The sequence below is a fragment of the Bacillus rossius genome, chromosome 3 (assembly GCF_032445375.1).
Source record: "Bacillus rossius redtenbacheri isolate Brsri chromosome 3, Brsri_v3, whole genome shotgun sequence".
NCBI classification, from domain to species: domain Eukaryota; kingdom Metazoa; phylum Arthropoda; class Insecta; order Phasmatodea; family Bacillidae; genus Bacillus; species Bacillus rossius.
In genome coordinates, this window is record NC_086332.1 from 20,960,966 (window position 1) to 21,105,144 (window position 144,179).

At 37.8% G+C, this 144,179-nt stretch overlaps 4 protein-coding genes across 5 annotated transcripts; 2 read left to right on the forward strand and 2 right to left on the reverse strand.

The window, feature by feature from the left end:
- Window positions 1–20,484: 20,484 nt before the first annotated feature.
- Window positions 20,485–51,809, reverse strand: LOC134530328 (uncharacterized). The gene is made up of 3 exons (XM_063365060.1): window positions 51,438–51,809; window positions 48,805–51,122; window positions 20,485–20,748 (listed from the first exon to the last, which is right to left on the reverse strand). Exon 2 carries the CDS (start codon window positions 51,105–51,107, stop codon window positions 49,245–49,247), a length of 1,863 nt encoding a protein of 620 aa, XP_063221130.1. The 5' UTR covers window positions 51,108–51,122; window positions 51,438–51,809; the 3' UTR covers window positions 20,485–20,748; window positions 48,805–49,244.
- On the forward strand, window positions 21,179–31,902 carry LOC134530329 (UDP-glycosyltransferase UGT5-like). Of its 2 annotated transcripts, none has more exons than XM_063365062.1 (6): window positions 21,179–21,440; window positions 22,406–22,649; window positions 26,518–27,107; window positions 27,674–27,896; window positions 30,649–30,868; window positions 31,344–31,902. In XM_063365062.1, exons 2-6 carry the CDS (start codon window positions 22,406–22,408, stop codon window positions 31,627–31,629), a joined length of 1,563 nt encoding a protein of 520 aa, XP_063221132.1. In that variant the 5' UTR covers window positions 21,179–21,440; the 3' UTR covers window positions 31,630–31,902. The 2 variants fall into 2 exon arrangements, with proteins under 2 accessions (XP_063221132.1, XP_063221131.1); XM_063365061.1 differs by having other exon boundaries at window positions 21,179–21,379.
- On the forward strand, window positions 36,128–63,764 carry LOC134530330 (tubulin polyglutamylase complex subunit 2). The gene is made up of 4 exons (XM_063365063.1): window positions 36,128–36,301; window positions 55,092–55,259; window positions 59,074–59,486; window positions 63,265–63,764. Exons 1-4 carry the CDS (start codon window positions 36,226–36,228, stop codon window positions 63,430–63,432), a joined length of 825 nt encoding a protein of 274 aa, XP_063221133.1. The 5' UTR covers window positions 36,128–36,225; the 3' UTR covers window positions 63,433–63,764.
- On the reverse strand, window positions 55,344–99,416 carry LOC134530327 (cysteine-rich protein 2-binding protein). Its single transcript, XM_063365059.1, has 12 exons — window positions 99,082–99,416; window positions 97,513–97,650; window positions 96,929–97,074; window positions 93,859–94,049; window positions 92,330–92,518; window positions 82,201–82,394; window positions 81,307–81,550; window positions 75,073–75,188; window positions 74,108–74,313; window positions 67,026–67,207; window positions 65,568–65,847; window positions 55,344–63,450 (listed from the first exon to the last, which is right to left on the reverse strand). The coding sequence occupies exons 1-11, from the start codon at window positions 99,288–99,290 to the stop codon at window positions 65,674–65,676; spliced, it is 1,989 nt and encodes a 662-aa protein (XP_063221129.1). The 5' UTR covers window positions 99,291–99,416; the 3' UTR covers window positions 55,344–63,450; window positions 65,568–65,673.
- Window positions 99,417–144,179: the final 44,763 nt, after the last annotated feature.

Below are 144,179 nucleotides of genomic sequence, written 5' to 3' on the forward strand. Positions count from 1 at the left end.
TAAATAAAATTTCATGCCCGGGGCCACAATTGCATATCATTTTGAGCAATGGAAGACATATAAACGTAAAATATTCTCGACGAATTTTAATTTCGGCCCCAGCGCTCCACGAGCGTCTGGGTTGGAGATTAAAGCCGAAATTCTTTCTTAAACTTACTAATACTTATTTTATTAACTGCTAGGGCATTTTTATTAAATTCTACCTTTAATTTCACGACGAACAAACTTCGTCGTTAAATGTGTAATTGCGAAAAAGCGTAAAACATTCTAGACGATCTTGAAGTTAAATAGCAAACATGTATAAAAGTTATAGTTAAAATAATCTATTCGGTAAAGTAATAAACATATTTGAATTAATGAGTGCAAATAAAAGTAAATTTATCAATTAAATTGTAGATTTCATTTCACTCCTTCTTTGTATCCATACCAAAAAGTGATAATTCAATAAAAATTATTCAATTTTATTCATAAAAGTATGCAATAATTTCATCAATGTTTTTTATGACGTTGTCACGTTAAACTATCGTCCGTAAACCGACTTTACTAACAACCAATTTTTTAACCTAAAATCACGAGACCATATAACTCAGTACTATAAGAAGTTGAAATAGTTTAGACTCACACAGGGGCGTGATATGCACATGCTGATTCTTGCTTAAAATACACTGCGGCTGGGATACCCTCAATATCTGTCGGCCAATTTAAATTATCTCCACAGCTACCATAACCGTGAGACACGATCCCGTACATTCAACCAAATGTTTATCAGGATCTTAAATTTTTGTCGTTCAATTCTCTAAAGTTTGTTTTCGATCTGTATCAAGCCTTCATTATAAACTTCAAAATCTTGACCTTGTTGTTGGGCTATGTGTCTGATATCTTGACACAAATCGTCTTTAAAAGTGTCCCATAAGTTGAGAGGTTCCGAGGGGAAACAAAATAAAAATATCACCACAAACAATTCTCTCAGCTTTAACGGACATTGAGAAATCGAAGCTTCTCTCAAAGTTATTTCCCATTGGTTATCATTTTCCAGCAAACATCTATCTTGGCAAGCGGCTTTGTAAGTTTCTTTTACAATTCCATCAACTGTTTTTAAGTCCTTAAACGATGTTGGGCTGAGATAAAAACATTCTGACTGGGAAGGATGAATGCTGTACACTCTTCCCAATGCCGCATCTTTTTTTTATGCCGGGGTTTCCAACTACGTCTTGGCCACGTTTCCTTCTAGAAAATTTATTGTTAGCCCATGTATAGTAATGAGGGACTTCGTGATATAGTAGTGTTTTAGCAAATCCGTCATTACTGCACAGGTCAAAAAACGCAGTGAGTGTCGTTTTTGGTGGATTTTACACTATATTTTGCATGTTTTCAATGTGGCAGTCCTTTTTTTTTTTGCCACTCTACAGTAAGCATATAACATTTGACCGGCCCAAAAATCGCGTCTTTTGTGATTATTTTTATGAGGTTTTTTTTTTTTTTTTCATTTTTAAGTGAAACACTTGAGCGATGATGTCATGCCGTTCGAAAGATCGCTGACCGGGAAAAAGTTCATAATTGCGCACATATATGTCATAGCATCTTGCGTCTTTTCGTGGAGATACCTCGGAGACCCAGTAAATGATGACGGTAAGATAACATGCTGACCTATATTGGCGGCATTTACGCTTGCGTCTTGGTTCAAAGCATCCCTCAAATGAATATGGTCATCTGCTCTAAGCTTTTGTTGGTTTCGGCAAATAAAATTTAACCTTTCTGAAATCATCTTCGCCATCATATCCACACAATACTGATTAAACAAATCTTTGTAATAATGCAGTGTGCTAAAACAGTTGGTTCTAATCATTAAACGATAGGCATAATATTGAATACATGACACCGTCTTATTTTGTAAGGCATTCTGCTGAGGAATAGTCACATAATATATGTCGTCTCCTGATTCAAATATTAGTGGATATTGTAACGGATCGTAAGCGCGGTCCAATTCCGACACTCGTTTCAGTTGTCCGTCTCTACCATGCAGTACAATATCCCAGGGTCCTTTATCTTCGTCGACCAATAGAACGGCCACTTCATTTATGGAAGGAGCGTTATATCTGCCCTGGTATTCTGCCAGAGGTGTGCGATCAGAGTGAATGATTAATTTTAAACTTTCAGGGTTGTTAAATTCGATACTATGTTTATAACTTCGTATGTACATGTTGTGGCTATTTAATACGGTCTGCAGTTCGTTAATCAAATCTATTTTTAGCATAGGGGCCATGTTTTATCGCAATGATAGTTGGTCAGCTTCTGAAATAAAATATATTTGCAGAAATTGAGGGCTTTGTCCTGCTGGTGGTAAGAGGCTACCTATAAGATGATAGACTTGCCCTTCTACCTTAAAGGTGGGCATAAAATTTCCCTCTCTAATTTCTTTCGCCCCAAACGAAGTCATCTGAAAAAGGTTATTGTATCTACGTGCATTATTTAAAAAAATGCGCGGAATATGTGTGATTATTAGTCAAAAGGCTTTTTATTGGTTCTGGTGGCTCTTTAATATTAGAAAGAATAACTTTCCCAGACGCGCAGCATATACCGCTCGCTTAATCATTCCATTTTTTAGCAAAACATTTAGGACAAACCTTATTCATTGCTCCGATTTGGATGCTGTTCTGAGAGCATAATCAATATGTGGATCGTAACTGAATGCTGATATATTAGTATGAGCTAAATTTATATTACGCATTCTAGTTGTTAACGATTGTTGTCTTTCTCACTGTGCAATAAGTCGCTGCGAGTGTTCGGCACTCGATTGTCGTTCGTATAGTTGGAACGATCTGGCATTTTGTGCTGTAAGACGAAGCGAACGTTCGGTGCTAGATTCCCTCGCGCGTGCTTGTGACATTCTGTCACTATTTTGAGCAAGGCGTTGCGAACTTTCGGCGCTAGATTCCCTTGTACGTGCTTGTGACATTCTGTCACTATTTTGAACAAGGCGTAGCGAACGTTTGGCGCTAGATTCTGTGGCCCGCGATTGCGAAGCATACGCTCTCTGATTTGCGAGACGATCTGAATTTTCAGAAGATGATTCTCCAATACGTCTTATTTTTGCTAATCTCGTTTGGGAGCAACTTTTAGATAGTTAAGACTTTTTTTCCTAGGCATTACGTTGAATTTTTTTAATCAGATAAAATAAGAATATAACTTTTGATAAATACTTACTATTGAAAAAGTGAGAGAATACTATATAAAATAAACAATAAAGCGTGAATAAACTATTTATAATTAGTTCTAAGAAAAACTTTTTAACTTGGAAAAAAATTTGCAATTAAAATAGTCAAAAAGTGTTGAATGTCGGTTACGTCCGCTGCGTAGCGAGCCGACCGCGCGACTGAGCCGCGCGGCTACCTATTTCATAGATGTGCCCGCCCCTCTCCCGCACCCCTGCGGTGCCTGGCTAGCCGCGCCTTTTCTGTATCTGTGACTTTTTAAATTCGTAATATATTTTGAATGGAATACACGATTTGAATAATTCAAAAAGTAATCTACAGGTATTGAAACAATTTTGAATACAAAATAATTTATTTGGATAAGGAATAATAAATAGGTATTAATAACATGCACAATGCGACAGCGTTTATTTTTTCTATTTCTATGATTTATTAATTTCGCAACATCTATTGATTGGAATAGCCGATTTTAACAATTAAAAAAGTAATTTACAGGAATTGAAACAGTCTTGAAAACAATATGATTTATTTGGATAAGGAATTTAACAGAAGTATGAATAACATGGTCTAATTTTGGTCGGTATTTATATCAACTTTTAAAATGTAAAAAGTGGTTATTGTGTCATAACTATAATAGTTGGACATATAGTATCGCAAAGTTTTTTGTGGTTATTGATATGTTCTTTAATATTGTATAGGACATACTTTTGTTCTATCATCAATAGTTTCCGCAGCGCATGCGATATAAGATGTTTTATGGCATTTTTTTTACACATTGGATTACGTTACTAAAGTTTTAGTAAAGATTCCTTCCTTATCTTTTCTAGCAATAAATATAGCCTATGTTACTCAGGGTGATTGTAGCTTTCTAATAGTGAAAAATTTTTAGAAATCGGCACAGTAGTTTTTGAGTTTATTCATTACAAACCTACACACACAAAAAAATACAAATCTTTCCTGTTTATAATATTAGTGTAGATATGTAATGATGATGTAGAGAAATGTAAATGTTTAGGCGTATTCCCTTAACTTTGCCATCAACAAAGTCGATAAATAAAATAAATAAATAGCAGCTCCTTGCAGTGCTCCACAAACATGAATCCTACAAACTTGTTTTTGTTGTATCATTTAAGTTAACAAATAAAAAAATTTCACAACACATTTTCTACATGTGATAGTATAGAAGTAATATATATATATATATATATATATATATATACTATGAAAAATAAGCAAGATGAAACAACACAAATTTCGAAATAATGTTTTTACCAAATTTCTGGAATAAAATAAAAATTATATAAACTACAGAAACTTAAAAGACCATACGTAAAAGTCTTTTAAATTTAGTTTCTGCATATTGATTAATCTTTTTAATTGTATATATTTAGGAGTCTACAGTAATCGATTTGATAGCTAGAGCATTCGGAGTGTCGCAATGTGTACTGCTCTGGGATCCATGGCAAGTCGTTTGGGTAGGAGCATTTTAATCACAGGTAACAAAGATATAAATAATCAGGTCAAATTCGCTAGTAAAAAGCTTTAATTAACTAATGTAAGTACATAGATGCAAAAGTTTAGTTTATTTTATAATATTACCTCAGAATAAAAATATTTACTTATAAGAAATACAAACCTTAATTGGCGCTCTGAAAACTATTAGTATTTGTTTCTAATAGAACAAGTAGCCTGGATAAAATATAAATAGAATACTTTTTAAAGTGATAGAATAAGTCAAGAAATATAATATACTTATTTGTTGATTAGTATTGGTATTAATAATAATTTAGGTAGCTAATTTTTCTAAATCAGTTTTTTTTGTCTTCACAGTGGTTATTTTTTTCTTAAAAATTTACATGCTAAAAACATGATCTCATATGATATCCTGCCTCATCTGCACTGTGACGTCATATGTCCGGTCCCTAGAGTTATGACTTTAAAGCTCATTAGTGATTCCACTTTCCCATTCCAAATTACAAGTAAAATCTCAAATCGTTATTTATGAGAAGGAAAGCCTACCCAATTTGTTTTAGGTAGTTATAAACATAGTTTTTAAACTTGGTATTTTTGGGTTTTCCTGTTGACAAGTTCCAAAAAATAATTTTATTGTAATTTTATGGAGCCATTTCACAGGGGAAAAGCGATAAAATTATTTTCTTATTTGCGTTAATTTAACTCAAATGTGTTAAATCAAATAAACGTAACATATCTGCAGCAATCCCTAAACAAAATCTTCGGAACTTTGAAACTTGGCCATCAAGGTCGCGTGCAACGCACGTCGCGCCGGCTTGCTGCGATTCGAGCACCGCTGCAGGACGGCACACACGCCGACACTTAGGCTATTCTAGCTATTGAACTAATTGCGCTAGACTCTTTATAGTTAAATCGCCTTAAAGCTTAATGAATAAGCAAGAACTTTTATACAGATGATTTTGACGTTGTTCCCTTGTTCTGTATGTAAATCATAATTTTATTTAAATGACTGGTTTAAAAAATCATTAACGTTCTCTATTTCGCTTCATCTTTAGTATTCAACATAGAAGTATTTGTTCACGTGGGTGTTTCGAATAGCGTTTCTAGATTATTGTGATGCCTATATGGAGAGTACGTTAAAAACTGTGTAAATGGAAAGCATGTTGATGGACTGCTGTAAGTCGCTGTCATCTAGGAATTAACTGCACGTTTTTGGTGATACACACTAGGTCTACAGCGGTCAACTTTCGGTATGTTATTAAGCACAAGCTGAAGTACCCGGCGTTACCCGGGCTAAAGCACCCTTGGGAGTTGAATTTATGAAAACTTCATTCTCACATGATTGTGTAATATAAGGATCATAATTTCCGAGTTTCAAGTCTGTGGGATATATACTTGATAAACATAAATTTTAAATCTATTAACACAACCGTAATATGATATAGAAATTTATGAAACTTTCAACACTCACACATTTTCTCGTGGGAGACGTGATACATAGGTTTCCAACGTGGGAATGGCTACCTTGTCCCCAGAGCGACACACTGCGATGCTACCAAATACCTACGGGTAATTTTTTTTATCCCACGAACCTTTTTATAGCTCAAACATTTTTTTATTTCTCTCTGGACCCAATTATGAAGTCCACGCAGACGAAGTCGCGGGCAGAAGCTGGTATCTTAATAATTTTAAAATTATTATTATTTTTTAGTTTGTTTTGTTGTTAAAGCGTGTTTTTTTAGTTTTTTTAATTATAATTTAGTTCTGTAACTAAAGATATAAAATAAAAAACTGGAAAGGATACCTAACAAAAATATTTAAACAAAACAAACTTTTCCTTAAAGGTTAAAAAAAGAATGAAAAGAATTATGAAGAAATATGAAAAGTGAAAAAGTAGAATAAGAAGTAAAATATCTAATCTTAAAAATAATAAAAGACAAACTATCGCTTATCATCAGGATAAAACAAAAAAAAAACTAATTTTACCGGTTAAACATACACTATCCGTAGAATAAGGTACCTTTATATTGTCCTTTATCGATATAAAAAAAAAATTATAGATGTCGATAGGATGCTGTTTTTAGAGTATCTTTTTCAAATTTTTTTATCTAATTAAAATATTACAATCTAACGCTTCTAATTTTTAGTTATACTAAAAAATTTGAACATAAATTATATTTTAAATAACTGAAACACGCTTTAACAGCAAACCAAACTGAAAACTCGTAACTATTTTTAAATGATTAAGATATTGTAAATAAGTGTGAGGTACTTTTTACTTTAATTTACACTAACTCTATTTTTACAAGTAGTTACCAATGAAATATGCACAACAATTTATATCAAGCACAATTTATATAATATCGCTAAGCGGACGAGTCTCGTCAAGAAGTAGCCTATAGGAAGTTGCCAGATCTATGGCGGCCATAGAGAAATGACACAAACCCACCGATAAATCAACCAGACGGCTAGTTTTGTTTTCTGTTATAGTGTTTATATATATATAATATACGCATTTATAATATTAGTTAGAGCAAATTATAAAACGGTAAATAAAAAAACTAACAGGGCCATATACTGTTGTGTTGGTGTACTAAGATGTGATGGTCTTGCAACTGAATGTAAACAATCGAAAACGTCTCTGAGCGTTATTAAAAATCAACTTATATTAAAAAAAAATAAGAGAACCGATTTTGATGTAATGAAGTTTATGTTTTGCCCCAGATTACCCTCAAGTTAACTTTGAAAACCACATTGATGATAAAATACAAAATGGGTAATGACAATTGTAAAGTACAAAATGGGTAGTTACAATTGAACCACACCTGTCGACGACAAACGGTCAATAAATAGCTTTAAGTATTCTTACTCTCTACCTAGTTCCTTATAAAGCGATAATTCAAAACAGTGCCATCTACTGGTGTATTGGTGTACTACGATGCAGAGCTTTAATTTTTCTTACTCTCTACTCAGTTCCTTGCAATAGCAAAACGTAATGGCTTCACGGCTATTGCTCGGCGGACATAGAGGAATGACACTAACAGTTTGTATATCTATGACACACATGACATAAAATTAAGATATATTTTTTTCACCCACTTCAAAATTATTTTTTGAGACAAAAGATAGCCTGTGTCCTTCCCAGGATATAATCTATCTCCTTGCCAAATTTCATTACGATCCGTTAAGCCGTTTAGCCTGGAAAAGGTAACAAACAAACAAACAGGCAGAGTTACTTTTGCATTTATATTATTAGTAAGGATAGTTGACTCTACCACTCTACGAAAATTCAGCTTTGGAAAATTTTTCGACAGGTTCGTGTCTCGTCTGGTCTTCGTTTCCTGGACTACTAGCTCACCGGGTGTTGCCGAGCTCGTCTGACGTCACTAATGTACCGTTATTTGCGCGTGGCACACCTCATGGAAGGAACGAACATAAGTAGACGGTCTAAAAGACTACCGCTTTGTCCAAGGGGCAAGGCCATTCAAAAACAAGTCTTCCACCCTGCGCGCCGGGTAAGCTGTCCCCTATAGTACCACAACAGTCCCTTCTGGGTAGGTTTTTTTTTTTCCCCCCCCATCCTCAGACTGCCCTTCAAGAGAGATGGAGAGCCAACACCTGCACGGGAAACAAAGGTTTCAACTTGTGAAAAATTTGTCAATGCTGAATTTTTGCACAGTTATAGAGTCAACTGTGCTAAATAACCAATTTACTTCTGCAGATCTTGTACGTATCACCAAAAACATGCAGTTAGGTCCTACATGACAGCGACTTACAGCAGTCCATCAAAATGCTTTCCATAAATGCATTTTTTAACGTACGTAGATTCTCCATAAATGCATCGCAGTAATCTAGAAACGGTATTACACACATTATTATTATTCAAAAATGCCCATAAAAATTGGAGACGAAGGTCTGATAATGTAGCCGGTAGGTGGATAGTGTAACTCTTCAACTTTTATTTTATTTCTTGGAACATGATTTTAATATTTGGCATTCCGCGTGTTTAAATGCATAAAAAATCAATGCATTTGTTATTCCAATTTTTGTGAGTAACACCAAGCTACATACGAGTTAATTACATATTAGGTTAGAAGAAAATTAGTAAAATCATTCTTAAATGCGCAGAGAATAAATAGATTTTTTAAAAGGTTTGTAAATAAGATTTTAACCTCCGACACAAATATAGGAGTGTTAGAAGTTTGAAGCATGTCTGAGTTGGCATAAGGCATGATTTGAGGACTTGCGCGTGATTTCTCACCGGGCTTCCGAGGACCAGATGTGGATCCGAGGACCTGACCCAGGTCCTCGGATTGAAAAAAACCTTATTTTCTCGTATATCCTGTCCTTTAATGCCTTCCTGCAAATTTTCAACGAAATCTGGCCGAGTCCTCGGTTACACCGTAGAGCGACAAATTCATAGTTCAGCGTTTTACCGGTAGGAAGTACTGTATTCGAAATTATTAATACACCGAGTGTCCGTTTATACGAAAGTAGACACAATTCGAGGACCTGGTTACACACTTCTCTGAACACACAGTTTGCCTACAGCCGCTGTAACCGAGGACGTAAATATTTCTGCATACCTTCAGCTTCTAAAACACTTTAGTATTAATCCTGCAAACCTACGACCTTGAATTTTTTAACTGTAAGCGAGGACTTGTTTGTTTAATGTGTTACCATGATATTAATACATCCATATGAACTGCGGAAATGGAATGTCCGATTATTTTTGTCTTATTATAGGAATATAATAACAAATATTAAAGCCCACAGAACATATTTGCTGTGCGTTAAATAAGCTCTTCTTTGTGATTTTTTTTCCTTCAAATTGTTTCTAATTACTTATATTTTGGTGTGAAAATTTCCAATTTTTCGACTGTTCCTGAGATTAAATTCGTAAAATCGATGTTACGTAAAATGCGGGGTTCGCTAATCGGGGTTCTAGTGCAATTAGAACTGCGCAAACCTGCGAAACCTTTGCCGCACGCCACAAGCTGTTACAAGTGTATTTTTTGACCAATAATCTGCTTGTATTTGTGTTCCAGATAGTGTGAGAGAATGCTTATGTGAACTGGACAATTTGCATGATGCATCAGTCAGAAAATGTGTTGAAACAAACAACTCTGACCCAGTATTTTTCAAAAAAAGTAAACGTTACTTTTTTTTATAGTGTTTTTTATTATTGTGCTTATTTAATTAAATTCAGTTTACATAGTTTAGTTTACTATTCTTTTTATATATACATTTATATATTTCCGGCTGTGTGTATGTGAATAAACTCCTCCTAAATGGCTGGATAGATTTCGATGAAATTTTTTGCGTGTGTTTAAGTGGGTCTCTGGATGTTTTGGATTCACAATTGGACCCGGTAGGTAACGCTGTGATCGAGTTCCAGAAAGAAAACTCTTTATTTTCGGATTTTTTATACTTATTTTTTTTATTTTTTGCATATGAGAACCAAAATTTCACATCTCCACCACCACCCAATATTTCTTAACTACAAAATATGATAATATAAAGAATAATTGATCGTAAAAACTTCTGTAAAGTATTATACATAGTTTTCTTTCTGTCACTTGCGTCGTAGCTTGGCGTTGTTTAGACATTTCAATTTCTGTTCTCTTTGTTTCCATGTTCCATGTATCACAATTGCGTGCATATTGAGTGTATTATTCATGGACAAAACACATTAAAATTACATTTTAAATCATACATGAAGTGTACTTTAAAGCGGAACCTTAAACATTTGCACAATGTATGTTTTTAAGTGAATATCTTACATGATATTCCAAGAATTTAAATTTTATACAATTGTGCATTTAATGACAATCAATCAAACATGCAACCTTTTATTTTCAGTGCTTATTTGTGTCGATGATTCTATAAAATTTACGGAGTGTTAAACAGCGCATTGAAAATAAACATTTGAGTTAGCTCAACAAATTATAACATCCAAAAAAATTCAAATATAAGAACCTTATATTTATATGTTGTGTGTTTATTAAGCAACTGATCTGAGCCACTTCACCGCCTTGCGTTCGAATATGTGCCGGAAATAGGCTATTCGTCACATGCCCTAATTGTCATCGACAATATAGAAAAATAATGCCAACACTGTAATGCATTTAAATACAAAGGTGAATCGGCCAGTCGTTGCTGCGCATCACCATTCGCCACCAGAACCATCGATAACTTTATTGGCTGGAGCCACATCTCAATGAAAATTGTTTTCGCGTAAAATTCGTTAATTAAATTCTTGCTTCCAAATGACATAATTTAGAGCAACATAAATCGTTCAGAATGAGGATGGTCGTAATTTTGAATCGACATTTAAGATTAAGGACTAAGTGTATCAAAAAATTGGTTATTTGTTCTCAATGCCTGATGGCCATCCATAGGTTTCGCAAATCTACTTCAGGGCGATGAGGAGGAACAAATAAACACACGCTGTCAATACAACCACATCGAGCAGATGAACGAGCGAGAAATAGTGGCGAATTTGGAAATGTTGCGTGTTCAAGGGTTGGCAACCATCAGGTTTGTTCGTTCCTCAGAGATATACTAAAAATATTGTTCATCAAATCGCATTAAGATACAAAAAACTTTATTCCTGTTAATATTATGACTTTAACACAAATTTAAATTTTTTTGGTCATTAACAAAAAAAATAAATGCCATAAAATTTATTTGAGTTTTTCTATCTTGCTATTATTTAAGACAGATTTAAGTTTGTTCTCAACTAGGGGCGTAGCCAGGGGGGTGGGGTTAAGGGGTTCTAACCCCCCCCCCCCTCTTAGCCACAATTATTTTTTTCTTAACTGAAAGCAGGTTAGCTAAAAGCCTGGGTGTCTTACTGCTATCACCGGCCACTGCACTGGAGGGGAAGAGTAAGCGAGCCCTACCGATTCTCCTTCCCTTCCCATACCCCTGGCACAGGCAGAAGCTATAAGGTTGTGACGCCGTGACGGGTCCCAAGTGTTCAAATATCTTACACCTACTGTATTTAACCAGCGTGGTAATTATAAGCAGGTGTTGACTGGGCTTCTAAAAGTGTAAGGATCGCTGTGTGTGTATAGAATTGAGACGACGACATGGTGTCATGTAACTCTTCAAGCTAAAGCTAATTGTTTCCAGGAATATATCAGTTCTGCCGAAACCCAATCCTTTTGACGTGACGTCTAATAAATCGATGAACGCCGGCTGCACGCACGAAAGTGTCCCGTTACACTGTGTCCCGTTACGCTCATTGTACGCTTGCGCCGCATCTATCTCTCTTCCACTCGATTGGAACAACCATCGATTTGACTTTTTCGAGGCACATTTAACTTGAAACACTCTCATTCGTTTCTTACTTTTCCTATCATCGTCCTATCATTAACAGAATAACACAGATTGGAAGAAGTTAAATAGCAAATATGTATAAAAATAGTTAAAATAATCTCTTCGTTAAAGTAATAAACATATTTGAATTAATGAGTGCAAATAAAAGTACATTTATCAATTAAATTGTAGATTTAATTTCACTCCTTCTTTGTATCCATACAAAATAGTGATAATTCAATAAAAATGATTCAATTTTATTCATAAAAGTATGCAATCATTTCATCAATGTTTTGTTATGACGTTGTCACGTTAATTTATCGTCCGTAAACCGACATTACAGACAACCAATTTTTTTATTCACTTTTTTTTTGTACTGTCGAGCTTCGAGCATGATTTATGATTTTAAGTAGACGTAAACAAGACACTTGGATTGATAAAAAATATCTTTAATTAATTTCTTACTTCATCACTAAAAATTTTTTTTATAAAAAAATTAATAATATTTTTACTATTTCAATATTTTATGTTAAGTACCGAAAACTGCTAAAATAGCACTATTTTACACCTTAAAATCCACATTTTTTCCGGGGGTGGGTGAACCCCCGGACTCCCTCGTTTTAATAGGGGGGGGGGGGGGGACCATGCTTCTCAACCCCCCCCCCCCCAAACACAAATCCTGGCTACGCCACTGTACTCAACACATTTATGTTTATAGTATACACGTAATTGATAGGTCAAGTTGCGATATCTGTACGCGTGGTGGTGTCAGGTATTACATTTGTGTTTACATTTTTTTCCACTAAAATACTACAAAACGATTTGTTTGTGTGTGTGTGCGCGTGTTTGTGTGTGTGTGTATATATATATACACACACACACACACACTACTATTGCTTTGAGGCGCAGGTTGGTTACGGGAACAGAAGGATGGTTCAGGAAGAAGAGTTGGACAGAGTAGAAAAGCTCTTCTAAGCAAAGGTGAGGAGCTTGGACTCTTTGGTCCGCATTTATTTTGGATGGCACTGATTTTTAGGGGGCGGTTTGCGCCGTTTCCCGCCATGCTGCCAGCCAGCACACATACTTAAACTAGAAATATCAGTAAGAATTGTAAATGTGTAGGAGATTATTCTTGGGCGCTTCGCCAGTTAGGGTCTCGGGACCCCAAAAAGGGAAAAAAATCAGACTATAATTAGAGCCCCGCTGGGCCAAAGCACGACAGTATTTTTAGATGGCTGCGTCGGTGTTGGGCATTGTATGAGTAACTTAAAACTACGATTATACTTAATTAAACTTAATAGTATGAACTGCCAGCATACAACTGCAAGGACTGTGTTTTTGCGCTCCGCGTGCACGCGCGCGACTAGGCGGCTGGTGGGCAAGGAACGATTTCGGTCGCTTGTGTTTTTGTCACTCTACCATTCGGGTAATAAAACATGCGGGGAAGGTCGCAACAGTGTTGTTGGAAGGTTTGTCAGCAGGGGGCGGGGAAAGGACAAGCAAACCCGCTACTTCCGGGCAGCTGTCAAGGCAACTGACGGGCGGGTTAGATTTATTGCTCTAGGAGCAAAGAGGCTCTTGCCATAAAATCACTGTAAATTAAGAACGGCCAATTAACAATTTTGAGCACCATAAACTTACTTCCCAAATCTTTCTCCCATTTACAAAAGAACAGCTTTTCTGCTGCTTTTGTCCTTGTAGCAGCCTGACGTGACGCCATGTCAAAAGCAGGCCAGTTTGTAAAGAAATGTTTAAACGAAAAGGTTTATTTTTACCAATAGGCCATATCTGAAAAATTGCCGATCATTACGATAACCGATAACGGGCCATCATTAGTTAGTATTTGGTGGAAATTCTATCAGAGAGGTCCTTACCAAAGTAAAGTCTTTGATGGCGATGTATTTTATTTTGTTTGTCGACTTTGTTGGTGGCGAATTTTCGGCGATGCGTCTTTTCTTACACATTAAACAACACTTAACCACATAGATGGCTACCAATAATAGCTCGTATCCATTAGGGTTCAAATCTTGTCAAACTGTTATTTTCTTTATTAATTAATGATTTATATTAATTCCAATACTACAATCAAGCTGATGTACATGTATATTTTAATACTTAATCAATTCATATTGATTACTCAATTAGTAATGTTAAAGTCTTGCTTCCATTTCTAAACGAACAAATGAAAAAAAAACTTATGCTGTAAACAGAGAAACCCTAGGCTATATGAATTGGTTCCGCTTATATGATAAACAAAGGCTATCGCTTGAATGAGTTAAAATTAATTTCCCTACAGCGTTGAGAAAAACATTAAGTTCTGATAAAAACAGTCTTCACCTGGAAGGAGCAGATATTGCAAATTAGCATAATTACAGTTCTCCCTTTATGGAAATGCAGCCCGGATGACCTTATTGTGTGTCGACAATATAAATTACCTACACAGTTATCATAGTAATTTCACACGAGCCACGAGTAACTCTATGCTAGCAATCCCCGTGTATTCTTCCAAACATATTGCAGCGACGAGAATCAGGCTCTGGTCCAGACTTCAATGCATTCGGAAAACTTAGCTATTCGCCTTAAATATATATTGTATGTATTTGTTCCCGGAAATCATATCACAAGTGCCGTCCGAACATGAAACGAAGTATGCAAAAAATGTATTATTATTTTGTGGGCTGCTTACAACGTGAATCTGTGTATGAATGTGCGTGTGATAACTAACTCTTATTAGCTTATTTAGGCAACGAGTGATTTCATACCCTTTGTTACATTTCAGTAGGTGTATGCACAACTATGATTTATTTTTTGATACATGTAAATTTGCTTCTTTAGTTAGATTTGTACATTGTCATCCATTCCATTTAAGACCGTATCCAAATTCAAGTGGGCAGTAGTGTAATTGTGTCCTCGCGTACAAAATTTGCCCATATGGAGTACTTGAATAATACGGAAGGGATTAATTTTAAGCCTCTACACTACTAGCCAGCTACAAAGGAAATAAATTTCTATATTTTCAAAACTTAATTTTTTATGTTAGCACATATATGTGTAAAGATGGTAAAATGGTACACTCAATTGCAAACACATGAATGTATAAGAAAATTCTAAGTTTCTACAATCATTTCAAAAATTACATTTTAGGCCATGCATAAAATAGTTTTCACTCAATAATATATATGATAAATTAATCATTAAGAACTTTATGCTTGTTGAAAAAAGAAGCTGCTAGTGATTAAACGTATATTATATTGCCTTAAATCTACAGTCAGATATCGTCGTCTAGGAGCGTATGACTGCGACACATGAAATATCAATATAAATTGAGACCGTGTCAGTCATTCGGCGTACATTATTGTTGGTAAAAGTATATACAGAAGATCTCACGGCCTAGCTAAAAATTAAGGATGGTACAAATTGTAAAGATAGCCTTGGGATAGCGATAGAATAAAGAGTTATGTGTGGAAAATACTTCGTTTGATCCATACAAATTAAAATTTAAAATAAAAATTTCGCTGCAGAGGTCCTTGTTAAGATAGTGTTTATTTTTTGTACTTATATTTGGAAACCAAATATTTTCTGGTTAAATGCTGAGTATAACCTTCACTTTTGTATGCTTATTGAAAAACAATTTTTTTCTCGATTGAGAATGAAGAAAAAATTATTCAATTGAAGCACTTTTCGCGTCAGCTACTTCAGTCATTCGGCGCACTTTTTTGTTGGTAAAAGTATATACAGAAGATCTCACGACCCAGCTTAAAATTGTGGATGGTACAAAATGGAAAGAAAGCCTTGCGCTAACGCTGTAATTATAAGTAATGTGTGGACAATCCTTAGTTTGATCCCTATGAAATAAAATATATAATAAAAATCTGACTGCTGTGGTTGATGTTTACATAGTTTTATTATAAAGTACTTATTTTTCAAACTTAAATAATCTCTAGTTTTTTGCTGAGTAGAACATTCACTTTTGTATGCTTAATGAAAATAAACTGTTTACTTGACTGACAATGAAGAAAAAAAAAATTAAATTCAAGCATATTTTGCGCAGGCTACTTCAGTCATTCGGCGCACTTTTTTGTTGGTAAAAGTATATACAGAAGATCTCACGGCCCAGCTTAAAATTGTGGATGGAACAAATTGTAAAGGATACCATTAACTAACATTGGAATCATGTGTTATGTTCGGACAATCCTTAGTTTGATCCCTATGAATTAAAATTTATAATAAAAATCTCGCTGCAATGGTCCATGTTCAATAAGTGTTTTTTTAAGTACTTATTTTTAAAACTAAAATTTTATCTTGTTTATTGTTGAGTAGAACTTTCAAATTTGTATACGTATTGTAAAACATTTCTTTCTCGGTTGAGAATGAAGAAAATAATTATTTTATTCAAACACTATTCGCGCAGGCTACTTCAGTCATTCGGCACACTTTTTTGTTGGTAAAAGTATATACAGAAGATCTCACGGCCCAGCTTAAAATTGTGGATGGTACAAATTGTAAAGGATACATTTAGCTAACATTGGAATATTGTGTTATGTTCGGACAATCCTTAGTTTGATCCCTATGAATTAAAATGTATCATAAAAATTTGGAATGCAATGGTCGAGGTTTAGCTAGAGTTTTTTTAAGTACTTAATTTACAAACTTAAATATTTTCTGGTTTATTGCTGAGTAGAACCTTCACTTTCGTATGCTTAATTGAAAATATATTTTTTTAGATTGAGAATGAATGGAAAAAAATTTTTAATCCGAGCACATTTCGCGCAGTCTACTTCAGTCATTCGGCGCACTTTTTTGTTGGTAAAAGTATATACAGAAGATCTCACGGCCCAGCTTAAAATTGTGTTTGGTACAAATTGTAAATAATACCTTTAGCTAACATTGGAATCACGTGTTATGTTCGGACAATTCTTAGTTTCATCCCTATGAATTAAAATTTATCATAAATATTTGGCTGTCGTGGTCCATGTTCAGCTAGTGTTTTTTTAAGAACTTATTTTTCAAACAATAATATTTTCTGGTTTATTGCTGAGTAGAACTTTCAATTTTGTATACTTACTGTAAAACATTTCTTTCTCTATTGAGAATGAAGAAAAAAATTATTTTATTCAAACCCATTTCGCGCAGGTTACTTCAGTTTTTCGGCACACTTTTTTGTTGGTAAAAGTATATACAGAAGATCTCACGGCCCAGCTTAAAATTGTGGATGGTAAAAATTGTAAAGAATACCTTTAGCTAACATTGTAATCATGTGTTATGTTCGGACAATCCTTAGTTTGATCCCTATGAATTAAAATTTATCATAAATATTTGGCTGTCGTGGTCCATGTTTAGCTAGTGTTTTTTTAAGAACTTATTTTTCAAACATAAATATTTTCTGGTTTATTGCTGAGTAGAACCTATACTTTCGTATGCTTATTTGAAATATATTTTTTTAATATTGAGAATGAAGGAAAAAAATATTTAATTCGAGCACATTTCGCGCAGGCTACTTCTGTCATTCGGCGCACTTTTTTGTTGGTAAAAGTATATACAGAAGTTCTCACGGCCCAGCTTAAAATTGTGGATTGTACAAATTGTAAAGGATACCTTTAGCTAACATTTGAATCATGTGTTATGTTCGGACAATCCTTAGTTTGATCCCTATGAATTAAAATTTATAATAAAAATCTCGCTGCAGTGGTCCATGTTCAAAAAGTGTTTTTTTAAGTACTTATTTTTAAAACTGAAATATTATCTTGTTTATTTTTGAGTAGAACTTTCAAATTTGTATAAGTATTGTAAAACATTTCTTTCTCGGTTGAGAATGAAGAAAAAAATTATTTTATTCAAACACATTTCGCGCAGGCTACTTCAGTCATTCGGCGCACTTTTTTGTTGGTAAAAGTATATACAGAAGATCTCACGGCCCAGCTTAAAATTGTGTTTGGTACAAACTGTAAATAATACCTTTAGCTAACATTGGAATCACGTGTTATGTTCGGACAATTCTTAGTTTCATCCCTATGAATTAAAATTTATCATAAATATTTGGCTGTCGTGGTCCATGTTCAGCTAGTGTTTTTTTAAGAAGTTATTTTTCAAACAATAATATTTTCTGGTTTATTGCTGAGTAGAACTTTCAATTTTGTATACTTACTGTAAAACATTTCTTTCTCTATTGAGAATGAAGAAAAAAATTATTTTATTCAAACCCATTTCGCGCAGGTTACTTCAGTTTTTCGGCACACTTTTTTGTTGGTAAAAGTATATACAGAAGATCTCACGGCCCAGCTTAAAATTGTGGATGGTAAAAATTGTAAAGAATACCTTTAGCTAACATTGTAATCATGTGTTATGTTCGGACAATCCTTAGTTTGATCCCTATGAATTAAAATTTATCATAAATATTTGGCTGTCGTGGTCCATGTTTAGCTAGTGTTTTTTTAAGAACTTATTTTTCAAACATAAATATTTTCTGGTTTATTGCTGAGTAGAACCTATACTTTCGTATGCTTATTTGAAATATATTTTTTTAATATTGAGAATGAAGGAAAAAAATATTTAATTCGAGCACATTTCGCGCAGGCTACTTCTGTCATTCGGCGCACTTTTTTGTTGGTAAAAGTATATACAGAAGATCTCACGGCCCAGCTTAAAATTGTGGATTGTACAAATTGTAAAGGATACCTTTAGCTAACATTTGAATCATGTGTTATGTTCGGACAATCCTTAGTTTGATCCCTATGAATTAAAATTTATAATAAAAATCTCGCTGCAGTGGTCCATGTTCAAAAAGTGTTTTTTTTAAGTACTTATTTTTAAAACTGAAATATTATCTTGTTTATTTTTGAGTAGAACTTTCAAATTTGTATAAGTATTGTAAAACATTTCTTTCTCGGTTGAGAATGAAGAAAAAAATTATTTTATTCAAACACATTTCGCGCAGGCTACTTCAGTCATTCGGCACACTTTTTTGTTGGTAAAAGTATATACAGAATATCTCACGGCCCAGCTTAAAATTGTGGATGGTAAAAATTGTAAAGGATACCTTTAGCTAACATTGGAATCATGTGTTATGTTCGGACAATCCTTAGTTTGATCCCTATGAATTAAAATTTTAATAAAAAACTCGCAGCAATGGTCCATGTTCAATAAGTGTTTTTTTTAAGTACTTATTTTTAAAACTAAAATATTATCTTGTTTATTGTTGAGTAGAACTTTTAAATTTTTATACGTATTGTAAAACATTTCTTTCTCGGTTGAGAATGAAGAAAAAAATTATTTTATTCAAACACAATTCGCGCAGGCTACTTCAGTCATTCGGCACACTTTTTTGTTGGTAAAAGTATATACAGAATATCTCACGGCCCAGCTTAAAATTGTGGATGGTACAAATTGTAAAGGATACATTTAGCTAACATTGTAATCATGTGTTATGTTCGGACAATCCTTAGTTTGATCCCTATGAATTAAAATTTATCATAAAAATTTGGAATGCAATGGTCGATGTTTAGCTAGAGTTTTTTAAGTACTTATTTTTCAAACTTAAATATTTTCTGGTTTATTACTGAGTAGAACCTTCACTTTCGTATGCTTAATTGAAATATTTTTTTTTTTTAGATTGAGAATGAAGGAAAAAAATCTTTAATTCGAGCACATTTCGCGCAGTCTACTTCAGTCATTCGGCGCACTTTTTTGTTGGTAAAAGTATATACAGAAGATCTCACGGCCCAGCTTAAAATTGTGGATGGTACAAATTGTAAAGGATACCTTTAGCTTTCATTGGAATAATGTGTTATGTTCGGACAATTCTTAGTTTGATCCCTATGAATTAAAATTTTAGTAAAAAACTCGCTGCAATGGTCCATGTTCAATAAGTGTTTTTTTTAAGTGCTTATTTTTAAAACTAAAATATTATCTTGTTTATTGTTGAGTAGAACTTTTAAATTTTTATACGTATTGTAAAACATTTCTTTCTCGGTTGAGATTGAAGATAAAAATTATTTTATTCAAACACAATTCGCGCAGGCTACTTCAGTCATTTGGCACACTTTTTTGTTGGTAAAAGTATATACAGGATAACTCACGGCCCAGCTTAAAATTGTGGATGGTAAAAATTGTAAAGGATACATTTAGCTAACATTGGAATAATGTGTTATGTTCGGACAATCCTTAGTTTGATCCCTATGAATTAAAGTTTATCATAAAAATTTGGAATGCAATGGTCGATGTTTAGCTAGAGTTTTTTTAAGTACTTATTTTTCAAACATAATATTTTCTGGTTTATTGCTGAGTAGAACCTTCACTTTCGTATGCTTAATTGAAATATTTTTTTTTTTTTAGATTGAGAATGAAGGAAAAAAATCTTTAATTCGAGCACATTTCGCGCAGTCTACTTCAGTCATTCGGCGCACTTTTTTGTTGGTAAAAGTATATACAGAAGATCTCACGGCCCAGCTTAAAATTGTGGATGGTACAAATTGTAAAGGATAGCTTTAGCTTTCATTGGAATAATGTGTTATGTTCGGACAATCCTTAGTTTGATCCCTATGAATTAAAATTTTTAATAAAAATCTCGCTGCAATGGTCCATGTTCAATAAGTGTTTTTTTTAAGTACTTATTTTTAAAACTTAAATTTTTCTTGTTTATTGCTGAGTAGAACTTCACTTTTAAATGCTTATTGTAAAACATTTTTTTTTCTTGATTGAGAATGAAGATAAAATTATTCAATTCAAGCATTTTTTGCGTCAGCTACTTCAGTCATTCGGCGCACTTTTTTGTTGGTTAAAGTATATACATAAGATCTTACGGCCTAGCTAAAAAATTATGGATTGTACTTATTGTAAATAAAACAATTAGTTAACGCTGGAATTATTTTTTAATTTCGGAAAATCCTCTTTTTTATCCCTATGAAATAATAAATACTTATTGTTTTTGTGAGGTTAATATTTAGTATATTTTTCAAGTTCGTTTATTTAAAACAAAATTATTTTCCGGTTAAACAATTTTTTGAACTTTTTTTTTTTACATATTTAAGTTATTTTTATTCATTTCTGATTTTTTTTAATTAAAAAAAGTGTGTCTATTATCTTGGGTTGATGTTTTTAATTAGAGGTTTTTAGTGTAAAACCATCATGGAATCCTACAGTATGTATTTTGTTGGTGTTGGTCATATACATATGGAACTTGACCAAGGTGTTGAAAATGTAAACATTTACGAAAATAAGTTGTATCCCATTTAGACGTATTATTTATTAATAAAATATATTAATTGATTTACGATCCATTTTCGTATTTAATTAGTTTGTCAAGTTTGTGAAGTTGTAGCACGAATACGAAGAAAACTTTGCTGTTTACAAATACTTGTAAATCTACTCTGTAGGTTAGTAATCATCGCGAATCGTTTGAATCGATCAGCCTGCGAATAATAAAATCGTTTACAGGTGAAAATAACTAATAAGAATAATTATCATAACATATTTCATGTAATCAACAATTTGTTGTTTTTTTCCCCTCTGTTAATCTACCTGTTACAAAGGACAGCCTCTTTTCCGACAAAAGTTATGAAAATAAAAGCTAAGAAATAAATATTCTATGGTTTTTTTTCTAAAAATATAAACGTTACAAAACTTGTAATTTTTAATAATACTACTACCGAAAAAGTCAACTGTATCAATATCACCTACCAAACTAACCATTAGCACAAATTTACAACCTTTTAAATGTGGTTTACCTAACCTAACAAATTGTAAAAAATGGTAAAATTCTTGTAAACTACTTTATATATTACGTGTTTGAACAGAATCATGAAACAATGAGAAGTACTCAAAATACAATATTCAGAATTTTAATTATTTTCAGAAAAGTACCTACTTTAGTAAAATACATTTTGGTGATTTCGTTTCGTCTACAATTATCAGAGAATAAGTGATATTTACTTGGCACACTACGTGTCATACAAATGAAGTACACAAGATTTGGTTCAATCAAACTTTATTTTTATAGTAAGTTATTTTTTTTAACAAAAAAATTTAAAAAACTAGTTCTCTACAGTGTGCGTTTCTTGCACTGTTTTTCCAGTAAAATAAACTAGCATAGTCTTCAAGCAACGTACCTTTGTGATGAAAAATCTATAAATTTGAAACAAAAAATAATTATTGCTAACGACACGTTGGTTATTTCATTTTCTTGTCGTTGAGGCTACCCTTTGAGGGAATTGTATCTCTTGCATTTGTTGTTTGGTCGCAAATTATATAATACCCAGTGTTATTTGCTGGCTGTAAAATGCTGTCAAATGACATCACTGTCACTTGCATGAAGATTTGCTGAGATTTGTATCTGCTACGTTCTGCGATTTGTATCTGCAAAGTTAATATCTGGATGCAATATTATTGTGCTTGGACAACAGATGGCCGGTTGGTCGGGATGGCTGCTGCTCGCCCTTGTCGCACAAGCGCTGGGCTGGGCGCGCACCGCCAGGATCCTGGGCGTGTATCCCATGCCCAGCAGAAGCCACCATGCAGTGATAAACTCGCTGCTCAAGGAGTTGGCTGCGAGGGGCCACGAGGTCACCGTCATATCCAGCTTCCCTCCGGAGAAGCCACTCGCCAACTACAGGCACGTCGACTTTGACTTCGACGTGAAGAACTTCAGTGAGTAGAGTTGACGTGGGCTCGTAGAAGAGACGGTAAATTCACAAGTCTTTCTTGTTAGGCATGCAAACCATTAAAATTTAATTTGTGTGCTTAAGGGCCTTGCCTATTTGTGTTGATGAGGGGGGTTAATATTTTCATGTCTTGGCTTTTCCGTACATAACAAAATAATTTGGAAATAATTTTTTTTTGATAACTAAGAATGTTTCTTTTACCCTGTAACAGCATTTCTTAATTCCTATTGGTTTCTGAGAAATTACTGTTTGTAGTTCACATTTGATAGCCTATGTAGTGAAGTGGCCGCGGCTATGTTGTGTTTAATTGCTTTGCCGAAACTAATTGTTTTACTATCAACTGGAGTAGGTAATTCCCTAAATTTGTGTAACCTACAGAAATTGTTTTGTTCACGCACATGATTTTTTTATTAGTCATAACACTTTAAATATATCTTTGTGTATCAATTTCTGCCACAATACAGACATTTAGTCACTCAGTTACATTTTAATGTTTCCAAATAATCTATATATGTGACAAACCTAAGCTTAATAATACCAGTGTCATTTAAATCATGTTTGGGAAAGGGCATAATTTTACACAACTGCTGCTTAGCATAATAGTGAAGCAAAAAATAATGAGGTATTCAGTCGTAGATTAGTGCTTGAATAATATCCAGGGTTTATACGCCTCCTTAATATCCTAAAAAAAGGCCTTAATTTGTCTTGAATTTAATAAGGGCCTTTAAAAGTCTTCTATTCCACTAATAATCCTAAAATCTCCTTAATAAAAAATTATAGACTGCAAATAATAGATAAATGTGGGTATTTTAATGTTCTTTACTTTATTACTTAGCGGCATGCTCAATACAATTGGCGAATTTCAGGCCATGTGATTAGATTTTATGTATTGTATTAATAAAACATTTTGAATTATCATTTTAACTTTAAACCAAAAAGGTATGTTTTTACTGTCTTACTTTGAACTTATAAAGTAAATATTAGTGATCAAATTAAATGTTAGGGCTATAAATTTCATATACACACTATTGTTTGATTAGATATATAATCCAACTATAATTCTAGACAATATGGGCTTAGCTGTAAGAATTGAACTAGTAAACAAAATGATTGTTTGTGCATTATAACATTGTTATTTTATTGATGTATTTTGTGATACCTAATACAAATGGTTTTCCACCACTTGATAGTGGTGAAGGCAATGAAGTAAAGGGGTCCTTAAAAATTCCTTAATTTTTGATTGCACAAGAGCGTACAAACCATGATACAATTAAGGAATATAATTTAATTATAATTACCTGACTTCACTTAACAGCCATTATTAAATTTTTAAAAATACAAGTGAGAACATTAATTTAATACTGGCTTAACTGGAATATTTAATAAATATTTATTTATTTTAATATTATTTAGTATTATATATTACATCATTCTATGTTATTAACTAATATAATAAAAATTTAATATCATGTGAATAATTATACATATATGTGTTTTTATAAATTTGTAGATCTTATTGATTAAATATTACTACTAGTTTCATTTGCTCTGCTATCACTTAGAACAAGTCAATGCTGATTCCTTTTCAGTAGCATTGATATGTGTTAAGCCCTGGTTTTGAGGGGGTCATACGTTATTGTGAAACCTCACGTTCAGGGTTTAATATAATGTCAGAGTTCCTAGATATTACTGATAATGTCTTCTGTCAATCCTCTTGGGTGCCACCATTTAGAAAAGCACGTGGACCCAGCGGAGACTCTAGTTAACCGGGCCGTCACGTGGCCTTTGTGGTCTGCTCTCCTGCTCTCAGCGAGAGGCACGCTACTTATTATTTACAAAAGATGTGTTATATGTTGGCTCTTTAGGCATCCTAAATGTCTCAGCCTCTGCATCATAAAACACATGGTCGCCTAAAAGATACACCATGTTAACTGGAAAGATTTGGTTTTGTTGGGTGCAGCTCTCGTACATTAATAAGCTAATTCACTTTGAAATTAAAACTTTGAAAAGGTACAATGTCATGAAATTCAAACACATTGAAGTCCTGGACACCACGTAATCAGCACAAAGTTCAGCGATCATTGATTAAATCCAAAGTCAGTAAATGGGATAAGAGTTATTTAGGTAAATTAGACTACAACATGAAGTAGGCCTAGAGGAGGGACAAAAAGATTTATAGAATGCTTTGGTAATGTGATGGAAATAACAGTGGACATTCTTTAGAACCAGTGTGAAGATGTACGAAGGTATAGCCAAGACCATGGCTGCAGTTTGCCGGAATCATCCTGCCTCTGCATGCTACCCACTCGCTGCGTCTGCTGGAATGTGACCTCTCGCGTTCTGCGTGCTCGACTGCCACTGGCTAGAGGCAGTCACAGTTCGTTCGCCACAGAGACTTGTCTCCTAACACCAGAGGCAGATTAGAGCCATGAGCTACGGGTTTGTGCACGGAGGTTCCATGTTCAGTTCTCGATAAGGTTAAGAGCCTGCAGCAACACATCCCATGTAACTTGGATGAATAAATCGGAAGTCTCTTGCATGGGAGTTCAGGTCTAATAGAGCAAGGACTACGAAATTGAGAACCCAGAGTTTCCAGGAAATCAAAAGTCAAAGGTTCTACAAAATACAGTAAATGCAAATGGATCAGTAATGAAAAATTTAATGTCATTGGGGCACGATGAGCATCCTAACTTGGGTCGTGATCTCAAGAGACTGGGTGGAGCACTGCGCACAATGGCCACAGTGTGTCCGGCCACGGAACTAAATGATAGTTGAGTTACTGCAGACCATGATTTAGGCCAAACTATATAAACCCTTCAATAATATTGTTAAAATAAAATATAGACTTATTTACAATAAAAATGTTTAGTTATTTAGTTACTTCAATTTAAAAGATGGTACAAGAGATTTTGGAATGGGGTGCATTCTGAAATACCATGAGCATAGCACGGCTCCTTCCATATTATATTGTTTTACATGCTATAAAAGGAAATACCTATACTCGGAGCAGCAATTAAAAAAATTACAAAATGAATATTTGATTATAATTAAGGGAACGTGTATTATGTTTGCATAATAAGCACATTTGTACGTGGCAGGATGAATGGGTGACTGTTATCCAGATTGGAGTGAAATCTTTGAACTCCAAAAAGACAAGCCGAGGCCTCTTTCATCTCTTAGGTCCCTTGTCGCTCTTCCGACTTTGTCAGGGCACAATTGGCGAAAGCAATCCTAGGTCTTAAAATGTTCGCCTCCCAATGTCCTAGGACTGCCCCTCAGCTACAGAAGATAAATCTACCAGGAGGGCTAACCACCGCATGAAATCTTACAAATTTAAAACAAACTTCGATGCAACCCATGGTTTTAAAGTCGTAAATGCCCTTTATTGTTCTTCTTGGCTGTCTAGGAAACAAAAATTTGTATTATAAAGTGTAAATGGTAAATATTCAACTTATTTAACATATTCTGATGCAATGTTCCAAAGTGCTAATGTTAATAAAGTTCTCAGTCTTTCACGACCATTGTCTTAAGTAGCTTGGCTTCTGGGCTGTAGCCACATCCTTGGCGAATAATTCACTGGCCGAATAATTCACTGGCCGAATAATTCACTGGCCGAATAATTCACTGGCCGAATAATTCACTGGTGTTTCGTAGGTAACTCAGTAGGTAACTGCTCCCTAATGATGACGACTGCAGTGTCGACCAAATCATCGGTGAATTATTCGCCAAAGACGCAGCTACAACCCAGAAGCCAAGCTGCTTAAGTGCTGACGTTGTTTGTACACTTTGAAAAATATATCCTTTGTGAAGACAAATTTTGCAATCCTGACTCTATTTTATTTGATTTTTTGCAGAAGGGAAAACAAATCAATTTGATGTTGGCAAGATCAACTCTTTTTCACTTATGGTACGTGTTCTTGGTATGGGAGAGATAATTTCCAAACATATGTTTGAAAATGAGAAAGTACAAGAACTAATAAAATCAAAGAAGTACAAGTTTGATGTTGTCATATTAGAAGATTTCGGCAATGAAGCATTAGCTGGAATAGCTCATGTATTTAATGCACCACTAATTTACTTCAATTCTGCTGTTGGTTTTGTTTGGACGAATGACTTCATTGGGAATCCCAGCTGCTACGCATACATTCCAAACGTATTCTCGAGCTATAGTGATCACATGGCATTCACAGAGAGAGTACACAACACTCTCCATAATCTGTTCTCAGAACTGTATTATCATCTAATTTTTATTCCTAAACAAGATTCTTTGATGAGAAAAAATTTGCAAGAAATTGTTGACCTGCCACACCTATCTGAAATAAATGCAAAAACATCTCTCGTCCTTACGAATGCATTGCCAGGCATAAATTACCCACAGCCTGTGTTACCAAATCTCATTCAAGTTGGAGGAATTCATATATCGCCTCCAAAACCGTTGCCACAGGTATGTATACATATTTGTTTTGCTAGCTATATAGCAGCTGGTCTAGGGGTTGGCATACCTTACTTATAACTTTGGGCTCAGTCCTGTTTTGAGCTTAAATGGTTTTAGATTAATTTAATAGTTTTTTTTATTTAGTCTCAATAAGCCTATATATAAGTAAAGTATGCTAATTCTTTAAAAAAAAAAAGTTCTGTATGAGACAAATCATACGACAAATGAAACTTGAGCCCTAAATAGGTACCTGTATGAATTTTTTTTTATAAAGCAGTGTAATGTCTTGTTGACTGAGGTCTGTTAAAATTGAGTTTATTGTGTCCATATAAATATGCTTTTTTCTTAATTTTTTTATTTTTTATTTGGTGGCAGAAACATCTTTACAGTCAGACAAAATTCGGGAAGGAATTAGCCATGGTGTTTTTTAAAATACACTGCCCATTAACTACCCCTCAAGGTACACATAGGTACTTAATCCAACTAAGTCTGACTTTTGTTTTTTGTTTTATTTTATTTTATTTTTAAATTTAGGCCTGGGTTTGAAAATTTTCTTGACTGCTGTATGATTTCAGGACCTACAAGCATTTCTGGACAACACCAGCGAAGGTGTGATATATTTCAGCATGGGATCTCTTCTTAAGAGTGCAGAGTTTCCTAAACACATACAAGAATCCTTCTTAAAGGCATTTGGTAAACTGAAGCAGAAAGTTCTATGGAAATTTGAGGTCAGCAATTTGGCAGGGCAGCCAAGCAATGTTGTCATTAAAAATTGGTTTCCACAAAATGATATCTTAGGTAAGTCATTTTTTTTTTTCAAGACAGAGTGTTTTTTATGTAATTAGTTAGAAAAATGTTTTTTTGGTTTTTGCTCCTTTGATTATGAACTTTGTTCTGGTATTGATCTGAAACTCTCGTAATACATTTTTACAGACTGGAATAAAGTTTATGTATTTAATAAGTTTTCCTTTGTATGTAATTCTATGTAATTAAATTACTGATATAGATAATGTTATTGAATAATGGCTTAGTACTGAAAACACACATACAATCAAAGTTTTTTAATATTGTTACGAACTTGACATTGGCCGGTACACGTGCAGGTGCAGAGCTGGCTGGCGACTGCCGCAATATGATATGCGCCGCACGCGCCTGGAAGATAACAAGGATTGTCACTTTTCCCCCTCCTTCCCGCCACTCGCCCTGCCTTTGACATGTAACTGACACCGGACAGCTGGGAGTTGTGCGAGCCGCCGACACGTGTTTTCGAGAGATTTCTGCCATCGGGACGGCTCGGAGTGACGCGACTGGCCCCAGCCGCTCTCGTGAGTTCTGGAATTGCGCCGAGGCCTATATATATGTCCGAGGACATCAGGGCAGAGGGTCATTTCGGATGTTCAGTCGGGAATTCTCCCACGGCGGAGTTTCTGGGCGATAGTGCCGCGGGTGCGGCAGAGTGGCGAAGTCCTTGGACGAAGGTTCCAGGGCAGGAAGTGAGTGAGTTCAGTGGAGTCCTAATGAAAAAAATTTATATATTTATATTTATGTATTTTGCATAATTAGCTGCATGTTTTACATTTTGGTGCTGTACCTACCATTGAAAAACAATTAAATGGATTACAGAAAAAAAAAATTATTTGATTCTACTTAGCTGTCAAAATCTTAACAGTTCCTCTGCCCTGTACCTGAGGGCTTCATAGGGGATGGGATGGCTTGTAAACAACATAATCTAAAAAAATTCCAATACCCAAGGAAGGTCACAAACCCACAACATCAGGGCTATAACCGGGAATGCTGACCCCTGAATACCACCGAGGCAACAAGTAATTGTACTTCAGCTATCTTACGGGTGCTGTCTGGTCAGGTTGTATGTGTGTTAGTGAAGCGGGATGATAAGTATGATGCTCGCTGGTATTAATAGCGTGGTATAGCCCCTAAGCACAAGGCTCTGAACTGGTGCGTAGTCTTCTCATCATCACAGGAAAGCTGTGAAATTTGAGCTGTTATGGTAAAAACACAGTTTAAAAATTTAAACCGAAATCAAAAGTACTTTTTGACCCTCAGAAAATTCTTAAATGCTTTTCATAAACAGGCCTCATTTGGATATTGTGAGAATTTTTGAAATGAAACTATTTTTTCTGTAGGTCTGCAGACCATATATGTGCCCTGGCAGACAGCACTCTTAATTGCTACTTCTTCCTTCAACCTCCTTCTCATCCTCTGTGATATTAAAATGAGTTTGGTTTCTAAAAGAAGTTGTAATGTTGCAGAACCCTGCCCTCCTAATTAAATAATTTTTCTTTTAAACTATTTTTATGCATGTAAATATTTCTTAAAAAGTCTTTCTAATGATATTTTACCGTTTGTTATATATTTTAGGGTTGATATTTTTCACTTGCTATGTTTTTAAGAAGGTGTTGATTATTTTATTAGACATTTTCAATCAGTACTATTTTTTATATAATTATTCACAAATGAGCCGCTCTTCTAGAATTTTACCTGTTTAGGCCTACTTTTTCAGGTTATTTTTAATGATTTTAATTTTGTAAAGTAATTTGTATTATAATTGCTGTTTATAATGTTCATTTAACTTATGGAATGGTTCTAGAACAAGGGACAGTGGCTAGTGTAAGTGAGAAAGGAACAGTAATTCCCCTCAGAGATAGATAAAGACGGTAATTTCCCCCCTGCATGGGAACCGGGTGATAACTGCTCTCTCACGGTGTGGGAGAGAGAACGAGAATGGAAGTCCTTGATTTCGATGTGAAATTGAAAAGAGACAGATCAGGGGAAGCCCAGTGTTCTGTGTGTAAAAGGTTTTTTCATGTATTGTAACCCGTTCTGTGATTGGCTTGTATCTGTAAGCATGAATGAAGCGTGCGTGTGATTGGTCGGTGAGGTCATGTGACGTCTACTCCTGCGTGGAGGAGAGTGTGGCAGGACTTCACCAGTCGTCTGTCGAACGCTGGACGAGTAGGTCGCGTTCGATGGCTTCTCGCTAAATTATAATGTAATTTACGAAGAGATAATTTCACGTTGGTGGTCGGAGCCAGGCCGAATATTAAAACAACCTAATTCTCTTTTTTTTTTTTGTTTAGGGTATAACTTAATTAGAAATTGCGGCCACTTTCGTCGGCAGTTGGCTCGGGGCGGAATTCGTTTTCGCTGGGTGCGGTCCTGTTCCAGGTCGCACCATCTTCGTGTACTTGCAGTAAAACATTACTGAAGGACTTCATCTACGCTATTTTTTTTCGGTAATTTCTCATCATGCGAGCTACCAGCAGTTTTTCGACGGGCAGATATATGTGTGGAACGAGTGAGTGAACTATTGCAAGTGTTTGGATTCGTCGGGGCATTCTGTTTAGAAAAATAAAAATAATAAAAAACATCAAAATTTGCAATCGGCGTTGAACTGTTTTATTTTTGTATATAACGAAACGTTATAAAGTCATTGTATAATGCAATGCTTCAATGTGACCCTGTGTTTCGACACTTTGTTTTTGTTTTACTGCAGAACGCAATGCTCATCTGCAAACACATGCTGTTTCAGCTCACCCTAACACGAAGCTCTTCATCACTCACGGTGGTCTCTTGAGCAATCAGGAAGCTGTGTATCATGGAGTGCCTCTTTTGGGAATTCCCATTTTTGGAGACCAAAGATTCAATATGAGGAACACTGAAAGGCTGGGTTATGGTCTCATTCTGGAGATGTCCAACATTACGGATACATCCGTGGAATGGGCTCTAAATGAAGTTCTGAACAAGCCATGGTGAGTTCAGTAAATTAAAATACAAGTAAAAACTTTCAATCGTGGTTTCTTTGCTGTTTAATTTAATTACAGCATGGTTACATATGTTACTGACTTTCGAAAGATAGTGGCTATATAATTCTTATATTTTTCATTAATACTTTTGCTCTGTTTGTAGTTACATAAGCGTATATAAATAGATAGTATTGCCAGTATAGCAATTAAAAAAAAAGAATACCAAGTGGCAAAATTGGTCCAAATCTTTTTTTACCCAGGTCATGTTTATTGGCATTTTAAACTAGAATAGCCAGTCAACTCCTTATTAAATATCTTGCACAGCATCAAATTTAAATGTTTTTTTGTTTTTTTTTGTTATATTTATCCTGCTGAAAAGTTACCCGCTATCCAGCTTGGAGTTAATCACGAGATTCTTCCAGTCTCAGTTTTAATATTGAAGCATGCTTGTGTTTGTAATACAGTTTTTTTTACATTCCAGCTATGCTGACAGAGCAAAAATGGTTTCAAGAATATTCCGGGATCAACCTCAGACTTCCAAGGACAAAGCTGTGTTTTGGACAGAATATGTTATTAGGCACAAAGGGGCACCACACCTGCGCTCGGCTGCCTTAGACCTCGCGTGGTACCAGTACCTGCTTCTGGATGTCGTAGCGGTCATTTTGCTTGTCATTTTCACATTTATTTCTATTGTTATATTTTCATGCAGAAAACTGTTTGGTAGTAAAAGGAGTAAGCCTGTAAGTCTTAAGAAGAAAATTAAGTGATAAAGACTTCAAACTCTAGTCTTATATCAATCTTTGTTATATTTAAAAAATTTTTTTAACTGATATTGTAATGTAAACTAAAGGTATCATGGTTTGTGGATTAATTAATAACAGGAGTGGACTGACCAGGTTTGGAAGTTCGGAAATACCACCAATGTCCTCGTAACCAGATATTCTGTAGACATGTATGTGAAAAAGAGAAAATTATCAAAAAATATTTAAGAATAAAGAGTTCTCAACAATGAAGTTAGAAGGAAGATCCATAGGATAAAAGAGATCAAAAGGAGGAGAGAGAAGTGAGGTGTTGATTGTTATTTCTGTATAAATTACATATTGTATTTTTATACATCATATATTTTATATAATATTTTTTATATTAGTTTTATAGATGTTTATAATGTTACCAACAAAAAAACACAAATATATACAGTAAGTAAACATTTAAATATAACTAAACAGTTTATTTAATGTTTATTTATTGTGTGTTTTTTGCTGGAAAAAAAAAATTATGTGATTAAATAATTAATTCATTTCTAAAAGTTTAGTGTTCATTTGTAAAAAAACACTTTGAAGCTAAAAATTTATTTTATTTTTTCCCACATTAGTCTATAAGTTAATGAAAACAATATTAATGTCTGCTAATGCTTCCAACAGGGTTCCTTCACTCCCAGCCTGCATATGACTATTATGGACTTAATTGGGGGGAGTCAAAGTACCAGTTTTACTTGCTTGTCTAGCACTTAAAATCATTCTTCCTTGAAGAACTGAGAGATTGTTGGCAAGCCTAAACCCTATCAAACATGGAGCCTAGGTTGAACTGCGTACTCTCAGTGAAAGCAACAAGTGAAGAGAGAACAGTGATCCACCATGACCAACGGAATCATATTGGTACAATAAAATATGATAACAAACATAAAAACCAATTATTTAAATCAATTAATCTAATCAACACAAACTGCCATCAGCCGGGGTTTCGGGTGCGATTCCCGCGGCGAGTCTAAGGAGCTGTACGTGAAAATTGGGGTGTTTTCCGGGAGGGCGCCAGGCTAGCTCTGTCGTCTAACCGTGAGTGGGTCAATCGGCCCCAGCGTGTCCCCTAGACTCGGTGGCTTGACTTGGAAAGTAGCGACGGCCGGGTTAATCCCTGCACCGTAGAAAAAAAACCGATCCGGAGTCGCGTGGGGAGTTGCGTTGAAAAAGGTATTTGGTGATGACTATAGTTACCAGTCGTGAGGAATCAGAGAGAGAAAACTTGAAGGCTCCCCACGGTACGCGCACGTCCGCTCCGGGCCGCAAGCTGATCAGAACTGCCTTAGGGGTTGGCGTGCGGAGGGGGGGACACTCCCTCTGTGCACCAAGGTTACGCCGCTCGTCTCATCTGCGTGGTGACTTGGCGAGGGGTGCGTTTTGCCAGCAGGAGCCAGTACTGCGGGCTGAGGCCGGGCTAATGGCCTTCGGTCGGTACGACGTCAAAACACAAACTGAGATACACACTTACTTATAAATAACCTTTTATCTTGAAATTATTAAAAGTAAATACAGCACAATTCGTTAATTTTCAAAGAAAATAAATGTGTTTGGTATAGCATTGAGTTGTGACTGCATATGTTTTCTCAATTGGTAGATAACATTCCTAGCAGAATTACTACTCAAGCCAAGTAATTTTTTGAATTGTCATCTTCTAATTAATCTGACATAATGTTTATGTGGTTTCTGTTCATTTAGCTGCATTTTTCAGTCTGCATACGAGATGGTCAACCTGAAGATTCCAGAGTCCGGTCCAGTTGACTTACATTACGAATACTTTAGTTACCCTTGCCCCTTGACCCAACTCAAATGGTTCCATGGTCTCTAGGCTTGAGTTTTGAGTTCACACGGGAAGAAGTCATGAGGTATTATATCATCAAACAGAATGCAGCTTTTGTTTGTTGGAAACATTAAGTTGGGTCGTGTGAGAACTAAAGCTTTCATATTGGAAGTCAACTGGTCCCCACCATTCGGGTTGGCCATTTCACATACACTGCTCAGTGGACAGTGGATGAATTGGATGTCGTTAAATCTAAGTAAGACAAAGGTGGTTAGGTTCACAAGGAAGAGGAAGGTATCGAAGGAAGTTTATTTCTGAAAGGAGAAGGTACAGGAGGCAGAGGATTACAAGTACCTTACCTTACCTTACCTTACCTTACCTTACCTTACCTTACCTTACCTTACCTTACCTTACCTTACCTTACCTTACCCAACCCAACCCAATCTGCAGAAACATGTGCAGCATGCGGTAAGGAAGGGGCTGAGGCTGCTTGGCAGGACCCTGCAGAGAATGAAGGTAAAGGCATAATCCACATTAGACAATGATGAAAAATGCAGCAAAACGTTGGGATGCATAACTAGTGCTGGAGATGAAGAAACTGAAGAAAGTGCAGTACAGAGCAGTGAATATGTTGAGGAGAAGACATAGGTCGTCTGAGATGATTAGGAAGCTGGGGCTGGAAACATTGTAGGGGAAAAAGTGGTTACAAAGGTTGGTAAAGCTGTAAGTATGAGAAAGGAAAAGGGCTGGGGAAAGCTTGGAATCAGTGTGCACAGAGGTGGGTATAAGCTCCGGAGGGAATGGGGACAAATGGAAAAAAGAGAGGCACTCATTCCTCGTAAGGATAGGGAGAGGGAGTGGAATGGGCTTGAGGGGGGGTCTCTTGAAGTGAGAGATCTTAGGACATAAGGGGTAGGATTCCTTGACCACGGGGTGGAATCTTGGTTACAAGGAGGAAATTTTAAGAAATAGTAAACATAAAATATTTTGTATTCAGCAAACCATGAAGCAAAACGAGACAAATAAAAGAACTCGCAGATTAATTCTTATTGGTCGCTTCAAGGCCACAATGTGACGACGAGCTGCATGATACATCTTCGTATCGAAAACAGTCTGTGTTCAAGATGAACATTCTTGTTCTAGCTCCCAAACGACTGGAAACCGAGTGTTTCATACTTAAGGCCCCGGTATTCCAAAAATGAATTCTGTTCGAGGTAATAATGTCGTGGTCTGGTCGACTAGTTCCTGACAATGCTGCTGTACTGCCGGCTACTCAGGGTTCGGTAGAGAGGGGGTTCAGGCCGCGTGGCCGGGGAACTTAGTCTCCAGAGATTAAATGAGAACAACTCTAATAAAGTTTGATGGTCCTTTATGCTCAAGACTCCGAACACTTTACATGGGGCTGCCACGTTTCCGCCTGTGACTATTTCTAGGTGGGTCGAAACCCGGTTCCGCGCACTGTTCTGGTTAAGAAAATTACGGGACGTCCCGCCCGTGATGACTATCACTCCCACTGTAAGGAATATAATTCTTAAGACCCGCGCGTGATAGGATGTCTGTCTGACTGTACTCTGCACTGGCCAGAAAGAAATGAAAAAAAACACAGAACCTATGACTGCGAATGACCAGTTTGAAAAAATGAATCGCGACTCGCCCGAATTGAAAGCAGAACACGCGTGTGCGAATAATAAAAGGAAAACTCGCGACCGTAACTGCAAATCAACAAGCTCGACTGCAAAGTTGAGAAAACGTCTCCGCACGGCAAAAGTCTAGAACCTGTGCTAATACCGCGCCCGCTTGTCTCACCGTCCCAGAGCGGCGTCACCAAGACGTCCGTCGCCTCTCGTGCCGGGTCCACGACTCTCTCCCGCTAGGGCGGAGCGATGACATTCGCGTGACCGCTGTCTGCCGAGTCCTCGCGACGACTGACTCCCACTCCCCTGCCGCGCCTCAGCGCCCGCGTCTCCCCCCCCCCTTCACCGTGAGCCCGCGAAACACGCTGATTGGGCACAGGCGGAAGCCGCGGCCTTGGCGCCCGGTGAACAATTAAAACTTATAAAATACAAAACCCTTCAATACAAAATTAATTATAATAAAAATATACAAAAAACGTAAAGCAAAATTATATTTATAATAAAATAATAAGTCATATCCTGTAAAGAAACTCAAGGTCACACGTCACCGTCACTTGCGTCGCACCACACACTCAAGAGATGGCGCTGGCGAGGCATAACGGCCTGAAGGAGTCGGGGAGACACTTGGGTCGACGTCAATGATAGCACCTGACTTCCGATTACGTGTGACTAAAAATTAAAACATGGGGCTCCGACTCAAATAAATCGGAAAAGCGAAAATCTTCTGCTCTTCCCTATCTAGGTTTTAAAATTCAAACAAACCTCAATTTACATCAATTGGGAGTTAAAACTTACACACATGAAAAATAACTCGATAAGTTTCACAGCAACCTAGTTCCGAGGTGTTGTCGGATTATTGTTTTTATTTGCAATGAAATACAATTTTGTTAAACGAATGGAGGAATCTGTTATATTAATACAATCACCATAATTTTTTATTATCCATAATTTAATTCATGTAATACCCGGCAAAAATGTTCATTGTTAAAAAATGTAATATAATTACTTTTATGGCTGTGTAGAAAATAAGTGCCACAAATTATATCGCGGGAAATCCACATTTCTATAGCAACCATTTAAAATCGATTTGCTTACAATTACTTTTTGTGATAACAGAGTATTTGATGAAACCTGTATTTGATTTTATTGTAAGCTATGTCTCTTGTTTCTGATTCAGAGTCAGAAAATCTTTTCTACCATAATCTGACAGTAGGAGTGATGGAAATATTAGGTATGGTAACATAAGAAAATTATTCCCTTTCTCTTTTTTTTTTTATCACATTTTTTTGTTCAGCATTATTTTAGTAGTATGTTTTATCCCTTCACTTGGTACAAATATTCATTTTCACAGTTAAAATGTAGTTTTTACGCAGTTGTAATAAATGTTTAATTGTCATTTCAAAGTTATTAAAAGTTCTAAACTTGGAATGGAAAACCGTCAAATGGACTGTAGGTAAGGAATGCAGATTTAAATATTTTGGTCATGGTTTCACGTTTTTTTTAAATTTGGATAGCCGAACCTAACCAAACCTTTTGCTTTAGTTATGTTCATTTAAAAGTCTGAAACTCAGGCATATTGGGATATATACATATATTTTCTTAGTTTGGTTAGGTTTATAACGGTTTGCAAGGTTTTAATTAAGGTTGGTTAAGATTCCTCAGATGTAGGTGGTCATAAAAAAATTAAAAGGTTTAGTTGGGTTCAGTTGGCCCCATGAAAAACAATCATTACACACTATTTACGATGCTTGCCTACCTCCTGTTTGAAGTTCACTGTAATGGTTCAGCAATACTGTTTTCATTTATAAAGCTACTCGACAAAAAATTATGAATTTCATACATAAAAAATTTTAGTGTGTGCCGATACAGGTTTCCGGCTTGGATGTATTTCAGCTTGGTAGGAGACTCGAAAATGGTTGCTGAATATTAATTAACCGGTGCTTTTTCAAAGGGCTTTTGCGCTTTGTAAGTTTTTATTGTTTACACTTTAATACTGGCAAGCCATGTGTGCCAGTTCTTCATCTTTCATTTCCATTAGAGCTTGCACCAGGTCACCTCAGAAAATTTTACGAAAAAACTAATTCCTCTGACTCAAGAATTACGCAACTGTGTTGGCTCCCTCATGACCGCACAACGGTGATGGGTAAGAGCAATCTCCCTCATGGCGGGGGCAATTCTCTGCCATTCTGCCATTGCTTCTTCATCGTGTCCCCTTTTGCCAGCTGAAAGGAGCGCAGTTTTTCCATGAAGTAATGATAAAATTCCGAAAATACTTCCCCCCCCCCCCGGAAACTAGAGACGTTTTAATATTTATCCTGAAAACAGAGTTTCTAAATTCCTTCTGGTTTCTGAGAAATTTCATCTAACCTTGTCTGGGATTTTTTTCTAGCAGTATGGATGCGTGAAGCGCCGACCACTGACTTGTTACATGCAATAGCATTTAACCTGACACACAAAAGGAATTGTCATTACATCTACATGTATCAATGTAAGGAATCATTTGTATATATTTTACGTATTCTATTTTGTTGCATCATTGTGGTGGAGAAAAAACATAACTTTTTAAGTGTGTGACAAATAACTCTTACATTATGTACACTAATATGATTTTGGATGATTATCAGCTGAGTGCTGTTTCTTTTCTAAATTGTAAAATTTAACTTTTTTCCTTGTCTCATCACAGTGTTCTGAATTCTTTGTTATTCTTTACTATACACATGCTATGCATATAACCACAGGTAGGTATGAGTTAAATAGTATTTTATAATCTCTCTAAGTGAACTTGGTTACTTTAAAAAAAAAAAAATATGAGTTAAAATGACGTCCCTCGGCTTCAGGTCCCCGTTTTCCCGTTGAAATAAATGTCCTGTTATGCCCGTACTGCCCTCGTCGGAGAGGTGTGGGTCCAGGCCAACGTGGCCGGGACCGGGAAAGGCGGGACCTGGAGGGAGAGTGAAGTGATTGCGAGGAATGTTGGTAGGTTGTCGCAAGCAGAACACGGCATTAACGAATTTCACGAGCCGTCTTTTATTAACGCTTATAAAGTCCTGCCGCAGCCTGGCGGAACCGTCGCGGAACAAGTGCCCTACCACGGCGACACGGACTCCCTGATGACGGGGCGGTTCTCAAATACGTTTCGGCGCGAATCGTAAAGTTTATTAATGCTAGGCTGACCCAGTGAGAGAGGGCCCGAAGACGGAGCGCTGTACATACGCGGCCCGTTACGTAATGTTCCGTGGACGGCGAAAAGTTCAGAGACTCGTAGCACCGCGTTCGCGTTGTAGAAACTGCCCGCTAGACACGTCTCCCGATGACTCGTAAGTTAACAATGCTAAGCTGATTCGCGGTGGCAGCTCAGCTGCCGTGACCGACTGCGGACTGAGCGAACGTTCAATCCCGAGCGCAACGTGCGCGGCTCGCGGAGCAACGAACACGTCTGTCTCCGCTCGAGACCAGGACGCGACTGCCTCTCCCCGCTCGCCCGCGGGCCGGCGCCCGCGGGTGGCGGGGAGGGAGGGGAAAATCGGCCGGCGTGGGAGAGAGCTCCGTCCCGCGGCGCGCCAGGCTGCAATTACATACTACGGCGAAACACTTCAGAAAAAGTTATTGAATTATTTACAAAGACATACACGAGACATTAATTACACAGCGAACTTGCACAATGAATAATAAATAAAATAAGTTAATTACACACATTCAAATCCCTTAATCGTTTACAAATATATACACACTGAAATAAAAGATAAAGTCACATAGAAAAAACACTCGTTGGCATGCTAGGGCGCACGCGGGTGCGTCCCTGGCCGTCGCACACACTGGGGTTCACTGGGGGGGAAAACAGGCCCCCTCAGGCCCGCGTCGGTGGCCAGGTACGGCCTCTGTATCTGGGAGGGTACGACGACTGTCGTCATATGCCCCCCCTCTCCCGAGGCCGTCCTGGCCCCCGACGCCGACCTAGACCGGCAGCCGCGTCCGCGTCCGGCCACTTGTCTGGTCGTCGGAGCTCGTCACGTCATTCCGTCCGGGTCGGGCAAACTGGGGCAGGAGCTGCATCACGCTGCAGCGTAACCCCCCCGTCGGTCGTTTGTCTTACGTCTCGGGGTTTGCGCTGACTCCCCCACTCGTAGTCCCGGAGGTAGTGGGGGGCCGTCTTCTCACGCGTGGACCGGCGCAACGCCGGTCCCCTCCCCGCGTGAGCGGTCGTCCTCGGCTCCCCGGAAGGCAAGTCCAGGACCACCTGCTGGGCCCTGTCGACATCGCCCTCCCCACTGAGGAGCCGGACCGTTACCCCGTCTGTCACGTCCTTGCTCACGTCCGTCCCCGTCACCCGCCGTTCCCAGGAGTGGACGTACCTCCGTCCACGTCTCTGGGTAGGCTCCGGCAACGTCACCACTGGTTCACTCAGGTCGACCAGGTCGCCCTGAGCAGTGTTGTCATGTGTTACGTCCTCGATGAGTGGTCCATCAGTGTCGTTGGCGTAGGCGCTGACGTCATCAGGCGGGAGCACCCGGTCCACGAAGCGCTCCAGCTCTGCCATGCTTGCGCCACGCGGACCCCTTCCGCCCCTTCTGACGGGCGTCCGTTCCCCGCCCCCTCTTGCCAGTTGCCAACCACCGTTCCCCTTTTGCTGTCCCCCCGTAGGAGGCTGAGTCGGTGTCGTCGTGGGGGCCCGTCCATGTGTCGTGCCCCAGGTGTCGTCGTCCCTGTCAACGTTCCTGCCAACCCCCCGCAGTGACTTGGGGTGGGCGTGTCCTCGTCGACGTCCCTGATCCGGCTCCGGTGGCGTCACCACGGGGTCACCGAGGTCGACCAGGACTCCTACTGCGACGTTGTCATCGGTCCTGTCCCGTGTGTCGTCGTCCCTGTCAACGTTCCTGCCCACCCCCCGCAGTGACCTGGGGTGGGCGTGTCCCCGTCGACGTCCCTGATCCGGCTCCGGTGGCGTCACCACGGGGTCACCGAGGTCGACCAGGACTCCTACTGCGACGTTGTCATCGGTCCTGTCCCGTGTGTCGTCGTCCCTGTCAACGTTCCTGCCCACCCCCCGCAGTGACCTGGGGTGGGCGTGTCCCCGTTGATGTCCCTGATCCGGCTCCGGTGGCGTCACCACGGGGTCACCGAGGTCGACCAGGACCCCTACTGCGACGTTGTCATCGGTCCTGTCCCGTGTGTCGTCGTCCCTGTCAACGTTCCTGCCCACCCCCCCGCAGTGACCTGGGGTGGGCGTGTCCCCGTCGACGTCCCAGGTCCGGCTCCGGCGGTACCACCACAGGGGCGCCGAGGTCGGCCAGTACACCTTCGGTGACGTCATCCTCGGCCTCGTCACCGTCCACTGGTCCGCTGTCGTCGTGGTCGTACTCGTCGTGCGGGTCGCCTATCAGTCGAATGTCGTCCCTGTGCACCTTAGTTGTCCGTCCGTCGGCGCGACGCACGAGGTACGAGGTGGTGCCCAGTCTGTCTACGATCTCCTGTGGCCCCGCCCACTTAGGAGCCAGACTGGCGCAAAAGCCCCGCTCGCCAGCCGACAGGTGATGACACTTAACAAACACCTGCTGGCCAGGCTCTAGTCGTGCTGGGGGCTGGTGCGTCTGCGGCGTACGTCTAGTCAGGTAGTCAGCTTGGCGACGTCGGGCGTCTTCGCGCAGATCGTCCGTGGTCATGTTGTGCAAGTCGGGGGTTGCGCGCGCTTCCCCGGGCAGGGCGAGGTTCCGGCCCTGCACCAGTTCAGCGGGGGAATGGCCCGTGACCGCGTTCGTCCGACGGCGCAGGCAAAACAGCAGCGTCGGCAGGTGCAGGTCCCACTTGGTGTGGTCCTCGTCCAACCGGATGCGCAGCTGAGTTTTAATGTCCTGATTCCGCCTTTCGGTCGGATTCGCGCGCGGATGGTAGGTGGGCGTCGTGTGATGCTCCACCCCCCAACCCGCGCAGGACACTCGCCAGCTTCTCCCCGTGAACTGCACTCCGTTGTCCGTCAGCAGGACCGCGGGGTACCCGTATCGCGGGAAGAACTCGCGCTCGAGCAGGGCAATCACGGTGCCGGCTTTCACGTTTGGTACTGCGAACGCCTCCGCCCAGCGGGTGAAGACATCCGTGACCACAACAATGAATCGCCGACCACGGGACGTGCGAGGATACGGCCCCATAATATCCACCGCCACAGTGTGGAAGGGATTCCGGGGCCGTCGTGGGACCTGCTGCTCCTTGCCGTCGGGTCGCCTGGACTTCCGCTCCTGGCAACGCAGGCAGGCCCGCACGTAGCGTCTCACTTCTGCCGCGTCGCCAGGCCAGCGGAACGTCCGTCTGACCTCACGCAGCGTCTGCTCCGCGCCCGGGTGTCCCGCCAGGGGGTGGTCATGCAGGTAGCTCAGGACCCAGCGCCTGGCCTCGGGCGGCACGTGGGTCCGCCACCCGCTCGACCTGTGAGCCCCCTTGGTCTGGAGCACCCCGTTCAGGCTCCGGCAGCCCGGTATCACCCCCTCCCCACACTCTGTCAGTCGGGTCCGGGTGTCGGGGTCCCGGAGTTGCGCCGCGTGGACCCACACCAGCAGGTCAGTCATAGTCTCGGGTCGCGCGTCGGGTGCAGGAGCAGTGGGGCTTGTCAGCGCGTACAACGCGCACGGTCGCGGCACCGAGTCCTCTACCCCGCGCTCACGCTCAGGGAGGAGCACTTCCTCCCAGCCCTGGTCGTCGTGGAACTCATTCTCAGGGTCCGGATTCCGGGACAACTCGTCGGCCAACTGATTTTCACGTCCAGGAATGTGCTCGACCGTGAACGAGAATTCCTGGATCAGCATGGCCCACCGAGTGAACTTAGACTTCCGGCCCTGAGCGGAGTCCAACCAGCGGAGGCATTGGCTGTCGGTTCTCAGCGTGAATGAGCGGCCCTCGACGTGGTGACGGTACCTCTGTAGGGCCCAGACCACCGCAAGGCACTCTTGCTCATTCACGTGATACTTCCGCTCAGCCTGCCCAAACTTGGCGCTGGCGTACTCGATCACGCGCCTCTCGCCCCGGTCATCCATCTGGTACAACACCGCCCCCATCCCCTCCTGACTCGCATCCGTCTGGATGAAGATGGGGCGGCTGGGCACCAGGCGTGAGAGCGTGTGACAGTTCCTGAACCGGCGCTTCACCTGTCGCAAGGCCTCGTCCGCGGCGGGGGTCCACCGGAACTTAGTCTTCGGCGACAGTAGGTCCGTCATCGGGGCTGTCACCGTGGCGAAGTCGGGGACGAAGGACCGCAGCCAGTTGAGCAGCCCCAGCAGCTTCTGGAGCTGCTTCCTGGTCTTCGGTGCCCCCTTTCCCTCTATTAGCTCCAACTGCTCAGGTCGGGGGCGGCACCCCTCCGCCGTCACTATGTGTCCTAGGAACTCTATTTCCGTGGCCCCAATGTGGCATTTCTTTGGGGCGCACGTCAGTCCGTGTCTGGCCATACGTTCTAGCACCAATGCCAGATGGTGCGCGTGTTCCTCCCACGTCCTGGACCAGATGATAACGTCGTCCAGATAGGCACTGGCGAACTCACCAATGTACCCATCCAGAACACGTACCATCAGGGCCTGGAACGTGGCAGGGGCGTCCATGAGACCAAACGGCATGGCGCAGAACTGGTAACGTCGACCGTCTGGTGCCGTAAATGCTGTCTTAGGGCGGTCCTCCAGACATACCGGCACCTGCCAGTAGCCTGATTTTAAGTCTAGTGTCGTGAAAATAGTGGCGTCCCCCAGTCCTGCCAGTGCGTCTGTGATATTGATCTGCGGGGGCGGGGCGGGAATGGTCAGTTTGTTTATCGCCTTGAAGTTTACGCAAAAGCGTAGACTTCCGTCTTTCTTGGTGGCCAGCACCACCCGTGAGTTATACGGGGAGGTGCTGGGTTCCACTACCCCGTCACGTAACATCTCGTCAATTTGAGTCTGTATGGCCTCCCGTTCCCGGATGCCAAATCCGTATACCTTCTCAAAGGGAGGGCGGTGCGGTACCATCGGTATCCGGTGCTCCGTCACGTTTGTCCGTCGTAGCCGGTCCGCGGCCGCAAATACCTGTGCCTGAGAGGTGAGGACATGGTTGATGACATCGACGTACTCCTCTGGAACACCGTGCTGAAGGTCTTCTAGGCGAATGACTGACTGAGGGGGACTGGGGGGAACCTGGTGCACGCCGTACACCGTCCAGCGCCCCTGGGTGCCGAAGTGCATCCGGCCAGCTCGTACTTCCACGGTGGCGTCGACCTCGTGCAGCCATGGGACCCCCAGAATCAGCCCCTCGCGGAGCTCGGGGACCACCCAGGCCTCGACGTGGCTAACGTGACCAACGATGCTCATTGTTACCTGAGTGATGCCCCCTGCTGCAACGACGGCATCCCTGGTGGCCAGCTGCACCAGCTCCCTCCGCGGTGTCACTGCCTCCGCTCCCACCAGGTGGGCCGCGATGTAGGTTCGGCTGGCGGCGGTGTCCACCAGGGCCAGCATCTCCCGCCCGTTAGCGCGGACAGGAATTCGCAGCAGCTCCGGCTCCTCGGGGCCGACCTGCCCCAGCTGTGCAGTCGTCTGTCCCCCACCGCCCCCGGCCACCTGGCCGTCCGGGCGTGGGGAACTCGCGGCGAGGTCCGCGGCTCGCTCCGGCGCCGACGTGTTGACGTTCCGGTGGTCCACCTCGTCGACGACAGGTCGACGAGGCGGCTGGTCCGGCCCTGGTATAACCGGCCTCAGGGCCGCGGTGGTGGCGCCGGCAGTCAGCTGTCCCTGCACGGAGATGGCCGGCGGGATGCCTGCGCTGATGCTCTGGTTGTCCGCCCCGTCGACGGCGTGTCGACGAGGCAGCTGGTCCGACCCTGGTATACCCGGCCTCAGGGCCGCGGTGGTGGCGCCGGCAGTCAGCTGTCCCTGCCCGGAGATGGCCGGCACGATGCCTGCGCTGATGCTCTGATTGTCCACCCCGTCGACGGCGTGTCGACGAGGCGGCTGGTCCGGCCCTGGTACACCCGGCCTCAGGGCCGCGGTGGTGGCGCCGGCAGTCAGCTGTCCCTGCCCGGAGATGGCCGGCGGGACGCCTGCGCTGATGCTCTGATTGTCCACCCCGTCGATGGCGTGTCGACGAGGCGGCTGGTCCGGCCCTGGTATAACCGGCCTCAGGGCCGCGGTGGTGGCGCCGGCAGTCAGCTGTCCCCGCAGTTGCCTCGGCGTGGGGACAGCTGATGAGGAGTAGTCCCGTTGTCCCCTGCTTCCCGGCGGCATACAGGACGTTAGTGCGGTAGGCGCCGGTGGTGGTCGACGTGTTCTGTCAGTTACTGGGACTGCCGGTGGCTGGCGGGCCGGGGAGCGGCACCCAGTTGTCCCTCCGCCCCCGGTCCTGCGTTTCCCGCCTGCGACGTGTTGCCTTCGCGCGCCTCCTCCCACGCGGCTCTGGTGGGGCAGAGGCGATGCCAATGGTACGCGTCCGGGCAAAAACGGCATCGCGGCGGACGTTCGTCCCTCTCTCTCGTATCTGTCCGCTCGTGACGTCCTCCTCCTGTCGCAGCTGGTTCCGGGCGTTCCCTGGTGCCACCGCGGTCTGTTGTCCTGCGCGGTCCCGCGCCGCCGGCATAGCTCACCACGGCCAAGTCACTGTCCGTGACCTCTGTGACGGTGACCCCCCGCGGCCCCGAGCGAGCACGGGGAGCTCTCGCGCCCCTGAGTGCCGTCCTCCACTGCGACATGTCACGTTCGATCACGCGGGCGAGGGCCACGAACTCCTCCGTGTCACGACCAGCAGCCGTCCTCATGAAGGGGCGAAACTCTGGCAGCAATTGTTCGACAATGGTTGGCAACGCCGCACTCACGTCCCCACTTGTCCCCAATCGGCGGAACATGCGTAACTTCTCGTAAATGAACTGCTCTGCACTCTCGTCCTCCTCCTGGTTTCGGCAATAAAATGTCCGCAAACACATTGCCCGCGCCTGATCGTTATCAAACCTAGTTTTGACTTGGCGTACAAAATGTCCCCACTCGGTATCAAAACTCCCGGCCATTGACCACCAGTTTCTTGCCTCACCGCGGAGATGTCCCGCCACTCGCGGCGTCCACTCCGCCCGTCGCACTTCGTACAATTTTAGGAGGTGTTCACACTCCCGCAAAAACTCCCGCGGGTCCTCGTTGTCTCTCCCCGCAAACTCTGGCAACTCAAACTGCGCGCTCACGTACCGCACTACCGGCCCATCTGCGTCCGCGTGCCTGTCCCCCTGTTCCCGATTACTGTCCTCAACTGTGCTGTCCGTGCTGTTCGCGCCCTCGGCCGCGCCGCCGGACCCGCACACCTCGTTTTTTACGTCCATTTTCGCGGAGTCTCCCTCCTTACACAAGTCTGTTTCGAAACTGATTAGATCGTATCTTTCTTGTCCCGCCTGTTTCCACGCCATCCTGTCCTCCTGTGCTACTGATCCGCGGATCGTGAACACAATCTCCCCCAGTAATACAATACGATCCTCCCCAGCGCGTTATCTTCAGTCCGGGATACCGCTGCACCGCCGTCTTGTATTTCTGTCCCCCACGACGCGCTATCTCTCGCCGAAACGTCTCGTGTTCGCGCTGTTCCCGCGCTGCGTTATCTCCCGCCGGCGCGCCGGCGCGACGTCTCGAATTCGAGCCGCTCCCACGCCGCGCAGCCGCACCTGCTTCCGTTCTGTCCTGCACCTGCGCGCTTGCGTGCGCTTGCGTGCGCTTGCGTATGCTTACGGCCACACTAGTTGGGCGCCAAATGACGTCCCTCGGCTTCAGGTCCCCGTTTTCCCGTTGAAATAAATGTCCTGTTATGCCCGTACTGCCCTCGTCGGAGAGGTGTGGGTCCAGGCCAACGTGGCCGGGACCGGGAAAGGCGGGACCTGGAGGGAGAGTGAAGTGATTGCGAGGAATGTTGGTAGGTTGTCGCAAGCAGAACACGGCATTAACGAATTTCACGAGCCGTCTTTTATTAACGCTTATAAAGTCCTGCCGCAGCCTGGCGGAACCGTCGCGGAACAAGTGCCCTACCACGGCGACACGGACTCCCTGATGACGGGGCGGTTCTCAAATACGTTTCGGCGCGAATCGTAAAGTTTATTAATGCTAGGCTGACCCAGTGAGAGAGGGCCCGAAGACGGAGCGCTGTACATACGCGGCCCGTTACGTAATGTTCCGTGGACGGCGAAAAGTTCAGAGACTCGTAGCACCGCGTTCGCGTTGTAGAAACTGCCCGCTAGACACGTCTCCCGATGACTCGTAAGTTAACAATGCTAAGCTGATTCGCGGTGGCAGCTCAGCTGCCGTGACCGACTGCGGACTGAGCGAACGTTCAATCCCGAGCGCAACGTGCGCGGCTCGCGGAGCAACGAACACGTCTGTCTCCGCTCGAGACCAGGACGCGACTGCCTCTCCCCGCTCGCCCGCGGGCCGGCGCCCGCGGGTGGCGGGGAGGGAGGGGAAAATCGGCCGGCGTGGGAGAGAGCTCCGTCCCGCGGCGCGCCAGGCTGCAATTACATACTACGGCGAAACACTTCAGAAAAAGTTATTGAATTATTTACAAAGACATACACGAGACATTAATTACACAGCGAACTTGCACAATGAATAATAAATAAAATAAGTTAATTACACACATTCAAATCCCTTAATCGTTTACAAATATATACACACTGAAATAAAAGATAAAGTCACATAGAAAAAACACTCGTTGGCATGCTAGGGCGCACGCGGGTGCGTCCCTGGCCGTCGCACACACTGGGGTTCACTGGGGGGGAAAACAGGCCCCCTCAGGCCCGCGTCGGTGGCCAGGTACGGCCTCTGTATCTGGGAGGGTACGACGACTGTCGTCAAAGTCTTTCAGTATTCGCCAGTGATGTGTAAATATCTAACCTAGGTAACAAGCAAACTCATGTGTTCTCATGTTGTTCATTTTGCAAATAAACTTATAATACGAAACTTGGACACAAAATTTAACATTAAAAGTTTTAAAATCATTTAGAGGGTGATAAGTAAACTGATGAATAAAATAGTAGGTTTTCAAACAATTAAATTTCTGGATGCGAATCTCACACATACTTTTTGTGCCCACTGCTAGAAATTTCTGCCTGAATAGTAAACATTGCTTGCCACCATCAAATGCAGATAGCGATTAGCAGCACAAAACAATCAGAAATTTTAAACTATAAAAACGGCTCCAATATTCTTTAACAGTGACAAGATTTTAACCTTTGAGATTACCAAGTGTTTGATTACCTACCAAGTGTTTGCTCTACCGCTGTCCTAGTACATAAGCCTCTTGGCAATTTAAAAGGAGAATATGTATCATAATCATTGTAATGCCAGTTTTCTTAGGTATTTAATAACCTGCTATTACTTTTTACTATGACTATTTTAGTTTACCAAATATATTCCAGGGTAGTTTCACTATTACCTATAAAGTTTCATTTGGCACACCAATACATTTGGTACGTCCGCTAATGTTAACGAAAATCTTCTACCAAATGCTGTATACTTACAGAGAGTTAGGATATTTACATATCAATAAAAGGTACCACTAGCAACAGAAGAACAATTAGGATTAATTCTGAAATTTTTAAATAAAACCTTTCATGCTTATTAGTACTGTCAAAAAGACAACACCACATAATGTATACTGTAAAAACAACCACAATTTCTCCATAAGATTATTAAGTAAATAGGTAATATAACTAATGGATAGTGTTTCATTAAATGTTCTGTAGCACAGTGACAATGTAATGATAAATTCAACTGATAGGGTTTAAATTAAAACAATTATTTATCTTAATGGTACCTTTTTGAATGTGTCTTTAGAAAAAAACTTATTTGTAGCTGGTTATGTACTGACAAGACAGTTCGGCTAAAAATTAAAAGAAAGTAGACATGTGAGAATAGTTTTGGTTTAAACAATAGGTATTATCAAGAAACTTTGACAGTTAATATAAGGATGATTGTGTTTAGAAATTTTAAGTTACTTAACTTAAAAGGTAAAGTACATGTTGCCAAACAAATTGTTAGTGTATTGCAATCCAAAAACAATATAAACAACGTGATTCCAATTGGTTATGATATTGGTCCAAAAAACTAAATTATATTAATGCTCCACCAGCAGATTGTTTTATAAACCAAAATAATACTCTCCTGTGTAATGCATCTTATGCTAAACTAAACAATAAATTCATTAGTAGACAGAGTATTTGTGGCAAACTCGCAATTATGCATCAAAATATACATAGTATTAAAAATAAAAAAGACTTATTTTATGAAGCAATAAAGTCATGTAATCAGGGAAATAAGATAAATTTACATGTTTTATGTTTATCTGAACATTATTGCAAATCTTATGAAATAGAACAGATTGTAATCCCTGGATATAAACTTGCAAGTTTTTATAGTAGAAATGAGACTACTGGTGGAGGTGTATGTATATACATTCAACAAGATGTCAAATTTGAATTAGTTAAATTTGATATAAATAAATTATGTATTGAAAAGGATTTTGATACAATGGCTTCTATAGTTTTGCAGGATAGAAAGGTCTATATAATTGTCACTTATAGATCTCCTTCTGGCAATTTTTTAATATTTTTAAATGGTTTAGAATCTGTATTAAGCAAATTAATCAAGATCAAAAGTAAAAATTCTGACATAATTTTATGTGGTGATTTTAATGTAAATTTTATGTTAGACAGTGTTAACAAACATAGATTATGCTCATTGCTTTTAGTATATAACTTAATACCTACCGTAAAACGGGGTGAATAGAAACAAATTTGAACTTTGGATTAAAAATTTACTTATTTTTTGTTAGTTGAAAACAAAAAAATAATATACAAAACTCAGGTCTATAGTGCCCCTATCACTGTATGATATTATTAGTAAATATTTTTGTTTCAATAAAATTAAAAAAAATAATAACATGGTGTTTCTAATCACCCCACAGAAAGGGGTGAATAGAAACAATAGTTATAAACCATGGTTGTTTCTTTTTAAACCAAAGTGGGGTGAATAGAAACAATTAAATATATATTTTTCTATTAGGAAATAAGTAGATAAAATGTTATTTCACAATATAATGGTTTATTACTGTAAAAAGTGAGAAAAATTAACAAAAATGGTGTTGTCACATATGTACAAACAGAACAAAACAAAACTCTCTACCATGACCAATGGGCTGAAGCATTAATAAACTGTTAAATCAGTCAGGTCATCCTCAAAACATAGCATGTCTTTAAAACGAGCACCTGAATTGAGAACTGGTGACGACAGTTTTCGGAAAACATCGTTTTTCGAAACAAAAGATTCTTCTTCAGTCATTGTGAACTTTTTGGTTTGTGGAACTCTTTTTAAAAATGTCCCAACAAAACCATTGTCCATAAGGTAACTAACTTTACAGACATAATATCTAAACGATGTTTTTGTTTTTCCATATATTTTGACCACCATGTAATCACCTTGGCTTATGGAGATACCAGTGTTTTCATCTTGATCAGAAGAATTTGAAGATATCAAAATTAGGTCATCATCGCTGTCCTGCACTGAGTAGGCACAATCATCCTCTGATGATGAATCAAGAAATTTTCTGTTTTTCTTGGCATTTCTTTTCATTGGCTTGGCCTGTTTCGATGTACAAGGGCTTGGGTCACTGTGAAGTGAAGTATGGAGGGTTACATTCTCCCCATCCACTTCCTCAAAGTCATCAACGGTAACACTTCTGCCGGGCTGGACCTTTACTTTTGTCCTTTTTTTCTTTGGTTTAGGAGTCTGGTCTTGCCTAAGACTTTGAAGGAGTTCCTTAAAGATCTTGTCAACAGCATTAGTGGATTCTTCAAGGTTTATCATAGCCTGGTTTTGGTCTATTCCAGTACCTGGGAGCATTGACAACACATTATTGCGGTTTAAGGGCACGATCCCGCATTTCCTGAAACCTGCAATAACATTTTTTTCCTTCAAGGAGACACACAACTTTTTCAAAAGCAGAGGAAATTTATCCTTAGGAACTGTTGCCTCATTTCTTCCTGGGCCTTTCTTCCATTCCTCTAATATTTGGCGCCAAGTAGTTTTAAGAGGCCGAAAAAATGCCACGTCCAGCGGCTGTGTTAAGTGTGTTGAATTTGCTGGTAGAAATATAAATCTTATGTCATTATCTTGACACAGCTTAACCGATTCTAATGACAGATGCGAAGATAAATTGTCTCCAATGAGAAATTTCTTCCCGTCTAGCTTTTTCAAATATGGGATAGCAACTGTAAGGACCCAGTCCTCGAAGCAGAACGAATCGAACCAGCCAGATTTCGTCCGATTATATCTTGCATGTTTTGGCCCACCTTCAGTCCAGGTTTGATATAAATGCAAAGCCTTATACACAACATAAGGGGGTAGTATAGTGCCATCTGCAGCGGCAGCAAACATCACAGAAGTTGATGCCTTTGATGAGTTCATGATCCTTTCAGGATATTTAGTTCCCCTCCGTGTGATTATCTTTCGTTTTCCTGGATCGTCCGTAAGGTTCGTCTCGTCATAATTTATTATGTTAGATGGTGGCACATTCTCTATTTCATTTGACAATTCATCAAAGTAACTGTTGATGGTTTCTGGTGTTACACCGGCTCTGGAGCGTTTAATGTTTTGGCACATTCGCACTGCCAATTGATCTTTGTGTCGTCTTATAAATGATACCACAAAATCACGACCGGGAAGATTATTCTTAAATCTTTTTACTTCCTTCCCCCTACTATCCAGAAAGTCCTTTACTAGTAGTCTTAAGGTTGTAGAGTCGATAGGATAGCCCCATTCGCTGCATATTTTCAATCTATCTACAAACAAATTCTCTTCTTCAAAAGACAAGGCAGTTTGTCCACCCTGATGTTTAATGTCGGGGCCTCTTTTTACGTGTCTGTATAGTACACTATAATGAATCCCATGTTTTTCAGCTGCTTTCCGCAGGCTAATGCCAGATTCAATGTCAGAGAGGGCATTTTTTATATGATCAGGGCTGTGTTTTTTGTAACCGCCTCCGACAATGGGTTTGTACTTCCGTGGCATATTTAAACAGCAACTCTGAAACAAGAAATATATTATTTAGGATGGTATATAATAACTAGAGAATGGATAATAGGTGTTTATATAGTATTAATATGGCCTACTAGATTTTTTTTTTTAATTTTGCTGTTGTGGGGTGAATAGAAACAAGAGAATTGTTATGTTTCTATTCACCCCACAAACTTTAAAAACCTAACCTGAAAATTTTGAAAATTCTTGGAGATTATTTCGTCAAAAGTAAAACAATAACCAAACCTTACTTTTTTATAATGATGTTATAGGTAGTATTTACAATGCCAATAAATATCGCATAAAGAATATATGTTTACTTACCAGAGAAGTTCAAAGTAGGTCGGAAAACATCTTTAAAACTTTCAAGAGACACACTAGGGTAAACATCAACCTACAGTGCTGCCACACAATCAAACCATAATTTTCTTGTTAGTCTAAAGTGTTGCCAACACAAAAGCAATAATAGTTCAATTAAAATTCAATATAAATGTATAATATTCAAAGCAATACCATGATTATGAAGTTTTGTTTCTATTCACCCCACTGTTTCTATTCACCCCATTCTACGGTACTGTTGATTTTCCTACCAGAATTCAAGGCCTCACAGCAACTGTAATAGATAATATTTTTGTTGAGGCTCATAATGTTAAAAATTGTTTTACTATACCTTATATTAATGCCTTGTCTGATCATGATGCCCAACTATTATTTTTTAGTAATCCTCAGTTTGTTATTAGTTTTGAAAAACCTTTTAAAAGTACAAGGATTAGAACTATCAATAATACAACAATTTCATTTTTCAGAGCTAAATTACTTTTGGAAAATTGGTATGATGTTTATACATCAAATGATGTTAATTTACAATATAATAAATTCCACTCAACTTTTTGTAAATTGTTTGAAGAAGCCTTTCCAAAAAAAGTTGTTAGAGTTAATAACTCCTCTCAAAATAAATGGATAACTACTGGTATTAGAAATTCGTGCAATAGGAAAAAGGAACTCTATATTCTGGCTAAAAATGCAACTGATACCAGTATTAAGACATACTATAAAAGATATTGTATAATTTTGAATAAAGTAATTAAAAAGGTCAAACAGCTTTATTTTGACAGACTTATCAGTAATTCAACTAATAAAGTACTAACTTCGTGGAAATTAATTAGAGCGGAAATGAACCGTGTACAAAATAATTCCACTTCGGTGAAACTAACTGTGAATGACAGAACTGTTCAGGAACCAATTCATGTTGCTAATATTTTTAATTCATACTTTCTTAACGTTGCAAAAAAACTTAATAATAAACCTAAAATAGGCATCCAGCCAAATATAATTCCTCATCACGTTATCAACAAAACAAATAATGAGTTTTTCATAACACCTACTAACATAATAGAGATCTGTAAAATTGTAAAAGCTTTTAAACCTAAAGCATCCTCAGGAATTGATGAAATTTCCATAAAATTATTAAAGCAATGCATTGACATACTTAGTGAACCTCTTACTTTTATCTTTAACTCTTCCATGACATCAGGTATATTTCCTGATAGATTAAAATTTTCTGTGGTGACACCTCTTTATAAAAAAGGTAATAAAGATGAAGTATCTAATTATAGACCTATTAGCCTAATCTCATATTTTGCAAAAATACTGGAAAAATTAATGAATAATAGATTAACAGATTATCTTGAAAAAAATAATATTTTATCTAAGTCTCAATATGGATTTAGAAGTGGGAAATCTGTTAATGAAGCTTTTTTCAAATTTTCCTCCACTATTCTTGAAGCACTAGATAATAAAGAGAATGTGGCAGGTATTTTTTGTGACTTAGCTAAAGCTTTTGATTGTGTTGACCACAAAATTTTGCTAAATAAACTTCAATTTTATGGTATTAGAAATACTGCGCTCCACTGGTTTACATCTTATTTGTCAAATAGGTATCAACTAGTAAAAATTTCTGATAATAGACATAGTACAGTTCACTCAAATAAAGGGTTAATTAATCTTGGTGTGCCTCAGGGGTCGATCCTGGGACCATTATTATTTTTGATTTATATAAATGATCTTCCTTCTTTTATAACTGATCAGTCTGAAGTAATTTTATTTGCAGATGACACTAGCATATTGTGTCATAACATTAAAAATCAAGAATTAATTCAAACATTAAATAGTGTATGTGATAAATTAAATCAATGGTTTAATGCTAATAATCTTACTCTAAATATTGATAAAACAAGTATCTTAAAATTTCACTTACATAAACAGTCTAACCCTGTAGTTCAATTGAATTATAGTGATACTAAAATTACAGAAGCAAATAGTGTTAAATTTTTAGGCTTGCATGTAAACAATACCTTGTGTGGCAAGGAACATATAGTTAAAATGATACCTAAACTATGTTCAGCTTGTTTCGCACTTCAATCGTTATCAGCAACTGTATCTGTTTTTTATTTAAAACAAATATATTTTTCGTTTTTTCATTCTGTAATGTCATATGGGATCATTTTTTGGGCATCATCACCCTATGCTAATGATGTTTTTTTACTACAAAAAAAAATTATTAGAATAATATCTAATGTTAATCACTATGATTTCTTGTAGACCATTGTTTAAGAATCTAAGGATACTTACTATGATGTGTCAGTATATATACTCATTAATATTTATTAATTTTGTAGTTAAAAATAATGATAGTTTTGATAATAACAGTGCAATACACACTTTATGACACCAGAAATAAATCCGACTTGCATGTGCCAAGTAATAATACATCAAGGTATCAAAAAGGTGCACTGTACTCTGGCATAAAACTTTTCAATGCACTCCCTCATAAATTAAAAGCAATCTCCCATTGCAACCCAAGACTATTTAAAGTTCTACTCAAAAACTATTTATTAGAAAATTCATTTTATACATTAAATGAATATTATAATAATGTTTAGAATAACTTATGATGATTTGTTTGCATATTGATGTATTTATATTTTTGTTTTAATTAGTACTAATTTGATGTGATATTATGATTTAATTAATTTGATTGTTTGTATTGTTCATTTTTGTTGACTTTATTGACATGTTCTATATTCTTTTAAGAATCTGTTGAACGAATTTTGAAATAAATAAATAAATGCACAAAACATAATTCAAAAGCATTGTTTGCTTTTTGCATTTCAAGCAAACTACTGAACTATGCGAAAGAAGTTCAAGTTGCAGGTCAAGAGGAGAATGATAGGATAGCATTTGGTACAACATGCCATGATGCATGATTTCTTTTTTATTTTTGTGTAGTGTCTATATCACTTTTATTGTTTGCAGAATCTTAAAACATTTTTCAGTGACTTTTAGGTGCACCAAAGTTGTCTTTTTAGTTTTTATTATGAGCTAAAAATATATATGTTCCTAAGAAAGTTGTGATAAGTTTTGGCTACTCAATCGACCCATTCATTACCTCATGTTGGGAAGAAAATTTGAGAACAAAAAAGACATCAGTCAGGCTACTCTTCGTGATGAGGGTAATTCCTCTGTGCTTTCACATGCACGGGAATTTACGGGTGCCTCATAAGTCTGCTTCCGAACCAGCACTAGTTACAATTTTGGCATCAGATACTGAAACTGTTTAATTACTTAACTGTTAGTAAAATATTTTTTTTTTGTACTTTTTCAATTCATGGTAGCCTAAGTAGAAAAAAAATTTAAACTAAACATTTTTTTGGACAGTAGTACAAAATTATTTAAATTTTTGAATGAAAACCAGAACTAAAACTTTGTAAGTTTAAGTTTAAATTAAAATTTAAGCCAAAATTAGATAAATTGCATTTTGTGTTTTTGCTGTGGATTTCGATGTTACGCGGTGTATGGACTTCCATTTCGGCGTTTGTTTGGTTGGATTGCTGCTCGCTATATGAACCTCGCCTGTAGCCATCACTTGATGAGTCGTGCAGAAACTGTTGTGTGTGCATGTGGGCATGCTGTGTGCAGAGGGCACGGAAGGGGTGCAGGACATAGCGGTGGAGAAGCGGCTGCCGTGCGAGCGTGTGCTGCTCTCCTCCTGGGAGCAGAGACACTGCTGCACCCTCCCTGAGGACCTGCGGCAGTTCTACCTCTCCACAGACGGCTTCCGCCTCGTCTGGAACTACCGGTACACAGGTGCTGCTGTCTTCCGCCTTCTCCCCCCCCCCCCCCTCTCCAGCCCACTCCCTACGTAACAAAGTGAGTTGGTGCTGACAGAAGCATTTCTGAGCACAAGTTCATTTTATTAATGTGCCTGTTATGCCAACTGCTCGATGCCAATTTTGATGGGCACGGATCAAAGGATCTTTGAAACAATTCCTCCTGTCTTAAGCACCTTTAGTGAAATGCCAAGGGAGATTAAATTAATCTTACTGGCTATTACCGATTACCTACATGAAAAGATAATTACGGTACTATTCATTTTAAGTATACCTAGGTAATATTAAGTAGTTCAATTAAATCCAGGCATTCCCAAGAAAGAAGACTCTACAGAACGGGAAATGGGCTTTTGGCTACAATAACTATAGAAAGTGTGTGGAACTCCAGTATTTTTTGTAATTACTTAAGTTTATTTTGTAATGCAAAACTACCGTGTTTTCTCGCATAATCGTCGCAGATTTTATTCTAAAATCAAGTTTGAAAAGTAGGGGTGCAACCATTGTGCGGAAAAATTTTTTTTGTTAGGTAAAGTTATTCATAAAAACAAATCCCGTTCATGGAAAGTACGTTTATTTAAAAAAAAAGGCGGAGTATACAAGAGCACGCCAAACAATCTATATTAATAATTCCTTAAACAAAAACCTTTCTTCAACTTTAAATAGAAAAACCAAAACTCTAAAGCGAACGCGTGAACTAACGTGTCGTAGTGTACACACTTGCCACGAAAGAATGCGGGCTATCAAATGTAGTTAACTCGGCACCTGACAGAGAGCGCGCGCGTTGGATCCAATCGGTGAGATATCGATATTCGACTACGTGCGCGCGCTCTATACGGGAAGCAACATAACCAAACATGAATGATGCGCTGGCTACATTTTTATAAGCGGTACGCCGCGGTAATGCAGACAATCAGATAAAGGAAATATCGTTTAAAAACGTCTTTAAAAGAACATTTACACGTCAGACAACTTTGTATTTCCGTTAATTAAATAAATAAGTGGTAATGACCGAAATTAAATTTTAGATTATACCTACACCGCGGCGACGCAGACGATCAGATAAAGGAAATAACTTTTAAAAACGTCTTTGTAAGAAAATTTACACGCCAAACAACGTCGTATTTTTCCGTTAATTTATTAAGTACGTGGTAATGAACGAATAAATATTAGGTTTCTACTTTAAAATACATCGTTTTATATGGAAAAGATACCTACACAAAGCGTTTGGCATCTACTAGCGGGACCAAAAACATCATGCGACGTTTACACGAGAAGTTTTTTTATCCCATTTTTGACAGCCAAAAATATGGTTGCGACGATTACGCGCGTGCGACGATTCTGTGATAAAACACGGTACAGCTTGGTTCTTTTATATGCTATTCTGTCTTGTATGATGCTCTTTTGTTAGGAGGAGATGCTGCAGTTCCGTAAATTTCACAAAGAAAATATTACGTGGATTAAGTATGGATATAAACCCAGCGTGCAGGCGGCAGTCTATGGACTCAAAACTGAATGGCTTGTTTAGCAATTGAACCATCATAAACGCATGTCATGAAAGATTCAGCTAGTGCATTATTGTGGTTGTAAAGCTTTGTATGTCAGAGTTGGAATGCAGTAGTAGTTTAAAACTTCTTTATTGGTGCATTCAGATATGTCCAGCGTCCAATTAGTTTGCGAACGCTGAGTGGTACCTTTTTGGAATTGAATTGTCACAAGCACATTCTACTAATAGTTGTTTCTTGGGATTCCTATTGAGTAAATATGCCAACTCCCTCAAAATTGTACGTATTTTTTTTGCAATATTCTTCGTGATTTCGTCTCCTAGTTTTTTTATACAGTAAACTTTTAAAACTTTTCAAACATTGTTTGATATCTAATCAAACATTGTTTGATGTCTAATATCTGCTCTCAAAGTAGAAGAGTAACCCAGAATCCAACATTCTAGATTATTTTTTATTAATAGTAGTGACCCCTAAATATACAAAAATTGTTTTAATGGCGCATGTGAAAACCCTTATCGTAACGATATACGTATATTCACAAATTGAATAGTCAGGTTTACATTTTGTTATGTCCCTAAATCTGTTCTATTTACATTACTTTCCACTTTTCAAATTGATATCCCAATTTGTAAGACATATTCTCATTGAAATGTGTGTATGTTGGAGAATTATTTGCAAAGAAATGCACATGTCGTTCATCAACTGATTTTGACAGTTTTGTTGGTAAATCTCAAGTACATAATTGTTGGCCTCTTATGCAAAACACAAGAATCAATCTGTGTCATATCATTAGAGATCTGCAAAATTGGTTTTATTATTTGAGGCAGTCAGAAGCAAAGAAATATAAGTGAATACAGGATTGTTTTGAAAATTAAGCCTCAAGCCTCCAAAGAGAGTGAACATTTTGATAAGTAGTTTACCAAAAAAAATACTTCATGGCAGCAAAATTCTTGGATTAAATATGTATTCCTTTGGGACCAAACAGTTTAATATTATCCTCCAACTTTACATACTACATATCTATATTTTGTCACTTACACACCTTTGCTTCAAACCACTTCATTTGACAACAATCTACCTATACTGCGAAGTGTCTTACATTTTAATCGCCTCTATGAGTGGTTCACAGGTTATTTGAAACACCCTGAAAAACTTAGAGCTAATAACAAACTTGCAAGAAGCGCGAGATCTAATCACGTGTGACCAACTGCCAATCAACAAACACCACCCGGATTGTGTGCAAGAAGTGGAGCCTACCATGGTGCCAGAAAATAACCCCAATTTTGCGTGTGTCTGCGCAGGGCCATTGAGGACGAAATTCTTGGGGCATAAATTCAGAAGCCCCAGTTGAGCACAACATTCTTTTTTATGATTGTGTTTATCCTGATAGGACAAAAGCGTGTTAATAGAAACAAAAGTGAGGTTACAACATAAAGTAGTAGATAATATGGAGGCTTTCTTGTTTCATCTCATTCAGTGAGTGCTCAGCCGCGTCAAAATGTACCATCTATGTGCGAAGCAAACGAAAAAAAGTTAATTAATAAGACATACTAGTTAAATATATTATTATATTAAATAAAAATACCGTGATATATTTCGTGTTCTAACCCAATTTTAACCATTTAAAAACTTCAAACAAAAGAAATTATGATAGAGAATATTGCTTTTGTTATGTTGCATGCTCTGTTAGCTGTTTACAATGTTAAAGTATGGCGGACTCGGCTAGATGAGATGATGTATTTGTAATTTGTTTCTTTTGCTTTCTTTACGTATTGTGTAATTCAACATGAAACAAGTTAAAACACGGTTATGATTCTAGAGTTTGGAAAACAAATATTTCATTTGATCCTAATGACTTTTATAATGTAATTGTATAAGCTGAAACTGCAACGAATATAAACGTGATATAACTATTACGTAATTTACCGAATTTTAAAATCAAAGTGCAAGGTGAGTTACGTAAATATTGTGACAATATTCTGGCCGAAAGAAACGGTAATTTTAGCAGGAATCGCTGGTTTCATTCAGGAAAAAACTTTTTTTCTAAATTATTAAGAGTGCTTAGTACCATACTAAATACGATACGATTCCTTGAAACTTGGTGGAAGAATCGACGGTTCCGATTCCTGGCAGAATCGGCGGAATTGTAGCACCGAAGAATTGACACGACCCATCCCTAGTATTTATACATGTATTTTTTTAATTGTTGGGGTTGAAAAATTGTACTTGACAAGTAATGGGAAGGGGGCCCTGAGACCATGTGTCGTCAGTCTACGAGTGGTTCCACAGGGCAGGTGCTGCCCGTCGGGAACATGCGCGTGAACGCCATCTCAGAGCTGCGCCGCGTGGGAGGCCTGAAGAGCGGCGGCGACGCGGACTGCCCCAACCCGCTGGACGCGGAGGCGTGCTGGCGGGGGGAGCAGCAGGAGGAGGGCTTGCAGCGGCCGTCGCTGGGGGCGCACTGCAAGGTGTTTGAGCTGGACCCGTGCGGGGGGCTGGGCAAGGTGTGCCTGGCGTACGTGGGCGGCGCGGAGCGGGAGCTGCAGCGGCACGGCCCCTCCGTGTGGCTGCTGGACCGCTGCTGCCGGTGGCACCCGCTGGCCCGCGGCTTCACCCAGTACTTCCGCATGATGCTGGTGCACCTGGGGCTGCCGCAGTGGCAGTTCCGACACACCCCCGCCGGCCTCACGCCCTGGGCAGAGGTGAGCTGTTCGTGGTCCAGGGGCATGTTGTAACAACATTATTGATAATACTGTATGTACCCTGCCACAATTTTTCATAAAATTTTGTGCAGCTTATTTAAAAGTTGAAAATGCCTTATGTGTTAGGATGACACTAGTTTTGTCAAGCTCCAAGTTTGAGTAAACTGCATTTGCTTATAAACGACACTCATTTTGCATGCTGGATTTTTTTTTATCAGGAAATCTTGCAGCGGGAAGAAAGTGTATTGTGGTGGAAAATTAGATACATGACTGGAGTAAAGATTTGTTTTTGAATGGTGGTGGAAATTAATTCGAAATGTGAGAATTTTATGTGTGTGCTTCTTCAGAAATTTCTCAATTTATGTTGTTTAATATTAGTGATGTGCGAGTCTCGGCATCATCGAGAACGAGTCGAGACAGAAATTTTCTCGATCTCGTCTCGAGATAATATTTTTGGCTCGGAATTTTCGAGAATTTTGTAAACAAGAAATAGGTTAGGTAATATAATATATTGAGGCGACATTTTGTGTTGCGTGTTGAAATAATTAACATATCTTCAACGTAACGTAGATCGTATAAAATAAAATATACTTGTTACGATAGTATACACGATAAATTATTAAAAAGTTAAAAACGAACAACTTCCGTTCACAAGTCACTACATGAAACGGTAAACGTAAACAATGAATTGTGCTGTGGTTATCACATTAAATTACAGAAGAAAATGATTATTTTCCGTCAATAAAACCAACATTAAAGTTTAAAATAAATTATTTTCGGTATCAATATCAAGTATCAACGTAAAACGGTACGGTAAAAAATAAAAATATAAACATGACTGCAGAATTCTTCCGCGATTGCATTTTGTTTTATGGCCTTAGGTTATACACAAGGCCAGCAGTATATAACAAGCAACATGATGTTTAAATTGCGGTCCGTATCGATAGTGGCGAATGTTCAGACTTTCATGATCAAGTACCGTCCATGGCTCAAGGAAACTGTATAGACTATGGAGTCAATAACGTATGTTTACATACGACAATAGGCAAATAAACTTGAGTGTAAAGGTAAAGTTGTAATTGCAATTGTGGATACTGTACTTGATAAAATTATTGAATAATTATGTATGTTTGTCAGATTATTGAGTTTTACTTTTTTGGATCATATTATCCTGTTAACTAAAGTACAGATTTCTCGATCTCGACTCGATTCTCGAGAATTTTTAAATTGCTTTCTCGATCTCGTCTCGAATTCAAAAAAGTCTTTCTCGCACATGCCTATTTAGTATGTTTTTATCATGACATTGATTTTGGTACTTGTGACCGAGAGGTTAATGGCGATTCACTGCAGTAAACAGAACGGCTACGGACAGTAGCCATTTCACATTAATGGCACTTTTCTTCATGCATCACAGTAAACATATTATTCACACTTAATCCATAAATAAAATATTTACTGCAGAATATCTTTAGACATGTATTTACATAGATTTTTACTGGAAGTATTCACACACTTAATAGTACTCGTGTCGCAGGAATAAAGTATGTTGAAAAAAAATGACCGACATAAACACCATTACAAAGAATGCTATTAGTTTAAAATTTGATTTATAATTTAGAATAATTACCCAAGTTCAGTGAAATATAGTCACAAGTATTTAAAAGTTTCGTGCAAAGCTTATTTTAAACAACGAATATTATTGGTTATGGTATAAATATTAAGGGTGCAAGGCTTATTATGGTGAATAGGGATGTTAGCTACAAATAATAATTCTTTCTTTTTTTTATAAAAAAAATAAAAAAAAGTGAAGGTCTTTTTTTCTTCTGAATCTTGTTTTAAGCTGGCAGGGACCAATATCAAAGAATTTCCCATTGTGAACACTTTCTTGCAGCTATTTTAGGACCATTTTTAAATGTTAGGACACTTGAAACACACTGACTTGCTGAAAAAGTAACTTAAAGTAGTTATATATTACCACTCACTTTGCATGAATAGTTAACTACAGTGAAAGTCCGTTGTAGCGAATACGGTCTATAACGTAAAGTCCGCTATAACGATAATTGCCATCGGCACCGTCAGTTTTGCATATGCTGCGTAGGATAAAAATTTCGGAAATAACGAATGCAGCGTGGGCTCATATTCGCTATAGCAATAGATTACACACCTGTAATTTTGCTCTAAAACAATGAGAAAATGTCTACAATTTCCTTAATAAATGAAAAACAGCTTCGCACAATTTCAGGCGTCCGGCAAATGAAACAACGCGCATGACGTGGCCGTCTTGGCAACACCACACAAGGTGGGGCCCCACAGCGAGCATAGCTTGCCTCGTGGCGACGAAAGCAAGACGGCCCTGCTGCGAGCATTACTTATTTAGAATCGTGCCGACTGTAGCCCGTAAATGAGCATAACTCGTCTCACAACTCACACTTGCATCGTAAGCGTGCGGGGAGTTGACGAACACGGAACTTGTCGAGCTCGTCTCTTCTAATCAAAACGAAGCGGCGTCTGAAGATGACGACGAACCAAGTGTCGTATCTGTTCCGTCGAAAACGTCAATGATGGAGGCACTTGACACATTCAGTCGTTTTTATCAGCATACAAATGCTTCGACGAAAGATTTGATGAACTTCCAAGAGGTTCAGTCGTTTATTTTGTCCGAAAGTCTAGTGAAATCAAGGCAAACGAAAATTAATTCGTTTTTTAAAAAGTGATTTTTAATTTTGTGTTATTTTCCAAGGGTCTGAACGAGTGATTATTTTTGTGTTACTAACCAATTGTCGGAAAAATTATTTTATATAATTTGTAAGGTTGTCCAACGTAATTAGAGATTTTTTAATTTTTTTTTTGTATTCAAAACTCCGCAAATATGCACCCGATATCATCAGCTGTCTCCAGCAAACCAGCTGCAGTCAAAGCGACAGGAAGCGGCCAGCATGACCTTGCGTGACCCTGCCCGCCCATTTCCATGTAAACAAACAGCTGTGCGCTTAGCCACAATGTGCGTGACGGCCTTATCACGGCCACGCGGTCTTATAGTCGGCAAGTGCTGATATAGCTTAAAAATGTTATTTTAGTAAGTTTTATGTATATATCCTTTACTTTGGTTGTGAATTTCCATAGTAAAAACAAGCGAGAAAATAATATATTTTAAAAATGCTGCAAAAATAAGATTTTTTTTAAAATTTTGGCTATAACGAAAATTCGCTATAACGAAAATTCGCTATAACATAAACTTTTGGCGCAGTTATAAATTTACGTTATAACGGACTTTTACTGTATATGCATTGGTTTTAATTTCTCTGAAAAATATTTATATTGCAATGCAGTATCATAAAATATTTGATGTAACTTTTGTACATGCACTATTAAGAAGTTTGACACAATGTGTAAATAAATTTTCTAGGTGCCTTACTCAATATTAACTTAAGAAAAAAATTAACTATGAACTGATATGACCTTACTTTTCATAATAAATCACCATATAAAATTAGTGAATTTTATTCTCTATCATTTGTATAAATTTTAGTTAAAAAATGCATGCAATAAATTGTTTAAAAATTAAGTTCATTGCAGTGCACACAATACACGTGAAAATACAACACAGCAAAGAACATTTGTCCATTCTCAATTAATATGAAATAAAACTCAACAATCCTGCTGAATGGACATGGAATGTCACTAAGCTCAAAACTTTCCTGACATCTGGAACAGAAAATTTGTCTCTCTTGTATGGTAAATAGAAGACATAAAATACTGGTTCAATTTTGTTGCACAGCAAATGTTCGCAATGATCGCGCCACACCTCCTCCAGAACGACAATTTTCCGACGCATGGCGAGGAGTGGGACCTGGAGACACACAGTGTGGACCCGGCCATCTTCAAGACGCAGCGGAAGACCTCCAGGAAGCGAAGCGATGCTAAGCCTCCCACTCTCCCAGACTGACTCACTTCAGTCTTCACTCTGCAATAAAAATCATTTTGTAACACAAGTGTCAAGCAACGGAATAAACGAGGTAAAATTATTTTTGTTTATATGCTCAGTTGTCAGTTCCGCTTCATCTTGCGGTAGAACAGATGTGAAGTCTATTGCATGCACAAGTTCACCTTTTCGACAGATTCAATGAAGCATTAAGCTGTCATGTCTCACAAATTATTATATAAAATAAAATATACACACATAGAGTACTGTTTTCCAAGGAACTCAGCTAGCCAACAATTTCTATTATAATTTTTCTTAGAAATAAAGTACAGTAATCAATAAAGACAAGATTTGTGGTTTTATTTTTTATTTTTAAAATAGAATATTTATTTAGGTGTTAATGTTTCACTTTTATAAATGCAGTTTTGTAATGATTACCCAAAAAAATAGTACTAATACTTGGTTTTGCAATTTTTACAATAAAATAATTTGTAGAACATGTGTGGTTTAAAAATGATTCAATAAAAGATGCACGTAATAAAACATTTTAAATTAATTATTCTGATGTATGCACTTTGGTACAAGCTTTTGTTACGCAATAACGACACTGCAACATTCCTTAAATTTCAAACATTAAAAGATTACTTTTATGATTTGAATTAAGATTTGGTTAAATACCACTTAATTTCATGATTGAAATTGTATTTCAGTGCTACATGGTGTATCAACTTTGCATTTCAATGTTATGTGATGTATTGCCATGCTTTTTGGTGTTATTTTGGTTTGATCGCAATTCACAATGTAATCTTGTTCTTGTCCATAGTACTCAACTGTTGACCTAAAAAATGTTGCTTCAGTTACTTGTGTTAAAAGTGCACTAGTTTGTGGGGTATAAGTATACTGTATACATTGGCAGGTGACTGTTTGGCAGGATGACAGCTGCAGTAAGTTTGAACTTAAGTTCAGGATATGTAGTTTTCTGCAGCAGAAATGAATGTACAATCTAGACATTAAAACAATCCCTTTGGATTGGTGGGGATGGAGGGTTGGGTATGGTTACGTTTGATAAGTTAGGTTAAGAATGGTGAATTAATGTTAGCTATAATTAAAAACAATTATTTCATAATTAAATAATTTAACAATCATTTTCTAGATAATTGTTGTAGCTGACTTAACCAGCTTTTCACTTTACCAAGTCCAATTATCCATACTTATTACCGTAATTTATCGCATAATCGTTGCAGATTTTATACTAAAATAAAGTTTGAAAAGTAGGGGTATGACGTTTATGTGAAAAAAGCATTTTTTTTTTTAGGTAAAGTTATTCATAAAAACAAACCTATTCATGGAAAGTACGTTAATTTAAAAAGTAGAGTATACAAAAGCACACTAAACAATTTAAATTGATAAATCATGCAACAAAAACATTTTGTTAAACTTTAAATAGAAAAATCAAAACTATGATGTAAAGATGAGTCGGAACGCATAACTATCGTCGTGATACACACCACGAGAAAACGTGGGCTATCAAATGTAGTTAACTCGGCACTAGTCAGAGCGCGTGCGTTACATGCAATCGATGAGCTGTCTGTATCAATATTCAACTACGTGCGCACACTCTATACAGGAATCAACATAACCAAACATGAATGAAGCCAACTAGCGCTGGATACATTTTTATAAGCGGTACACAGCAGTGGCGAAGACAAAAAGATAAAGGTACATTTGAAAATGTATTTAAAAGAACATTTACACATCAGACAACTTCATATTTCTGTTATTTAATTAACTAAGCTGTAATATCCAAATGAATATTAGATTTAAACTTAAAAATTGTTTTATACGGGAAAACTACCTACACAAAGCGCTTTGAATCTAAATAATCATGCAATGTTTATGTGAGAAATTTTTTTCTCCAAATTTTTATGTCTTAAAATAACGGTGCAACGATTATGCGCATGCGACAATTATACGATAAAACACTGTACAGGACATGAATATGTTTTTTTAGTAGGATTCCAATTCTCATTCTAACTATTCACATTCAATATTCATATTCGCAAATAATTTCATATTCGTATTTGAATCAAACTAAAACTCAGATATTGGCACAGGCCTAATAACCATTCTATATTCAAACTGCATTTTCCACATTTTACCATCATTATCATAACTCAGCACTGGACTTTGCAAGCTGACCGCATCCTGGCAGAATGTGATTCTCTGAAGCGAAACTGGACGAGCAGTTAAAAGAGGGTGGACGGCTTATCTACTAAGCCTCAGGAAGAAGGCATGTCGACAATCCTTGCAGTCCATGGGGAAGTACTTGTCGTAAAAGTCCTGCACGAATTCTTCTACTTTGAACCCAAATTTCTGGTAGAGAATAATGGCAGGGTTGGTGGCTGACACATGCAGCGTCACGTCCCGGCCCATGCACGTCTGAAAGCAGATAACATTGAGGTCATTGTCATTATTACGATTGCACAGCACATTATTTGTTTCTTATACTTTTAAAACTGTCATTTACATACATATTCACCCTTTCACAACTTCTATTTACCCTCTTTTATCGCATAATCGTCGCACCTATATTTTAGGCAGTCAAAATTGGGATAAAAAACTTCTCGCGTAAACGTCGCATGTTGTTTTTGGTCCCGCTATTAGATGCCGAGCGCTTTGTGTAGGTATTTTTCCGTATAAAACGATGTATTTTAAAGTAGAAATCTAAAATTTAATTCGGTCATTACCACTTATTTAATTAACGGAACTAAGAAGTTGTCTGAAGTGTAAATTTTCTTTTAAAGACGTTTTTAAACATTATATCCTTTATCTGATCGCCTGCGTCGCTGCGGTGTACCGCTTATCAACATGTAGCCAGCGCTAATTGGCATCATTCATGTTTTGTTATGTTGCTTCCCGTATAGAGCGCGCACACGTAGTCAAATATCCATATCTCGCCGATTCGTGCAACGCAAACTCTCTGTCCGGTGCTGAGTTAACTACATTTAATAGCCCGCACTCTTTCATGGCAAGTGTATACTATGACGGTAGTTACGCGTTAGTTCACGTCACAGTTTCAAATCGCTTGCGTTCGGGTCACAGATATTGTTTTTCTATTTAAAGTTGAAGAAAGGTTTTTGTTTAATGAATTATTAATATAAATTGTTTCGCGTGCTCTTGTATACTCCACCTTTTTTTAAATAAACGTACTTTCCACGAACAGGTTTTTTTTATGAATAACTTTACGTAACAAATTTTTTTTTTCCCGCATAATTGTTGCACCCCTACATTTCAAACTTGATTTTAGAATAAAATGTGCGACGATTATTTGAGAAAACACGGTACATTCTAGTATTTTCTTGAACCTTCAAAAACATTCATAAAACTAATCATTATTAAATTTAATGAATGCAGGAAATTGCTCATGGCCAATGAACATTTAAGACACACCCTATAGTAAAGAAATACCTATAATTATTTTCTGCAATGATTATCATCATCACCCTTTATTAGATTAGCTGGCTGGGTGCAAACTTAAACTAAGAGAGGTGTGTTAGGACCAGCAGGTAAGCCAAACAAGTACTATTAGATACCTGCTTGAACAAAATAAGATTTACCTGAATGAGATGGTAGAGCATGAAGGTAGCTATTCCCGCTCGCCTCCACTCGGGTCTTGTAAAAAGGAAGGAGATGTAGGCCTCATTGTAGCCAACATCAGGCACCATGAACGCGAACCCCACCACCAGCTTCTTGTATAGTACCACACAGCTGAAGTCTGGATACTGTAGGCATTCAGTCACTGCAAACACAACCACACTTCATAATGTGTTATTTCTGGACAAACAGCAAGAACATTCAGCATCATTCACAAATATAAAGAACTGTGCATAGATAAGATAAAAATAATCTAGTATGTAAAAGAATGTGTGATGTCTTGTCAGCTTCTTAGTAGTGATGGGTCAAATTCCAATTTTCTCATACCCGAATATCAAATCCATATCTAAGTCTTCAAGGGTAAAAAATTTAATAATGCCTCAACATTCAACCCTTTAAATGTTTGTTTTACAAACCAAGTTACTAAAGTCAGTACATATTGTAATTTTATTGACATAATTACTACATGTCCAATTACAATACCTTGGGGAATAGTAACAGGATAGGTATAAAAAAATTGACATTGCATACTTTAGAGGTTATCAGCAGAGACGGGAAAAAATGGTGTAATGATTTTTTACGCGAATTTTCGTGAAATTATGCGAATATTGTGGTAAATAACAACAAAATGCGAAAAATGGCCTTTCTCGCGAAAAACTACGAAAATTGGTTATTTACACTACCTTGGTAGATCGTTTCGCGAGGGAACAAATAAAAATAAAACTACGTCAGCCGACAAACAAAGTATACAAACTTGCCAATAATTTATGTTAATTAAGTAATACAACATTGGGCATACTAAGAATATAAAAATAATATTTTGTTTCTGCAATTGAAATGTAAATACAGCGGCCATCATGGCTGATGGCTTCAGTCAAGATTATGGCCAGCGAATCTCTATATAGCCACACTGCTTGACAATTGTGTTGATAGGAATGCTCCAGTGAGAACTTGTTCTAAACTACCAAAAACGTTACGTAAATAACGATATTGAATGTTTAAAAACAGAAACCCAAGTGAAATAAAATTAATTAAAATTTTTAAATCGCAGTGGAACGTTTGATTCCAAAAGACACGGATATTGGAATATTAACCATACATTTGCGCATTTGTAACACTTTTCGATACATCGATTTAGTGATCAATCCACTATTTACTGCACGGAATAAAATCCATACGTCAAATTCGTGTTTACGTTCATAAACAATTATTTCTGAAAGACGTGACACTGTTGTCAAACATGTGCAAGGCAAACATCACATTAAAGTAAGGTTAGGTAGTCCCGGTAACAGGAACAAACACCTTAAAATTTCATTTTGGAAACCACAGTATTTATTTTGGTGAACATACCATTTGAAAAATTAGACGACAGTAAATTCTGTGACAGGATTAACAAAAATGTTAAGGGAGGTGAGGATATTCCTTTCGCTAGTTCCCTTCGCAGAACATATATCCCCAAATTAGGCGAAAAAATTGAAAATTACATTAAGAAAGAGTTTGAAGGTAAATATATTTGTATCCTTTGTGATGAAACAACTGACAAAGGTGGAAGTTGTGTTTTCAAAATTCTCTTTAAGAAATTGGAACCAGCCAGTAACCAGACCACAAATTTAGTTCATGGTTGCTACAGGACTAGAAAACCGGGAAATGTCAGGGAAATTTAAATGGTCAGGGAATTCCGGGAAATGTCAAGGGAAATTCTACGAATTCTGGAAATTTTAAAGTTGCGTATAATTCAAACAAAGCTTTGTTTTCATGCGCTCGTACCGCTACCGAACAACTCCGTTAAAAGGCTGCTGCTTAAGGCACACTGCAACTGAAACTTTTTTTTTTTACTTGGTCTACGATTGTCCGTTGCAATAGGCTGTTACGACCACCCACCATAACTTCTGGCCAATCCAAGCACTCGTTTGTTCACTAGCGAATCCAGGCCTTCATTTGTTCGTGTTTTGCTCCTTTTTAATTTGCCCTTCAGACTTTGTATTATGTTCCGTTCCATGCAATGAACTACAGAACGGGCATGGCGTCGTTTATCTTTTGAAGGCTATTTTCACGTGGAATAAGGTGAGTACAAAGCTTATTACGTGAATTCAAAGGAGTTGTTTCAGGTGAAGTTAGTTTTTGATGCGATCATAAGAAAATAAAGTGCACGTGGCTTTTGTGTGCGGTTGTTTTTGCATTTTTTATACCTATTTTTTTAAATTACTTTTTTTTCAAACTGTTATAATCCCTGAGTTCTGTTGCGTGACACTTACATTATGTATAAAAAAATATGCAAAACTGAACATGTTTTTCCCCAGAATCGTTAGTTAACATTGTAAGATTGTAAGAGTATTGCATGTTGTAATGCTGCTATTGTAATTCTCTAAGTAGGCCCGTTATATTGCTAGGTGTGAATTTATAATAGTTTTTGTATTTGTGTAGTTATATTTTTTTAAGAATTCATAAACAATGTTTTAACCTAACCTGAAAATATTAATATGTACTTTTTTTTTAGCTTAGAGATGTCGAAGAAAACTACTTTTAAGAAGAATTGGCTCAAGGAGCCACAGTTACAGCATATCAAACCCTCTGCTAAAAATATAAATTCTGCATACTGCATTTTGTGCTACAAAAGTAGTCAACTCAGCAATATGGGTCGAAGAGCTCTCACCAGCCATGTCGAAGGAAAAAAAACACATTCGCAATTCTGCCGTCAAAATAACACAAAAAAACAACCTTATTTTACCTCATGTTGAAATTTTTATACTACATTTAATCATATGCACGTTAATATTTATGGTATGTACTTCAAAAGAAAGTCAGGGAATTTTTCTCTTAAATTTCTGGAAAACAGGGAAAAGTCAGGGAATTCTAAGATTCTATTTCTGTAGCAATCATGTAGTTGCTTCCACTGTACTTGATGCTGCAAACTATGCAATATGTTCAAAAACAATTTTGGATACCCTAGCAAAGTATGGAATTGGATTTGATTCAGTTAAGGCCATAGTAAGTTATTCTGCTCCTTATATGACAAAATTTTTCAATAATCTGTCTGGTCTACTGGAACATGCAGTTCATTTGCAATGCTGGGCCCACAAGATGCACTTAGTGGGCAACACTTGGCAGACTTCAATAACACTGTTAAACATACCAGTGGCAAAGATCAAAAAGGCATTTTTGAACAGCAGGAAAAGGAAACACCACTACTTATCCTACATATCAGAAAAGTATGGAATGTCCAGTGGAAAAGTAAAGGTGTTCCCTGAGCCAGTTTTAACGAGGTGGAATTCGTGGTTCCGTTCAGTAGTTTACATTTGCAACTATTTGACATCATTGAGTTCTTTGCATCATCTGGTAATTCATCAGACTATGACAACAGCAGTATTACTTGGCTAAAGGAGAGGAGCTCTGCAGAACTGCTACAAATCAAAGTTGAGGCTAAATTCGTTTCAGAATACTGCAAGCCAATTGAAGAGCTAATAACTTTTCTTGAAGGTTCTTCTTATGCAACAGCACACATCCTGTGTTGTAAACTAAATGATATAGAGAGAAAACTACAGTTACTAAGCACTGGATAAATCGAGCAGTTCAGCCTTTGTATGGTTTTGCTTGAGAAAATCTTGAATTTTTTTTTTTTTTTTTTTTTAATTAATGGTCAATGACTCAATGAGTGAAAAGCAGAACAGTTATATGGATCATATAGGAGTTCTATGATATTAATTAATGTATATTATTTTGTTCATTTTAGAGGTTATCATTATCGTCAATAATAATATTATTATTGTAGTTTATGCATAAAGGTATTTTATTAAAAAATAGATAATTTTTTAATTTAATTGACTACAGAAATTAATAACGGGAAATAATTAAGTTTTAAAGGCTTTTTTGCTAGTAACCTAGTCATGTATGGGCTTTTTTTTTTTATAAAACCACAAAACACCGAAATCCTTAATTTTTAAAACGAAATTAACAAAAATATAAAACCATATTTTCCTGTCCCTAGTTATCAGTGTTAAGGTTTTTAATTTATTTCCTTTAATATTTTTCTTTAAAATTTTTTCCTCAAATATCAAATCCTTCAAATATTAATGATTTGATGGTATTTGAGGATTTTACTGGTACCAATCAAGAAAACTCATTTATACAGACAAATGATCCAGGCAAGAAAGATAGGCAGAGGTTGCATGGTAGGTAGCTTTGTAAAATACAGAGCATTTATTATTCTTATATGCAGCATTTGTAACTTGGCTTGTAGTATTATTATAAGTTTATAACATTAATTAAAATTTTTTTAATAACAGTGCAGAATTAAGAAAGTAACTCTAATATGTTCCCACCACATGTAAATGATTAATATCACTGATTGTGCTTTTAATTTACCCTATCATTTTGACACACATAAAAATAAATACAAAAACATACACGAACACATGTGTGTGATGGAAGAATGATGCATTGGTAGGGCCTGGAATTTTTCGCGATCGCGAATTTTGCATGAAAACGCGAAAAGTAAGTACATTCGCAAAAACCACAACATTTCTATATTACACTGCGAATATATCCCCGAAAAGTACCATTACAGTAGAATCCCGCCGATGCGACCCCCCTCTGATGCGTCCATTCCGTTTATACGACCTTTTTTTGAGAAACCGTGAAAAATTTGAGCAGAGAAAGTCTTAAATTTGAGTAAAATCGGCTGAAAAACAAGTCTGTTACACTTTGTTGGGCGCTATGTGTTCACGTTTATCTTGGCGAGAGCTGTACTGTAAGCAGGCAGGCATACAAAAGACGGCTAAAAATATATACCACCCCTCTAGACTGTCCACGCGGCAGTGTCTAGCCGAGCTCGGCGCGTTCCACTGTTCCACTATCGCACAAAAGCCGTCTCAGCTGTCATGTTAGATGTTATCTTACCCGCCCACACGAAAAGCCGCTGAGGTAGCTTCTGCGAGAGCATAAGAAACTCGTCCGGCCAGGCTGGCGGTAGCGGCGGCTTGACGTCATACGTGACGTGATGCTTACCTCTCCCATCCTCCCATCCCCTGCTAATTATTCAAGGTTCATCCCTCCCAGAGCCACAAACAATGTAAAAACGCCTCCCCCCCCCCCCCCCCCCCCCTTTTTCCAACTAACATTTCAACACATTCCCTATTTTAATTAGACCTTCTGCATGATAAACTGTCAGCATCCTCCTCCCCTCCCACACCGCGTGCGACAAAAGCCAGGTTGCATAGTCCATTCTCAGTAAAATAAATATTTTTATGGGCTTATACGACTGTCCTTCGCCGTTAATAAATACTTTATAAGTTCAAGTTATTATGAAACAATTTGTTTATTAGTCACACAGCAGTTTCTGCTGAAAAATCACTAATACCTCGAATTTTATTGAATAGAAAATTTAGCAGGGCCGTAAATATATTAACTTTACTGCATAGTTACTCTTCCATCTGTATTCCGTGTTTTTATCTTCTTTTTTTTACGCTGTGAAGGGACGTGGACAAGATAATTGCTTGAGCTGTCAAAATAAACATCGCTGAAGGCAAGGGTGGGCGCGCATCCTGTCGGTCTGTCGCGGTGATTATCTACTCCAAAAACATGTCACAGCATTTTAGGATAGCATTGTTCTTATATCTTTCGTTTATAGCCGAATGTTTTCTACCTGATCCACACAAGTTCCTTCGCCACGTTTTGAATGAAAATAACCACCAGCCGGCTAGCATAGCCGAACTCGTGTGACGCGAATTCACTTAGTGTGAGTATTTATCGGAACCCATGGGTATGCGAGTCCGAGGTGTAAAATGAATTTAAAAAAGTTGTCTTTGTTACTCCATAGACTATTTGAATATTTAATCTATGCGAACAAAGGCGATTTTTTTATGTATTTGGATATATTGGGGGGGGGGGAATTGGCCCGAATTCTCTATTGCGGCCATTCCGTTTATAAGTCCGTTTTTCCGGGAACCGTGAGGGGTCGCATCAGCGGGATTCTACGTATTTGCAGATCACTTATACTCACGTAAGGTTAAAGTATCATTTAACCCAAAAAATTCCATTGACAAACACCTAAATTCGGCTAAGCATGTGGCATCGGCAGCCGAAAAAAAAAAGAAAATTTGTAGTTGCAAACATCTATAGCAACGTGCCTGTTTTGTGTAACTGTTTTGGATTTAATTGGCTGTTATTATGCATATTAGTCTATTCCTAGTATACATGGATTGTTTATTAAATATGTAAACTATTATATTCAATAACTGCACAATTTAGTCAACATTCAAAATACCGGTAAAATTTTCATTGCATAACGAAAAAAACCGACTTTAAACCACCGCTTTTCTAATTTGAAAGTACCGCTTTTTGCATACTGAAAACACCGAAATTTTCCAGGCCCTATGCATTGGGCAGTTTTAGCATTGCTTCTGTAAAAATTTTGATGGTACTGAGTGGCAGAAGCAAAGGGGTGGTAGGTAATATAACCCCCTCCCCCAGAATGTTATAAAAAGTGTGATATTTCAGTGAAGACATGTTATTTTTGATAATGCAGGGTGAGCCATCACAATGCCTGGAACAAACTAAACAGGAAGTGACTCATGTTGACTCCAAACCCCTTGTTGTCAGTTTTATGAATACATATAAAATCTAATATCTCAAATTCCCCCCCCCCCCCCTTTTTTTTCCCCACAAACCACTGGTACCAATCAAGAAAACTCATTTATACGGACAAATGATCCAGGCAAGAAAGATAGGCAGAGGTTGCATGGTAGGTAGCTTTGTAAAAGACAACCTTACAGAAATATCAGAAATATCAGCAGCTAATGCTAATAATAACGATGGCAGAAATATCAATACAAAAGATTCAAAATCACACCTTTTGGTCACTTTTTGAGCTCAAAAATGAGGTGAGTCTTACAACTGATGGTGTCTTAGGTAAATATTTTTTTTTTGTTTTGTTTTAGAGAAACTTGAATATCAAAGGAGGGGATGTGTCTTAAGAATCCATTGAATTATAAATAAGGGGGAAATACGGTAAAGTATCTCAAATATATAATAAGTAGTGTGTACTGACGGTCGATGCCTGGGTAGAAGAACTCGCAGGCCATTCTGTTGATGTAGGGAATGTGCTCGGGTCGCACGTAGCTGTAGTCTATGGGTGCTCGCGGGGGCAGCGACCAGCCGGGGACGCTCTCGTTGGCCCGCGCCTGCACTTCCTGCATCAGCTTCAGCCACAGCGGCGTGGTCTCGCCGTCTCTCCAGATGTACGGCTTCAGCAGCCTGCGAGTCCACACACAGTCTTGGCTTCTTGGCCGTCTGGGCAAACTGACAGACTGTTTGCCATTTAGCCACTAGGTTTACTAGTACTGACCCATAAGCCACCAACTCGTGGTTCACTATATCTTGGTGCCTAAGAAAGCTTGCCTAGCCAGCAATACCGTATTTACCTACATATCTGCAAAAGGTTCGCCCATTCGTATGGGTCGCACCCTTAATTTTGGGCAAAAAAAATCTAACATTTTCACTGTAAGGGTTGGATACAAGTAAAGTGTACCTTTCCTCAGCTTATTGGCGTGCTGACCCTCGCCTCTTCTGTGTCTGTTTACTACAGGAGGGTGTGAGGCTGGCCATACACCTCCCCTCCATGTTTACGACCCATCCAATTCCCACACTTCCTAACAAGACAAAAAAAAGACTGCTAATTTTTATACCCTTTTTTCCCTTTTCTCAATTGTATTTTATTTTTTTACCCATATATTTGCCACTGCCACTAGAGAGAAAAGAGGTGGCAAGCAAGCTCTTTGCCAGTTCCATGCTCTTATAAACACCAGCAATGGTTGGATTAATGTCACGGTATGTTCAGTTTAAAGTGTGGGAAATATCATACAAAAAAAATTCGTATTATTTGAATTTGATATTTGTATTCAATCCGAATTTAAAAAAACCCTAATATTTACACAAGCCTAATAATCACCCAAACAAAATGTTTGTTATTCCATTTAGTTTAAAACTATTTAAATGTGAGAGAGAAAATGTTACCTATGAGTGTACGGACTGCAGAAACACATGGGCTCGCTCTGACCCATCAGGCGCACCATGAAGGAGCAGTGGCGCGACTCTACAGAACCTAATTCCTGAGACCTTCTTGACTGCACCTGAAAAAAGTCACCACACAATACCGTATTTACCCATGTACAGTGAAACCTCTTTAATACAAACCTGAAGGGACCTAAAATTTTGCAGTTTGTATTAACGAGGTTTGTATTAACAGGTGCATATGCTCACATTAATAATAATCGACAAAATCAAGTATTGATTTTTTACTCGAAAATTAGTCAAATAGAGAATTAAAGAGGCTTGAAAAATTCATTGATTTTTTTCTGCACTTTTTTAGTTGCATAAATGTCCTTTACTGCACTGAAAAGTTTGTCGAAGGAAGACAAGACATCAGTGTCTACATCACTAGCAGCCAGAACATTTTCCAAGACAATTAATGCTGAAGTGGACTTCACTCTAAGAATTTTTAAAAAATATTTCAACCTCAAAATTAGTGTCAGAAATATATCACTTTCTTGTCATTAAAGTTAAATCAGTTGAAAAATAAATAAAAATTTACACTTGCAAAAAAAAAAAACATACGCACAATAAATCTACATGGAAATTAAAGTCTTTTTCAATATCCTGAAGTCTGAAACATGTTTACTCATGTCATCAAATGTAGAGCTGTACTGAAGAAGCCGATTTTGCCAATTTTAGTTGAATCGGCATTTCTGCTGACTTCCGATACGCTTGTTAATTTTCAGCCGATATTACTGAAAAACGAGAGAGACTGCCATAACCTAAAAAGCCACGATTACCCTTTTCGCTTTTCGTAGTAGTACTGCATTTTTTCAGATCGCATTATTTCTTCGCAACATGTGCCAAACGTACATATAAAAATTTAACATCCTATTTTTTCAATAATGTTCTTTATTTTTAATATGTCATAAATAAATACATTACCGTCACGGTAAAAATACATCTCGGTTGTTACGGTAACTGTAGTGCAAATGTGGTAGCTATCGTGCTTCTGTAGTAATTATGGTATCGACAAAGAATCTTGTTCTTTTTATGGTAATTATCTTAGGATAACAATTGGGTTTGTACTGCAGTTATGGTACATCATCCAATTTCTTCGTAAGTTGTTGTTCATTTGTCTTTTCTTCATATTTACGTGCTCCATTACTTGGCTGCAGTTTTAAGTTGATTTTTACTACTGTATACTATCGTTACTGTTTTTATGACGGTTTCTTTCTAAGAAATGGTTATTTCTGCAAAATCTTTATGGTTAAACGATCATCTATTATAATTTATAGTGACGGGACCACATATTTTGTACGATCAATGCGGACAAAACGATAATTCGAACATCGGTACAAGCGGACTTTTTTAACCTTAGTTGTATGGCAATTTTGCCGGGACCGTAGAAAGTATACGATAAACACGGACAATTGATACATGCGAGTTCGATAGATAGAGGTTTGACTGTAGACCATTTACCGTACAAATTATTTGCCGTTAACAGAATTATAGTGAAGCTGCGTGCACGTGATTAAAGTGTGCGATTCTTGTTCTAAAATTTCATTCGGTTTATCCGATAATAAAATAATAGTACACTACGTGAGCGGACGTGAGGTTACTTCGTAATACATAATAACGAATGTTTCGTATTAACCGTATTGATTGACATTAAATATGCTATCCCAATCTGAAGGGGAATTAAAAGTGTTCGAATAAACGCGAACTTTTAAATAACCGGTATTTTATTAACGTGGTTTCACTGTACCACCCGCACATTTTTTCCGAAAAACAACATTCAAAAATCGGGGTGCGGGTCATACACGGAATTTGAGGTTTTGGACAAAAATTAAGACTGAAAAAAATGGATTTATCGTACATTACAGAATGCTGGAAGCATTTATTACAATGAAAATATAAGTATCCCACCCGTTATTATCATATTGTAGCGCGGGTGAATAGCAAACAAGCAATATTGTTAACTACGTCGTGCGCCGCGTGTACAGCTTGCGTCGCCTGCTGGGAAGTGTGGGATTTCCAACTCACTTGATGGGAAAGAAGACGACGCAGTCTGGAACGACAATGACTCTTCTGATGACAGCATGATATATGATCTTAGTGACGGCAGTGTAAGTAGGCCCTATTTTTACTTGCAGTTGTTTTCTTTTGTAGCAGGTTTTATGAATGAGTTTGTTAACACTACGATCTTTATTTTTCTTTGCAGGATGTTGAAACGGACTGAACAGTTGACGATCGTTTTTATTGCATACGAACATTTTAAAATTTATTTCACCAAATTGACGTCTGTTGTTTTAGCAATTGAATATTACTGGTTTTTCCTTAATATTCCATGCATTTATGTTAATAAAATTTATGTTAATAAAATTCTGTGTTTACTTTGTTGTTACAATGACAGACTCTTTTTCCCTATTTATGCTGGCACATGTAAATGACATTATAGTTAGACACCTGCGAGTACTCGAAATTCGAGTTTCGAGTCGAGTTTTTTAGTAATACTCGAACTCGAGCTCGTGGCTTTTCAACAACTCGAAATTCGAGCGAGCTTTTCTTGCACTGTACCTATAGAAAAAAAACTCTCATTATATCGGAATAAAAGTCTTACAACACTATTATCCTTTACTTTATAATGTAACATGATCGACCGTATACATGAACACATCATTTTTACGTACCCGGGATTTACGAATTTCCGTGATTAATTTTTTTTACTTCTATAATTTTCCGCATAGCATTAATGTATCACTTTCCTCCTTTATGCGGAAGTATTTCCCGCCTTATGCGGAAACATTTCCCGCATTTTACTATAAAAAGCATTTAAATTGTCCGGGGTCTCATCATTTACACCATTAAATGTGTGATATAAAGTCCCGTTTAACATTTTTATGAAAATTCCTGCCAGTATCCAGTAATGGCGCACGTAAATATAAATATGAAGAAAATACAAATGAACAACAACTTACGAAGAAATATGGATGATGTACCATAACTACAGTACAATTCCAATAGTTATCTTAAGATAATTACCATAAAAAGAACTAAAGATTCTTTGTAGATACCATAACTACTGCAGAAGCATGATAGTTACCACATTTGCACTATAGTTGCCGTAATAACCGAGATGTGTATTTACCGTGATGGTAATGTATTTATTTAGGACATATTAAAATTAAAGAACATTATTGAAAAAAAAAGGATGTTAAATCTTGATATGTACGGTTGGCACATGTTGCTAAGAAATAATGTGATCTGAAAGAATGTAGTACTACTACGAAAAGTGAAAAGGGTACTCGTGGATTTTTAGGTTATGGCAGTCTCTTTCGTTTTTCAGTAATATCGGTTGAAAATTAACAAGAGTATTGGAAGTTGGCAGAAATGCCGATTCAACTAAATATTGGCAAAATCGGCTTCTTCAGTACAGCTCTACATTTGATGACATGAGTAAACATATTTCAGACTACAGGACATTGAAAAAGACTTTAATTTCCATGTAGGTTTATTGTGCGTAAGTTTTTTTTGCAAGTGTAAATTGAATTAAGTAAAATGCTTCTATTTTTATTACTTTAAATTGATTAAACTTAATGACAAGTTACAGATATTTGACACTAATTTTGAGGTTAAACAATTTGGTAAATATGTAGAGTAACGGTATATGCGGAAAAAAAATGCTAAAAATCTGAAAATACTTTTATTCTATGCTCTTTCACTTCCTCTTTTCAAATCAACCGGCGGAGATAAGAAATTCCAAATACTTTAGGAATATCGAATTTTTTAATTTAGTAGGCTAACAATGATAATGGTTTCTTTTTTTATTTCCATATTTTTCTCAAAAGTTCTCACATTTTATTACTCCATCACAGTAAATTTATGTGCAATAAACTTAAAAAAAAAACTCGAACTCGACTCAATACTCGCGAGTATTTTAGCAAACTCGCTCGAGCTCGACTCGAAGTGAAAATCTTCTGCTCGCAGACGCCTAATTATAGTGAAAAAAAAAATTTTTCCTGGAGTGTGTGTTGAAAATTAGGGGTGCGGGTCATACATGGGGGCGGGTGGTACATGGGTAAATACGGTATATGGTACAACATGGAAATTTTAAAGCTTAAATCAAATTTTCAAGGAAGTATTTAAGCTCAGAACCATAATCATTACAATCATAAAAGATAATCTCAAAGAACCCAACGTTCAGAAAGTGAAGCTAAAAAAAAAAGGTGAGCACTGTATGTTTGTCTTGAATGTTTTCTATTTTAACACTATCACAATTATTAATATTATTACAAATCACTGCTCCAAATTCTAATTTAGATAGAACTAAAGCTAAAGCTTTAAGTAACAAGCATTTACCAAAGAGAAAAAAAAAAAAATGACATCAAAAAATACCAACACTAATGTTCGACACCCTCCTTGACCTTTTACTACAATGTCGTAGAAAATGCCTGATGCAGGGAATGTGCTTGGGTTACACGTAACTGTAGTCTAAGGGTGCTCGTGGGGGCAGCGGCCAGCCGGGGACTCTCTCGTCGGCCCTACCACAATGTGTGGCGAATCATATGCTTTAGAAATGTATTGATTTTAAATAAAGCACACTATAATGTTCTATTTGTATGCATTGTAATTTTATTCTTGCTTGTAAGCATTTTCGAATATACAACATTGAATGGAACTGTGCGAGGCAAGACTGGAGCTTATCATAATATAAAACCCAGAGATGACGATTTGATGATTCAACAACAAAAATACCAAAAGTGTGATGTAAAATTAATGAGTGATAAATATAGGAAATAAGAATAAATTTGGAGTACTGGCAACGAAAAATTAAAATATGAAAAATAAACTTTAAAATACAAATAAGCAAAATGTCCACATTTACAACATTTCATTACATTTACATTGGTATGTGTGTTGTGTTTAGTCATGCCTTTGAAATTCATTAAAAATTTCCTCATATATAAAGTTAAGAAGATTCCTTACAAAGGTATCTTTTTAATGATATTGTATTACTTTGGTAAGTACTTTCACCAATGAAAAAATACAAATTGCAAGTAAATTAAAAGGAAAAAATTAAAACCAATGGCTATAATGATTTTAAATGACACATTTTATCTTTTATTATTGAAAATTTTATTAAAATTCACTTAAAACTGGCTTAACAGAGCATAATATACAAAGATTTTTCTGAGCCTATTACAGAGTGGTATTATTAAACTAGTAAACATTCTTAACGAGTCCAATCCTATAGGCCAATGAATTGACAAGAGGAAGTATTTGTAGTACCCAAAACACACAACTGCAGGCATTCTGTGAAATTACAAACAAGTTATGCCTTAATTAACTCCAACTATCAATAATAAACAATAAACCTTCGTTATTAAATAAAAACTGTTTAAATCCAAGAAGGCATCTTTTCGTTTTTATTTCTCCCGCTTGTAGCTCCATCTTACACCTCTTTGTTTATTAATTTTTTTGTCATTGCTGTCAATGAAGAGCTATTCCTGAAAATCCATCAAAATAGCTTTTTTGCATTTGTTATTTGGTCACAAATTATGTCAGTAGATATTTACATAATGTAATTTCAGAGTTTAAAAATGTCACAGAAGTAAGAATAATTAGAAATATTAGTGTGACTTTCAACACTATTATATTATAACCCTTAAAAGAATATCTGGAGGAAAAAAAAATTGTGACAAAACATAAAATGCAAGATAGCTATCGTGATTTAATTAAAGATATCATGAGTAACTAACAAAACCCATCAAAAGTACGAAATTTCCATTTCATTGGGTATTATCTGCAATTTATACTTTTTGGTGTCAACGTTCTTGGAAAAAATACAACGAACATAAGGAAGTTGGTTATGAGTAGGGACACTTGTATTTCGCGATTTTTTTTCATGTAAGGTATTTCACAAAACACTGTAGCTTTTTCTAAGAGTCATGGCAAATTGTGAGGGTGCAGCAGTACGGTGACCACATTTTCATTGGCCCCGTCAAGAGCGGGACGACACCTCTCACCGACCTCAGCCAATAACCACAGGAGAAAAGCTACAGTATTTTGTGAAATACCTTGACACAAAATGTATTCGCGAAATACAGGTGTCCCTAGTTGTGAGTAGTTACACCAGAAGTCTTCAACTGATAAAGAGTAGCCCTGACAAGGTAATGAGACTGAGCCCGGTCACCAGGCAGGGGGGGGTGTCACCTGGAAGCGGTCCAGCACCCTCGTCTCCCCCGGCCCGCCAGCAGGCCGCCGCTCCCTGCTCCCGTAGCCGCCGCGGTCCAGGTCGAACAGGGGCAGGCCGCGCTCCCTCTTGAGGCGACGAACGCACAGCTTGCGGTGGAGTCGGCGCACCGGCCCAGGGGCATCCACCTCGGGCACCCGGTGCAGCCGCGACAGGAGCTGGTGCTCCTCGTACACGCTGGCCGGCATGCAGCGCGCCCCGCCCCTGCCAACATCAACCCTCGGTGAAATATCACTGCAAATACCTCACAGAAACCACACTCTCTGGTAATTAATAATGAAAGAACTTTATACTGAATTGCAAAGCGGATAAATTTTAAACATCCTGCAGGGATTTGAAAATAAATACTGTACTTTAAGATGAGCATTCCTTTAAAGTGAAGTACTTCGTAAAGATAGCATATTAAGTATATTAAAACTTCTCACAGACCACCACACTTTTTTTTAAACTCATAGTTGTTAATGTTTTCAAACCTTAGGAAGCATATTCAATTCAAAAAGTATAGATTTTGTGAAATCGGGTATTTCCATTATTGGTTGCAATAATTGTCCGGAACAAGTTCTCAGCCCTGCACTAATTAATGGTAAGAGATACAAATAATTGTGTTAAAATATACTTTTAAATTCTAAAAACCATATATTTAAATTTTTATTCAACTATTTAGTCTGTATTTAATAATACAATTTAATTTTGAAATAAAGAGGTTTAAATTCTGACTCCAAAACATTATTTCAAAGTTTCAACGACCCCTATAGATACTCCAAAGATTTTTAAATCTTTAAAACCCTTATATTGGATTCTAGTTGGTAAAAAAAAATGCAAAAAGTACATGGAGATAGGGAAGGCTGCGTTACCCGTTGTCAGGAGGCTTTTCCTCTTTCTCCCACGGCCACGTCGTGGTTTTGCGGACAGTGATGAGGCTGGGGCTGGAGAAGACCACAGGCGGGTCCTCACACACGTCCTCCACATCAGCATCCAGGCCTGGACCGCCGTCCAGGGGCTCCAGCACTGAGCTGCCCCGTCCCAGGCTGCAGCTCTCGAAAGGATCCTGCACGTGGTAGGCTCCAGTTACCTCTACTTTCCTACTTGACTTCATTTTTTATTAGTTGCTATGCTACTGATGCCTACTGCCTTGTTGGGGGTGGGATGCAGGACTGACTGGTGTTGTCTGATAGTGGGTAGGGATGACAGGGGTGGTTGTGATTGCTCCCGCTAGAGAGTGTGAAAAGTGAGGAACCATGCGCTAGTCAGTGACAAGCACGATATGGTAATTACTCTCAGGGTCACAACATAACCTGTGGAAGTGACGTGGGCAGCAGAGTCCTGCAGACTGCAGCTAACTATGTCCACACAGAAGTGAACCTAGCAAAAAATGTGATGAGCTTTGCAGTTGTTCACCATGGATAGGGGTGGTGGTGGTGATTAGTGACAGGGTCAACTATCGACCCTGCAGCCTCTCGACTGTTCGCTGACTACTGCATCAGGGCCCCGATGACACAGAGTGAGGTGGTGGCGTGTCTCAACTGACTCAGTGAACCCAAGGAGACTCGAGATATTGGCATCACTACATTATAATGATATCACATAATAAATAAACCTGAAATAACTTTATTTCTCATAAGTTTCTTTTACCTTCCAAGCTTGACAGGTGTAGTATTTTACAGAAGGGCAAATCAACTACCGACTCTCCCATGGGTAATTTTTAAGTTCACAAAGCCTTAAAACCTATGAAACCTGGGAAAGGTTAGACAAATGGCTAGTACAAATATGAACAACTGTAGCTACTTTACCACATAAGACAATGCTCTTTCATAAATTAGAATTTTATTACTTATGTGTATCCTAAAATTTAAGGTTAAAATTAAACTTGTTGAATATTACAATACAGAATTTTCTACAAAAAGATATAAAACTGTTCCCCAATTTACATTAAATATTTATTAACACAATGTGAAATTTTTTACAAATTTTTAACAATAAAGTATCCTCAATTACCATAAACATAAAATATTACATTGAGAGAAACTACTGTTTATTATCGCATATTCGTCGCACGCGCATAATCGTCGCAACCATATTTTAGGCTGTCAAAATTGGGATAAAAAAACTTCTCGCGTAAACGTCGCATGATGTTTTTGGTCCCACTACACAGTGCGGCCGAAGGCCACATTATGCGGCCAAAAGTCGAAAAGTTAAGGGAACGATCTGAAATTTTGTATTAGGGGGTTTTTCATGTCACTGATTACGAATCCGTTATCAGAATTAAAAAATTTAATTGGCAGAATATAATATGGCGATACAAAAAAATATTAAAATTAAACATAGTAATATACTTACATAATAAGAGTTTTCATCTGTAATATAATATGCATAAATAGACTACATAAGATACACTGCTATTCTACGTTTACAATATATATATTCTATGTAAAAAATATATGGCCTTGAAAAAAAAAATTACAAGAAAAAGTTTTTACTGTCATCGTAATATACACATTAAGAGTTTTCAACTGTTATATAATATGCATAAATAGACTGTATAAGATACACTGAAATACTACGTTAACAAATATTTCCTATGTAAAAAAAAAAACGCTTTAAAAAATTAAATTATAGAAAAAATTTTCATTGTCATCGTAATATACACATTAAGAGTTTTCAACTGTAATATAATATGCATAAATATACTTCATAAGATACACTGAAATTATACGATTACATAATACTTTCTATGTAAACAAATAAGACTGAAAAAAAATATTACAAAAAAAACGTTCTCATTGTCATCGTAATATACACATTAAGAGTTTTCAACTGTAATATAATATGCATAAGTAGACTATATAAGATACACTGAAATTCTACGTTTACATAATATATTTTCCCTGTAAAAAATAAGGCTGTGAAAAAAAAATTAATTACAAGAAAAAGTTTTCATTGTCATCGTAAGAGTCGTAAGCCTCTACATCAGTACCTGACTCATCGGCCGAGCTACTTTCCACAATTTTTTGTTCATCTTCTTGAACACTTACAAATGGAGGTAAGAGTAAATTAATAGTTTCTGTTGACAAAGATTTGAGTGGTTTAACAGGCAACTTTCGACAACTGGATATGTATGGATCAGATGCGACTAAAAATCTTTTAAAAACATCCTCCATTGTTTTTTGACGATAATTTTTTCTTGAAAAATGTAAGCGATAAATTCCAAAAAAATTATTGCAGGCCTCCTGCGCATCTTCGGACATTTGACCGATAGGCAACACTGAATGTTGTATTATTTCTGGGCCATGAATTAAAAGTTTATGAACTAAAGTAGGCATGTAATACCAATCAAATGATTTTACGATTGTTTTAGCTAATTCCACGGAATACTTCCGAAAATTGTCCACATTAATATCATGACCACATGAAATGGCTTGCAATATAATATAAAACCGATGTATAATATCTTGATCAATTCCCGTTATTTGTGCAGATTTTTGATATTTTTCAAAGAAACGTCGAGCAGTGTTACCATCGTTTGAAGTTCCACTGCCGGCTTTCGGCTTGTCAACATTCAAGCCCATTTCGGTTTTAAAAGCTGCTTGTATATTTTTTTTCCTTCTTTCGACCGATTCTTTTTCTTCTTTTGAACGAGCCTGCCATTTTAGGATTTCCAATTTGTAAGACAAATGTAATAAGAATTCAAAGCACCGAATCCAACAATGTAAAGACGATAGACCAAATTTTAAGTGATCTGTAACAATTTCCTGGTGTAACATTTTATCTATATTGTTAAAACTCTTAGACGTACAATTGCATAGATAACAACGCATTGCAGATTTTGTATCTGACAATGAATTGCATACTTTAGTATCTATCATTGTCAACGTTAAAATATATTTAACACAAACCTTTTCTCCGTTAATAGTAGTTTCGAATGGATTTAAATTTTTTATTTGCTCTTCTACATAATCAGTTGTTTTTTTTGTTAAATCCACCGATTCTTTTGCAAATTCAATTTTAATGGGTCAACAAAATCTTGGTGATGATGGTCTTGGATTTTTCCAGACTACAGTAGTTTCCTTTGTCAATGTGTCTACGTGTACAAGTTGCAATGGGACATAAGACGTAAAAAAAACACTTTCATCACTACTACTATTTTCGTTGAGCTTTTGCTTATATTCACTGTGCCCTGAACTACCATTGCATCCCCACTTACCAATTAGAGTTAAATTTTCGAGTATATTCTTTGATAAAGTTTGTATAACTTCCATTTGATTAAGAATAATGCGTTCAGTTGTGTGATATAATAGAGGTTGCAATTTCACTTCTACTTCATTTTCAGTAATAAAAATCTCTGAAACTGGATAACATTTAGATTTTGCTTCCTGTAGCTGTTTATATGATGGAATCATCTTTGACTTTTTCTGCAAATGAGCATTTCGTAGCTGCTGATATTTACTCTGTGATAAACCAAGTTCTATAAATAATGATAAAGCTTCGTCATTTGTGAAAGGTAGATTAGTATTTGCGGAGTCCAAAGATCTTCTATACTGTGTAGCTTTAGTAGGACTACCTTCTGAGATATCGCGCACCACTTTTGCAAAATCACTTTTTCCTTCGGACCTCAATTTACTTGTTGCTGAATAAATGAGTGCTTCAGTCGATATTTTCGCTCGTAAATCTTCTGTTTTCCTGCGTTTACTTTGTGCAGATGACTCTGAAAAACTGAGTTGTGGCCGACCTGAATTAAGCTTCTTTTCATCAGATTTTTTTTCTTCTAAATCTTTGCTTTTTTTCTTTAGTTCAACAGATTTCTGTAGCCAATCATGATTTTTTTTTCTTGAAAATATCCTCTGTTCTGCTACTTGCATTCCATCTTGTTTTCATCTTGAACACCAAATCTGATATCGTCCCTTTCTCGTCATCTGATAAAAGGTATTCTGAATCTTGTTCTTCGGACAAAAATTTTTCAGTTCTAGCATAAATATTTTTCATGTCATCTTTTAAAATATTTTTTATGACATTAAAAAAGTGCAGTCTCGTAAAGCCACATTGAGTCGAAGTACTAAAACCTAAAAAAAAAAAAAACAACAACAAACAAATATAAGTGTTATATGATAGTCATGGAACATATGTGAATAACTTACCTCAGATGAAATTAATAACTTAAAAATTTATAGAACAAATCATAATCCAATACTTTAAGTTAATTGATATTTAATTACATTCACTAGGTAGAGGCGATTATCTTGCTGTGTCAGTAATCCCCTGTTCACTGCATATATCTCCTCCCCCTCTTTCTTTCTCACTCTATACCTATTCTTTTTTCTTTCTATATTATATTATCTATACTAATATATAAAGCTGTAGACATGTTTACCTTTGTTAGGTTATAACTAATTAACAATACAACTATACTTGAATTATAAGCTAATTTTAAGTTTAATTTGCCATCATAATATCGAGATATATGTAAAATAATAATAAGTAGTAAAAAAATATAATTAATAAGAGTAGAAAAATCAACAACTCTCATTTGTTTGCTTGATTTGTTGTTTTTTACCTTAAAGATTTGTTCGTTTTTTTCCCTCTAAAATTTAACCAAAAAAAAATATGTTTGTCAAAAGTGTAAATTGATTGGTATAAAAATTTTATTGAAAATATGCCGATAAAGTAAAAAAAAAAATCCATAGCGAAGCCGTGAGATATAAGCTAATACATGTATATTTCTGTCGGTTTTCTCTAAATGTTTTTATTTGTATGCTTTATTTCTTTCGTTTATTATTATAACACTTGAACCGAATATCCTACTTCATTTATGAAAAAAATGCATACAAATTCAATAGGCAGGTAAAGGCAGCTGAATTTTTTATTCAGTAGATAATACTTTTATGTATAACCTCCAATAAAAATTAAAACAGCATTTTACGGCAATCTATTACTTTTTTATCTAACAATTCAAAATTTCGTAATAAAAAAAATAATAAACCTGCACTTATATTTCTATTTCTTATAATTTTCTATTTAACAGTTGAATACTAAAATTTTTTCTACACATTTGACTAACCTTCAGATGTTGACTCCATTTTGTTCCGCTTGATTTGCTTTATCACAAATACTTTCACACACACATAAAGAAAGCGTCCACTGCCCCTCTGTATCCACCACAACGTAGCGCTCGGACGAAGGCCACATTCCGACTGGCATTATGGAGGGGATTTTGGGAAAGGGTCGTTTCTGGGAACGGTTTCCGTTTCTTAGGGGATCCCTTTAGCCAACACAATGATGAAAAAAACCCTAACTAGAAATTTTTTTTTTCTACTTTTGGCCGCATATTGGGCCATCGGCCGCACTGTGCGCTAGTAGATGCCGAGCGCTGTGTATAAAACAATGTATTTTAAAGTAGAAATCTAATATTTATTCGGTCATTACCACTTACTTAATAAATTAACGGAAAAATACGAAGTTGTTTGACGTGTAAATTTTCTTATAAAGACGTTTTTAAACGTTATTTCCTTTATCTGATCGTCTGCGTCGCCGCGGTGTAGGTATAATCTAAAATTTAATTTCGGTCATTACCACTTATTTATTTGATTAACGGAAATACAAAGTTGTCTGACGTGTAAATTATCTTTTAAAGACGTTTTTAAACGGTATTTCCTTTATCTGATTGTCTGCGTTACCGCGGCGTACTGCTTATAAAAATGTAGCCGGCGCATCATTCATATTTGGTTATGTTGATTCCCGTATGGAGCGCGCGCACGTAGTCGAATATTGATATCTCGCCGATTGGATGCAACGCGCGCTCTCTGTCAAGTGCCGAGTTAACTACATTTGATAGCCCGCATTCTTTCGAGGCAAGTGTGTACTACGACACGTTAGTTCACGTCAGATTCAAGTGGCTTGCGTTCGTGTTAGAATTTTGGATTTTCTATTTAAAGTTGAAGAAAGGTTTTTGTTTAAGGAATTATTAATATAGTTTGTTTGGCGTGCTCTTGTATACTCCACCTTTTTTTTTAAATAAACGTACTTTCCATGAACGGGTTTTGTTTTTATGAATAACTTTACCCAACAATAATTTTTTTTTCCCGCATAATCGTCGCACCCCTACTTGTCAAACTTGATTTTAGAATAAAATGTGCGACGATTATACGATAAAACACAGTGCATGACCCTACAATTCTCTTTCTCATGTTTAATAATAGAACTCACAAACAGCATGGCTGTATAAAAAGTATGTCCATTAATTTAAATAATGTACAGGAAAATTTATATTATTTGCCAGAATCACACATTTTGCCTGCATATTATGGACATGACTGCTTAAATATCAGTTACAGAATATTCAGCAATTGAAGCTAGACCATCTTATCTTAGAATATACTCTACTCTGAAAATACAACTGTCCTAGACATTACAGAGGGCACAGACAAGTTCTTTTTGTCTGGCGTGTATAGAAGATCACCGCTGACACACTGTCTGGAAAAATATCTACAATAATACCAGATGACGTTTTTTCTGTGCAACTTAACATAGCTACATTGATATTTAAAATAACAGGTAAAGTGTTATTTATTTTACATATTATCAAAAACAAGGCCAATAGATGTGGAAAAACACGTTACAAAATGGGAAAATTGAGGGAATTAATCGGCCATGGCATATAGTTAGAGGTAAGATTTTAAGGTGAATAGTAATAAAAGCAAAATACAGTAGAATCCCGCTGATGTGACCCCTCACGGTTTCCGGAAAAACGGGCTTATATACGGAATGGTCGCAATAGAGAATTCGGGTCAATTTTAACCCCCCCCCCCCCCATCACCAAAAAAAAAATCCAAATGCATAAAAAAATCGCCTTTGTCCGCATAGATTTCATATTCAAATAGTCTATGGTGTAAAAAAGACAACTTTTATAATTCATATTACACCTCTGACTCTAATACCCCGAAAAATGGGTTCCGATAAATACTCACGCTATGTGAATTCGCGTCATGCGATTTCGGCTATGCTAGCCGGCTGGTTGTTATTTTCGTTCAAAATGTGGCGAAGGAACTTGTGTGGATCAGGTAGAAAACATTCGGCTATAAACGAAAGATATAAGAACAATGTTATCCGGAAATGCTGTGACATGTTTTTGGAGTAGATAATCACAGCGACAGACCGACAGGATGCGCTCCCGCCCTTGCCGTCAGCGGTGTTTATTTTGACAGCTCAAGCAATTATCTTTTCCACAACCCTTCACAGCGTAAAAAAAATTAAAAAAAAAAAAAAAAAAAAACACGTTCAAATGCAGATGGAAAAGTAACTATGCAGTAAAATAAATATATTTACGGCCCTGCTAAATTTTTCTATTCAATAAAATTCGAGGTTTTAGTGATTTTTCAGCAGAAACTGCTGTGTGACTAATAAACAAATTCTATCATAATAACTTGAACTTATAAAGTATTTATTAACGGCGAAGGACAGTCGTATAAGCCCATAATAATATTTATTTTACCAAGAATGGACTATACAACCTGGCTTTTGCCGCACGCGGTGTGGGAGGGGAGGAGGATGCTGACAGTTTCTCACGCAGAAGGTTGAAATAAGGGAGGGAATGTGTTGAAATGTTAGTTGGAAAAGGGAAGGGAGGGTGTTTTTACATAGTCTGTGGCTCTGGGAGCGATGAGCCTTGAAGAATTAGCAGGGGATGGGAGAGGTAAGCGTCACGTCGAGTATGACGTCAAGCCGCCGCTACCGCCAGCCTGGCCGGACGAGTTTCTTATGCTCTCGCAGAAGCTACCACAGTGGCTTTTCGTGCGGGCGGGTAAGATAACATGACAGCTGAGACGGCTTTTCGTGCGATAGTGGACGCGCCGAGCTCGGCTAGACACTGCCGCGTGGACAGTCTAGAGGGGTGGTATCTATTTTTAGCCGTCTTTTGTATGCCTGCCTGCTTACAGTACAGCTCTCGCCAAGATAAACATGAACACATAGTGCCCAACAAAGTGTAACAGACTTGTTTTTCAGCCGATTTTACTCAAATTTCTGACTTTCTCTGCTCAAATTTTTCACGGTTTCTCAAAAAACGGTCGTATAAACGGAATGGACGCATCAGAGGGGGGTCGCATCGGCAGGATTCTACTGTATCAGTAAAACTGAATACAATACATCACCAAACACCGAAATGGATGTCAATACATCACATAACACTGAAATGTACAGCAAAAAACAAAATGACGCATAATTCGCATCATTGCCTCGTTTTCTCTATTAAAATATAGAAATGTCTTCATATATCTTTAGTTTATGCTTCCATTTAAAAACCTGAAATTATATTTACTAAGAAAAAATATTAATTTAGTTCCTATTGATAGTTTTTTTTGAAAGTAAATAAAAGCATTCTTTAGTCCTAATATACAGATATCTCTAAAGGCCTTCAGAGAAACATCACAATGAACATATAATTAAAATGATTTTGGTATTTTAACATTGCATAATGAATTTTTGATTCATATTATGTATTAGTAAAAGAACTTGGCTTTAGACATTGCAGTTGAAAAATATTTAGCTGTACTTTTAATTTTCATATTTATAACTTTTTTCATAAACTAAGGAACTATTGAATGTTTTAGTTGAAGTTTTTGTTTAATTGTCATTATATGTAGAGTTGTTTTAAGTATCTTACTATGAAATATTGAAGCAGTTAATGAACGTAATTGTGCTTGATATGTACTTATTATTAGCCTACATGTGTTTTAATTTTAAATGACGATAAAGATGAAATCCACTTGTTTTAATGGCAAAATTATTTTTATACACCATAAAATCATGGCTCTACCTATAATACGAACCCTCCCAGCATTTACCTAGTGATTTAGGAGAAAATCATGGCAAATTTAAGTAAGATAGATGGACTGAGATTATAACCAGGATTCTCTTAAATGTAAGTTAAACGCTACAGGATCAATTTCAAACAATATGTTAGTTATTTAATTTTTATTGAGAGCTTTTCCTAAAAATTGATCACGGTAGCGCTCTTGCATTTTATGTTTCGTCTCAAAATTACAAAAATGTTATCTTTTAACATGGTAAATTCATTAAAAGTTATTTATTAATTTCTCATTTATTTTGTACCAAAATATTAGAATTACATGGACTGAAGAACATAAATATGTTTGTTCTTTTATTTCATTTTAAAAAATTTTTCTACATTAATTACGTTGATAGTGCTGTTCTAAAAATGCTTAATAATAATGACTTTATTCTTTAAATGCATAATGTCAGTCAAAATGAGTCTATTCTGTTGAAATAAATAATTCATAAATGTTGAATTACGTATACAATAATTTTTATGAATTAAGATATAGTGTGAAATAAAAACAATAACACTCAGATCTCTTGTTCTGAAAACTAAATTGGTCATAAAATAAAATAAAAAAATATTGTCCCTACAAATAGCAGTAAAATGTCACCCAAGTGTTCATAATTATAATACCAAGTCATACAGGTTTTTCTAATCATGATCACTGTCAAAGAACTCAAAAATAACATTTAGTAAATACATGGCTATAAAACCTGTGACCCAGCAACTATTGCATGAGAGCCATCAGTATAAAGTCACATAAAAAACCTTTTATTAATATTAAAGACAAGAAAATTAAATTACCAACTCGGCATGTGTGTTTGTACTTGTAAATATTGTGTTTAATTTAGTGCTAGCTAGCAGTGCCAAGTTTTTCATGTTGGCTGCCTGCCGAGGTGGGTAGCACCTGCAGCTTCCGGAAACGTAGCAAAAGTTGTTGTTCAACCACCATGGCGGTAAGTTGTGCTATCGTGCACGCTTGCTGCGAATCGAGTTGTTTGCATCATCATTAATTGTATCGTTTTAGCTGGATTTTACAGTCTCATACGTCTCTAGACAAAACAACGTGAGATTAAGCCTCGCCTAACAGGTGTATCAGACTGCTTCGGCTAGTGGGAGGAGAAATTAGGTCTGAAGACTGTACGACGCGGAACCTGGTAGGTGCCGAGCAGGAAGCTGTCCATCTGGGACAGGGCGCGGCTGTAGGAGGAGCTGGGCAGGCTCAGCGGCCGGCTATCCTCCACGTCCACGTCAACGTCCACGTCCACGTCGGAGCAGTCGTCCTCGAGGCTGCCGTCGAACAGGTGCTCCAGCAGCAGGTCGTTGTGCCCCAGGTACGAGTTCTGCAACGTGCCCCCCGCCCCCAGCTCTCGCCACGGTCCCGGACACTCCGGTCGGCAGGCCACCGGGATCAACACAAGCGTTCCCACCACAACCGCACCCTCTCATGCTTGCACTGGCAAGGCGTCACTTTAACCGGTTAGTCTGCGTTTCCTGCTGACTAAACGTTTGCAAACTCTTCGAGATGATATATGTTTTGACACAATTACAATAGCTACGAAGAGCAAACTCTGTTCCCACAAATTATGAAAAACACATAGCAGCAAGGCAACATTGCTACAAGTGTTGGGAATTTAATGAGTGAGAATGTTTTGTGTTTAGTATTTTTCCAAAAATTATAGGTACTTCTTACGGTGCTTTTGATTTTGACACAGCTTAACTATTTTAATGCAAACCATAGTTTTCCAACATAATAATAGCCAAGTAAACTAACACTGATGCCAGTCAAATGGGCAAATACTTTTTAAGCTGCCCTAAGATTCAGTTAAGGTCCTATAGTTCAGCATGTTCGAGTCCACGGCCATGCCAGGTAAACAATGTTGTCAGATTATCAAACATCGAGGTAGTTTTAAAGGGCATACTAAAAAATAATTAATATCTAGTACAATTATATTTCAAACAAATAGTAATAAGCTGGTCTATGGCAAAATAAATAAACAAACAGGAACCTCGCTGTTTTAAAAAGTCTCTAATATCACGTGTCCGACAAAAAACACCAGTATAAAAAACAACGCTGAATGCAAGTGGCTCTATCAGTGTCAGATTACTGTGTGTAACGAATCGAAAAATAGTTTAATTGTAGAGCGCAGACTGTAGTAAGAATAGGATGACAACAGATGTATGCATAGTAACATAAAAGCTATTCAACAATAAGGGGCTGCCTAGTTAGGGATGTATCTGTGTTGGTGAGGCGAGATAAGTGAAACACTAGCCTGCTGTTGTCTCTAAGCACAAGGCTCTGCACTCGTACATAGGATAACTATGAAATTTGAGCAGTAACCATAACACTGTATTTCAAATTAAGTTATGGTGTAATGTAAAGCCCTTGAGTGCTTTCAAGAATCTGTACCAGGCATTTCATGCCTTAAAAATTAATCTGAAAAAACAAGATTTAGCCCTTTTTACTCCCCTAAAAATACAGTTTAAAAAGGATATATAGAAACCAAACTACTGATCTACCCTCTGCACATTCTTAAATGCTTTTCGTAAACAGACACCACTCTGTTATCTTGAGCAGTTTCCAAATTGTGTTTCTCCTGAAGCTCTGCACACCTTATGTGTGAGTGCTCCCTTCAAGACCTATCGCCAATATTATGAACTCTAATAACGGATGCACACTTGCCTGGAACATCTTGAGGCCGAGGGGCATGGAGACATCTCCCAGGCCAAACTCAACGCTGCTGGCGTCGTCGAATGCAGACAGGCTCGAGTCCCTAGCCGAGCTGGATGCTGGAGAAGTCGAACCCTGAGAGGATGAGCCCGACTCGGGAACCTTCGCTCCCACCTTCTTCCTGTCCTGCTGCAATCTACTGTCTGCAGCACAGCACACAGTGGACTTTGGAGCTCACCTGTTTGGTCGTGACTCGCAGAAAAATTTCTGTGTTTTCCTAATATCACTCCCGACAACTAGGATGGTTCCTTAACATTGGCAGCAGCTGAATCCTACCCAAATTCACCCGCTATGTGTTTGTTAATATATCCGAACAAATTTACCAAAGTCTTGTATCATACCAACTTCAAAAAATTATTTAATCACACAGGAATGTTCCAGCTACAATGTTTTATGAAGCCACAGGAATGACATGTAATAAAGTTCTCAAAATGTGATAAACATACTTGTGTCACATGTAGTTACAGTTTAACTTGAGGACGTTTTAGAAAGATTGAATTTCAGAGAAAAATTAAAAGCAATATTTTAAAAGCATACTTACAAATAATTCTTTGTCTGCTGTGGCAAAATTAAATAATTTTTCTGACTTGTAAAATAACTTATTAGTTTATTACATATTTATTAAATACCAAATAATTGGTTCTCATTATGCACTTGTGTACAAAGTTAAATTTTTCCAAATTGAAAATATATTTTTATAATCAGATTACCAAATCTAATTGATGTTATACTACTTTCTGACTGTTAGTGCAACAATCTTCACAGGCTCATACTGCAGTGTAAAATTTGCAAATCACAAGCTGTGATGAGTGAGTGTCATTAAGTAGAAAACTACCACATGAAAATAATGTACACATGGGATAATTATTAGTTTACATATAATCTGCTGTGTGCATGATAAATAAACTGAAGATTCACTCAGCTTTGCCAGAGAACACACTAGTAAGCAAAAAAATAACCCCCCCACATCATATTACAGACAAACAAGCTACATAACTTGACCACATAGATATTTGATTTGCGAAGACTATGAATTTTTACTAGTTTAACAATGTAGATTGTGTTAGTTATTTAATGTGATTGTCAATTTGAACTCAAAGACAAACTACAAACATTCATAAAAATATTTTTTAAACCCAGTCAAACAATGATTCTATAAAAATTTAGCTTTTAAAGAGTAAACAGTTACTACCTCAGTGAGACTTTCTTCACGAAAACAGTTCAATTTCTTTGAGCAGCTTACAAAGAAAATGCATATAAGAGAGTGTTTTTGTAACACATTATATATTTATCTTGCTTCTAAAATAAAGACAGTCACTTGGTGACCAAACTTTGCCAGAGAATGTTTCATAAAAGGTACTATTAACATTTGTGAAACATTTGGGTTAGTTACTAAGTGTATCACAGTTACATTGTAAACATCTGTGTATGTTCCTGAAATTCAAATTAGGTATGTCACAAGATACGGGAAAATCTATTATGGAAATTTTGAAAATACCAAAATATTTATGCCTTATACAAGGAAAACTGCAAAGAGTTAAACTTTTTCAAATGGTATAGCTATTATGAAAAATTATTTATACGTATTTAATAGAAAAAACTTAGTAGGATGCCACAAAAAGTCAGGATCACTTTTCCCTGACTTTCCCCAGAAGAAAAAAAGACACGTCATTTTAAGAAATAAATGTTTGCCATATCAACCAAATAGATATAACACAATATAAAAGAATCAACCATAGTGCGTATCTTTTTACATTATTAAAAATTGAGGTTTTAAGGAGCCCTTTAATAATTTAAATATCTTCAGCTATTCATTAATAATTGAATATCAATCATTTATTTTGTTCCCATAGTTTACCTTAAGTAATACTATTATTACCATCTGAAACTATTAACTATTATCAACAGGCACAAACAGTATTTGAGAAGCTAAATAGCATTGTAAAAAACTCACAAAGTAAATATGTGAAACATTACTTCCCTGCCAGAGTACAAAACAAAATAACTAATACAAAATACTAACAATTCAATGCATTTTTAATTATTATACGACTGGAAAACATGTTTATTAATTACTTTTATAGGATTAATGGTGAAATTCAAAGCCATTTAAGGGCCCTTGAGGATTAAAAATAAAATTGACATCTTTTTAATGAAATTAAGGAGGTGTATGAACCCTGTTCGCTGTTTTTAAGTTAAATTTTTTTTATAACTGTTACTCTTTTATAATATTTTTATTCAATTTAATACCAAATCTTCAGTTATAATTATGTCACTGAACCCCCAATAACTTAAAAACATAGGTGTTGTAATTGCAGTTAAAATTTTTGTAGTTATAAGGGAATTTGTTTAGCTAATATATGTCATTCAGAAAGAAAAAAAATAAAGTAATTGTTCCCCTGGCATTACTAAGTTCTACCTTGACCAGTTTTCAACTGTCTGACTTATCCAGATAATCCCCAACCAGTTTCCTTACTTATCCAGGTTTTCCCTGACAACTATCCAGGCTTCCCAGACTTTTCCCTTACCACTTTCCTTACTTACTCAGACTTTCCAGACTTAACAAAAGTTTTTCTTGACCACTTCCCTGACTTATCCAGATTTTCCCTAAAGACTTCCCAACTTATCCAGATTATCTCTGATGACTTTCCAGACTTCCCTAAATTAATCAGTTTTTCCTTCACCACTTTCCTATTCGCCACTTACTGATAACCTAGTTATCACTGACATTTTCCAAGCTCCCCAGACTTAGAATTTTTCTTGAACACTTTTCTGACCTATCCAGTTTTTCCCTGAATACTTCTTGACTTATCCAGGTGTACTCTGATGACAGGCTTATCCAGTTTTTTCCCGACCACTTCCCAACTAATCCAGGTTCTCTCCGATGACTTTCCAGGAGCCCCTAACTTATCCAGGTTTTCCCCGATTTTTCCTACCTTCTTAAAGGTCATATTTTGCAGTGCTGCAGAAACCCCGGCATTTGTGTTTCCCACATGCGGCAGAAAAGTGCAGGCCGACTCACACTGCTGCATGATGGCCTGGGGCGTGACCAGCTGGGTCAGCTTCCACCAGCCCAGCTCATTCAGGTCCTCCGTGCCCGAGTGGAAGAACTTGGGGCTGTAGTGCGACAGTATCCCAGACACTGTGCCCATCCAGTTCTTCTTCTTCCTGCACACCAATGCAATACCGGCACACGTACAGAAGCAGGCGCACACGGGGAAAATTATTGTGGTCAACATCCGCCATCCACACAAGTTTGCTTCACCATTAAGAATCCAGGATGCACACCACAAAATAAAATGGCGAGTAACTAAAGATATGTAATCAAAGTGGACACGTGCATTAAAACAGCTTTAAAAATCATTTTACCTCATATTACAATCTCTAAGCTCTCCTGAAAAATTTGCTTTCCGTCACACACTTAAGCAGCGAAATAAAATTTTGCAGTAATAGGCAAACGTGTTTTCTTTAAAACATTTATGTATCAGTTGACTAAACTGTTAGCCTGACAAGCCACTGGGCAACACTTAGCGAGCGATGGGTTAGCCACTACTGCTATACAAGATGACTGTGCAAGGAGCGAGGCAGATTCCCAGCAACACTCACACGACATTCCCAAATAGTTGGTTCCAGTTCTTGTTGATGAGTCCGCAGATCTGCAGCTTCCAGTGGAAGTAGCCCTTGTGGCTGAGCCCAATGGACCGTTTGTGCAGGTTGTACAGGGCAATAACCACCACTGACAACCTGTTGTGCAACATACAACACACACACATCCATCAACGACATAAACTAACTTTCTAATGTAGGTGTCAGAAAACTTTTATAACATTGCATTCTCTTAGTGCTATTTTACTTCAATTTACTCAATGTCATCTGTTTCTGTTATATCTTATGTTTTCTAATGACCTTGCTTGTGAAAGATGTAAAGCAAATAAAATAAATAATAAATAAATAAAAAAAACTCAAGTGCTATTTGTTTGGAAATGCTTTACGCAAGTGACTGCTTCTGGTAAAAAGTAATGAAAACGAAGTGAATTGTTAATTAGTTTATGTCAGCTACATTACAAATGCTCTAATATAGTCTGGACGGAACAGCTTATCATGAGAAAGAAATCAGTTATATTACTATAGCTTCAGTCTTACGGGATAAGCAGGAGAAAACGTGGATTTTAGACAGAGTACTGTAGATGCAGTATTTTTTATGTAATTAAATTTTGTAAATTATAGGTACTGGGTATTGTAATGAAGACTGAATTTCTACCCAGTCAAGTTTGGTTTTTGATATATTGCGATAACAGTATTTTATTTTTTGAAAGTGAGCCTTTCAATATAATATTTTCTCAGTATCATGATCTAGAATACAATCCCGCCTAGTAAACTACCTATTTTGCGAAAACTGGATTTTTAAATTATTGAACTTAAGAACTTTTGAGATATTTTCTCCGTATTGTGAACTAAAATAGTTTCATTTGGTCAGTATTTTGTGATAACTGTATTTTATTCCACATAATTTACCACTTTTCACGCAACTTTTATTTATGATTACAGTGAATTTTTATAATAAACAGGGCACACAGTTAATTTTCCCAATACAACCATACGTTGTAACGAATACAGACATAATTTCATTGATAAGTGAAAAATCGGTATCACAAAATATAATAGAGCACAAAAGGGGAGGGGGGGGGATTATATTTTAGTTTATACCGGAAAAAATAATATTCAAAAAATGAAATTCATGAAAAGTAGTGTATTAAGTTCCTTGCCCAAAACCCCCATATTTCCTTGTTTTTCCCATAAGAAAGTACGGAATGTGATGATGTAAGCGACACCATCTTGATGACGTCAAGAATCGTTATGGTATCATGATCTAAAGTGGTCCCGCGAGTTAATAACACATATTATGCCTACTGTACAGTATGAACAACACGATGCATGGTTTTGAAAATTCTATTAGAAAATAAGCAGTCAAACTTAAGCCCACAAACTTGGTAGTTCAAAGTTTATATGCAATGTCTTTTTTATTTTTTAAAATGTTTTTTTGACAATTATGCATGCCTTCGTGTTACTATGTCATTTCATTTTTCACTATATTCTTGAGTCGACAATTCAGTCGGAAAATGACTGTATGGCGGCTCATAGAATCATATAAGTTGGGATATTTTACGTACATACCAAGATAACTTGTTTCTTGTGAACTCTTCGTTCCCCACTGGACTGCATTCTTCACAAGTGAAATTAAAAAATACATCACCCAGCAATGTACTGGGAAATCTAGAGGTCTTTAGACAGTCACTGTGAGTAGGTAAATTACAGCTGCCACAAGTGAAATACGGTGAATTATTGACATTAATCAGCAAAGCGCAGTACCTGCAAACCGACATGTTTAAATTAACCTCAAAAATTAAAATCAAAACAGTGGCTATTACTCCGTTCGCGTGGGTTGTATCTTCTCAACCGAACAGTAACTTGGCGTTCTTATTAGACTAGGCTGAAGTTGGCTTTATTCTAGCTATATTTTCCTTCCCCTCATTTCCCCCACCCGGAGATGTGGGCGGAGCCAAGCGGTACAGTACTGAAGATACAAAATACAACACGTTCTTGTGTACAGCACTACACATACAAAATGCAACACGGAAATAAAAGAAATTGCGCAATGGTACAGTACTACACATACAAAATGCAACACTTTTTTGTACAGTACAACACATAAAATGTGCAACAAGTGATTGACTACCCATACAAAATGCCACAAACTGTACAACACTACACATACGAAATACAACACGAAAGGAAATGCAAGTACATTACAGAACATATAAAGTGCAACACTGCAATTGAGTTAGCTCTATTCTAGTTGTAAAGAATCACAGCACTACCCAAACAAAATGCAACATGAAAGGAAATACATGAATGTACAGCATAAACATCCCTGTACAGTACATGTCTAACTATTATAGAAATACAAGGGAGTACAGCACTAACCATACTAAATGAAACACAGGAAAGAAGCATAGTTCTACACACATGAAATAAAATTCTAGTACAGCACTACACATATAAAGTGTAACACTGTATTGAAGCTAGCTCTATTCAAGATTTAACAGAGTACAGCACTACCCATAAAAAATGAGTGGTACCTGCCGTACAGCTCTGCTACATCAAAAAAAATTATAAATATGTCGTTTGCAGCAAACAGCACTTGCCAAAGGCATATGAATAAAAAAAATAACACTATTATGCAATACTAAGAAAATTAAATATTTTTTTAAGCATTAACTAAACGCTGTACCAATAGAGCTGATATGTCTTTCTGTTGTGCGTATTGTGTGCTTTACCAAGAAATTACAAAATGTGTTGTACATGCCGTACAGCTCTCTCAAAATCGTCTAAACCAAAATGATAACACAACTTTGAGCCGGGAATCATTTTTTCATTTTTTTCCCGTCATAAATCAAGGTGGCAACAATAGATATGTTAGGCTCTTCTGTTGTACGCATGGTCTGCTAAATAAAAATAGTTATAATTTTGTGGCTGTCAGCGTACAGCACTTACCAAAGGCAGTTGATTCAAAAATATAACACCATTATGCAAAACTACAAAATTCAATAATTTTTTTTTTACTTAAACTAAACGCTGTACAGATAGAGCTGATATGTCATTCTGTTGTGCGTATTGTGTGCTTTACCAATAAATTACAAAATGCGTTGTACATGCCGTACAGCTCTCTCAAAATCGTCTAAACCAATATGATAACACAACTTAGAGCCAGGAAACATTGTTTCATTTTTTTCCCGTCATAAATCAAGGTGGCAACAATAGATCTGTTAGGCTCTTCTGTTGTGCGCATGGTCTGCTACATAAAAATAGTTATAATTTTGTGGCTGTCAGCGTACAGCACTTACCAAAGGCAGATGATTCAAAAATATAACACCATTATGCAAAACTACAAAATTCAAATATTTTTTTTACTTAAACTAAACGCTGTACAGATAGAGCATATATGTCTTTCTGTTGTGCGTATTGTGTGCTTTACCAAGAAATTACAAAATGCGTTGTACATCCCGTACAGCTCTCTCAAAATCGTCCAAAACAAAATGATAACACAACTTTGAGCCGGGAAACATTGTTTCATTTTTTTCCCATTATAAATCATAGTGGCAACAATAGATCTGTTAGGCTCTTCTGTTGTGCGCATGGTAAGCTACATCAAGAAAATTATAAATATGTTGTTTGCAGCGAACAGCATTAGCCAAAGTCATCTGAATAAAAAAATAACACTATTATGCAAAACTACAAAATTCAATTTTTTTTCCCTTAAACTAAACGCTGTACAGATAGAGCTGATATGTCATTCTGTTGTGCGTATTGTGAGCTTTACCAAGAAATTACAAAATGTGTTGTACATGCCGTACAGCTCTCTCAAAATCGTCTAAACCAAAATGATAACACAACTTAGAGCCAGGAAACATTGTTTCATTTTTTTCCCGTCATAAATCAAGGTGGCAACAATAGATCTGTTAGGCTCTTCTGTTGTGCGCATGGTCTGCTACATAAAAATAGTTATAATTTTGTGGCTGTCAGCGTACAGCACTTACCAAAGGCAGTTGATTCAAAAATATAACACCATTATGCAAAACTACAAAATTCAATAATTTTTTTTACTTAAACTAAACGCTGTACAGATAGAGCTGATATGTCATTCTGGTGTGCGTATTGTGTGCTTTACCAAGAAATTACAAATTGCGTTGTACATGCCGTACAGCTCTCTCAGAATCGTCTAAACCAAAATGATAACACAACTTTGAGCCGGGAAACATTGTTTCATTTTTTTCCCATTATAAATCAAGGTAACAACAATAGATCTGTTAGGCTCTTCTGTTGTGCGCATGATATGCGACATCAAAAAAATTATAAATATGTTGTTTGCAGCGAACAGCATTTCCCAAAGGCATCAGATTCAAAAATATAACTCCATAATGCAGTAATACAAAATTAAAATATTTTTTTTTCTTAAACTAAACGCTGTACAGATAGAGCTGATATGTCTTTCTGTTGTGCGTATTGTGTGCTTTACCAATAAATTACAAAATGCGTTGTACATGCCGTACAGCTCTCTCAAAATCGTCTAAACCAAAATGATAACACAACTTAGAGACAGGAAACATTGTTTCATTTTTTTCCCGTCATAAATCAAGGTGGCAACAATAGATCTGTTAGGCTCTTCTGTTGTGCGCATGGTCTGCTACTTAAAAATAGTTATAATTTTGTGGCTGTCAGCGTACAGCACTTACCAAAGGCAGATGATTCAAAAATATAACACCATTATGCAAAACTACAAAATTCAAATATTTTTTTTTACTTAAACTAAACGCTGTACAGATAGAGCTGATATGTCTTTCTGTTGTAGTATTGAGTGCTTCACCAAGAAATTACTAAATGCGTTGTACATACCGTACAGCTCTCTCAAAATCGTCTAAACAAAATGATAACACAACTTTAAGCCGGGAAACATTATTTCATTTTTTTACCGTCATAAATCGAGGTGGCAACAATAGATCTGTTAGGCTCTTCTGTTGTGCGCATGGTATGCTACATCAAAAAAATTATAAATATGTTGTTTGCAGCGAACAGCACTTACCAAAGGCATCTGATTCATAAATATAACACAATTATGCAGTTTCAGAAAAACCGAAAAGATGACGGACCCGCGTGATTCATTCGTATATACTGCTTTCGTTGCTATCGTGGAAGTTACACCGCGCATTGCTGATAAAAAATATATAGTTTAAAAATACTTGAAAACGCGCTGTTATCAATAATCTAACTAAAAACAAAAAAAATTAATTCTTAGCATAAGAACAAAATTACCGATGAGAAGAATAGTCACTGTTATAAAAGCGTGGGGTGCTTAGTATGACATTTTAAAAAAGTACCCTCCGTTTCGAAATGAAACTAGTAGAAAATTTTAACGAGTGACATCGAGCCCTGAATTATTATATAGCCATTTTGAGCGTGTTAGGAAAATGAGGAAATGAAGGATAAAGGAAAGGGAAGACATACTTAGTGAGTAATTTTCGGTAACCGAAAGAGTAATTCGGACGGCCCGGATTAGGAATAGGACCCATATCTATTGGTTGGGATTTATCTGTTAAGAAACGAAATGCAATGATTTTCTTTTCATTTAAATGTTCATATAAAAAAAAGATTTAGCTTTAAAAAGAAAAAGCTTCTATAAACTCAATCTTTAATATCTTCATTGTAGGTAAATAATTTTTGTTTTGTGCGAAATTTTTTGTTAGTATTTTACATTTGCTAGTAAAATGCGAAAGTAGATGTTATTTTTTTGTAGGTACTTTTTGTTTTACTTATATATAGTTTTTATTACGCATATATTCCTTGTATGTATGACCCCAGTAATGTAATGTAAGTTTGCGAGATGTGCACAAACGATCAAATATAAAAAATATGTTTACTAACCGTTCATGGAAATAGACGTTTGCCTAGAATAGTCTTGTATATTAAGTATATGTGCATATACATAAGTATATGTATATGGACATATATATATGTGTGTGTGTGTGTGTGTGTGTGTGTATCGCGTAATTATCTTTACTTATATATAACATAATTTCATTATATATGATATTGATAAGTTTTAAATTTTCTATATTTGACTTGAATAATTGGTCCTAATTAATTTGCCAAATTCCATTATTTTAACTAAAGTATAAACTTGTTAATACGTGATGGTCGGGACGGAAATAATCACGGATTACCGAATTTCACGGACTAGCGAATAAAAGCCCGGAAGGTCTTGTCAAGCTTCTCAGACATCGGCGTGCAGCTGAGTTAAGTCCAAGGTCATGTGACGTAACATCTACCGAGGCTTACTGCGCCTTGGCAGCAGATTGATAAAAAATTGTAAACTCCCCTTTATTCGTGTTAATTGGGACCCGCCGATGCCCGGATAATTTTAATTCTGTTAAAAAAAAAAATAATAAAAAATCAACAAACCCGCATAATCTGTTCACGGTAAGGGCCGTCTTCGAATTAGTGACTCGGCTTAAAAAAAATACGGCACTGCCTAGCCCATGGTGTAAAGAAAGGGAGGTGAAACCGTCCAGCCGCCCAAACTCGTCCTCCACTGCGCACTACGTCACCTTGGTCGCACCGCCCGGTCTACACGCAGCGCGCTTACGGGAATACCACGCACAGACAGTTCATTTACAATCGTTTGAATAGCGAGAGTTTCCACGAAGCGTAAAAATACTTGGTTATGTACATTGTATATAGAGCATCCCACTCTTAGATTGCAGTGTGGAAGTAAATGGGCGCATTCTCTCTCTCTCTCTAACACACGCCGATTGCCGTTAGCGCTGTCCTTGTTTCTTCGTGCGTTGTTACCAAATATCAAGCGAAATTAAAATTTTAATTTTTGGACCAAGCTTTTTTTAATATTGTATAGCATCGAAATACGCATCAGCCAATGCTTATTTTATTTACTTAATAATATTTTAAGTGTCCGAAAAAATTAAAAAACATAACTTATTCACTGCGAACTGTTTTGAAGTATTCCGAGATGTTTCACATCATAAAAAAATAACCTACATGTGTATTTCATTCAGATTTTTTTTATTAATAAATTAATGCCTTAGGACGCCACCGAACAAATGTTAAGACAAAAACTATACAGGTTTCACTTAAATAATTTTTTTAATATATTGAAATGCATTTTCTCACAAACTGACACATCAAAAAGTTGACCAGCGGAAAACTTTTTTCTATTAAAGATAGATGGGGGACGAAAGCGTGAAAAATGTTCACAATGAATTGAATTAGTTTTTAAAAGAAGCTCCATCTCAATTGCTTCTACAGTTTCCGTGGAAATAGCTGTTAAAGATGTGTCTTATCAGTACAAGAGCGCGCTGCAATAGAGATTTCTCTCACAAGCTGCCATCGTAAGAGGAAACAGGGTCGTGTGTTTAGATAAGTGGGGTTCTGTCCTGCAAGTAATTTCAAATACATGGCTTCCTTAGTCAACCATGTATTTCCTTAGACACGCATTTCTGAAAACTAGCCTGCCAGTTCGTATCGCGTCTCGAGACGAAGCAACGCGTTGTGTCCGGTAACTCGTTACAGTTATAATTTTGACAAATAAATTATATATTAACATACGTGATTTTATTTTCTACATTTATTTTTATTACGTACATATAAAATATGGAAGTTAGAACACCGAAAAGAAATTATATCGGTATGCTACGTGGGAGGGAGCGCAAGATTGTGTTGAATGTATTTGAGTATTTTTCAAAAAATATGAGTGTGTGCAATGAAATTAAGGAAGCTTACAATTCTTCTGGTCAGCTCTGTGCTACTCTTATGGAAGGGGTATCAACAATGGTCAGCGGTAGCGATAGTGATTAAAAGGTAGGTATGTGATGTTATTAATTTCTTAATCAAGTTAACGTTACATTTATCGTATAAATTCCTATGAATGAAATGTGTGTGAACAGATTCTTGTTGTAAGTTAAATTAAAAAAAATTCCTTATCGGCACAGCCTAAAGGCGCAGGAAGATTTTGATGATTATATTTCTTTACATTGGAACAAAAGGGGATTTTTATATCCTTAAACCTATATTTTTTTCTTCCCCTTGCAGTAATGGTTTGTTACAAAATATATTTTAATCGAATCTTGAACATAATATGTAAAATGTATCAAATAAATACGAAGGAATTTAATAGCGATGATGGTACAAAATTTTGAATTATTTTTCTATCCTTCTCAACACCAAGCATCTTATCAAACATTGTTTTTGACAAAGTTTTGGAAAATAATTATGATATTTACAAACAATTTAAACAGATTTGATAAGGTGTCTACTAAGGCAGTTACGTTTTTTTTGTCCGGTGAAAATATTTTTCGAACCCATGTAGTTATGGCTGGTCGTAAGAAAAATTTATTTAGAAAACCTTTTTTGGCATTAGATACTACGAGTTATCATACGTTTAAACGGATGCGATATTATGCGATTTTTCTGTTTTTAAAAAATCTTCCCCATTTCGACCCAATTGTTCGGATTTTTCCCATAACTACTCGACCGAGAATTTCCATTACAGTATTTTATTTATCATTTTGGACATGACTTGTCCAAAAATACGGCATTTATCGGGGCCATGATAATGTGATTATATATATATGGGATTTTTATAACATAAAAGAAAACTATAAGAAATGTTCGTGTACAATAGGTAGTTTTTATTTGAAATTTACATAAAAGTGGCATTATTACAAATTTATATGTGTAATAGTATAAAATATTATAAATTACGATATGATTTATTAAAATGCTTCTTGTTCGATCCGAATTACAAAGACACACATCTCCTGAAATTCGTAATGCGTTAGAGATTTGGCAACAGCGCGCGCCATAAGCCGTGTACTGCAATCTTAGAGTGAGACGGGCTATAGATACCGCTATGGCCATAAATGTCAGCACTGTCGAAAAAAAAAATGATTTTTCATAAAACGACACAGAATTGTAATGTGAATTCGAATGAATACACTTAGAAAATATTTATTATGAATATTAATCTTATAGAGATAATGAACATTCAGGATGCCGGTAACAGAAAATAATACACACATATTATAAAAAAAATTGACATCAAATAAAGTTTTTTTAAATACTGATTTGTAATTTACATAACCATAATCACTTTTCATTTATTTCATTATTTTAATTTTATTTATTTTCAAACAATAAACAAAAGGATAAATAATGACCAAAAACATATTTAAAAAATTGGTTTTCCGTAAAGTCGGTTTACGGACGATAGGTTAACGTGAAAACGTTATAACACAACATTGATGAAATGATTGCATACTTATATGAATAAAATTGAATCATTTTTATTTTAATAATAAAATAATAAATACTTGAAATTATACTAGTAGGTAATCAGATTTATTGCCGAAATTGTTGTTGTAATAAGCAATGAAAACCACATTAACTTTTCACTTCACTTTATAAACAGTCGACGAAACAGTTCACGTGTAGATGTAAGTTGTGTGCTGCTGCTGTTTCTTCTCCTCGGACGCATAGGCCAATCGTGTGGAAGAGAGATAGATGCGGCGCAAGCGTACAATGAGCGTAACGGGACACTTTTTCGTGCGTGCAGCCGGCGTTCATCGTTTATTAGACGTCACGTCAAAAATATATTTAAAGCATATTATTAAACCAAATAGCTCTACAATATTCAGCAAAAAACAGTTTGCAGGCATTACGCTGAGAATGTACTGAGCGATGGTCCCTGTAAACTTTATTTTTAAGTATTTACAACGGAAGTTTTTTTAATTTGTTAAATGCTATTTAAGGCATGAAACACAAACTCTTAAACAAAATTATATCATTATCTAAACGCTTGAATGGGAAAAATTGGCAAAATCAAGAGTTGCTAACAATTCATTTACGTTAATTTTAAATATTGTGTGTAACTAACAAAATAACACAACACAGGCAGATTGTAATGCCGAAATCTTAAAATACCTTTAGGTAAAGAACATGTTATTAAAATCAGTATGATCACATGTAACTAGAGAAGTATGCTAATTCACTTTTACGCACCGCATTTTAAATGGTATTTTGCATTAACATTATTATGTTAAATACATATTAATAGTAATGAAATAGCAATGAAATAAAAATTAACTTCTTCCAAAGCCTATACGAATTCATTTAAAAGAAACATATCAGACCTCGAATTACAAAAGTGGTTGTATGTAAGCCTGTTTTGTTTCTGTATATTTTATAATTAATATCTCACAGTTTTGCGTGTATATTTAATTATATTTAAACGTAACAATATAATACGTCCTCTCCATTACATTTAAGAGAACAATTTAAACAATAGAAAAAATGCGCATGTTTCTTTCTGACGTATATGTAGTTCACATTCCTACTTTTATTCGATTGGTTTACATGCATTGATGAAATATTTTTCCCCCCTTATTAATGCTACACAACCTAGTGTTTAGGTTATTTCTATAACAAACAAGAAAAAAAGTTAAATTGAAATAAATTCTGTAGTTCTCGCTGATGCCCGAACACACAAACATTTTAAAAACCATTGATTTGAGTTTTATTAATGTATATAAATACATTTAAATACCATTAAATAATTTCATTCAATAAATAACCTATTGACCGTGAAAAACTTTGTTATTACACGTAATAACTCAGTATTTAGCACGAAATATATTCCTTGACCAAATATTAACCTACAGTTAATCATACAAAATAATTAAAAATAATGACTCGTATTATAAAACAGGTGAAATTTCTACTTAAAACCACGTTTGTTTAAACTTAAATCTGCTAACACAAAAATTTTTCCTTCCTTTTGCATACGTTCACCCACTTATTGCAAAGATGTTAATTTTTTTTTTTGGAAATGAAAAATATTTTATGCCAGAATCTCGAGGCCTTTTTAAATGATTGTTAAATCCGAACTGTGCACAGCTACATAAAAACACTCAGGATTATATAAGAACCAACAATAACAAAAATTCGCACGAGACGCAGATGAAATGGATGGGAAGTGCCTGGAAAAAGAGCGCTGGCTACAACCAAGGTGACGTAGCGAGGGAGCGCGTGGAGGGGGAAAACCTGCGCACGGTTTCACTTCCCCTTCCTAACACCATGACCCAGCCATTAGTTCACGGTCATTTTCAACAGACGAAGAGAAAAAGATAAGATCGTGCTGACCTTGCACACATAAATTTTGGGTAGGCACCCCTTTCGGTCGGTGGTCGTCTCTCGGGAAGTGCGCATCTCTCTCGCGGGCTGTTGGCTGGGAGTTCCCTGCGCCCTATTGGGTAACCAAAGGCTGGCAGTGCGCGGGGGATTTGTGTGCGTGCTGGGGGCGGCCTAGCAGCGCCAACTGCTACCGACCGCGTCCCGCGGGTGGCGGATACGGGTGTCCAGCTCGAGAGTTGCAATCTCGCTGGGGTGGCTGTGAATAACCAATAGCAGTCCGCGGACCAATGGCCGGCCTGTGGAGTCGTTATCACGACTATCGGGGTGAAAGGTAGCCTGAATGTAGCTCGGCGCGTGGCAGGAAGCAGCTTCGTCGGCGAAGGCACCGCAGGGGAGCTCGATGTGCCCTGGATGCGAAGTTTAGACGAACTGCGGGCTGGAACTTGCGGAGCTGTGAACTGCTGCGCGCGCAACGGAATTGAAATGCACCGGAAACCTGAAGGAAGTCATCAGGAACCTTCAGCTGGGCTGCTGTAGCTGTGGCAGCAGTAGCCTCGAGCGGCGCGACCTTCAACCGTCTCGGGGATTTTGGGTGGCGAGGTTGGTTCCCTCTCCCCACCATGGATTGAAAAGTACTGCTGTTAACCTGAAGAAGGAAGATGAAGATGGTGCAACGTCAGGCTGCCTTTCGCTCCGTGCGCCCGCAGTTCGAGCCGGTTTACTGGCTCGTCTGCCCACTTCTGTTTTAACTGTGGCTGCCTGGGCAGCTGTGGCTGGGCTGACGAGTGAAGTCGCCCGCCCCTGGGGGCGCATGCGCCCCTGGTTAATAACAACCCAGGAGTTCCCAAACTTTAAATGCGGGCCGCAAGGCCCAAGCACCCAACTCCAGCATGGTTGATTTTTCAGCCCCTCCAACTCTTCTTACCTGGACCCTTCTTCCCTCTTGTCCAGTAGTTAGCTGCTTGCTTAATGCATGATATTTGATCCCCGCATGACCCGGCCCAGGGTTTTCCCTGTGTCTATGCAGGTTTTACCTGGGTCACATTAGCTAGCTTTTAAGCTAGGCGACCAATGGGGCGTCAGTCATGGCGCCAATCGCAGCCATGGCTGGCCAGTAAACCCCAATAAGCACACGATGCACGCGCCCTTGTCCTGCATGGTTAAAAACCCGCATGGTAGAGTGTATAGGCTTCGGCCTGAGACATACTTAGGTCCTCCTCTAACCTGGACCCTCCTCTACACACTTAGAATTAACTTTGGCTAGAAAAAAAATCACCCCCTTCCCACCCCCCTTCGCCTTGCCGAATGCCAGTCAGACACGTCACTCGCCAGGCACCTGCCGTGCATTGGCGGGTAGGGATGCAAACGATACATCGATGTTTTCAAAACATCGATGTATCGTTCATGAAACATCGATGTTAGCATCGATGTTTTGAAGAGCGATACATCGCCGATGCATCGACGAAAAAGTCGAAAAACATCGACATCGTTCATCATTAAAATTACCCTAGTTTTTTATAATATTTTGGCTATCATTTCATGAATATTTATTGAATATATAAAAAACATTACTATACGACATTTAGTTTTCAAGATACAATTTTTTTAACTGTCTATACTAACTATAAAAACCTAAATTTTTTAGTAGGTATCAAAAATGTAAATACTGAACTATTTGGTTGATTTCAGTATTAATTTTTTCCAGTACTTTAAGGTGTGTAAAATCATTTGGAAAAAATAAATACCGTTAAAAAAATTTGTTTACATAAGAATTTTATTTAAATTTTGAAAAATATAGGGAAAAAGCAGCAAGACTTCATGGACAATTTCATAGCTTGTTGTACATACAAGCAGGGGCGCAACAAACAGGGGGGCAAGGGAGTAGTATACGAATGTATTTCCGGGCGCAGGCTTTAAGGCTGTGGAGCCGAGAGCCGGCTCCGCCATCTTGGATTGTGACGTCACGGCGGCCATCTTGGAGGAGTGTAACGGGACACAGCGTAACGGGACAAGTTTGACCTTGACCTTCGACCCTCAAAATTCGCCAAAATTGGGCAAAAATGCCCAAAATTCCTTAAAATTCGCCAAAATTTACATATCTGTGAAAAAAAATTCCGCCAAAAAATCTCAAAAAATTCCACAATTCAAAAATCAGGATTTCGAAAATCCTCAAAAGTCGTTTTGCCCTAGAAAAAACCCAAATTCCTAAAAGCGGCTTAAAACTCCTAAGAGCTAGCCGCTCTAAGCCGCCGAGGTCATGACCTTGAAAACTAGGATGCCATGGCAGCCATATTGGATGATGACGTCACCGTTGCAATTTTGGTTACGGCCGCCATCTTTAACTTTTTTATTTATTATCCGATTTAAATGAAATTTTTTTAAAAAATAAAAAAAAATTAAATAATAAAATTTTAATAAATTATTTATAAAAAATATACATTAACGACACGGAGCTCGGAGTCCTCGGTTCGAACCCGACGAGTGCAAAAAAAATTAAAAATGGCGACAGGCTCCTTCCTCAATGGTGGATGCAGGCAGACTGACTCCCACCACTTTTTTTCAAAGCATATATACCATCAGGTAGTATGACGTCATGTCCGCCATCTTGAAATTTGGACGCCATCTTGAAAATCTTTATTTATTATCCGATTTTAATGAAAAAATTCCAAAATTCATCAAAAAATTAACGTATTTGAATTCTGTTTGATTATATCGATGTACGTCCTTGGTTCGATTCCCGGAGAGTAAACAGTCGATCCTTCCTCCATGAAAGCTACCTAGACTGATCTACCACCACCAGTACCAAGGTATATATCATCAACTGGTATGACATCATGTCCGCCATCTTGTCTTCATCCACTGGAGACAACCATCTTGTTTTCGTCTGCTAGAGTGTGCCGATAACATGCAGTATATTTATCTGCTCACCATACTTTTGTCCTCAACTGTTGACACTGAACATTGACCTTGACATTGAACATTGACCTTGGCCTTTGACCATGACCTTGAAATTTGACCTTGTCCTTGAAATTTGACCTTGACCTTGAAATTTGACCTTGAAATTTGACCTTGGCCCTGAAATTTGACTTTGACCTTGACCTTGAAATTTGACTTTGTCCTTGAAATTTGACTTTGTCCTTGTCGACCATCATGGATCCGACATTTTATGTTCAGTACATGCTACCAGGAGCTACCACCTGCTGGAGTACGCCATATTGTGTGTGTACTTGTATTATAGAGTACATTTCCATCTGGATAATTTTATTCTAACCCGCTACAGTGCAGTAATCATTTATTATGGAGGTGCCCCCCGCCATCTTGAAATTCGGCCGCCATCTTGAACTCATGTAATAATGTAGCTAGAAAAGCGGGAAAAAATCCAAAATTCATTAAATAAATTAGTAATCCATATAATGATTGATTGGATCGACTAAGGTCCTTGGTTCGATCCCTGACCGATACAAAACAACTTCAATTTTAAAAAATACTAAAAAAAAGTGTTAGGTTTGAGAAAATAAAAACACCGCAAGTTCTTTTTAAAAAATTTTATTACATAAATTCAATACACTACTACAAGTACAAAAAAAAAACACTGACAAATTACCAAAGCCTTTTGGATTCCTCGATTCAAACAGTCTTCTTATTGTACGGACTAAGCCTTTTACATGACTTTAAATGTCTATCCGATCCGTTCATCACCACAGCCAGAGACGGACTGAAGTTCATAGTACTTATATAGTCTCATTAGCCGGTACAACACATGAGTCAAATCAATAACCATGTTCATTATACTTCTCGGAGCATTTTTTATAATGACGATGTAAGCTATCGAGACGTGAAATTAGTTTATTGCACTTATTGCACTGAAATTGTATTCTTTGAACATTATTAGAACAACCGCTTCTTTCATGTCTGCGAGCATTTGAGGTGATAGTAAATGATGCACCACAGTATTTGCACTGATGCAAAGTACGCTCTTCATTAATTGAAGTATTCAATGCTGATGAAACGTCAGCTGATGGTGGAACAGCACATATCGAAGTCTCCCCCAGTGTTGTCAGAGGCGTTGCCAACGGGATCTGCTCCAACATCGTCGGCGCCGACGTCACGGTTCCCGTAGTCGATGGTACATCCTCCATCGAGTACGACGTTAAAGTCGGTAAAGATGCCATCGAAGTCTCAAGAACAGGCAATTACACGACTTATGCACCAGAATAAACAAACTAGGTGATCCGTACACCGTCGAAGGCAGTAACAAACTGAGCGTCCTGCTGTCTAGGACTCGTTTATATACATTAACCGGTTTGAATAATACGCTAGTCAAATCAAGAACAATTTACTAAAATACTAGAGTCAAAACAACATTAAAAAAATAGAAGCACCATCAACAAAAAAAGGAAGCACATTTGGAAGCACCTTCAAAAAAGGAAAAACAATAGGAAGCACCATCAACAAAAAAAGGAAGCACATTTGGAAGCACCGTCATCGAAAAGGCAGCACATTTGGAAGCACCGACTACGAAAAGGCAGCACATTTGACAGCACCGACAACGAAAAGGCAGCACAATAGGAAGCACCGACTACGAAAAAACAGCACATTTTGAAGCACCGTCATCGAAAAGGCAGAACATTTGGAAGCACCGACTACGAAAAGGCAGCACATTTGACAGCACCGACAACGAAAAGGCAGCACATTTGGAAGCACCGACTACGAAAAGGCAGCACATTTGGAAGCACCGACTACGAAAAGGCAGCACATTTGGAAGCACCGACTACGAAAAGGCAGCACATTTGACAGCACCGACAACGAAAAGGCAGCACATTTGGAAGCACCGACTACGAAAAGGCAGCACATTTGGAAGCACCGACTACGAAAAGGCAGCACATTTGGCAGCACCGACAACGAAAAGGCAGCACATTTGGAAGCACCGACTACAAAAAGGCAGCACATTTGACAGCACCGACAACGAAAAGGCAGCACATTTGGAAGCACCACCATCGAAAAGGCAGCACATTTGGAAGCACCGACTACGAAAAGGCAGCACATTTGGCAGCACCGACAACGAAAAGGCAGCACATTTGGAAGCACCGACTACAAAAAGGCAGCACATTTGACAGCACCGACAACGAAAAGGCAGCACATTTGGAAGCACCACCATCGAAAAGGCAGCACATTTGGAAGCACCGACTACGAAAAGGCAGCACATTTGGAAGCACCGGCAACGAAAAGGCAGCACATTTGGAAGCACCGACAGCGAAAAGGCAGCACATTTGGAAGCACCGACAACGAAAAGGCAGCACATTTGGAAGCACCGACAACGAAAAGGCAGCACATTTGGAAGCACCACCATCGAAAAGGCAGCACATTTGGAAGCTCCATCAACAAAAAAAAAAAAAAAGGCAAAAAGGAAGCACAAGTTAGAAATCAGAATACACGAAATAAAAACATTAAATTCTTATAATTTAAATTATTTATTTTATTGCTTTACATTATACAAAAGCAAGTAAAACAAGCCATTATTGTATGTAGCCAGCATTCCTCAGTTCCTTGAGTATGAAGGATATTTCTTTGATGCACGAATAGTTTCCTGCACAAAGCGAACCATGTAGAAGTCTTAGCCGGTCAACCAATATGTTTGGTTCTTTCCATGATGTGTAATCATTCTCTTCTACCACCATCTTCCTTACACCTTTATAATAAATATTATGATCTCTGGTGTCTTCCGTTTTACCACCAACCTCAGGGTAACTTTCATGTTTGAGACGGTGATCATCACAAGCTTGATCAGATTTATTTAATATATCACGTCGTTTCCATCGTTTCGGTCTCAGGACACCGCCACATTCTTCGATCTTGGCAGCTTTAGGTGCTTCATCATAGTCTATGTCTTTGTCAACAGCCTCAGAGTCACTGTAACAATCACCGTAGAAGGAATCGTCTTCACCCAATTTACCGTAATAATTCGATGTTGATGATGTTGAAGTGTCTTCATCGTCTTCATGCTTCCTTTTTAGGAGTCCATCATTTTTACAAAGTAGGAAAGATCTACTTGAATTCGGCTGGAATATATTCTCACTTTTCACGTTAAGGATTCTTCCATTGTCTTCATTCTTCCGTAAATCATCAACCTCCTTCAATTTAAGTTCTTTGTCGAGATCGGAAGAGCCAAGAAAATTATTGTCGTAATGCAGATCACTCTTCCTTAGGCTAGTAGATTCATCGTTGTCCTCTAGCTTGTACGCAGGCTTGGCGCTACAAGTTCTGCCATGTCTTTTTAGGCTCTCTCTCCGCGTAAACGACTTGCTACATCGAACACAACTTATCATATTGCGCAGTGGATTTTTAACACAGTCATTCTTCTCGTGTTGTCTTTTATTCTTTCTCAAGATAAACTCTTTACTGCAAAACTTACACCTATGTTCTTTCGATACAGCGTCAGATCCCGAATCGGACTTCATATTAGTTACTGAGACTAATGCCAGATACCAATTGAGTGTTTTAAATTAGATCCAATACTTAAATAGAAATTTTTTCATATTTCATCAGCGAGAATTAATATATCTCATGCAAAAGTACTTTATGCATGTAGTTCTGCTTTTCAACAACAGATGTCGCCACATGTTACTTGCAGGTAAATCATATTTAGTTTTTTTATGCGGGATGCGGGATGCTCACTAACGATCGCAAAAGAAGGATGGCTTCGCTAGACTCCAAGGAAAAGGAAGTATGTTGGTGCTCCACAGATGTCTCATGGCGTAATATTAATTTGACTGAGTAATGATATTTTTTAATTCCACCTGATGAAAATATTGCAAGTTTTGATTTAGTAGCAGAAATTATCGAATTAAATGTAACTCCAAATAAAATGACATGTCTCATTAGACAAAAAAAAATCCATGCGGAGAGCGGTTTCTCAGAATAGTCAGAAACACTTGAAGAAACCACAGGATTGATTGCAAGAACACGGGAAAAACCATCAAAATATTGACAAGAATAATCAGGAGCACACGGAGAAAACCATCATAATATTGGCAAGAATAATCAGGAGCACACGGAGAAAACCATCATAATATTGACCAGATTAATCAGAAGTACTCGGAGAAAACCACCACATGTTTTCTTTGATATCATAAAATTACAGGAAAAAATATTAAATATAAAAATAAATTAATAAAAAAAAATTAAAAAAAAATTTAAAAAAAATTTAAAAAAATGCATAAACAGTTTCTGCTAGCTTGTAAACTTATCATTGTTGAGCAAAGATAGAGTTCTTGTACAAGCCAGAAATTTATGCATTTTTTTTAATTTTTTTTAATTTTTTTTAATTTTTTTTTATTAATTTATTTTTATATTTAATATTTTTTCTTGTAATTTTATCAAACATTCTGGCTTGTACTAGAACTCTATCTTTGCTCAACAATGAGAAGTTCACAAGCTAGCAGAATGTTTGATTTTTTTTTCCTTTTTATTTTTAATCTTTTATTAATTTTTTTTTGTATTTTAATGATATCAAAGAAAACTTGTGACGGTTTTCTCCGTGTGCTCCTGATTATTCTTGCCAATATTATGATGGTTTTCTCCGTGTGCTCCTGATTATTCTTATCAATATTTTGATGGTTAATCCGTGTGCTTGCGATCATTCCTGCGGTTTCGGTCAAAGGTCAAGGTCACACCCATCCAAGATGGCCGCCGTGACGTCGTAATCCAAGATGGCGGACCGTGAGAAATCTGAGAAGCACTAGCAGGAAGGACGAACTTTTTTCTCCTTGGATACTATCGAAGCCAACCTCCCTTTGCGATCGATAGTGAGCGTTCCGCATCCCACATTATGAAATATATATTATTTACCTGCAAGCAACACGTGGCGTCATCTGTTGACGACAGCCGGAACTACTTGCATCAATTTGCTTTGCATTAGATAACTTAACTCTCGCTGATGTAATATTTCAAAAACTCTATTTAAGAAATGGTTCCAATTGGAGAAAACTGACAGTTTGTATCTAACATTAGTCACAGAAGCTACCATGGATCGTGGTTTGTTATCTATAGCTGAATCGGAAGGAAGCCGCTGTAGATACTGTGGCAAGGATTTTGTCATGAGAAGGAATGCTAGACGTCATGAGAAGAATGATTGTGCTAGAAACCCACTACGCAACATGTTAAGCTGTAATCGTTGTAGCAGGTTGTTAACACGAATTGACAGCTTAAAAAGACATGGTAGAACATGTAAAGTCAAGACTACTTACGGCATAGAGGACACCGATGGATCCACTAGACTAAAGAAGAGTGATCTGCATTATGACAATAATTTTCCTTGTCCTGAGCGTGATGGTATTAGCTCACCCGATCGTGAGGAAGAACATAAATTGAAGGATGCTAATGGCTTCGGGAAGACTGAAACTAATGGAAGTATCAACACCGTGAAAAGTGAGAATACATTCAAGCCTATATTCAGTAGATCCTCCATTCTTTGTAAAAATGATGGACTCCTAAAAAGGAAGCATGAAGACGATGAAGACACTTCGACATCATCGATAGCGAATTCATACGGTAATCTGGGTGAAGAGGATGTCTTCTACAGTGATTGTTACAGTGACTCTGAGGCCGTTGACAAAGGCATAGACTGTGATGAAGCACCTAGAGCTGACAAGATCGAAGAATGTGGCGATGTCCTGAGACCGAAACGATGGAAACGTCGTGTTATAATAAATAAATCTGATAATGCTTATTATGATCACTGGGACGATTGTGATATTACAAGTATTTATAATAAACAAGCAAGTAAGATGGTGGTAGAAGAGATTGATTACATATCATGGAAAGATCCAAACATATTGGTTGACCGGCTAAGACTTCTACATGGCTCGCTTTGTGCAGGAAACTATCCGTGCATCAAAGAAATATCCTTCATACTCAAAGAACTGAGGAAAGCTGACTACATACAATAATGGCTTCTTTTACTTGTATTTGTGTAATGTTGAGAAGTAATAAAATATTGAAAGTAAAAATTTAATGTTTTTATTTCTTGTATTCTGATTTCCAACTAAGCCTGTGTGTGTATCCGCTACTGTATGTGTGATCATTCCGTTTCCTGTGTGTACTGTGTGTACGTTCCGTTTCCTGTGTGTACTGTGTGTACGTTCCGTTTCCTGTGTGTACTGTGTGTACGTTCAGTTTCCTGTGTGTACTGTGTGTACGTTCCGTTTCCTGTGTGTACTGTGTGTACGTTCCGTTTCCTGTGTGTACTGTGTGTACTTTCCGTTTCCTGTGTGTACTGTGTGTACGTTCCGTTTCCTGTGTGTACTGTGTGTACGTTCCGTTTCCTGTGTGTGTACTGTGTGTACGTTCTGTTTCCTGTGTGTACGTTTCGTTTCCTGTGTGTACTGTGTGTACGTTCCGTTTCCTGTGTGTACTGTGTGTACGTTCAGTTTCCTGTGTGTACTGTGTGTACGTTCCGTTTCCTGTGTGTACTGTGTGTACGTTCCGTTTCCTGTGTGTGTACTGTGTGTACGTTCTGTTTCCTGTGTGTACGTTTCGTTTCCTGTGTGTACTGTGTGTACGTTCCGTTTCCTGTGTGTACTGTTTGTACGTTCCGTTTCCTGTGTGTACTGTGTGTACGTTCCGTTTCCTGTGTGTACTGTGTGTACGTTCCGTTTCCTGTGTGTACTGTGTAATCAATACATTTATTGCGTGTAAATTGCATGTATTGCGCGTACATTGCGTACATTACGTGTTGGAGCTGATGGAGCTGTTGGAGCACTTGCAGCTAATGGCCAATTGAAGCATAGGAGAAAAATGTAGATGGATCTGATGACGTGAATTGTAGCTCTTGGAGCCTGGCGTATATTGGAGAGATCGAATTTTTTTTCGATCAAATGATCCTCTCTTTTAATTTGTAGATTTGACTCTAGTATTATTGTACATGGTTCTTGATTTGACTAGCGTATTATTCCATACGGTGCATGTATATAAGCGAGTCCTAGACAGCAGGACGCTCAGTTTGTTTCTGACGACGGCGGTGTAAGGATCACCTAGTTTGTTTCTTCTGGTGCATAAGTCGTGTCAATTAGCTGTTCTTGAGACCTCGATGGCATCTTTACCGTCTTTAACGTTGAACTCGGAGGTTGTACCATCGACTACGGGAACCTTGACGACAGCTACTACGGAGAAGGAGCAGATCCCGTGTGCACCGACGATGTCAACATTGGAGGAGATTTCAACAGACGTGATACCACCATCATCCGAAGTTTCATCGTCAGCAATGGATTCTTCAACTAATGAAGAGCGTACATTGCGTCAGTGCAAATACTGTGACGCATCATTTACTATCACCTCAAATGCTCGCAGACATGAAAGAAGCAGTTGTTCTAATAATGTTAAAAGAATACAATTTCAGTGCAATAAGTGCAAAAAACTAATTTCACGTCTTGATAGCTTACATCTTCATTATGTAAAATGCTCCTAGAAAGTTAAGTGTGAGTATAATGAACATGGTTCTTGTTTTGACTCATGTGTTGTACCGACTGATGAGTCTATATAAGTGAGACCCTGGTGATATGGACTTCAGTCCGTCTCTGGCTGCGGTAATGAACGGATCGGATAGTTAGACTTGTATAACATAATAGACCGGTATCTAGCTATTCTTGAGAACTCGATGGCATCATTACCACTATATATACCAACCTGGATCGAAGGTCTACCATCATCAGTGCAGAGCACGATGACAACGACGTCTACAGCTACACCTACTCTCTCAGCACAGCAGGAGATTTCGACGCGTGCAACATCTTCCGCAGAGCAGACCTCAAAGGCTTCAGAAGTTAACATGTCAGCAGTGTTACAATGGTTGTCAACAGTTCCAGTGGCATTGATGAAGGAAGGAGCATCCAGCGGTGTTCCATCTTCCGGCTGCACGTACTGTGAGAAGATCAAAAACTTGAAATTACGTGATTATGTAATACACATTTGTAGTACCATACAACAAGAAGACTGTTGAATCGAGAAATCCACATAACTTTAGTAATTTGTCTGTGTATTTTTTTTTGTAAATGTAGTAGTGTAGTATGTATGTAATAAAAGTTTTTTTAAAGGAACTTGCGGTGTTTTTTTTTCTCAAACCTGACACTATTGTGGTACTTTTTTAAAGTATTAAAGTTGTTTGGTATCGGCCAAGGATCGAACCAAGGACCTAAGTCGATCTAATCAATCATTATATGGATTACAAATTTATTTAATGAATTTAGAACATGGTTTATTGCAATTATTATTTTTTACATAAAATTAAACATTATTGCATCGTTCGGGTATCGATCCGTGGACGGGAATCGATCGAATCAATATGTAAATTAATGAGTGATTTATTTAATGAATTTTGGAACTTTTCCCGAATTCCTAGCTAAATAATTACGGATTTCCAAGATGGCGGGCAAATTTCAAGATGGCAGGTGTCACAGTAATAAATGATTACTGCACTCTAGCGGATAAGAACTAAACTAACATAGCGTCAGCGCACTCTCGCCGACGAAAACAAGATGGTGGTCTCCAGCAACGAAGACAAGATGGCGGACATGACGTCATACTAGGTGACGATATATATGCTTTGAAAAAAAGTGGTGGGAGTCAGTCTGCCAAAAGTCACCACGGGGGGAAGGATCGGTCGCCATTTTTATTTTTTTTTGCCCTCACCGGGTTCGAACCGAGGACTACGAACTCCGTGTCGTAAATGTATGTTTTTTAAATATTTTTCATTAAATTTTATTAAGTGAATTTTTTACAAATTTTCATTTTTTTTCATTAAAATCGGATAATAAATAAAAAAGTTAAAGATGGCGGCAGTAACGAAAATTGCAACGGTGACGTCATAATCCATGATGACGTCAGAGGCTTATCGTAGGCTGTAGACATGGATGCTTAAGCCTACATATGGACATTTCTAGCCGCTGGGATTTTTAAGGACTAAAAAACGGGAAATTTTCCCTCGAAACGGGAATTTTTCTCTCGAAAACGGGAATTTTTTAATTGTGGAATTTTTTGAGATTTTTTGGCGGAATTTTTTTGACAGAAATGGAAATTTTGGCGAATTTTGAGGAATTTTGGGCAAATTTTGCCCAATTTTGGCGAATTTTGAGGGTCAAAGGTCAAGGTCAAACTTGTCCCGTTACGCTGTGTCCCGTTACACTCCTCCAAGATGGCCGCCGTGACGTCACAATCCAATATGGCGGACACCGACACCACACACCACGCGCCGGCGCCAGTGCCAGTATGCCCTATTATATACTACTTCCGAGAAGTATAATGAACATGGTTATTGATTTGACTCATGTGTTGTACCGGCTAATGAGACTATATAAGTACTATGAACTTCAGTCCGTCTCTGGCTGTGGTGATGAACGGATCGGATAGACATTTAAAGTCATGTAAAAGGCTTAGTCCGTACAATAAGAAGACTGTTTGAATCGAGGAATCCAAAAGGCTTTGGTAATTTGTCAGTGTTTTTTTTGTACTTGTAGTAGTGTATTGAATTTATGTAATAAAATTTTTTAAAAAGAACTTGCGGTGTTTTTATTTTCTCAAACCTAACACTTTTTTTAGTATTTTTTAAAATTGAAGTTGTTTTGTATCGGTCAGGGATCGAACCAAGGACCTTAGTCGATCCAATCAATAATTATATGGATTACTAATTTATTTAATGAATTTTGGATTTTTTCCCGCTTTTCTAGCTACATTATTACATGAGTTCAAGATGGCGGCCGAATTTCAAGATGGCGGGGGGCACCTCCATAATAAATGATTACTGCACTGTAGCGGGTTAGAATAAAACTATCCAGATGGAAATGTACTCTATAATACAAGTACACACACAATATGGCGTACTCCAGCAGGTGGTAGCTCCTGGTAGCATGTACTGAACATAAAATGTCGGATCCATGATGGTCGACAAGGACAAAGTCAAATTTCAAGGACAAAGTCAAATTTCAAGGTCAAGGTCAAATTTCAAGGTCAAAGTCAAATTTCAGGGCCAAGGTCAAATTCCAAGGTCAAGGTCAAATTTCAAGGTCAAATTTCAAGGTCAAGGTCAAATTTCAAGGACAAGGTCATGGTCAAAGGCCAAGGTCAATGTTCAATGTCAAGGTCAATGTTCAGTGTCAACAGTTGAGGACAAAAGTATGGTGAGCAGATAAATATACTGCATGTTATCGGCACACTCTAGCAGACGAAAACAAGATGGTTGTCTCCAGTGGATGAAGACAAGATGGCGGACATGATGTCATACCAGTTGATGATATATACCTTGGTACTGGTGGTGGTAGATCAGTCTAGGTAGCTTTCATGGAGGAAGGATCGACTGTTTACTCTCCGGGAATCGAACCAAGGACGTACATCGATATAATCAAACAGAATTCAAATACGTTAATTTTTTGATGAATTTTGGAATTTTTTCATTAAAATCGGATAATAAATAAAGATTTTCAAGATGGCGTCCAAATTTCAAGATGGCGGACATGACGTCATACTACCTGATGGTATATATGCTTTGAAAAAAAGTGGTGGGAGTCAGTCTGCCTGCATCCACCATTGAGGAAGGAGCCTGTCGCCATTTTTAATTTTTTTTGCACTCGTCGGGTTCGAACCGAGGACTCCGAGCTCCGTGTCGTTAATGTATATTTTTTATAAATAATTTATTAAAATTTTATTATTTAATTTTTTTTTATTTTTTAAAAAAATTTCATTTAAATCGGATAATAAATAAAAAAGTTAAAGATGGCGGCCGTAACCAAAATTGCAACGGTGACGTCATCATCCAATATGGCTGCCATGGCATCCTAGTTTTCAAGGTCATGACCTCGGCGGCTTAGAGCGGCTAGCTCTTAGGAGTTTTAAGCCGCTTTTAGGAATTTGGGTTTTTTCTAGGGCAAAACGACTTTTGAGGATTTTCGAAATCCTGATTTTTGAATTGTGGAATTTTTTGAGATTTTTTGGCGGAATTTTTTTTCACAGATATGTAAATTTTGGCGAATTTTAAGGAATTTTGGGCATCCAAGATGGCGGAGCCGGCTCTCGGCTCCACAGCCTTAAAGCCTGCGCCCGGAAATACATTCGTATACTACTCAAGGGTATTTTGCCCCCCCACCCCCCTCTGAAACCTTGAAGTGGCGGCAAACGGGGGCAAAGAAAGTGCTGTACAAGTCGGATATGTTATTTCCACTGGCTGTGAAATCAATTTTTAGATAATAAAACTGCTTGTATAGCACCATTTTCCACCTTGAAATACAAATTTTCCCGAGGGAGGACCCCCCGCCTCAATAGGGGGGATCGATAATACTCTATAAAAAGGTATATTGGCCCCCCCCCCCCTTGAAAATTTAGTTGTTGCACCCCTGCATACAAGCTAGTGATTGGTACCGATACGGTCTCGCTAGCACTATCGAGAAAATTAATGTTACAGTTTTAACCTGCACATACACTTCATGCTTTTTCCCTATTTTTGACGTGACAACGTCTAATAAATCTATGAACGCCGGCTGCACGCACGAAAAAGTGTCCCGTAACGCACATTGACCCACTACGATGTGTCCCGTTACGCTCATTGTACGCTTACGCCGCATCTCTCTTCCACTCGATTGGAACAACCAACGATTTGACTTTTCATTCATGTTTTCGTAGTTTGAATTATTAATATTATGTAATTTAACGATCGTCCACCGATTTTCAGCACAATCGGTATGGTTATTTAAAAGTAATGTTGAATTTTCAAATACGATTTTGTACGCACAATGGTGTTTTACAGTTACACATAATAATTCAAATTACACCCGGGATCTTTTGCACAATGTTTTAAAAAATATTGTAACACATTATAAATAAGTTTGGTGTATTTGGGATGCGTATTTGTTATAAAATTATATTATAAAAACGAATCATATTATTCCCCTACGGTGCTGTCATCTACGGTGACGGACGCGAGCCGAACGAATCGGCTAACTACCTGCTTTCGCGGCAACCAGGCACTCGTTAATACATATTTTCCTTTGTTTATCGCGAGGGGCGTTATTATGAATGAATTATAAATAAAATTTCGTGGCCGGGGCCACAATTGCATATCATTTTGAGCACTGGAAGACATAAAAACGTAAAATATTATGAACGAATTTTAATCTCAGCCCCAGCGCACCACGAGTGTCTGGGTTAGAGATTAAAGAGGAAATTATTTCTTAAACTTACTAATACTTATTTTATTAACTGTAAGGGCATTTTTATTAAATTCTACGTTTAATTTCACGACGAACAAACTTCGTCGTTAAATGTGTAATTGCGAAAAAGCGTAAAACATTCTCGACGATCTTGAAGTTAAATAGCAAACATGTATAAAAGTTATAGTTAAATAATCTCTTCGTTAAAGTAATAAACATATTTGAATTAATGAGTGCAAATAAAAGTAATTTTATCAATTAAATTGTAGATTTCATTTCACTCCATCTTTGTATCCATACAAAATAGTGATAATTCAATAAAAATTATTCATTTTTATTCATAAAAGTATGCAATCATTTCATCAATGTTTTGTTATGACGTTTTCACGTTAAACTATCGTCCGTAAACTGACTTTACAGACAACCATTTTTTTTTCAATTGCTTTTAATACATTTTTTTGTTTTGCATGAGACACGACTGTAAATGGGTTGTGGATATTGTGGTCAGGAACCTGTAGTAGGTATGGTTTTTGTATACATACTATAATTTTAATCATTTCGTCATGTTTTTCTTTAATATTTAAAAACATCGGTTAAAACATCGATGTATCGGTTGTCAGAACGATGTTTTTTTACATCGATACATTTTCGTTTGAACATCGATGTTCGTGATATCGATGTTTTAAGAGCGATGTTTCATCCCTATTGGCGGGCGGAAAGTAACTCAGCAGCACATGAAACAACATTCGAACAAAGGGAGACGGGAAGCAGAAGTCAGGGTATCCCCTCAAGTTTAAAAAGTGACAAATGTGACAGCTGAAAGGGGGGCGACACAAAGGGTCGGTACATAACGGCGTTGCAGAGTTTGGCGGCCCACGCGATGGCTTGCAGTGTTTGCCGGCCGCCGGCCAGCGTGACGTTAATTTTAAGCGCTTAAAATTTTTATTTCTCTTTTTTCTCTGCACTTTTAAATCGTCCCTAATTATTCTAATTCCGAATTAGCGCATCACGGATTAACGAGGATCTACTGTGTAAGTCGAAAATACGAATTTCAATAATATATTTATCAAGTCTTCAGTGATTGCTAAATATTTAACAGCAGGAACGTAGCATATATGATTTAAATGTTGCCTCAAAAACACCTTTTTTTTTCTAATTCTTAGGTAATTTTCAAGGCCTATTTAAAATAGTGTATTTACTCCTCTGGCTGAAATTTTTCAATATTTTATGTTTAGACATTTCACTGCTTTAACAATAAGAAGTAACTGTACTAAATGGCTAGTAATATTTATATTTTGACAAACAGTACATAATCTGCGATTAAGTTACATGTATTTTGAACATTAATATGTAATAAACATTTATTATGTATCGTATAGAAAGCATGGTTTTAAATCCATGTATTTGAATACTTTATTTTGTTTTGATCTTCAATGAAATAAAACCAAAATATTTTGCTAATTTTTATGAAATATAATTTTTAGTTATTAACTATCGACACGTTTATAAAAAGAGTTGGTACATTGCAGATAGTAATTAAATGAAGCAGTATTTTTTTTTTGTTATTTCGTTTCTTCGAAGTGAATTGATAGATTATTGTAAAATCTGCTTTACAACATTACCAGTGAACTGGAAAAATTTCCAAAGGTAGGTTTAATATTATAGCTATTTAAAATAATTTCATATTGATTTCAACTAATAATAATTTAAAATTAAGTTCGTAATTTGAAAGGTTGCATTGTTTTCATTTTAAACATTTTTTGTCTTACTATAAACATACCCATAAACTGAAATAATTACAATGTATAGCGTACACAAAGTAGCCAAACGGAACCCGCCCAATGTCATCTATAAATATAATCAACCATCAAATCGCGCCTAATATAATTACTGAATTAATTATATGCGCACTACATCGCGTACATCATTTCATTGTAATCGCAAAACAATACCATTGGGTAAGTTGCCTGAACTGTGTACGTATAAAACTAATGTAACAGTTGTTTACCACAACAAACAAATGATATTGATTGTTAATAATCTCAAAACTAGCTTCATGTAGGAAGATTATGACATGTCACACAACATGCGAAAGTACATAATTAAAGAAATATAATTATCATTGTTGCTGCCTGCCTATCAAACTTTATTGCAGAGCTTCTTAGGAAGTTATGTAATTAACAAAGAAAAATTAAACTAAATTTTATGAAGGTGTCCAAATTAAACCTAAATATATAAGTAATTTATGGCCTTTAAATGCCTTTATACAATGATTTGTGTTATTTACATAGTTATTTTTATGACAATGTAAAAAGGCTCATAAATTGTTTGGATATAATAGAAAATAAAATTTTAAAAAAATAAATCATATAGTTGTTTTTACATCACCAAATGAAAGATGAGGTGCGTTTTTATATTAACTATTATGCCACAATACGTACATTTAATTAGTTGGCTATGTATTGATATCAGAACAATATAAATTCGTTATTTTTGTTGAAAATAGACTGGAACATCTCCCAAAACTCGATGCTTATGATTTTATGATTTTTTCCACTGGTTTACGCTGACTGTTATGTTATTACATTCGCACTATGAAAGGTTTTCAATGTTCAAGGTTAAAAATGCTATATTTTAATTTGTAGTTTTTAGTAATTTCTTTGTACACAAATTGAAAACATGTACAAACTCGAATTACCGAGAGCAGAGGCTTTACCGGTACTTATGGTTATTAAATATAAGATTCTTTTTACAATCAGGCAATAAGATCTCCCTAACTTATTTCACAGAAATATAAAACCAAAGTTCTCTTTTATTACGCCTTGTGACTTACAAATATTTTAAAAAACGATGTTAATAAGGCATATCGTACAAGAAATGCGTACAAATGCTTTTGACGAATTTGTGTTGGTTCTTTCTGGAAAAAAAATATTAGTTTGCAAAGCAACTCATTCAAATACCCGATGGCATTAAACTTATGTTTTACCGCAAGTAAAACTAAGGGGAATTTTTATAAACACCAATTCGGAATGACAATTCACAATGTTTCCCGGCTCAAAGTTGTGTTATCATTTGTTTAGACGATTTTGAGAGAACTGTACGGCATGTACAACGCATTTTGTAATTTCTTTGTAAAGCACACAATACGCACAACAGAATGACATAAAAGCTCTATCTGTACAGAGTTTAGTTTAAGTAAAAAAAAGATATTTGAATTTTGTAGTTCTGCATAATGGTGTTATATTTTTGAATCATCTGCCTTTGGTAAGTGCTGTACGCTGACAGCCACAAAATTATAACTATTTTTATGTAGCAGACCATGCGCACAACAGAAGAGCCTAACAGATCTATTGTTGCCACCTTGATTTATGACGGGAAATAAATGAAACAATGTTTCCCAGCTCAAAGTTGTGTTATCATTTTGGTTTAGACGATTTTGAGAGAGCTGTACGGCATAAACAACGCATTTTGTAATTTCTTTGTAAAGCACACAATACGCACAACAGAATGACATGTCAGCTCTATCTGTACAGCGTTTAGTTTAAGTAAAAAAAAAATATTTGAATTTTTAGTTCTGCATAATGGTGTTATATTTTTGAATCAACTGCCTTTGGTAAGTGCTGTACGCTGACAGCCACAAAATTATAACTATTTTTATGTAGCAGACCATGCGCACAACAGAAGAGCCTAACAGATCTATTGTTGCCACCTTGATTTATGACGGGAAATAAATGAAACAATGTTTCCCAGCTCAAAGTTGTGTTATCATTTTGGTTTAGACGATTTTGAGAGAGCTGTACGGCATAAACAACGCATTTTGTAATTTCTTTGTAAAGCACACAATACGCACAACAGAATGACATGTCAGCTCTATCTGTACAGCGTTTAGTTTAAGTAAAAAAAAAATATTTGAATTTTTAGTTCTGCATAATGGTGTTATATTTTTGAATCAACTGCCTTTGGTAAGTGCTGTACGCTGACAGATACAAAATTATAACTATTTTTATGTAGCAGACCATGCGCACAACAGAAGAGCCTAACAGATCTATTGTTGACACCTTGATTTATAATGGGAAAAAAATGAAACAATGTTTCCCGGCTCAAAGTTGTGTTATCATTTTGGTTTAGACGATTTTGAGAGCTGTACGGTGGGTACCCAAGTATTTTGAATTTTCTTGGTGAAGCACACAATACGCACAAAAGAAAGACATATCATTTCGCATTTCCTTTCGTGTTGCATTTTGTATGTGTAGTGTTGTACTCTTTGTTGTATTTCGTATGAGTATTCAAGCACTTGTTGCACATTTTATGATTTGTGCTGTACAAAAATTTTTGCATTTTGTATGTGTAGTACTGTACCGTTGCGCAATTTCTTTTATTTCCGTGTTGCACATTTATGTGTAATACTGTACTAAAAGTGTTGCATTTTGTATGTGTAGTGCTGTACCATTGCACAATTTTTTTAAAAGTCTGTGTTGCACATTTTATGTGCAGTGCTGTACATAAGAACCTGTTGTATTTTGTATTTTTTAGTACTGTACCGCTTGTCTCCGCCCACATCTCCGGGTGGGGGAAATGAGGGGAAGGAAAATAAAGCTAGAATAAAGCCAACTTCAGCCTAGTCTTATTAGGTACCAGAAATAGCAATAAAGTTGCCAAAAAGTTACCGCGACAAAAATGTTTTAAATGGAAGAAACTACATCACATGTTGGAGAATTGTGGTATTGAATACCTGTTTAGAAATTTTTTATGGTTTACAAATAATACATTTTTGTCATACTACTATAGCGAATAATATGAATAGCAAAGGTGAATGAATAAATCATTGACTAAAAATATGAGTTACAGTGGTGGATACAAAAACTTTTTTTTCGGGAAGGGTTAAGGGGCCCGCCTCTTCAGGAGTGTATGTGTGTTAGTGAGGCGGGGTGATAAGCGCGACGTCGCTGGTGCTTCCAGCGCGGTATAGCCTCTAAGCGCAAGGCTCTGAACTGGCGCACATTCGTCTCGTCGTCACAGGATAACTGTGAAATTTGAGCAGTGACCGTAACATTATATGGCGGAGAAATGAAGATAAAGGTGTTATGCAAGCCCCTTAAGTGCTTTCAAGAATCTGTACTGATTGTTTTATGCCTAAAAATTACTCTGAAAACACGCGTTTTAGGCATTTTAACGTTTCTAAAAATACAGTTTAAAAACTTAATCCGAAATTAAAAGTACTTTTCGGCCCTCAGCGAACTCTTAAATGCTATTCGTAAATAGACCCCACTCGGATATGTTGAGTAGTTTTGAAATCGCGTTGTTTTTCCTGCAGCTCTGCACACCGTATGTGTGCCCAGGTAGGCGGGCCCCTTAAGGGTGACGCGGTACCGTCTCCGACAGAGTGGTGAGACGTGGCGAACGTCTCTCGGCAGCGTTGTTGTTAGATGTCATAGCCCGGCTTCCGCTCTCTCAGGAAAAGAAACCTCGCACAAGAAGGGACATCACCGGCGCTAGAGAAAGATGCTGTGCAGTCTAACCTGAACACTCACTGACACATGTTGCGAGCCCATGGGTACGCCCAAAATAGGCTAAACACTTTCTCAAGTAGACACTCACTGGAACAGGAAAATGACTTGGTTGAAACAGAACTCGCACGTCAAGTACCTAGTATTCACGCCTAATTTCAATGCAGCATCAGCATTTACTTACAAGTTCAACTATACAGACATTCGATCAAACTGTGATTGAATGCTTACGATGGTATTTGCTCCTAGTAAGGAACATTGTGGCTGGCACATGCCCGTGCCTGTGATTTACTCAAAAAAAGTTCGTTGGAGTCGTCCCTTCCCGTAAGCGTAGTGCTTGCTTGCATGACCTTCGGTTAGGCCCTCCCCTCGGTCACTAAAAGAATACCTACAGAGAGATGCAAGCGGAGCTCCAGAAATAAGAAACGGGCCCGGACGACTGCCTCTGTGGTCGAGTACCACAGTGCAGTGCATGCACTTCACCAAGCTGGGGTACAACACACAGTGCTACTAAAGCTGGTCGAGACCCCAAAAATATTTGTGTTCGGTCGGGTGTAGCTGAGTTCACTAAAATAGGTCTGCCGGTGCAAGGCTTTTGGTTCCTGACCAACAGGCAGACCCGACGACCAATCAACAAGCTCGTTGTTGAGCTACTCCAAAACGAAAACTAAGAAAGGATTTACACATGGACCAACTTTGCCGACCTCAGCATAAGAGTTGAGGATTATAGGCACCCCAAGGGTCCCATACAGTGTGGTAATTGCCAAAGGTTTGGTCATGTGGGCAAGGGTTGTAGGGCTTTTTACAGTGTGCCGATGGTTCAGCAATAAACCATACAGCAACAGCCTGCCTCCATGGAGGAGGGGGGGAGCATGACCAAGCAAAGTGCGACATCGGCGAAGAGGGTGCGAGACCCCCTCAAGAGTGACACATGTACAGGTTTAGTTTATAATTCTTATCGTAAACCCACCATTACTGTAGTCTGTAACAAATACTTTAGATCTCAATACAGAACACTTTCCTAAAATCATGAAAACCACAGCGTTCAGCGATCGTAGCGAGAGTTGCTTCCTATAATTCGGTTTGAAGAAGATACTATATAGTGACGTCGTCCAGCCGAAGGCCACCCCAAAGCCCGACCTGCAACCGCCAGTATTCGACCCTGCTAACGGAACACACCCCTAGCCATGGCCCACCCGAGTCAAGCGAGCCTTCGATGCCAAGGTAGAATCAAGGGCCGTGTCTAATTAGTTAAACACCTCGACCCCAGTTTACGAATAATCCAACATAAATTAATAACAACTCCACTATTAATTAAAAACCCCGCCTAAGGAAAGTGCGACGCAGGAGTGCCGGAGTCACTCACGTGTGAACTTACCTTAATACGTTTGTGAGTGCCTCCTTTGCGGCCTTCAGCCTTAATTAATTATAGTGTTGTGTTAACGTAAATATTACCTCCCTGTTTTTTATGTGTAACTAGCCACTGGAGCAGTCAGCAAGTGACGAACAGTCTCTGGTGTGACTCTTAATATTTAAAATTAATTTACATAAATTTGTTAACTTTAATTCTTAAAGAGTATCTTCCAATCAGATTAATCATTAATAATTAATGTGTGAATTTAGAGCTGCTCTCAGCCTCTTATTATTAAAATAATTTCCGAATAACGGAACTTTAGCAACTTTGGCGCGAGAGAACGCTGAGACCTTCCCTCGTGCCAAGGGCAAACGCCAGTACCGAGCGACTAGCGGACCGGGGCGGACGTGCGTTCCACGAGGAGCCATCAACCTTTGTCCACACTGAACAGTACTTCTGGTAATTATAGTCATTCAACCCAAACCTATTTTATTCGTTACGTTAACTCCCCGTGCATCCCCAGTCTTTTTACGGTGTAGGGCCTAACCCAGCCTCTTAAATTTGAAACTCCCCACTAGAGACATTACGTGGGGTAGTCCACTTTACGGCATGGGCTGACTCCCGCTAACAATGAACTTTCGCTAAGGTCAAGTACACAGGCACCGACGACAACTACGAGTAAACTTTGTGTCTAGTTTACCTGCGGGCCGCGATTCCAACGAGTGAATCCGGACGCCGACCAGTTAACAATTTTCGGGATTGGCCGCCTCCAATCAACCTCCCTCTTAACCTCGACTGGCGTGAGGGGTTAACATAGTGACAGTGCGTCAGAGCACTCATATTAGACTAATTGTATCTTTGTAGGGTAATTCTTTGTGCGACGTGCAAGTGTAGTGCAAGTGTAATTTGTGACTGTAATAATTCATCTAATTAAACGGCCACTCCGCACCCCCCGTGCGCGACGTGCCAACGACCATCTAAACCCCGAGTTCGTGTCTGTTATTGAATTGAGCATCCCTACACCAGCTAGGGGCCCCTCCAACCACGAACTCCGCCAACAGTCCTAGCGGGCCACACAGGGGCAATGCACCCACAAGACCCACATTTGGTTAGCCGCTCAGCTAACCTGGCACCCTCCCGGAACGTAATTTCAATAAGAGCCAATTTACTGCTAGGATACCCGCCCGGTCTCGAACACGAGGACCCGGACGAAGGCATTAGTTATGAATTTCGTTAAATATCAAAACAATTAGAGTATATTTGTGTAAACGGATTGGAAGAACTATTTATATGTTTCCAATGTATATAATATGTATATTAATCATTGCATAATGAAGAATGTGTGGTAGTTTGGCTTGTTTACGAATGTGTGTGTTCTCGCAGCGTGTAACGAGATGTTAAATCAGTGTTTAAATCAGTTGGAATATACTGACACTGGTTCAGATGCACGAAAAAAAAAACGGTATAGTGCTTTCTACGGCTGTAATAATAACCTAGTGCAAACAAATGTGAAATCGTTGTATTCATTCCCAAAAACTGACATATGCTTGTATACCTATTTTACTCTATAAATGCAAATATATCAGAGAATTTGAAATGCCGGTTGATCACATAAACATTATATAATTAAATAGGAGCTACACACAAAGATTTTAACAACAAAATAGGTTTATTTTTTACGTATCACTGCCACGGTCATGTGGTTACTAGGCTACCTTCATTCTCCGTCCTCTTAGTGAAGCTTGCGGCGACCTGCGAACTAACGGCGTTAGTGGTAGACGAGCCCGATATTAGCATTGTTTTACATGGGAGTTTAGTATAAAAGTGGGAATATTTTAAAAACATTGTTTCGTTTTCAACGTCGGGTAAAGTTTAGCCTTTTTTAAAATTTATTTGGGAGCTTTTTAGGGGTTTAATGCATAGCATTAACTTGTAACTTTGCCGCGATTGTCAGTTAAAAGTTGTAGTGCTGAGAATGCGGATCCTAAACAAACTGGGATCTCCCATAAGAAAACATGTTTTAATTGTTAAGTGTGTATTTAAATCAAAACAAATTGTTTTATATACACTGTAATCTTCAAGCAAGTGTCGGTTTTTCGAGTATAAATTAAATACAGTAATTCATTTTAATCTCAGGGGCGTCGGGGCTCACCGATTCTGCTTAAACTGTGTGAGTATAAGCAGGTAGGTTCCCCTTTCAACATCCTGACATATCTTACCTGAGAGAGCCCTAGAAAACGAGAAAAAAATCTTAAAGATTTTAAAGTACCTATTATATAAAACATCATTTTTTCCCAATTTTAAATATGTTAGTGGCGTGGTGGAGAGGTACCCGAACAATGTTGCACGGTTACGAATAAATCTATTCTATAGGAGATTGCAGTAGGTACTACGTGACATACAGCCACTTGCCAAATCTACACCCGGACCAGTAGAGTACCTCAAACTGGACCTCGATAAGGCCTTTGACAGAGTTCATTGGGGCTTCCTCGACAGATTTTTGACACGCATAGGATTTCCGCAAACTACGGTCAATATAATATACATGCTGCGAACTAACGCTAAGACGCGGATATCTCTTAATGGGATACTGTGCGAAAAATTTAATATCACGTTGTCCGTGCGCCAAAGATGCCCCTTGTCCATAGCACTTTTTGTACTATTTATGGAACCATTAATCAGAAAATTCCACACGACGTTAACAGGAATAAGCCTTGAAGACCATCGAATTACCTGCAGTGTCTATGCCAATGATATCACTTGCATAATACGGCGAGACGAAGAAATACCAATTACAGAATACACGCTGACCAGCTTTAGCCGTGCCTCCACAGCCCAAGTCAACCCAGTAAAATCGAAAATATTAAACCTCAAGCTGGCACCTAACACACTTCTTTAGGTGAGACCCTACACTAGAACTGACTTATTCCGAACATTAGGGACCATATTCATGCAAAATACAAGGCAGATGGACAAGTTTAGCTGGGACTCGAAATGTAAACATTGTACAGTGATTGCATCTTATTAATATGTACATGCTCTCTAAACTATGGTATGTAGCACAGCTGATACCCATGTCAATTGAAACAGAAGCAAAAATACGACAATACGTAGGTTGGTTCCTCTGGTGTGAATTTCTTTTCCGTGCTAGTTGCTACCAGATAACACAGAAACCTGAGCGCGGTGGATTAGGGCTGAGAACAGAACGGATTAAATAGTGTGCATGATACGGAATATATTAAGTTTTGAATTATACCCTTTATTTTTTCAACCCCTTAACAACAACGGCTCGTCTTATCAAAAATTATTTCAGACAAAAGTTTTAGATAAAAATTATAATATTAACAAAAATTCGAGCAGATTCAATGTGTATACAAAATAAATATGTAGAATACAAAAGTTTAAAATAACTTTTTCTATTAATGTATGTTTATAGATTAATCAAAAAGATTTATAATTTTTTACACTATTTATAGTTACTAATGGTTTTAAAAGTGTGACTAATTCTGTAATTGCATGTTTGAAATCCTAATCTAAACCGAGATATTATATCTGAACCAACAAAATGGCAATAAAATGTATATAATAAAAAGTGCATCACTGATTGAACGTCTAATAAATAGAAAATGAAAATTGTTTTTATAGGAATGTAGCATATTCAAAATAATTAAAATTCCTGAAATTTTCAATTCTATTCTAATTAAAATTAGTTGATACAGAGAAAGTTATAAATTTAATAAGACCTAAAGATCTTCATGTGTTGCTAAAAGTATTATCTACATGTTGGTGGAAAAAAAAAAAAAAAAGCTTGGCATCCAAAATAACTCGAAGGTCTTAAAAGAGTACACCACGTTTAATGTCATTACATACTATGTAATAATTCTTATTAGTTGAATTAGTATATTTACTACAGGTTATACAATAAATGCTATCGAAATTAAGAGACGTTTGTTAACTTTAAAATCAGATCTGGACAGCTGAAATATCTTGCTGAATAGTTTCACAAACATATTTCCCAATTAAATTATTTCATCAGCATCTTTTCTTGATCAATTCTGATTACATTTGGAATATTGGATATTGGATAGTTGAGATATACTACTTTGCGGAACACCTAATACCATGAAATTGCATTTGCGAATTTGACTGAAAAGCGTATATTTGTAAAATAATTAAAACATATATATACCACGCATTTCTTGACGAGACCTAAAAATGATAATTTATTAATCATAAGATAGTGTTGGAAAGTATCATGCTCATGTTGAATTAAATAAAATATTTTATTTGTATCTAGATGTTATACTGGCACACACACATATATATAAATACTTATGTGTATTAAAGACGATTATCCTGATTAAAAACTATGTGGTTTTTCAGAAATTTAGGAATAAAATTCATGTACCTATAACAAAGGTATTGGTCAATAATTTGTGACTAAAATTTAACTGTTTATACTTCAAGAAAATATGTACCGATAAATTGTTGAACACACAACATCGGTATACAACCACTGCCTGACTGATACACACTTAATTCAAATATTTCATGTACAAAAGCAAAATGTTTAAATGTTTGAACTTTATTTATAACATGTTGGAATGATAATGCTATAGTTATTAAAAACTAAAACGCTAAAAAAAAATATATATATATATATTTTTGCAAAACTCCGTTCCCCCGGAGAAACCCCCGGAATGGCCACCGCATGGGGAGCCCAAGAAAAGAAACGGGCTCCCCATTTGGAAGCCACCTGGAAGGTTTTTTTCTGTTCCACCCACCGTTTCTTTGGTAGCCTGACTTGTTACAAGGGACTGTATTCCTACCAGAGAAAATGCCACCATTTTGTCTGGGCAATCCGCCTTGGAGGAGCCGGGGCGCGAACCCGGGTCCTACAAGTCACAAGGCAGGCGCTCTACCCCAGAACCAGAGTGGTAGAGCGGATACTTGCAGTCTTCTTAACACTGACATGATGTTATTCCACGAGTTTACTGTAGTTTCGTGTGTCACTAACACGTGCAGTACCATCTAACTTCGGCAACGAACAATTTTATGTGTTCTTATGTTGTTCGTTCAGCATGAATTATGTAATTTCATAACAGTGAAATATAATTTGTATAACTAGTCTGGCAATTATATAGTTGATTTTCTGCAAACAAACTTACAATCCCGCTGTACAATAATTATATAGAAATATAGACTAGTAAAAACATTTGAAAGAGCTTGTATACACATTTTATTTACTTGGTTTTAAAGCTACAGAAAAGTTAACTTTTTTATATCACTTTTGGCTCTCTTTTGTTTTACCGTGCTTAATATGCACAGCTAATACTGGAAAGCTATTCGAACAAATGTTTGCAAATAACTTTAAATATTGGAGGTACTTGGGAACACAAAGCATAAATGGTAACCCAGATTTATTTAGACAAAGAATTTTATTTAAAAAAAATTACAATGACAGAAATTTCAAAAAGCACTTAAGGGATCGTCAACTGGCCTAAAAATGTATTTTAATCGTTATCTTTGTAAATTAATTTCAGGAGAGACTGTCTTCTGCCCTCTCCTTCCACAAATACTGGCTACACCCATTGTAAATGTGTAAACAAAATCGCATGTAGTTACACTCACTAGTACACGATATACTCAAAATACGTGAATAAAAATTTTGGTGACTGTAATTTTTGGAAAAATAGTAGTTGTATTTATAATATTAGATGTCAATAATTCTGAAACTGTGTATTTGTACTGTTATGCAATGATCGTACACTCACGCCTGTAGCATGGGGCATCAATACAAGGCAATCTGAAGATGAGAAAAGATACACTATCGAAGTTTATGGACCGAGTCGTAAGACACTAGATTCATATTCCAGAGAATACAGGTTCAAATCCCAGCTGGCCATTGTCATATCGTCTTAAAGTCACCAGTTAATCATATAGGTACTAGAACAGAAGAAAAGGTCTGTATAATCTTGCTTTAATGTTTTACTAGCTATATTGGCTTCGGCCTGAGACGTACTTAAGAGTCTTTCCTACCTAAAGCTCCCAAATAGGTACACTTAGTTTTAATTTAGGCTAGGAAAAAAATTCTGCTCAGTGTAGCTTAAGTCTCAGACGTGATACCGCGGTGATTAGTGTGTTTGTGTATAGAGAACTGACAACACTGGGAAATGTTCGTTAATTCCCGATGACGTGGCTCGTTTTTGTTTTGAACATCAGTGAGTAATTGACACTTGAAGGTCACGCATTGCTGTTGATATCCTGTGGAAAAAATGTAATCTCAACGCCGTAAAGCATTTACGATTGAGGAGAAAGGTGCAATTATATGCAGATTAGAAAATGGAGAATCAAACTCTTCTCTCGCAAAGGAATTTGGCGTGGGTCATTCGACAATCTCAATGATTTTCAAAAACAAGAACTGGATTAAGCAATCGTTCAATTCAAATGTTTTGAAACCGAAGAGGCTTCGAAAATCGCGGCAAGAAAATGTTGATCAAGCATTAATTCAGTGGTTTAAAATCACGAGAAACAAGGGAATACCTGTCAGCGGCCCTATGCTACAGGAAAAGGCAAATGTTTTTGCCACGCGTTTTGGTATTCTCGACTTCAATTGTTCTGCAAGCTGGATCAGTCGTTTTAAAGTTCGACATAACATTGTGGCGGGAAAAATTGTCGGTGAATCTTCGTCTGTTGATCAAAATTCAACAACAAACTGGTTGACGTCTGTGTGGCTGAATCAACGAAGACAATTTTCTGATGATGAGGTTTTTAATGCTGATGAAACTGGACTGTTTTACAAATTAATGCCGGACAAAACTTTGAAATTTAAAGGTGTGAATTGTAGTGGAGGCAAGTTGTCGAAAGACAGAATAACTGTTGTGGTAACAGCAAATATGAGTGGCACAGAGAAAAAGAAATTGCTCGTTACTGGAAAGTCACAAAAACCAAGATGTTTTAGCAGTGTCAAATCGTTACCTGTCGATTATGCTAACAATCATAGAGCTTGGATGACGTCAGAGATTTTTGAAAAATGGCTTCGAAATTGGGATCGTGATTTGGTGAAGAAGAAGAAAAAAATTTTATTGCTGGTTGATAATTGCCCGGTGCATCCAAAAGTTACTGATTTAAAGTCTATAACACTTGCTTTCCTTCCACCGAATACAACATCAGTACTACAGCCAATGGATCAGGGAATAATACGATCACTCAAAAGTAATTTTAGAAAAAACCTTGTGCTCAAAATGATTAATTTTCTTGATCCTAATAAAAACAACTCTTCTACGAAAATAACGGTGCTAGATGCAATTCTGATGGTTAATGATGCCTGGAATAAAATGTCACAAAGTACCATTCACAACTGTTTCAAACATGCTGGATTCATTGGAAACCACGACGGTTTACCTGTTCAGACAGCAAAACATGAATTTGATGAAGAAGATGACGTCCCTTTATCTTTGTGGTCACGAAACCTAAATTCAGATTCTTTAGCAGCACCGGAAATGTGGGAAGATTATGTTGACATCGATAGTGCTCTTCTCACATCCGAAGAACCCACCGATGAAAATATCGTACAGAACATTAATGCTGGGGAACACTTTAAAAGTGATGGGGAAAGGGAAGAGGAAGTCGAGGAAGCACCATTACCTACCGCAGAAGAGGCATTCAAGGCTGCAGAATTATTATCACGATTTGTTTATAGCAATATTGAAAATGATAGTAATTTGACCATGGCGATGTCTTCTATACACAATAGTATTAGAGACTGTTATTAAAATAAAATGAAAAACAAAAGCAGACAAAAATTTCAGATTTCTTAATTTAAAAATGAAAAATATGTACATATATGTATCGTGTTTGTACACGTGTTTATATGCTAAGTTTCTCTATAAAATACATAAGTATTCAACTAAAAAAGGTTTGTTTTTTTCACAAAGCGCTTTGTATGACGTCCACTTATTATGACGTGTTTGTCAGTTCCCTTCGATGTTATTATAAACGAATTCCACTGTATGTAGTCACTGTCTCGTTTTTATTATTTTTATTTTAAACCATTATGCTGGAATCACAATGCCCCGACGGCCCCGACACGACAGGCCCGACAAGTTCAACAGCCAATGAAATACAAGCTCGCCGTGACGTCAGCCCGACAAAATACGCACCCCGACGGCCCGCAAGGAATAGATTCTATTTCTAATTTCGTCGTGTCGGGGCCCAACAGAAAAGAAAACGGCAACGGAAAGGAAACATCACAGAACTAAATTTCAAAAATATTTACCTACTTGGTAAATCTTTTTGCTGAAAAGTGAAATTTCGTTCTACGTGTGGTGAAAAGAAAAATTTGTAGCTTGCCTTAATATGTTTATATAAACATAAACAGATATCATCGTGTTTATGGTTAAAGTCGTTATTTTAGAATCCATCTTTTAATTTTTCGTTTCTTTTTAATTCTTCGCACAGCTAACATCAGGAGTATTTTTCTGTCCCTCACTGACATATCTTTATCTTGTTTCCTTGTACCTATAATAAACTACTCTTTGTTTTACAAATCAAATTAACCTTACTTCGTATCGCAGACGACTAATTTTTTTTTTGCACTTCAACTGTCAATAGTGAATAAAAGAGCCTACTTTGTTTTTAACGCTTTCTATAATGCATTTTAATTGAAGTATTTAGCTTGGCACGATTTGCCGAAGGTCAAATTGAAAATCGTCGGGTTATTTTTGTCGTGGTATTGTGACCCTACGCTTTTCAATCTGTCGTGCTGAGATGCTGCACGACAGTTTGTCGGGCCTGTCGTGTCGGACCCGTCGGGGCATTGTGATTCCAGCTGTACACTAAAAGAACCTCGCTGACATGACTTTTCACGTGAAACCAAAGGCCGCGAGTCCCGATACAGCCCCATTAATTTTTTCTGCTGATTCTGGAAATAATTCTAGAAAATTGGTAGGATGATTCCTTAGTGTAGGTCATGCATGGCTTATTCCTTTCACATTGTCGCTCTACTGTAGTGTTGTGATTGTCTGTCTGCATTGACCTCGCTATTAATCTGTTCACGGACAAGCAAGCATTTGTGAATAAGAAGAAATTTAATATCGGAATCAGGCAATTCCTCTAGTAAACATACATAAAAATGATTTCAAGGCTTTCATAATTTAAAATATTCTGAAATGTTTTCACTTAAGCAGCTCATTTGAGTATTTATAACTGATTTCGTAGTCATTGATGCAGTTAAAATATGGGCCTAATTTCACAACTACTTAATCAATAAAGGTTAAACAGCAAACGTAAATCGTGCTCAAGTAAATTATCCATACTAATATTATAAATGCGAAATTAATTCTGTCTGCCTGTCGCGCTTTCACGCCAAAACTACTGAACATAGGGTGGGGGGGGGGATTAAAAGTTGTATGGAAGTATCGTCATTTCTAGAGCTGGAAGCTTGAATCTTATTTTTTAGGCTTTGATTCGATATAAATAAACATGACATTCAATGTGTGTAAAAGTTTTACCCTCAAGGGTGTAAAATAACAATAGGGAATAAGGGAAGAAAGTTTGTATGGAAATATGTAAGGTTTATGTGAATGTTTTATAAGTTTGCGACAAGAGACAACATATTAGAGCTATTCTGATGTAACATTTACGGAGTCATTAAAAAATGTGAAACTGAAGTTAAGGCGAGTAAGACACTTGCCAAGCACCGCGCCGTACACAATGAGCGCTGTTCTGCCACGGTGAAAAATGGGGGGGTGGGGTGGGGGGCACGGAGCGTGGCGTGGTACGGCAATACATTTAAACAGAACTGCTAGGGATCACTCCCTCTTTTTGATCGGGAAGGTATTAGAGCTTTAGCCATGACAAGGCTAGGACAACCCAGAATAGTCACCACCTTAACCCCCTGCCTTACTCAGCTAACCAGACAGTTGGCTGTATCCTGAGCCCTGTGACTTTATCAGCACTGCTGCCGCCTACCCCGATCTCCCACATCACACTGGGACCCCTCAAAACACCCTGTGAACCCGTGGTCCGGTGGAGGCCTATCCGACCTCTGCTAGCTGTCCAGGCTAGTACCGGAGCTGTGTCGTCGCTCACCACGTCGACTCCGCATCGGGCTAGAGAACCCTTGGAGCCTGCTCCGAGCGATCGGAGCACCACTACCAAGTGCGAGTCCAACCCAATCAGATTCCTGGGGCTCGGAGGAAACCACAGTGACCGTCAGATCTCCCCACGACCACCGTGTCCGTCGGCGATCACACAGCAACTCCTAGTCCCGCGCACTCCCGCAGCACTCGGCCGCAGCCGGGGCGCGCATGCGTTGACGTCACTCAGCTGGCGCAACTTTTGAACGGAGGAGTCCGTTTAAAGGTGTTCAATATGCTACACCTTTACCCTAACCGAATTCCTAGTGCACGATAGGACACGGCCAGTCCATGATTTTTAGGAAACGGATTTTGGTGTCCCATACGTAGGGACTGGAAAAATTCGCGGTTTCAATGACCCCTAGGGTAGACTCCACAATCCCCTACATGCTCGGGCAAATGTCACCTGCTCACTGGCTACAGACTCGTTGAGACCTGTCAACCTGGGATGCTTGCGTTTCCAGACTTCTTTGGTCGAAGGTTCTTCATTGGCTTCAAAGCCCTTCGGATAAACTGTGAGCCAGTCACAGGAGCAATATGAAGGTATAAGAAATTGAATTCTAGCATATTGCCGAATGTATCCGCGAATTTTTTCCGGTCTCTGCATATACGTTGCCGATCTATTGCCCAAAGTCCGCGCAAGCGCAGAGCTCACTTTTTCGTTGGTTTCGTGCAGATAATGGACCCACGTCTGGCGCTATTAACACGTATATAGTCATTTTTGTGATCATCGGGGGACGTAACAATCGTGTTGAATTGCCAAATGTAACTTTATAGTAGCAAAAAAATCCGGGAATACATTTTGTTCAGTTAAATGGCCATTACAAGTAATAATCTAAACTTAGAAAGTACTTGAAGAAATTATAAAGGCGGTTCTATTTTTGTGCGATGTTGCTGCTATCTCTAGTATTTTTGTCGTAACAATTGTGTCGATGGTTGTGAAACGTTCGCTAGAATGCGTTGAAACCAATTTGTAGCCTCGCCTAGGTTACCTTTTATTAAAATGGTTTCCGATTTGTTTCCTTTCTGGGATTCGGTTTGGACACTTTTGGAATACGGCCCACGAGTTAGGTTACGGCTGTATCCCATCGAGGTAGTGCTTATTCGCTACCTTACACGAACGTCTTGGAATACCGCCCTTCCACATCCACAGCATTTATTTTCTTTTTTGTAGAGACAGGAAAAACTCGCGGATTCATATCGTGATTTTCAAAAATTCAAATAATTATACTTTTGTGAGTCTTCTGCTTCTGGTTCACTGCTATTTTGGAAGAATATGAGAAAAATTAGATACCTTCAGTCAAAGAAGTATCGAATTACAAGTTACCCAGTAGAAACGTCTCACAAATCAGCGGCCAATGAATAGGTGACTTTTGCCCGAGTATTCAGAGGATCATGGAGTGTATACTGGAAGTCACTGAGCCCGCTAATCATTTGCAGTACCTTATTATTTTTTGGCTCTGATCGGCGAAATAAGCTCGTTATGCTCTCAACCCAGCCAATGAGGAATCGCATACTTCTATGCAGAACGACCGTAATTCGAGCTGAAATAATTACGCTTTGTAAAACACGTTTCTTCCGATCATAGAGGTTGAAGAATTTACGGTGGATTCCAGACTATCTTTGTGCAATACCTTTTTGGTGATAAATAGTCATCTTTAAGTATGATGTATTTGTTTGCAGTTCGTTATAGCCCCCCAAAACCAGCATCATCAGTTTTGATATCTAATGAATGGGCTTTAAAAAAGAAGACCATTGGATCAGCGAGATGCGGGCGGGCACCAGCACTCAACTAATAAAACACTCAATTTACTTTCAGAATAAATACGGGCGTGTGTTAATAACGTCGTGCCTTCCCCCCCCCCCCCCGATGAAGTCAAAACAAATCTCACAGCGGATATTACTTGCTCTTCTAAAGTGTGTACCTTGTTTGCGAAGGCTTCGATCATTCCCCGGCACAGGCTGCAAACTGCTCGTATAACGTTGTAACGTCACGCTAAATCAGCCTTAACTCTGATAAAGTAATGTGTCGGTGTTTCCTCCCTCTCGCCCGCAACCGACACCATCTGTGCCCTACACTGCTTCGCAATTCCACCTGCTTCCTTGCCTCCGCGTTCCTCTTTGTTCGCCTCCTTCCTCGCCCACTCCTCGTTTTTTTTATATATATATTTTTTGAAAGTGAATTTTACTCGACTTTCCGCCGTAAAATACGCCTTTATATTCTCTTATTTTTACCTTCTTCCACCTCTTTAGGAGCAGGGCCCCCATCTTTTTTCTTGAAGATGTGAGTTTCACCATATCCTTTAGTCCTGAAATATCCAATTCAAAAGAGTGCTTTCCATTCCCGGCGAAAGAGAGACGGGGGGAGGACATAGTAAAGAAGCGCGGGAGGATGAGAGTAGAGAAAGAAATAAAGAAAGAAAGAGCCGAAATGAAAGAAAATATGAAGCACTTTTTACCACAGTAATATTCAAATGTGTCTTTCCTGGAACTCTTTCACTCCATCCCGCCCTTGGCTTTATGTTAGTGCTCTCGTAATATGAGTACATTTCCCCCTCCAACTCATATCCAGGAACAATTTCTTGATTTTTTTTTCTGCTTTGTGAAGAATTGCGTGTTCGCCAAATGTACGCGAACTTTAGTTTTTGTATCGCGACACGTGTCCGTTGGGCAAAAATACGGAATTTGAACTGCGGCATAGGCCTATATTTCTGAACGTCAACGTCAAAGTACAGCTTTGAATATATTATTCTTTACAGTGCTTGGGGAAAACCACAAAATCGCTCCCAAAAAACCTGACAAGAGTGTAGACAGCCTGATCGGCACCTTGAACAACCAAGAGGGAAGTGTCAGTGTTATTGGTTTCACGTGGAATTAACTATCTCGTCCCGCAGATGAGAAAAGCACCAAATTTTGTAACATGGCTTCACCCGCCATGTTAAACACATTTTTTTTTTTTTCGTAAGTTGAGATTTTTATGAAAAAAAGAGACTATAGAAGATATTTTGTAGGGGGAACCCAGCTTGGAATTTGAGAGAGAATGGATGACCGAAGGGTTTTGAGTAATCCGAAACAGGGAAGTAAAAAAAAAAAACCCACTTCAACTCATTTTTGGTGTATCAAAAGTCAGTAAAGATCTCAGGCTTTCGCACCCATTTTCTGGGTTGTAGCAGCGTCGAAGGCGAAGATATCACCGACGTTTCGGTCGACGTTGCAGTTGCCATCATCAGGGAGAAGTTACCTAACCTGTAATCAGCGATATCTTCGCCTTCATCGAGGCTACAACACAGAAGCCAAGCAACTTCGTATTAAAAAAGTCATT

What these genes read in the sequence shown, in the direction of transcription:
- LOC134530329 (XM_063365062.1), top strand. Translation starts at nt 22,406, where the DNA reads ATGGCCGGTTGGTCGGGATGGCTGCTGCTCGCCCTTGTCGCACAAGCG. An exon ending in CTCCAAAACCGTTGCCACAG is followed by an intron (nt 27,108 to 27,673) that starts GTATGTATACAT and finishes GTATGATTTCAG; the next exon opens with GACCTACAAGCATTTCTGGA. An exon ending in GAAGTTCTGAACAAGCCATG is followed by an intron (nt 30,869 to 31,343) that starts GTGAGTTCAGTA and finishes TTTACATTCCAG; the next exon opens with CTATGCTGACAGAGCAAAAA.
- LOC134530327 (XM_063365059.1), bottom strand. Translation starts at nt 99,290, where the DNA reads ATGTCGGTTTGCAGGTACTGCGCTTTGCTGATTAATGTCAATAATTCA. An exon ending in GAAAAGCCTCCTGACAACGG is followed by an intron (nt 81,551 to 82,200) that starts GTAACGCAGCCT and finishes TGATGTTGGCAG; the next exon opens with GGGCGGGGCGCGCTGCATGC. An exon ending in TGCAGTCCGTACACTCATAG is followed by an intron (nt 74,314 to 75,072) that starts GTAACATTTTCT and finishes GTGGACTCGCAG; the next exon opens with GCTGCTGAAGCCGTACATCT.
- LOC134530328 (XM_063365060.1), bottom strand. Translation starts at nt 51,107, where the DNA reads ATGCCACGGAAGTACAAACCCATTGTCGGAGGCGGTTACAAAAAACAC.
- LOC134530330 (XM_063365063.1), top strand. Translation starts at nt 36,226, where the DNA reads ATGTCTCTTGTTTCTGATTCAGAGTCAGAAAATCTTTTCTACCATAAT. An exon ending in CTGGAACTACCGGTACACAG is followed by an intron (nt 55,260 to 59,073) that starts GTGCTGCTGTCT and finishes GTGGTTCCACAG; the next exon opens with GGCAGGTGCTGCCCGTCGGG. An exon ending in GCCTCACGCCCTGGGCAGAG is followed by an intron (nt 59,487 to 63,264) that starts GTGAGCTGTTCG and finishes TTTGTTGCACAG; the next exon opens with CAAATGTTCGCAATGATCGC.